We start from the raw sequence: 123,588 nt of genomic DNA, 5'->3' as shown, positions 1-123,588 counted from the left end.
CAAAGGATCCTTCCATAAAGCTCTGAAGCGTAAGTGACTTAACCCATCAAACACACATGCCCCAATCACATTCCAAAGGGCCCACCCACCTCCAAACACTGGCTGATGTATGGGGACCAAGCCTTCAACACACGAGAGCTTCTTTTGCCGAGAGGGGCAGTTAAGATCCAAATTCCAACAGGAAGGCATCCTTCCCTCCTTTATTTGGGAGATAAGGTTTCCAGAATGTGAGTGTTAAAAATGTCAATGGTGTTTTTAGCAAATATCAGATCATTGTCTCCTTGCCTGATCCCCCCAAGCAGGAGAGTAGCAAGAGCCCATCCTGACAGCTGGCTTAAAACGTATTCCAACAATGTTGCCATTTTCACCGCTGCCATTTTCTCCGGCCTGTTCCGAGCACCTGCTTGACAGTTGATGCGAGTGTTCGGATCCGATCCTTACTGTTTAAAAAGAGACTTGATGAAATGATGGGTAGCTTCATCTTCTGAAGATAAACCTGATTGTTTCTTGGAAGCAGTCAAAACTAGTGAATCCAAGGCTGATGAATTTGGTGGATGAGTAAGCAGGTTATTTTCTTTTGGGTTAAAAAGAAGGAACGCTGTGATCAGATGTGTGCTTGTGTGTGGCTTCTTTTCATAGCTGGCTCCCCAGCCATTTCAGGAAAGGGATCGCAAAAGAATCCATAGACTCATGGATGAACGGGTGAAGGCACATGCCACCAGGCCAGACAGCCTGAGTCTGATCACTAGATCCTGCATGGTAAAGGGAGAGAACAGACTTCCATAGGTTGTCCTCTGGCCTCCACGTGTGCACACTGATACAGAGAGACCCCCTCCCAACTAAACGGATGTAAAGAAGAAATCGAAATAAGTTCATGTTCCTTCAAGGTAACTGTTATTAGAAATAGTCCACTCCTGCTGGGAGAGGTTCCAGCGTGCTGGCTCAGTCAATCTCAACACTTTATCGTCTTGGCTCATTTTGTGTCTTCTTAGTCAATAAACAGGAACAAAGGGCTAGGGTGGAGCTCACCAGACAGAGTGCTTGTGTAACGTACTCCATACATTAAGTTTGGTGGCTGAGGCCTGTAACTCTAGAACTTGGGAGGTAGAGGCAGGAAGATCAGAACTTCAACATCATCTGCAATTATACAGGGAGTTCGAAGATGGCCTGGGCTACACAAAACTGTCTCACAAATAAAGTGTGTCAGCCAGTTGGTGGCGGCTCACACCTTTGATCCCAGCACTGAGGAGGAAGAGGCAGGAGGAGCTCTATGAGCTCAAGGCCAGCCTGGTCTGCAGAGGGAGTTCCATGACAATCAGGGCCACAAAGAGAAACCCTATCTCAAAAAGAAAGAAAAAACAATGTAAAATGGAACTTGGTTGATATTCACACTAAATGGTCTAAACAGTCAGCAACAGAGATCATCAGATGAAAACAAGCTCCAATTACACGATGTCCATAAAAACCACCGTAACTTACCCTATCGTAGCACCAAGGTACGATATGAAAGCCTGGGCATGGTGGCACACACTTGTAATTCTAGCACTGGGGCAGTAAAGACAAGAGGGTGAGGAGTTCAACACTAGCTCTGCTACATGGTGAGTTCAAGGCCAGCCAGGGCCATGGGGGCCTGTCTCAAACAAAACAAAACAAAACAAACAAAACCAACCAAAAAAAACCAAAAACCCAAAAAAGCTAAAAGCAGGAGCTGGAGGGATGGCTCAGAGGTTAAGAACACCACCTGCTCTTCCAGAGGTCCTGAGTTCAAGTCCCAGCAACCACAGGGTGGCTCTTAAACATCTATAATGAGATCTGGTACCCTCTCTGGCCTGCAGGCATATATGCAAGCAGAATGCTGTATATATAATAAAATAAATCTAAAATAAAACAAAACAACCAAACAACCAAAGAAACAAAAAACCCCAACCCAAACCAAAATCAAACCAAAAACTTTCTAGGGTAGGAGGTGGGTGAAGAAAAGAGAAAGGAAGAATGCATATAGTACTATCAGGAAGGGTACATTTTTTAAATTATCAGGGATAAAAATTATCCTCAAAATAAAGGGGTTAATTTTTCGGGAGAACAAAGCAATCCTAAATATTTGTCTGAATGCAGGATCTCAAAACACATGGAGCAAAAGTTATGGCATTGAAAAGAGAAACGGAGAAAATCCCAAGACGCCCACATGCAACACTTGGCAGAATGAGTAAGTAGTCAGGAAGTGTACGGGGGCACAGGATGAGCGACACAGCCACAGCCCCTCGTCTGACATCGCCAGCACCTTCCCTCCCAAGGCAGCCGCCTTCTGAAGGGCAAGTGGAAATCTTCCCATGCAGACCATCTGCTTGGTTATGAAAACAATTCTTAATGAAATTAACAGGGCTCGAATCACACCAAATATATTCTTTAATCACAAGGGATTTGAATTAAAATCCTATAAAAACCTGAGGAAATTAAAACAGGCCACAGTAGCAGCATAAAGGATAGGGATGGGAACTGGAAGGGCAGTGTGAGACCATCACAGTGAGAGGGCAGACTTCACGGGGTTAAAGATGTCCACTGTCAGTCAAAACACACAGGCGTGCACGCGGACACACAAGAACACACACACACACACACACACACACACACACACACACCTCGGACATGCGAGAACACACACACACACAGACACACACACACACAGAGACACACACACAGAGACACAGACACACACCTCAGACATGCGAGAACACACACACACAGACACACACACACATGCACACACACACACACACACACACACACACACACACCGTCCAACTCACACACTGAAGAATTGCCGTGAGTTCTCGTGCCTGTTTTCTGTCAACGTTTAGAGACTGGTCCTGTGGCTGTTCACTGCATCCTCAGGACCGTGAGCAGTTTCTTCTCCCGTCACAGACTGCAGGCTCTGAAGCTGCTATCAACCGCCATAACTGCCCACCACCCAACGGTAGTAGAATGGCTTAGCAACCAAGCAGTCCTTTAAACATGAGCATGCTTGGAGCAAAAAAAATTATATATATTATATATGTGTGTGTATGTATATGTGCGTATGTGTATATGTATGTATGTATATGTGTGTGTTTATATGTATGTATGTATATGTGTGTGTTTATATGTATATATGTATATGTGTGTATATGTATATATATGTATATGTATGTGTATGTGTGTGTGCGCGTGCGCATGCGCGTGCTATTTTTAGAACAGTTGTGGGTTCATTGAATAAGTTAAAGAACTAATTAGTTTCCCTGTAACCTCCACTGCCTTGCCCCCACTTACAAGGCTTTAACCCATTATCGACAGCTCATTCTGGGATGGAATTCTTGTCCAACTAACGGACTTACACTGACATGATGTTCATAAACATAAATTTACTTTAGGGTCACTTCTGCTCTTGTGCATGACGACATAGCTCACCCGTCCTTCCTTCCTTGTACTGTGGAGTGAGCCTTAGATCCTGCCCATGCTAGGCAAGTGACTTACCACCAAGATGTAACCCAACCTGGCCTTGACCTTGCCGTTCTCCTGCTTCAGCCTCCCAAGTTGTTGAGGTCACAGACCCACCCAACCCCAAGCTCAGCCTCCATCATAGCTCCACACAGGAATCTCAGTGCCCTGAGTGTCCTCTGACCCTCTACTCATCCCTGCCTTTCTCCAGATCCTCACAACTCCCAACCCATTTCCTGTCCCTATAATCCCGACTTTTCCACAACTGTCTTCTCTCCTGCCATGTCCTCTTGTGACTCAGTGGCTTATTCCCATGGTCGTCCTTCACTATCCACCACTTCTATTGTGGGGTGTACCACAGCTTTGAGCTATTCAGCCTCGAAAGGCTGCTTGATAGGCCCAAGGTTAGGAAATTAAGAATAAAACCACCACAAACGCTTGTGTAAATTGTTCTGGGGATGTAAAACTTCAGTTCCAGGGGGCTAATCATCAAGTGTTGGGAATCGAACTCTGATCTTTTGAAAGAGAAGCAAGTGCTTAAGAGACATCTCTCTAGCCCTGTAGACTGCGTTTTCCAACATAGATACGAGTATGTATCACTTTAAAATATATTATTTTGATTAATTCTTTGACAGTTTCATATGAGCATACAATATATTTTGACCACATTAACCCCCTACTGCACCCCCTACTGCCCCCCTCACTCTTCCCAGATCCCCACCCATCGTAACCTCTCACCCCATCTCTCAGCGTTTTCTAGGCCATAAGACAAGCTGTGACCAGTGTAACTACAGCCTGTTGTGCGCTACGGCACCCTCATATTAGTTATGAGCTGTTTATGGAAGAAACCAAGCCATGCCTGGCACCAAGACTCATGTCCCTGCTCACCAAGACCTGGCATTTCAGGAGCCATTTGATTTTCTCTAAGCAGAGGCCTCAGGGTTGATCCCAAGTAGAGACGGTTAAAAGGTATCCTGTGCATCTACAGTTACAGGACTCTTCCTGTATCCTGTCCACCTTATTCCTGGAGATAAACATCTGGATTCACAGGACCAGGGCCAGAGAGTGACCACTTGCACAGAAGTTTGGAAGAAAAAAAATAATAATGAGACAATGATTTTGTCTCATTTGATTTGTCTAGTTGTTTGTAGTATATGTTAAAGATCACACACACACACACACACACACACACACACACACACACACACACACGGGTGGCATGATTTTAAATTTTAAAGGTCCCCCAAGCATTTTCCTGGTTAGGTGCTAACTACTTAGGCAATGGAGACAGCTGCTCACAGAACGGATACCACGGCCCAGGGTGAAAGTTCAGACTTCATCTGCTCTCTGCTGGAAGAGGGAAGAGAGCCAATTCAGGAAGGGAACGCAGGGAGCGGCTGTGGCAGCGCCTGCGGTGGATGCCTGTTGACAGTAAAAATGGGCATGCTTGTCTGGCTAAAACAAACCAAAAAATTGAGAAGGATGCTCCCAGCACGGAATAGTTGTCCTTTAAGACATTCCCTTGTGTCTTTTGTGGAGGATGTGTCGCTTTTTAATACTAGTGATTCTCTGAGACTGAGGCATGGCATAATTTTGAGATGGTCTGTGTATCAGAGTTTAGGATTTGCGGAGATCCTTGAACTGTTTCCTCTTGATTATAACACACGGCTGTTTATGAGCAGAATTTCTGTTTATGGAGAGTCTCAGCCATGTCTTTCTGATGCCCTTGTTCTGGATGGCAGTGTGGGCATAGCATTATAATATTCTAGAACACCATCTCTTGCTACAATGCATTCTTATACTATGTGCAAGTGCTGAAAGAAAAAAAATATTTTATTTATATGAATACACTGTTGCTGTCCTCAGACACACCAGAAGAAGGCATCAGATCCATTACAGATGGCTGTGAGCCACCATGTGGTTGCTGGGAATTGAACTCAGAACATCTTAAAGAGCAGTCTGTGCTCTTGACCACCGAGCCATCTCTCCAGCACATGTTGAAAGAAATTAAACACCATAGGATAATGCCCAAGGAAAAGAGGTCGTGGTTGTGGTGAGGACAGTACGCCTAGTACAGCCCTGGGTTCAAGCCCCAGAGTGAAAAAAAATGGCTCTTCTCAGAGAAGGTTCTGGTAGCATTCCTAACACGGGACCACGGAGTAAGTCTTTAAGAAACCTCAGAGGTTCTTGGAAACCCTAGTGTATTCTTTCATGTAGGAAAAGGGTCTTGACCTTCAAAGTCAAAATTAGTCTCATATCTGTCAAGTTAGACTAACTCCCAGCCCCGAGACCCTCAGCAGCGGGGAGCACAGCTATTTCTCTCTCCTGGAGTTGCTTCATCCCTAGCTCCTCAGACAACAGGGGTTGGTGCAGCTTCGCTCCATTCTGAGGCCTTCAGCCAGGGCTCCAGTGCGGAGGGCTCAGACCCACCATCTCCCAGGCAGGTGGCTTCGACCTCCTGGCTCAGACTCTCCTCACCACAGATATGGATACAGAAGCCTGGTAGGAAAGCTTGTCATGGTTGACAAGCCAGAAGAAGCTGTACAAACAGCTGGAGGCATTTTTGTTAGTGGCTTAAGAGTTGAGGGTAGGTAGCAGGGAAGAGTGAGGAGCGGTCTCACTTCTGACATTAGTTTAGGGGTCTGACTACTACAGCTTAGCTTAGGTTCTGGAAAGTGTTTGAACACACTTAAGAGAAAGCACAAGAAATAGATCCGTGCCGATAAATACAAAGAACAGAAGGAAGTCCCTGGCTAGTGATAGAGTCCAAGCGTTCCAGACAAGTGGGTGAAGGGGACTGCAGTCGGAATGCAGCCTGGGGCTTCCTGGGAGGCAAGGGAAAATGGGAGACACTCAGGAGACATTTAGTTAGCTCATCCTTAGGGACGGGGCTGGGTCATTTTGTTCAGCGTACAGTTTAGTATACAGCATGGGTTTGGGAAGTTCTAGAAGTTTCTGAGTTTTGCTTCTTATGTCATAGTAATAATATTTTTTCAAAATAGAAGATTGCTACTTTTCTTCCCGTGTAATTTCCTGTTTGCATGTTGATGATGCGTGGGGAAAAAATAGCTTCCAACTTTTTACCAGGGTTAGACACGTCCTTATTAGAAAAGTTATGGTTCCCATGGATTCTGGGGGCTCATAGGGATTCTCTGCTTAGGTTCCCTTAAGGAGATGCAGTACATGTCTAGTTAGGGCTTTGATGTTCTGTAGTTACAGAAAGAAACACCTACCTAGAATGTATGAGAACCCAAAAGGCAATGAGCACAAAATGGTAAGTCCCATGGTCAGTGCAGTTCTTTGGTTTTGTAATTGTGCTGAGTACGCCTCTGTGTTGCCAGCTAAGAGAGAATCTTCACACAATGGGTTTACACAAGTAGTCAGAAGCACACAGTGCAGTCAGACATACCACTACACACACACACACACACACACACACACACACACACACAGATTGCAGACACACACAGTTCAGCCAGACACACCATCACACACAGATACACACACACACACACAGTTCAGCCAGACACACTACACACACACACACACACACACACACACACACACACAGTTAAGTCAGACACACCACCAAACATAGAAACACACACATATTCACACAAACATACTAATATATACCAGTACACACAGATATACACACACATTCAACACAGAGACGTAGTCACAGTGAGACATTGGCACACAAACACAAACACACACATTCACACATATAAACACAAGACATACATATAGATACATAACCTCCTAAGACACAGAAGCAAACACATAGGTACACTCACACACCTTTACATACATAACTACACACACAGTTGAGTCTCACAGACACTCACAATGGCATATACCCACACAAGACACAGACACACACATTCACACACATAAACACTCTCGTATGTAACACAGAAATGCACACACATGCACAATCATATACACAGACACACATTTTGTGGCACACACATTCTCACACACAGACATATAAGCAATCATACACAGGCACACAAATACATACTCAGGCATTCTCACACAGAAACACAGAAACAGACCCCACAAAAACAGACTAGAAAATAAGACATTCTTATTGCTTGGTCCCCCTCTCTTAGCACGATCTGAGTTTTTTCCTAGACTCTAATGGAAAGTAAAAAGTGCTTGAAGCCTCACTATTGAGGCGGAACCTGATTAACAGAAACACCCGCCGAATAGTTACAATGTCTTTATTCCTCCTGCTGCTACCCATTCTAGTCCACTCGCACTAGTGATGCTGTTTGAGGCAGGGACTCATTTAACACAGGCTATCCCTGAGCTCGCCATGACCTTGAGCTTCGGCTCCTGAGTGCTGGGATTACAAGGGTGGATGTACCATGAAGCCCAGTTTACGTAGTGCGGCGCTCACACCCAGGGCTCCCTGCATGCCAGCCCAGTGCACCTCAGCCCTCATTAGTGGTATTCTGTAACAGTCTTGTGTTTCGACAAATACTAATTTTTTTACAAACAAAAACAAAACAAAATAAACAAAGAAACAAAAAACCAGGGAGGGGCGATGCCATGAAACAAGAGCAATCTTTTCTGTGTGAGTGAAGAAGGATGAGCGTTTACATCAAAGCTGTAGCTTGAAACCATGATTTAACCCAATTTGTTAAAAACTGACAACTGTTAAGTACAAGAATAAGACTTTATTTCGGACACATTTTATCCTGCCTTCCTTGTTTAATCAAAGTAGCAGCCCCACCCCCACCCTGCTTTCATATCATCTTTCCGTACTTGCATTTTTAATTGTCAAAACAGTGCACGCCTGCTGTTTGCTGTGAAGGCACGTATGCATGTGCTCTGTGTCTGTGCGACGTTGGGATCTTCTCAGGTGCCGGCCATCATATTTCTGAGACAGGGTCTCCCGGTGACGTGGAGCTTTCTAAGCAGACTAGGCTGGCCAGCAAGTCCCTTGGGGTCGCCTGTCTTTGTCTCCCTAGGGCTGAGAGTGCAAGCATACTCCTTCATGCTTGGCTTTACAGACGTTATGTGTATCTGAACGTGTACACGAGTGGATGTGTGAAGGTGAGGACTGTGCCCAGAGGTCAGGAGTACGTGTCAGATCTCGGGGAGCTGGAGTCACGAGCGCCTGTGAGGGTGTGGTCTGATGTGGGTGCTGGGTCCTCTGCAGGAGCAGCGGGGGCTCTCGTTCCTCTAGCCCCCACTGCCTGCCCTTTTATGTGTGTTCTGGGGACGTTATTGGCTGAGCCCAGATTAACTGCTTTGAGGTGGGGGTGGCATCAGCACAGAAACTTGCTGTGTAGTCCAGGCTGTACTGAAGTTTCAGCAATTCCCGCCCTGCCTCAGCTTTCTGAGCACTGAGATTACGGAGAGAATTCTTTTAATTCAGACTTCAAACCCCAGTGTATTTAAAAATGTATTTAAAAGATTTGAAAAAAGGATTTTTAAACAAAATCAGCTCAATCTTCAAACTGTGATTACCACAAGTTAACAAGCAAGTCTCACAAACCCCACTCCTGCATTTATGTAAAGGAAAGACAGTTGGAACGCAAGTATTTTATCAGTAACACGATTGAAAACAGGTTCTCTAGTCTGTCCACACGGACAGTGTCATTTTGGTACTTTACAGACCAGCTGAAGTGACCCCACCCCAAGGACACGGAAACACTAAAATACAGTACACATGGAAAGAGAACATTCAGAACTTCGAAGACGGAGAACAAAACTTGAAAATGCAGTTAAACAACTATTGACTGTGGTGTTTTTAACTCTTGACAAGTTTAAATAAAAACATTTTAAAAAATGTTATGTGCGTTTGCATGCGCCTGTGCCTGTGCATGTGTGGGTACCCAAGGAGGCCAGAAAAAGGCCTCAGAATCCCCTTGAACCGGAGTTACAGGTGGTGTGAGCCACTTGGGTAGGGTGCTGGGAACCAAATTCAGGTCCTCTGCACGAGCAGCATGCACTAACGGCCGAGCTCTCTCCAGCTCTGCCCGACGCACATTTCCTAAAGGCAGGTTTCACTGTGTTGTTTGGCATATTTCTTTACCATCAAGGCTAATTCTTATGTTGGCCTCTGGGTATGAACGTAAGGCTGCCCATGAACATTAAACTCATCAATATTCATATGCATGCCTGCGATTGTTAGCCTCAGCCTTGGGGTCACGGAGAAAGATGCATTTCTGTTGGGTCAGTCAGAGCTGGGGAGATAGGAAGGTATTGTTTAGTCTCATGATCACATCCTCACCTTGAAAGTCTCTTTTAAGATTTGTTTATTAAGCACAGTGCTCTGTCTGCATGTGCACATGCAGGCTAGAAGAGGGCATCAGACCCCATTGCAGATGACTATGAGCCACCACGTGGTTGCTGGGAATTGAACTCAGGACCTTTGGAAGAGCAGTCAGTGTACTCAACCTCTGAGCCATCTCTCCAGCTCAAGTCTTTGAGGGCTGAGGGGACAAAAGCATGGATGTGGAGTCAGCCTCCTCCATCTGCACACTGGAGCTCCTCCAGCTTCCGTAGCCACAGAGCGGGCACATTAGAGCTTCCCCATGGGCTGCGAAGACTGAATGAAGGAATGACCATAGCACTTAATTAATGATCCACAACTGTCAACTGCTCAAATGATTGAGGACCAAGTGGCTCTCAGGACCTCAATGAAGTAAACAGAAAGCTTTCAGGCACTGTCCTCACCCCCCAGATCTTCTCTCTCCTCTGCCTCGCTGTGTTGGGGGAGGGGTCTGGCTGGACACAGTGGATTATTCACTGTGAGGTTTCCAGTGTGCTCAATTAGAGAAACCTCCCGTCTGTCTCATATCTCCTGTGGGATGGGAAAGGGAGGTTGCAATGTGATCCCCGATCTGGCTCCTTTCTTGCCGTGTTCCTCAGATGTCATGGAGATCATATTTCCTAGCAGGGAACCCTCTATAATTTCAGTCCTGCTGCTGGCCTTGTCCCTTCCAGCAGTCAGCGCCCTCCCATCTCTGCCTGGGTAACGAGTTTTGAGGACTTTGAGGCCCCGTTTTTATCCATCACTCAAGTCTCGGGTGTTCTTTGCAGCTGCTGGCTGACCACCAGTCATGGTCTCACTAAGACTGCTTGGGTGAATTCTGACTAACACATCTTAAAATGGAGAGGGAAAGGAAGAGAAGCGACCCGGCCAGCATTTGGTAGACACCAATTCGTAAGGAAAGATGCTTTAACTGACAGTGATGAGACAGTAAATGTTGGTCAAACTGTCTTTGACAGTCACAGCCTTTTATGACCAATTCCCCTTCTCAGGAATTCACATTGGAAAACAAGTTGCCCAGTGGAACATGGATTCTTCTCATGGTTAATAGATCCTTGTCATTTTCTCTTTGACGTTACGCAGCCATTGACTTACACTACAGTTTGCTAAGGACTAAGTATGCCACTTCCCAGGCATATCAGGCTCTGGGTTAATGTACTGTATGAGTTATAACCATTTACACTGGGCTCCTTAGTCAGCTCAACAGTGTGCTGAGAAGCACTCTAAGCGGTGCCTGTCTGCGGCTGTCACTCTCCTGGTTATTTCATACAAGTGGAGCTGTAGAATAGCCGTTGTTTTGTTGTGTGTGTGTGTGTCCACTTTGTTCACTTGCTGTACTGTCAAGCTTCACCCATGTAATGCTGTGCTGTCTGCACTCTGGCCCCTAGTGATGTCACAGTCCAAGTAAAGACCGTCACATTTATCTCATGACAGAAGTATTTGCACTGCTTCACTCCTCACCACCGTCTACCACCTATTATGATTTTTCTTGGGTTGTGTGATGGTTACTATCAACCTGAGGGGATTTAGACTCACCAAGGTGGTGGCTGCCTGTGATTCTGGGTCTGGATGGCAGGGACAAGGGATTCCCCAGTCAGCATGACTAGCTTCATCAGTGTGTTCTGGGATTGACTGTGAGACCCTGCCTCAAAATAATATGGTAGAAACACAGGAAATGTTGATATCAACTTGGACCCCACAATGTATACACATGTAGCCCACATGTGAACATGCACACACACACACACACACACACACACACACACACACACACACACACACACACACAAAGAAAACAGTCAAGCTAAAACATTTAACAGATAACTTGACATTTATTGTGCAATTTTACCCCCAACAGAACATGTGGCATTCTAGAGGTATATGAGGTAAGAAAATCAATATTCCAATTAGAACACCCGAAATAATCAGCTCTAGTAACAAATGTCTCTCATAATTAAAAATATTGAATGTTTAAAAAACTCTTAAAACGTTTTAGGTTCCTAAAAGAAATGGCCTAACACTTAAAAAACAACTCACTCTTCTATATAAATTGTTCACAAAAATTTTTTTGCTATTCTATATTATACTATGCATTTTAGCTTCTTTAACATATCCCTAGTGTGTATGAACTCTACACAGTACAATCAAATAGAAATTATTCAGAGAAGCCACAAGACTCCAACAATAAAAATATCAGGATCAATGGATTTGTCACAGTTTCTCCACAAGTATTCATCATAGAAAATAGAGTAAAGGCAACTGGCCCCAGTGTTAGCTGCTACATGCCGTTCTGCACAGGAGCAACATGAGGGCAAGCAAGGCTTAGCCAGGGCAGGGGCAGGCTGGTCAGTGACTGAGTCTCCGCCTGCTTCCGGCAGGCCTTGCTCCCGAGGCACAAGCCAGGCTCATCGTGACCTTGGCATGCGTTTGAAGGATGTTAAATTTTCGACTACAGGGGCAAACCCAACAGGTCACTATAGTCTTTACAGTCTCCTCTACCGTTCTCACAGTGACATCGTCAACTAAAACCTCACGTCCCACGGAACTGGAAGTGTCACCAGAGGCTGCAAAATCAGCCACACAGAGGGGGAACACTGGCCAATAGCCAGAGCTATCACCAGGTGTCACGTGAATGATCTAATCTCGAGATCCAAAGTCTTCCTTTGTTCCTGCATCTTTGTACAGGGGATCTAGAAAGGTGGGAGGGACTAGACTCCTGATGTGCCCACTTCCTTTAAGGGTTTCTGGTCTCCCTCACAGGATGCCACTCAGGGCACGCCTCATGCCGGCCCGAGAGGCCTGGAGGCTTCACAAGCTTGTTATTTAAGCACCTGCATATTTAGTGATAGAACGCCAACCTTCCCTTGATAGCATCAGAAAATCAAATAACGTTCACTCCAAAGTGTTGGCAGACTTTGAGAACTATGCCTGACGGGCACAGATAGAAGAGGCCATTCTGCTTACTGAGCTGAGAAGGCTCAGGTGAGCGCCCTGTCAGGAACAGCTCTTAGGGCAGCTGTGAGGTCCAAGCAGAGGAGAGGAAGCAACTAGCAGGAGTCAGGAGTCACACTTAGGTGGTGTAGTTACTATTGCTATGGGAGTGATCTCCTACAGCACGCTGAGGCGCATCTGCCTGCCTGTACTGCTGCCATGTTCAGAGTGACCCAGGTTTGTGAGTCCGTCTCACTAGCATATCACTTTCATTGCAATTTGGGGAACAGGTGAAAGGGGTGATTCAACAAGACATAGCCCTTACTGACAGCTATGGAGGCTTAGAAGCAAAATTTTTGGTAATCCACTGCCTTCAGTAGTCAAACTGACAAGGCCAGTAATTTAGTGTGAGAATTCCAGTTCTCTCAATATTTCCTAAAATCCATATACTATGGGGAGTGCAAGTGGCCTCTAACTTGATGGGGTATTACTTTTGCCCTCCATATTGCTGATGTCAATTCTTCCCTCTCCATGACGCACGCACGCACGCACGCACGCACGCGCACACACACACACACGCCCCTGGCTGACAGTATGAGTAGCTTTGCCATCAGTTAAGTGACATTTCCCTCCAGTGGTTATTTTTATCCAGTACTTATATGACTGAAAGAGGCCATCACTGTGTTTACAAAAATACATCATAGTGACACACACTCCTGTTGCGACACATTTGCATTTGAGTTGTGACTCAAGCATCCCTTTTGACGTGTTTGCCAAGCAGCTTTGGCAAGTGTCGCCACATTAAGCACACAGCAGCAAGACTCACACCGTATGTGCAAAGCCACTCTCTATTACACTTCTACAAACCCACACGTGAAACCTGTCACAAATTAACACAGATCTGTACTGTGAGATGATACAGCACTAGCTGAGGAAACGATACATTTAAAATTCTTTCTAAGTCACCAAAAATGACCTTTAAACTAAAAAATGTAACTGGTTTATACAGAAACTCAGGAGGTAGTCAGTGGATGTCAGGGTTAGTCTAGAGCACATACTGAATAATGGTTGACCCCTGTACCACAAAACACAGAACTCAAATGAGGGCGATGTTTGGGTTCCAGACATAACTCACATCTTCCCACGGAGTGCATGCCATCCACTTTCTCAGAGTTGCATGAGAGGCACAAGTCATTAGATGGCAGGGATATGTAGAAACCACACACCTGCAGATTCCTAAGTCTGAGTTATTGTGTAAATTTTGTGTAAACAGCAAATAATTCAAGAATCACTATTGGACTGGATGGAAACCACAGTCCTATTGCTGTCAGTGCCGATCACCTGATGCCGTGTAGAGTGGCTGTGTCAAGTAAGATTGTAGTTAACTGTGTCTCCTTATCATCCTGACAAAGGCCTCGCCTTGATGCTGATCACTGAAGGGTAAGGGACAGTCTACATAAACCACAGCGTCTAGCAGGGACACACACTCCTCAACACCTCACCAAGAGATCAACCCTCTTACTCCTCTGCTCTCTGCCTTGGGGAAACCTTATGAAACACATACATGGTGACAGTCTCCTAAATGCTGTGACAGATGAGGAACAGGGTTAAGGACTTGTAGAAACAGCTACACTTTTCTTGATACCACAAGAGGCTGAACACCCACAAATGGGCTGGTGAGAAATGGGGCCTTATCTAAACACTGCTCCCCTCCACAGGTTCCTGGTCTTGATCCCCTGAGGGCTCATCATTCTCTTGGCAAGATCTGTGCCTGGGGAGTTAAATCCCCATGAGAGGGAAAGCATTTTAATTTGGAAAGCGTCACTGTTAACTATGGAGCCTCTGATGCTGGGACTCCGGACCGGCCTAATCACTGATGAAAAAGCCATTTAATTACGCCAGCCTGGCAACCACGGTTTCCTCACCAAGGACAAGGTACAGTTGCATCCATCCTGAGATATTTTTAACTCAAGTCTACTTCCAACCAACACTGAGTGGCTCGGGTAATTCTAAAAGTTGACAGAGGACTAGCTTTTGCCTTGTGGAAGCCATGTGTCTTACTGCCAGAATAATGACAGACAACATCTTCAGACCTCCAAGAGCAAGCCAAAGGCATGTGCAGAAATCAGGGTAGCCAGTTTGATCGTGAGTTCTCAGAAGTGACACCTTTCACAGGCTGACTTGAGTAGCAGCCCAGCCTTAACTGGATATCCACAAAGGCAAAGAAAGAGCCAGCAGGATGCTGAAGCAAACCTCAATGTTCGACTGCTGGTATCGGGGTGAACTGAGCTGAAGAAAACAGCAGAAATCACATAAACAGGCAGGAAAAATGAACACCTGACTGGGCTGAGGCGTTCAGGTCCTCCTGTCATTACCTGTGAGGACTGGCTAGGATGCTGAGGACAACAGCCAGTATCATGTCCACTGTGGGAAAGTGCTGACAGAGCAGATGCAGTGGCAAGCCTGACACAGATGTCCTTTCAAGTGGCAGAAACAGCAGCCAGGTTTCTGCCCCTGCCCCATACTTGTGGGAAGTCAAAGGCTCAAAGAGTTGGTGGCCAAAATGCTCCAAGATGGATGCACAGAATGTTCCCTCGAACTTCCTGGAAAGAGGTACAACCTGCAAGTCTGTACCCTAAAAGCAGTTGCTAAGCACTACGGCTGTAGCAGGGTCAACATATCCAGCAGCAAGAGGAACTGCGGCCCAGTGCAAGACTGATGACGTAATGGCAGGTGGGTGATGACGGGCTCCACCTAAGGTTTCTTGACACTGGAGACCTCCTAGGTCAGACTTCCCAGACCTTGGATCACACACTAAGAAATACCGTTTTCAATATCCTATTGAACAGCGCTCCCACAACAGTGCTTGTCACTGTGGAGTTTATGACAAGCGTGTCACCAGATGGAAATGACAACAGCCCATCAGGAGTGCTCTGCACTTCTTACCTAGACCTTGCAGTAGAGGGAGCAGATGTTGCCGTTTGCACATCTGGGCAAGCGGCAAAAGCCCCTGGTGGAGTATATCATTGCCTACTTGTCTATACGCTGTTCCCTTCTTTATGTAAGTAGGAAAGAAAGTCTTGTTCCTATTCACATGTCAACGGAGCTGGGGAGTTTAACCAAATCGGTAAGCCCGGACCTGGGAAAACCCTGAAGTTAAGGAGACCAGAAGTGAAGACTGCAAAAGCAGAATCAGGACGACTGTATCACGTGACCAGAAAACCTCGACAAGTGAAGTGGAAGACTTAAAGCGATGTATGCAACCCTCTATCAAGGATCAATTCTTCCAGCTGCTGACCCTGACCCGACAGTGGGCTTGAGAGGTGCAGTCGTATGGTACCCACAAATGATTTAGATACCCTCTTCTAAAGCTACATTTGATGTGGAAGGTGATGTAGGCTGAACAGCACAGCACAGCACAGCACAAGCTCAACTAAAACTAGTACCAGCCTATGCAGATGACAATGAGAAGCTTCACTGACAAGAGCTTATCCCAGGGCACCCCGAGCTGGTGTTGAGATCAGAGCCTTTAAAGAGGTGGAGGAGGATCACTCCATGGGGTCTTCCTGATTCCTCACATGGGGGCTCTGAAGCTCCAGCGCCATGAGCCTTGCTCCTGCCAACTTTCCATACTTAGGCAGAGTTGCAAACTTGTGGACGAGAAAACTCGATGGATCGTTTAAAGACTACAGGACAACCAAAGAAAGCTTTTCACACTTACTGACCAAACTCAATGAGGTTGAGCAGGCAGTAAATAAACCACCAAAGAGAGGAACGGGGCTCAGCCGTGTGGATAAACAGCAATGAGAGACGTCTTCAGTGCTGCAGATGAGGATTTTAAACAAGATGATAGTGAGTGCCCCAGACCAGCAAGAAGCTATCAACATGCTGTCCTGGATGCTATCCGGAGACAGCTTTCCTAATTAAGAAAACAACATCCCTTTCTCTTGGACAGCCAAAGACACTGGTCTTCGGTCCATGTAAATGACATCTCATTTACTCGTTTAATTTCTTTTACTTCTAAACTGTTTGGCCGATTTGTTCAAAATCCGATGCTAAATACTGAATATAAAGGATGTCTGATTTATTCTGACAAAACTGGCCTCCCATACAGACCTTTTCTAAATGGATACTCAGTCTGAATTTCTATCCCATTTCAAAGCTCTTTGCTGTGTTTGTAGATGGCATTCATAATTTTCATAAATGCTGCCCATTTAGCTTTTGGTTCCACAAAGAACACAGTAATCTTGATTTGTTTAACAAAGCCAACGGGGGAGGGAGGGATTAAAAAAAATAAAACTAGCCTTCTCCTCATGTCCAAAAGTTTAACCTTCATCAGGAACAATTCCAGCACCTCTGTAGCCTTTACTAGACATCACTAACATGTGTGACTTCTCACATGGATGCCGCAAATTAAGCAGGGAAGCAGAGCAGTAACTCAGAACTTAGACCACAGAGGGACTGTGGGAAAAGGAGAGGCACAGCTGGTTGAGGTGTTTTCATCCATGACAGTGGGGAACAGAAGTTTTATATATTCTAAACCTTCACTCAGCCCAGAAAAAGGCCTCAAATTTCAGAGAAATCACCCATAAGCCATTGCATAGTTGTCAGAACGGCACTGAAGCTACGTGTCTACAATACCCGACCCTTTATCAACAGCAGATACTGTCATTCATGCCCTGTGTTTGATCTTACCAAATAGCTAGCTCGTAGAGGTTCTCAGTGAACCCACCACCCTGGCATTGTGTCAACAAAGCATGATGTAAGGCTATGGAAGGCTATGTGTTAGAACTTATGAAATGAGGCATTTGAAAATGGGTCTGAATCTTTGGATGTTTCCTAAAGATGTAAAGAGAATCTCTGCTTGTAAACCACAGCAATGAGGTTGCCTTTCTGATTGACACAGTGAGTTTTGCGTGTAAGAGAACAGAAAAATAGCTGACTTCCATCAAGTACCCTCTACAGACATGGCCTCTGTTCTGGCTTATCGTAAGAGTTTAAAACAGATGGAAGCTTACAGTCTCACCTAGCTTGTGTCTTTGCTGAGAACTCTAAAACCAAGTCTTAGGAAAATGAAAGACAGCTTACTTGAATTAAAGAAAATACGCGTTGCTTGTCTTCCCTTCCCCCATGTGCAGGAACACCAACTGAACCTTCCCTGGAGACCAGCTCTGCTCAGGAGGCCAGGCTTCCCTGAAGATCTGGGGCTGGAGTCACTCTCAATGACCAGCTAGTAATGACTTCATGTTAACTGTACATTCTCCTCTGTGATAGAATACACCCCAATCTACTGCAGCTGCTCATTTCCCCCCCGAATCCTAAAGTGGATTCGTATTTGGGAACTGTGGCAGTGGGTCAAGAATGTGTAAAGTATGACGGAATACCATGCTTTGGACTCTAAGAGACAAGGGGATGGACATTCACAACTGGAGCTCTTACACAAAAAACCAAAACACCACTGCTAGGTTCTGTCCGCTAGTCCCCAGACCCATCCTGAGAGCTCTTGTTGAAGACCTCATCTTGGGAAGCCTGGTGATCCATCCCTTCGTAAAACGAGCCACCGTTGTGCAGGAAAGTCCCCACTGCCCGCCCTTGTCGGGCGTGACCTACGGCATCGCTGAACACTTTGTTTATCTGCTCCTCCGAGGGCATCCACCAATCAGGGTTTGAGGTACAGTGCATCCTAATGAATTCTGTGGGAATAGAAACAACAGTAAAAAAGAGAGAAAAAACAGCTGGTTTTTTGACAGACGATAGGAAGGCAGCTTAACCTACAACAGAGGCACGATCAGAAAAGTCACATGGAGGTCCAGAGCAATGCAATGACATCGCCACTCACTACATCCAATCTACCCCACACCGGTGTTCTCATGTGCAAGACCAAAGCCACCTACACTCTAGGGAATGCTTGCTGTAGAAAAGAAAGTGTCTGCCTGAAGTGTCTTTCCTCAGTCACCTGAACTCAGACCTCAGGCTTGCGTTCTACCTACTGAGAATCATCTCCCCAGGAGGGATATGGCTGCTCTAGTGTTTATTACACAAATAAGAAGCCCACGCCTGTGCATCTTGGTGAGCAACTCCACCACCTATGATGATGTTGGGGAATAAGAAGCACTGTGTGGCCAATTAGCTAAATAAGATAGATTCTAGAAATTTCTGTAAGCCTGGTCATGCTGGATCATTGGACTGCTTTACAGCGCTATTCTAGTGAATGCATGCACCCCGTGGAAGTGAGCTTCCCCAGCTCTGGTCACTTGCACTGGAATCATCTGGGATGGTTGAGAGTCATGCATGCACCCAGCCTTCAATCTCTGTTCAACTGCAATTGGTGGGGTGAGCTAACGGAACCCAGGACATGCACTCTTCAGGCAGCAGGGCTTACAGAGTTCAAGTGTCTAGGGGAAGGCTACATCCTAGGCTGAGTAGAGACAAGCCTTCTAATCGTCAAACCAATACAAATCCACGTATATTAAATAAACTGGGACTTTTTTACTAGGAAGAACTTGGATGCCTATCCAAACTAAATAAACATGTCGCTCTGGTTAGTGACACTGGTCCTGAACTCTGCAGGGCCTGCTACTGTGCCTGCTGCTTTACGTTCCAGGGCAGCGCTCTGGTGGCCTCGTGTCTGTGTTCATTGGAAGCTGCTCCATCACCTGCTAGTTCCCCAACCTCTGCCTGACCTGCAACTGACCAAAGAAATTACCTAAAATATCAGCGAATTGTGTTATCAAAGCAGAAGTTCAGCTTTGAACATAGCAGCCCCCTTTTTTAAGCTGAAAAGGTTTTACAGATGAAGCCTACTTCAAGTAGGTTTTGTAAGTATTCCTAACAAGCAAGCTGGATGGAGGCCCATGGAAGCAGGATGAACAGCACATATTCTCTCTGTGTATCTCCCTATGCTCCAGTTTTGCTGAATGTGGCCTTCTCTGGCAGCAAAGGAAATCTGAACTGAAAGCGTGAAACATGAGGTGCTATGCGATGCCTTTGGACATTACTCAAGAACGAGGCTAAAGCAAAGACTCGTTTACAGAGTTTCTCAATACCAAGTAGATGGGCCACATGAAGCTTACAAGATCTCGGTGCAAAAATTAAAAAAAAAAATACGGTAACGGCTGAACACTTGTGTGGGAAGCCACAGCCAATGCAGTGAAATGGGATCACGGATGGTGACACTGAGGGGAAGGATGCAGTACCTCGGAGGCACGTGACTTTAACTGGATCCAGAGGGCGTCTTTCGGGACCTGTCTCTCCTGACTGCACTGACCTTTTCCTTTTCCCAAGGCCGCATGAGTACTTAAGCTCGTCGGTGGTGAAGACGAATCTGATGAGGTAGCGCAGAAGCCGCCTCCCGTCCTTCTTGGAAGAGTTCACAGCCTCGTCCCACTGTTTGCTCGTTATGTACACAGGATAGCTGTTCAACAGCTGCTTGCTTCCCTGAAACAGAAAAATATTTTCTCATTACCTGTCGAGCCAGCCAGCCAGAAGCCAAAGCCATCTCCATTTCAAAGGCAAACATGCTTTTTAACCAAGTGGCTGCGCTGACAATGAACCGGGCACTGAGGAGCAGCGTAATTGCTCACACTCAGAACGGGCACTTTTCAAATTACATTTGCATTTTCTATAACAAGAGCCAATGAGGTATAATGAACACCTTTAAAAGAGGAGCTATTTATAACTCGCATTTCAACAGGTAGGTTAAAATGTGTCAAGATCCAATGACAGGGAACACTCTTTAAATGTAACCTGTAACTTTCTCTTTCAATCTATTAAATATGCAAGGATGACTTTGAAGGGTGTGATCAAACAGGTCTCACCATCCTCTCTGGCTGGCAGTTCCGCTCTTAGAGGAATGGCGCCAGCGGTCTATTTTAATAGGCACGGCTTGTGTTTAAGGCACCTAACACATGGCTGTCATTGTGTTACAGTGAAAACATGAAAAGAGTGGGTTTAAAAGGAGAAAACTAAAAAAAGCAAAACAGCTCTTCTCAAATGGTAGCTTCTGCAAAGCGGCTGTGTCAACCGCCAAAATGCTCTTACTTCTCACCTTCCTAGTTTATGACTGCTGTAAAACCCCCCAGCTAAACAGCAGCAGAGGGCTAATTAGGGGACCTCTGTAGTTTATAAGCCATGTTTAGTCAACTGCACCCACGTATCCATTGCTTCAGTTCTGGCTGTCCATAAAATTCTATAGTCCAGGACAAATTAATTAACCCATGATCTCAGTTTTAATGTACTTCCCCAGTAATTAAGGTGTACAAAATAAAAAAAAAGAGAGAGAGAGAAACTCATTCAGTTTTACAACTCTGAAAATTTATTACAGGTTATAAATCTGGCACTGTTTGGGTCTGACAGGGTTTTATTTGAGAAAGTGCTTGCTTATTTAACCATGGAGAAGGTGTTCTTAGGAGAGCCAGCAGGACAGTGGGGACTGGATTTGACCAGGGAACCATCAGCAACTGAACAGCACACAGACACTCATCCCTCTGCACCCAACTTTCCTGAAGGTGACAATGCGACTTAGTTTCCTTTAAGGAAGGGAGCTGAGGTTATGGGTGGTGTACTGAATTTAGAGACAGTCTGGGTTTAAACATAGAACTGGGTTCTATGTCTTCCTAACTTGAGAAAGCTACCTGAACTTTTTTGGAGTAAAGTTCAAAACAGGGAAACTTCCCACACTGGCCGTATGTAGCCAACAGACGGTGGCTTACGAAGCCCTTGGCTCTGCAATCTTGTGCACATGTGTGATAAGACATCAGCAGGAGCCCAGGCTCCACAGGTCCTTTCAGCCCAGCTGCCCTTAAGAGGGAGGTGCTAAAAGTGCAGTGTGTGTGCAGTCCTGAGCAGCACGTGGAGGAAGGAGCCAGGAAGCCAGGTAGGCCGGCAAAGCGGCTAGCCTGGGGTAGAGCACATGGCTCCTAAGTGAAGTGGTGGTGAGCTGTACGGTAGGTGCAGAAGGGAAAATAATGCAGTGTTTGTCATGCACATGGAAGAAGGGAGGGACTCAGTGGATCTCCAGTGGATGGACCCATCAACCCAGGCAGTGGGTGGAGCCTTATGTGGGTGGACTGCAAACTGGCTCAGAAGCACACATTCTAAAGCATTTTTGCAGGAGCCCTTTAATACCAACCAGCTGTACTATTACCTGAACAATTAATGGGGAGCCTGAGGCATTCGCCCAAGGTAGTACAATTATAAAGTCTAGGATGGCGGAGGGGCTGTGCTGGAAAGATGGCTCAAATGTTAAGAGCACAGATTGCTTTTCCAGATTGCCTGGGTTGAATTCACATGACAGCTCAGAACCATTTGTAATTCTAGTCCCAGTGCCTGGGGTAACCAGGTAAACAAACCGCCCACATATATACAGGCAAACAAAATACCCATTAACAAAAAACAAAACAAAACAAACAAAAGAAAAAACAACAAAAAAAAATCCAACAAACAACCCAACATTCAATTATAAAGCTGGGCGCTATGGGTCCAGCCTGGGGAGGGGTAATCGACTTCAGCTCTTTACTGTCAAAATAGGACCAAAATACCATATTCACCAAACACAAGGGCTCACATCTGCAACCCTCTGCTTGGAGTTCAAGGGTAGTTTCAGCTGTATTGGGAGATACTGGACAATTATGAGTACAGAGTGAGATCCTGTCTCAAAGTGTTGACAAAGCAAGCAACAGTTTCAAACGATGAGTTCTGGTTAAGGTGTACGTCCGTCTCCCGCCTATGGACAAATCCTGTCCCATGGGCCTCCTTGGCCTCCGAGGGCACTGTATGAACACATACACACACGTATATGCAGGCAAAGCATCCGCACATGAAAACTAAAAATGATGGTTAAAAAAGAAATCTGTTCTCTTACAGCCTGTGAACACACTCATTCCAGCCTCAGAGGAAAACTGCCAGCTGCTTCCGGAACCGCTTATTTTCCCAATACTAAATGATAATAATAACAGTAACAATGATCTAATAATGCAGGGTTGGGTGCTTACCTGCAAGGAAAGGTTATGGCTCCATTTTACCAAGGTTGTATGTATCCTTTCCACGAGCCACAACCCCAACTTGGGGGATGGGGTGGAAGGCTGAGTTTCTCACCCATCCGTTAATACTGAGCTACACCGATAAACTATTTCAAGAGGAGGGTGTTTGTGACTAGGGAGCTGGCAACCCACAGGACAGGTTCTTTTTCAAATCTCTGAGAAAAATCGTAGGAAAGTCCTGCACAATTCCAAACCACAGCAGCTCAACATAAAACACGGGTCTTATAAAAAGTAGAATTAACATTTGGAGTGAATTTTCATCAAGAAACAGAAGAAAGAGAACCAGTAATTTATAGCCCCAAAGACAACTCAGAATGCCCTGTGGGTTACAGATGGGTGTTATAATACTGTTTTAGCGTAGCTAAAAGAAATGTGATAAATAATAAAAATGAGAAAAAATTTCAGGTGCCTGAAATGACAATAAAAACTGCATGGTAATAATGATGATGGCAGGCAATAAAGTTTAAATAGACCCATCCAAGGAAAACAGGCAGTCCCTGGCCTATGTCTCTGTGTGGGGCCCTGAGTGCAGTCTGCACATGGAGGGCAGGGCTCCATGGTAGGGTTTTCTTTAACTGACTCTCCACCTTAATTATTTTTCTTAGAGACAGGGTCTCACTTTGTTGCCATGGTTGTCCTGGAACTCACTATGTAGACCAGGCTATCCTCTAAGTCACAGAGATCCTCCTGCCTCTGCCTCCTGAGTGCTGGGATTGAAGGCTTAAAGGCATTCACCACCGCTATGCCCAGACTTTCCACCGTAACTTTGAGACGGAGTCCCTCATTGAACCCGGAGCACCCAGACTGGGTAGGCTGACTAGAGGTTAGCACGTCTGTCCCTGCCTTCCCAGTGCTGGGGTTACAGTTGAATGCCACCATGAACCATACTTGCTTTCCTTGTGGGGGTCTGGGTATCCAAGTGAGGCCCTATGCTTGTAAGGCAAGCACCTACACTTCACCAGCTGAGCCTTCCTCTCCGTCTCTATTTTGAGGGTGCTGATTACACACGTCAGTTAGCCACCAATAGGTTCTAACCCTAGCCTATTGTTGAGAAACACTGTAAACAACCCTCACTGTCTTCAAAGACTAGTAGCCAAATGGAAGTCATAGGCACAGACTTACAAGTTGGCCAATTCTAATTTTAACTCACAATGTGCTATAATGAGCACAGGTTTTCAGTCATGTCCTGGAGGAAGTACTCATTTCACTTTTGTATAAACCACAGAATGCAAAGTTAGCAACTGTGATCTTCAACTATGGAATTTAATTTAGGCTTAATCTTTAATTTGCAAAGAAAACTTTGCATTATGCAAAGTGGAGAGAGGTTAAAAAGTGCTAAGGGTGACCAGGAAGGAGACAAGTAATAGGAGCTTCTGCCTGGGTTTGGTGAAGTCTTTACAGAAGGAAGGCAGGGCAGGTTGGGTGTCCTAGCAATGAACAGTGATAGGAAACCGAGCTCTGTGGACCTTTTAGCCTTCACATGGCAGAGAAGGGGGAGAAGTAGGAAGGGGAAGAGGAAGAGGGAGGAGGAAGAGGAAGATGAGAAGGAAGGGGAGGGGCGATGGAGGAGCAGGAGGAGGAAGAGCAGCCTAAATCAACTGAGAGACAGCGGACAGCAAGAGGGAAGTAACTCACGGTGGGTGGATGAAAAGGTCATAAGCATGGAGGACAGGGAGCCATGAGGCAGCACCGACCGACACGTAGACCATGAGGAAAGACCATGAGGGATCAGGCCAGATAGGGAGGAAAGGTGCTGGGGAGGGGCTGGGGTGCGGTTTGGTTCCTGACATCACTTGGGAGCACTGAGGGTAGTGATGTTATGAGGGGGAGAAAGGCAATGAAACAGAGTGGAGAGTGTGCAGACAGCCCAGTCTTACACGTTCAATCACTTAAAAAGCATGAAGGAGAACCTTCTCCAAGAGGCGCTAGAATGCTAAGGGGGTGAGCAGAGTTTAAGGGTCGTGTGGCATGGGCGTGCTGCCTGAGGGTGCTTTGGAAACTCACTGTGATGGATTAATAAGGAAGCACAATAACTGAGGGACACTCAAAGTCACATTCTAAAGTCTTCAAACCGTGGGGCAATAGCATACTCAAGACCGAGCTCTGAATATCTTGTGAAAATGTCGTCTATTGGGCTGGAGAGATGGCTCAACTGTTAAGAGAGCTGACTGTTCTTCCAGAAGTCGAGTTCAATTCCCAGCAACCACATGGTGGCTCCTGACCATCTATAGTGGCATTTGATGCCCTCTTCTGGTGTGTCTGAAGACAGCTACAGTGTACAATATACAGCTACACTATACATAAATAAATAATTCTTTAAAGGAAAATGTCATCTGCCATCCCTAGCATCAAGAGATGACTGCCCTAGAGGATGGGAGACTTCTACTATAGCTCAAAGGATGAGAGCACTGTGTCACAGTGTCTGGGACACTGTCGGTGTTAGACACCCAGCACGGGGCTCTAGCTGAGGCATGCTGGACCTCATCTGCATCCCTATGTTCCCTGCACCAAAGGACAGGGAAGATTTGCCTATGCAATTTACGCTGCAGTTTCTCCTTCCTTTCCGAGGGCAGATGGATGTTTGTAAATTAAACCTGCATGTGACTGATTCCTCTCCACAGAATGCTGCCCACAGTAACAGGCCCACAGAGCTCCCAGTCAGCAGGCCGTGCCTGAGCAGGCACGTTCTGCCTGCAAGCCTGCATCCCTCTTCCCGAAGGCCCACTCCTACCTCGGTGGGCTGCTCGGCGGGCTGCGGCAGGAGCTGGTTGTGGTGCAGCAGCACTGTCTTTAGGTAATCTAGGACGGTCTGGCAGGGCACTGTGAGGAGGAAAACCGAGAGTTACTTGCCATTGATGCCTGCTGGGAAAGGGGAAATCAGCTTCCCCAGTGGAGTGTCACTGGGTCTATCAATTACACTCCAGGGCAGGCCCCATGCCCAGGAGTACTGCCAACCCAACACAACACAAACTCCATGTCTTTTTTTAATGGATTTTCTGTCCCATTTTGTTTTTGTCTTATTGGCCTTTTGCTTGCTTATTCTGATTTTTATTTGTTTTTTTTTTCCCTGGGAGATTGGGAGCACACACTTGAGGCTCTGGGAGGAGTTAGAGGAGGGAAAATGATCAATATATGTTATATGAAAAATTTTAATTAAAAACGTAGCTGAATAGTGGTGCACACACTTGAGGCTCTGGGAGGAGTTAGGGGAGGGAAAATGATCAATATATGTTATATGAAAAATTTTAATTAAAAACGTAGCTGAATAGTGGTGGCGCACATCTTTGACCCCAGCGTTCGGGAGGCAGAGGCAGGTGGATCTGAGTTTGAGGCCAGCCTTGTCTACAGGACTGTTCAAAGAAACCAAAAGACAAAGTATTTGGGGAAAATGTCTGATGCCCCTAATTTCATCAACCAACTAAAAGTTCAACCCACTTTGTTGATGCAGTGCTGGGAATATGCCTCTGGCTTTGAGTAGTCATGGCAGAAGAGCAAAAGAGTCCCTCATGGTGGCGGACGCCAGTTCTGGAGAGGCTCAAGGATGGTGAGGTCCAGGCCAGCCTGGGCTGTATACCAAATCTTTTCTTTTTTTCTAAGGCAACAAAGGTGGGAAAGAAATGGGCATGTCCTGTGACAAGTGCATGGCGCAAGCCTGCATTTGGTATGGGAACTGCAGTAAAAATGATAAATTCTCATTGACTGGGTTTTAAGTGAACCTCCCTTGACCCATACTTTGCTTTGAGATTGTGGAATTTTAAATTTGAGCCAGAAATACTTACAAGGCAGATTATAAAATAAGAAATTCATTATCAGTTTAATGCTGTTGATGTGTGTATTGAGAGTAGAGGAAAGAAGCCGGTGTCAGCCATAGTGACGTAGCTCAGCTGTGGATTATTGGCGGCTATCATTTTCCTCCCATTATTGCTCTCATGAAAAGCAGCACAAGGTGAACATCTTTTATTTCAAGTCCAAACTGCCCTCAAATCTAAAGTTCTCTAGCGTCAACATGATGTCACAAGTGAGAAATTCCACACCTGACCTCATATGGTGGTTGAAATTAAAGCACAGGCTTATTACATTTTTCATAAAAGTAAACTTAATTGAATTATATGTATGTATTACTCTATATGTAAAATGTATATCTGAAACATGCATATATGGCACGTTTAGACTTAAGCCTCACCCCAAGACATCTCATTATGTATATGTAAATATCCTTGAATCCGAAGTGAAGAAAATGGTAAAACAGCTCTGGTCCCAAGTATTTAGGTAAGAGATACACTTAGTGTGTGCTTTAAAATCTGTTTATAGTGGGCATAACTTAACAGCCACTGAAAGCTGTCTAAAGACCTCTGAAGTAGTTGTCCCTTGCCTCTGATTCATACAGTGTTGGTTATACAGCCATGGCGGGCTGGAAGCTCACTCCCTGTCATCCCACAGGCATCCATTTAGGCTGCACGAGAAGCAAGTGCTAACCAGGCCAGCTGACTTGTGCTGGGAGAGGAGGGCACTGAACGTACATCTTCCAGTGTCCAGAGCTCACAGGTAAGTGGGTCCTGTGTGCTGACATTGTAGACAAAGCTGAAGGTCCTGGAGACTAGGAATGTGCTCACAATTAACTTAACTAACGAAGAGACTAAGGTAGGCGGCTGGAGAGGTAGCTCCGACTAAGGGCACTTATTGCTTTTGCAGAGGACCCAGGTTTGGGACAGCTTACAACTGCTGTTAATTCTACACCCAGTGCCCTCCTCTGGTCTCTATAGGAACCTGCATGTGCACACAAACATAAATACAATCATTTTTTTAAACTTAAAACTCTGAAATGATCTTTGAACTTCCCCTCCTCCCACCCTCTCCCACCCTCCAAGTCTCCCCTTGTCATCTCCCAAGACACAGTCTGCCAGACATTCCCTATAGGGTTGTGCAGAGTAACTCTGGGCTAGCACATTTGTGGTCACTTGCCTAGACTTACACAGGGAAGTTGTAGAATGGATGTTTTCTGTGGGAAACAAAACAAACAACAACAACAAACCCGTAGTCAATCTTGAAAATGGAGACCGGTGAGCTGACACAGGAATACATCTGTCTCATTTGCACTGTTAGGCTAGCCCATGAGCAATGAAGGCTGCAGCCAGAAAGTACTGGAAAACCACCAGCAAGGAGCATGTTCCTTGTGGATGGGAGCAGTGCATCCTGCAAGGTTCTGTTCATTTCTGGTTGCCACGTTCCTACGGCCTCTACAAGGGAGAGAGAGTCTCCTAGAGGCCTGATACAGAACTGTATTCTTGGGCACAGTGAGAATTTAAGCAAACCTTTACTCTGGCTGGTGAAGAACCTGTGACCCACTGCGTGGGTTTCCTTTGTTCCCTTGCTTATTCTGCTGCTTCAGTGAGAAAACAAAGGAGGAAGAGAAATATAGACCCTTCTGCTGAAAGGAGAGACTGTGTGTGGTGGTACACGTCTGTAATGCCAGAGCTTGGGAAATGAGGAAAGGACCTCTACAAGTTCAAGGTAACATCTTGTCCCATAAACACACCGAGAAAGGGGCTGGAGAGATGGCTCAGCGGTTAAGAGCACTAGCTGTTCTTCTAGAGGTTCTGAGTTCAATTCCCAGCAACTACATGATGGCTGACAACCATCAGTAATGGGATCCGATGCCCTCTTCTGCTGTGTCTGAAGAGAGTGACAGTGAACTCATATACATAAAATAAATAAATCTTAAAGAAAAAACATGGAGGAAAGAAAAGAGGATCACAAAAGAATCCAAGATATATCTAGTGTCTGGCCCCATACCGATGTTGCTAGCCTAGCCTTCTTCCCTCTAAGGAACAACATGGCACCATACTGCTCATCACATAATCTGAGGAAGGAAGTAGAAACAGGAAGATCTGGGACAATAGCAAAGAGAGCCCTGCTCCCCCCAGTCTCTAAGGCTGCTTTATCTCAGTAGGGAAAACAGCCACCTTCAGGCTAGCATTCTACGGTAACTGTTCCACGGACACTGTTCCACGGTAACTGCTGGTTATGAGCTGACTCTGACATTCCCTGTGTGGTCTGAGCTCCCACACATGGCTCTTCTTCCAAAGAAACTGTTGCAGCTGTGGTTTTCCCATACATATCAAGGGTGGGTGGCCTCCAGCTAATAATTTTAAGTGTACTGGCCTTATTTGTTAGCCATGTAGCCCAGGCTGGTCTGGAGCTCACCACCCTTTACCTCAGTCTCCAGAATGACTGGACTACAGACTGATGCTACCACACCCAGCTAAAGTCAGTTTACCTCTACTCCTCAAGCACTACTTTATCTACCTCGCTACTCAAAGACTTCAAACCCCTCAAAGTTATCACTCAATCATTTTATAGGAATGTTGAATTTTTTTTATTACTGACAATCCCAGCTATCTGTTGTGTTTAATAATCTTCAAGTAGCCTAATCGTATTGTCTCTCCAAGATAAAATAAGTTCCTGAATTGAAACAACTTAAATCAAATGATCAGCATTAAGTATCAGTCTCGTACAGTCACATGGTTGGAGCTCAGGTGAAGAAAATGCCTTCTTTCAGCGGAAACTGAGACGAGAAGATGGTAGGCTTCGTTTCTGTCCTCAAGCACCATATGCGAGCCTTCCCCTTATCAGGGCATCAGGAGATAAGGACATACTCCAGGTGAGCACAGGCCTGAAATCAACTTTAACATAAGTATGCCAGGTGAGTGCAGGGGCATTTAGGAGAATCTCTCCATGACGAGGACCTTGCCTGAACTGAACACTTAAGAATGCACAGGAGTTTCTCAAGTAGAGGGCAACATGTTTTGGGAGTGGAAAGAACAGGGGTTAGGACAAGTATCTGCTTGTCCAGAAGTCACAACTGTCCAGTGAGGTTGGACCCTTGGTGTACTGTATGCACTGAGGGTTGAGTCTACAAAGGTGTTCAAGTAGAGAGCCAAGCACAGTACGTGTCCTGTAATCTCAGCTCTTGTGAGAAGCAGGCAGGAGGATTGGAGTTCAAGGTCACCTTCAGCTATAAAGGTAGTCAAAGAACCCTATTTCCCCAAACAAGACCCCAGAAGACTTTTCTGTGACAAGGGAACCCAAATCTGAGGCTCCGTGACCCCTTTCTGAAGTCCAACACTGCTTATAATTTGGGGGATCTTTCAAGCCTCTGTATTGCTGGGCACACGACAGTTGTGCTCTCTTTAGGTCCTTTCTTGGTTAAGATAGGGTCTCGCTATGTATCCCAAGAGGGTCTTGGACTCTGTCCTGCCCCAGCCTTCTTGGTATTTGGATTACGGACATGCCCTACATACAGCAGTAACAATTTTCCTCTCTTTCGTCTTTTAAGATTTATTTTATGTGTATGAGTGTTCTGCTTGCATATGTGTGTGTGCACCATGTCTGTGCCTGGTGCCTGTGGAGGTCAGAAGATACTGGGCCCCCTGGAATTGGACTTATAGATGTTTGTGGGCCACCATGTGGGTTTGGGGAACTGAACCTGGGTCCTATGGAAGAGAAACAAGCACTCTTAACTGCCAAGCAGAGTCTCTAGCCTCAGGAACAATTTCTCTTCAAGGTGATACTGGTGTTCCTGGTAACATTTGCTGAATTTAACACTTCAATATTCCTATAATACTGTTAACTTTATTTTGAGGAAGGCTCAGAATAGTCCAATTACTGCCCCAGTCACAGCGACCAATGGCAAGGAACATAAGTTACAGCTGCAGCTACTCTCAGGGGCTTCTGTTGTACAAAGTCCCTCCAGCCCACACTGGTCCACACTGGTAAATAGGTACTGGTTAGGTACCTATTTACCTGTCTGGCCTTAGATAATGACACGATGGGACCCCAGGGGTTAGCTCCCTCATCTGTCACTGTGAGTCAGGACTCCCTCTTGGATTCTGTATTTGCAAGTCTGCATGCCTGCTAAGGTATGCTTGGAACTCCCCAAACTGGAACTTTTGCAAGCCATTTGCAGACGTGTGCAGAGCACTTTGGAATTTGAGTCGCCTGACAAATGTCCCAGCTGTGACCGCCTTGTTTCAGTTCTTAGGCTGGAAACAAGTGTCCCAGTCATGGTCTATTTAGGGCTGTCCCTTATATTTCTGTTTGGGATTTCACTATTGAACTGGCTCTCCACTGTGGTGCTGAAGTGCCCAGAGCACGATACAGGCAAGGTCACATACTCACGAGCTGAAGGCACTGCACAGGAGGCTCTAGTACGGCCTGAGCTTGGTACAAGGACTGCCACCTTGTACAGGTTTGCCAACTCACACAGTGTAACCACCCTGACAATAAGAACTGACTTCAGGTGGAGGGTTACAGCTTGGACCCAAGTCAGAGGCTTGGATTACATAACTCTCCATCTACAGCTGCTCTCCCATCCATTAGGTGTCCACTTCCTCGTCCGTAAGACAAAATGAAATAGCTGATGTGGACAAGAGCACCAAATGGTCTAACCCCTGAGCAACCTCTCCAGCACTCGAAACTGAACGTTAAAAAAAAAATTAATCTGAAAACTTATACCATTCACAAAACTCAACCACCAATTCTTAGACTAACCAGTAAAAACTACAGTGAAGACCTAAACATGAGACCAGAAAGTATAAAATTCCTACCAGAGAAAGTTGGCCCAGTCAATAAAATGTTTTTCTTAAAAACATTAGGACCTGGCTCCAGACCCGGCGCCATGTAAAGGGCTGGTGTGATGAAGAAAGTCAGTTCCCTGGGGTTTGTTAAGTGTCCCCAGCCTAGCCTAGTGTGAGCTACAGGCCAGTAAGAGATCCTCTCCATCTCTTTCCCTACCCCACCCCCTCCACACAACACAGGCAAGAGCTAGCACAGGGGTACACACATTCAGAAGTCAGTAACAAGGAAAATAAAACTCAAACCCACTTTCCATGCCCTGGAATGGGAAATCAAAAGGTAACACATCCCGGTGTTGGTGTCCACAGTTGGTGAGAATGAAGACCTCATGAAAAGATTACAGAGGTTTCTAAAGTTAAGCACAGCACTACTGTATGACCTGGAATCTCCTTCTTGGAATATGTTCAAAGGAAATAAAATTACCACCTTGTAGAGCTGGGGACATGGCTCAGCGGTTAAGAGCACCGACTGCTCTTCCAGAGTCCTGAGTTCAATTCCCAGTAACCACATGGTGGCTCACAACCATGTGTCATGGGGATCTGATGCCCTCTTCTGGTGTGTCTGAAGACAGCCACAGTGTACTTGTATACATAAAATAAGTTAGTCTTAAAAACATTTACAAAATTACCACTGTGTGAAGAAACCTGCACGGTGTTTACTGTGACATGGAAAGACATGACTTCCCCCAACAGCAAAACAAGTGAAGGGCCGTGCTCAGTGGAGTATTATTCAGCTCTCACAAAGAGCTTCCTGTCTGCCGCGGCATGAGTGAACTGAGGGGACAGGACAACACTGTCTGATGTATTTTCTTTTTTTTAATTTTTACTTTGTAAGTGTTTGCCTTCATGTATGTGTATCATATGTGTTCCTGGTGTTCAAGCAGGCCAGAGCAGAGAGTCAGATCCCCTGACAGAGGGGTTATATTTGTGAACTGCCATCTGCGTGCTAGGAAGGGAACCTGGGTCCTCTGCAAGAGCAGCAAGAGCTCTTCACTGCAGAGCCTTCCCAGCCCCTGACTGATCTATCTTATGTGTGGAATCTTAAAAAAGATCAAATATGCAGAGAATGAAAACATAAGGCCAGGTATGATAGCACATACCTTTAATCCCTTTCTCAGGCAGAAGCAGGCAGATCTCTGTGAGTTCAAGGCCAGCCTGGTCTACACAACAAATTTCAGAGTAGCCAGGGCTACACAGTAAGACCCTGTCTCAGTAAATACGTTAATTTAAAAACTGTCTCCTATATATTTGGTACTTACAAATTTAAAGTAATTGTAATTGGTATACATTGTAATCTTGAAGACAGCTTTCCAAGCTCAGGGATACAGTGCTTGGTTAGCATGCATGAAGGGTTTATTCTCTAGCACCATGTACACTGGGTAGAGGAGCAGACAGCCTAGTAACCACTCCCCAGTATACCAGGGGCAGGAGGAGGAGTTCAAGGCTATTACTGGCTACACAGTGAACCAGCAGCCAGCCTGAAAACCAGGAAAAAATAAAAAGTAAAACCCAAACAAACACCTCTTCCATAGCTTTCCTTATTTTAGTATCTATGGACTTTGTATTAAAAATAATTGTAATAGACATCTGAGATTTCTCGGATATTTCTTCTAAGAGGTGCATAGGGGAGGGTATGGTTTGCACTCCTTGGCATGAAATATTAATATGGGATTTTTGTATCCCTCCCCACGAGTGTGCTTAATTACAGTGACTATGAGTTCACTAGACGCACCTCACCTGACCTCCTCTCCATTGAGAAATTGCCCCAGCACGGCTTCCTCATAACCTCCCAGCACTTCATATTCCTGATCCACATAGCTCACGTATTCCTTCACTGTAGCTTGTTTTAAAGCTTTATCTCTGTATTTTATGTATGCGAGCGCTCTATTTGCACGTATACTTACCTAACAGAAGAAGACTTAATCAGATCCCATTACAGATGGATGCGAGCCACCATGTGGTTGCTGGGAATTGAACTCAGGACCTCTGGACGAGCAGCCAATGTTCTTAACCACTGAGCTGTCTCTCCAGCCCACGTAGCTTCCTGAACATGTTTTTACTTCTTACCAAAAAATTTAAAAAAAATTGGACAAACTTCCACATGTCTAGCATGATGATTTGATACAAAAGGAAAAAGTGCCAATGTGGGTTCCTCAGGGTGAGTTGTCTCTATCTGAAATAACATCTCCTACAGCTTCTGGCTGTCCACACCAGCAGTATATAACCCTGGGGGAAGGCCCTCCCCAACCTATTGAGTTAGATCTAACACCTTCCCTCACCCTATGACCACCCAAGTGAAGCACTTTTCCTTGTGGGCTGACAAGCTCACCCTCTTTATTTCACTTCCGCTCCAGGTGCAAAGGCTCTTCAGGGAAGCAAATGAAGCCCCCTGTGCTCCTGACAGTAGTTCCAGGAGAACCTTGGGTTACAACTGGTCAATTGATCCCAATCTTCCTTACTCCACTGCTGACTTCCATATGCTGCCTTCTCCTTTGTGACTACCAGTCCTGGGTGTCTAGCTGCCACAGACTGACTATGGAATGGAGTAGACTCTACAAAACAGCCCCAGGTCTTCCTATGGGAACGCAGTGTCTCTAGAACAAATACAGAGTTAATGCTTGAAAACACACGTGTAACCAGCCTATCACTGTATTTTTCTTCAAGTGCGTGTCTAGGGGCATATTTTCCCTAAAATATAGTCACTTAAAGCCAAGAATGGACTCTTGAAAGATTCCGTAATGTGCTGTTCATCCAAAGGAGACCAGGAGGAAGGCAAGAGGACAGCACCTCCCCTTTCAATCTCTTTCCCTCCGTATCGATCACATTCAACAGGTAACCACCAATCAGCTTGGGTGTTTTTCAGGCTACAAATTTTTATCTGTGCATAATTCATAGCCTGATGCTTCATGTGTATTGCTAGGCTTCCACAGACATGAGGATAGGGACTCACGCGGACCATGAATGCCTCAACTTGCTATGCAGTTGAAGATACCCTAGATAGAATGCCTGACCCTCCTGCTTCTGTCTTAGTGTAGGACTGATATGTGCCACCAATCCCAGCTCTCTACACTTAGTTAATGTAATTACAGTTCTGTGTAAAATGGTATTGGTTCAAGGTTCATGGAAAGTTCCTCATAAAGCTGGGTTATCCACAGTAACTCTAGTGACCGTTAGACTCTTTTCAACCAGTGTCATTGATATCTAATCATCAAGAGGGCTCAAGAAACTGTATCACTTTTCACCTTTCTGGGATGTCCAGACAGTGACTAGTGGCAGGCCACAAATGAGTTATCCTGGACACTAGCACCTGGCCTGGCTGAGCCCCAAATTTATGATATAACAAGAATACTGCCACAAATTACTAGGAATTAGTCATATTCTGACATCTGTGTCACCTCTTTCCATACTCTGGAATGTTTAACCCAGGATGAGCCCCAGGAGGGAGGCTTCCAGCAGCTATTAAGCCAGCAGGAAGGAGCCTGGTGTTCTGAACCTATGTGGACAGCAGCACCTGGCCTGGCTGCACATGGCTATGCCTATGGGGACGCACTGTGAGTGGCTGGCATTGGTGTCTGCAGCCACCCATGACACTATTTTCTGCCCCCTAAGATAAAGGAGGACTAAGAATAAGACCAATCTGGAGGTAAACTTAAGAGTGAGTGGAGCCTAGCTGCGGGCCGGGCAGGCAGAGGTGTAAAATCGGTGCGTTAGCTGTGACCACCTTTCCCTGACTGGGGGAGACAAGGAACAGCATGGATCCACACAGCACCCTGGGTTCTCCCAAGATGTTTCCTGTAGGCAAGACAGCCTGGCTTGGAAGAACATCTGACTGCCCTGACCCCGGATTTACTTCTCTTGTCTCTCCTTCCAAGGCAACACACTGAGCCAGACTCTATAATGTTCTGAGCCAAATTTCAGCTCCATTTGGAGAAGTCTAATGAAGAATGGAAAACAGCTTAATTTTTAATTTGGCAATTGTGTGTGTGTGTGTGTGTGTGTGTGTGTGTGTGTGTGTGTGTGAGAGAGAGAGAGAGAGAGAGAGAGAGAGAGAGAGAGGAGGGGGGGAGGAGGGAGAGAGAGAGAGGGAGAGAAAGAGGGAGAGAGAGAGAGAGAGAGAGAGAGAGAGAGAGAGAGCGAGAAGGGAGGGTTTTTCACATAACTTATGCTGGCTTCAAATTTCTGTAGCAGAGGATAACCTTGAACTCCTGATCCTCTTGGCTCCACATCCCAAGTTCTGGACCTACAAACATGGGCCACCTAACCTGGCTCTGGTTGGGCAAAGCATAAGAGCTATTTCTGGTTTTGTATCCTCTGTCCTAACAAACAGAGACTTTCTTCACCATCTCTTTATTTCTGGATGAGCCACCATTTAAACGGCACACTGGCACACACATCCACGAATACCAGGCCTAAACAGAAGATATAATCTCTATTTATATACTTTATCAGTCGTAAAAATTCAGAAATTTTAATATTTTGAACATATGAATATAGCTATTGGAGTATATAGTTAACCATAGATGTGTAGATTATGGGGCTGTGGCCCTGACTTTATCATAATCTTTGAGGGAGTCACATGATTAGAACAGCTCAGAGATCTTGTTGTAGGGAATAATTCTGGTGTCAACGTTAAGTCCCACACACAGAGGAACGAACACAAAGATACAAGTGAAACTAGTACTTTTCTTTTTTTCAAAGTTGTTAAATGATTTATATTTCATGTGCATTGGTGTCGCCTGTGAGGGTGTCAGATCCCATAGAACTGGAGTTACAGACAGTTGTAGGCTGCCTTGTGGATGCTGGGAATTGAACCTAGGTCCCCTTGAAGAGCAGCCAGTGCTCTTAACTGCTGAGCTACCTCTGCAGCCCCAAGTACTTTGTTAATATCAGAGGGAAAAGCACTAATAACAAAACCTCAGGTCTAACCCTAAAAAAACTCCAACTCTAATACTCTGAAAATGGAGTATGTTTAAGAGGACTGCATCATACCAGGGGCCAAATAGTTTAGGGTCAGCTTAAGTAATGGTTTATCTCTGATCTACTAGTTTGCAATGTGTAAATTAACTTTGTGGGGAGGGGACTGCATGCTGAAGCGATCTCATGCTGAAATTTAGAAAGGAGGCCAGGGAAAGGGTAACAGAATAGATCACGCTCTTTGCTCTTTGCTCCTGCTAATGCAAAGACGGCTTTGTTTGCATTTGTACCTGGGGACGAAGATGCCATATTTAAATACAGGCCATGTGTAAAGGGCTCTCAGACTCCTAACAGTTAATGCACAGCAATGTAAGGTATTCCACACAGGAAGTACTCATACACCAACAGAGACATCCTCCATGAGGGCTGTGGGCTTCAGGGCTTAACCCAAGAACATGAAATTAAAACAGACAAGTTAGTTCTTGTCCTGGAATTCCTGCCTGGACAGGGCAAGCCAAGGACATCTTACACATCCCGCTTTTTCACATTTCTACATTCTGGCCCCCCCACCATCACTAAGCTGCAGCCAGGTCGGCACAGAGGCAGATTTGAGACCAGCACAGATCGGAGGTGCCACTGGTTTCATGCAGGATGAGCACATACCTGGGATGCTCTCCAATTTTCTTCTGAGTTCTTCATTTTCTTGTTGCAGCGAGATAACCTCCTGCTCCAGCTCCTGGCACCGAGGGCAGTAGCCTTCCTCTTCCTCCTCCTCCTCCTCCGGCAGTGTGGAGGAGGACGGGTGACCGTGGGACTCAGATGTTGCCGGGGAGGTCCAGCCACCTAACGTGTGCACCGGGGAGGCTGAGAGAGGGTCCACATCAGCCAGGTGGCCATACTCACTGACCGATGAGGTGTTCGGAGTGGGGAAGTTCCCCGAGAGCAGGTAATTTTGGAGAGAGTCGGTGAACACTCTCAGAAAGGCAGAAGTCTGTTGTTTTCTTTGCATATATTGCATTTCTATGTCTATGTTGTCAGAGGTCTGACTTTGGACCCCTTTTACGATGTGGCACTGGTCCTGTCTTTCGTTATAACTAGAGCCTTCCTGCTTGACGCAAGAAATCATGGACTGAGAGTGGCTGGAGTCCAGAAGTTTTCCTCCACAATTTAAGAGACTAAGAACACGACTGCACTGCTGGGCAAAGGCATCCAGGATCATCCGGCTCTCTGGAATGAAATGAGGGAGACGTCAGTGACCAACAAGCCAGGCATGGAAGAAGCAAGGGTCCCCACTTCAGTGTAACCTTACAATACAGAAGGCCCAGTGAAGCCACCCCAGAAATGACACACAGCTCCCTGCTGTTCTGTGACTAGTGCGTGCCCCGGCCCCTTATTCTGGGAAAAACCTGGGAACCCTATGAAGACATCGCTCTCTGGCCTGCACGTGTCTGAACTCACACCTTTGGCTTCATTAATATCCTTACTCTAATGAATCGAGCCAGCCACTGCAGACTCAATTCCTCATTGATAGGAGGCCTCACTGCAATCATTACTGCTATTTCTGGAGTGCCCTCTTGCCCTTGCTATTCATCAGCTGATACAATCCCTGCCACGACCACGCAGCTCCCAGATGCAAACTGGAGCAGAGAGATAAGTCCTTGTGAAGAGCTCACTAGAAGTCTAAGGTAACAGAGAGGGCTCTATAGGCAAAGGATGAGCACGAAACAAAACTGTCACCAACACCTGGGAGGGCTCAACAGCCTTCCTAATCTAGAATCCTTGTCAAGGCCAGATAGAGATGCAGCAGCTCTATCTGAAAATGGGTTGTTTCTCTTCTCAGAGCCATTTGCACTGGACTGTCAAGACTCCTAGAAGGGGAAAAGGCACGGGTGAACCTGAACTCTAAGTACACTGTCAAACACTGGAAAGTAAAGAGGTAGAGAGGTAGGGGTGTGTGCACGATCAAATTGTTACAAAGACAAGGGGAAAAACTCTCCCATTTGCAGGATGTTTGATCATACCATGAACCCTGAGATTGTGTTGTTTACTGAAAAAAACATCATGGGGCTGGGGATTTGGCTCAGTGGTAGAGCGTTTACCTAGGAAGCACAAGGCCCTGGGTTCGGTCCCCAGCTCCGAAAAAAAGAACCAAAAAAAAAAACACCAAAAAACAAACAAACAAACAAAAAAAACACCAGCCTTAGCATACACTTTTCTTTTTTCGTTTTTTTCTTTTTTTCGGAGCTGGGGACTGAACCCAGGGTCTTGCTGAGCTAAATCCCCAACCCCTAGCATACACTTTAATCCCTCTGGCTGCAATACAGACACACTCTTAGTACACGTCTTTAATCCCAAACAGTGAAGGTAAATTGAGTCCATAGAAGGAAGCAGCCATGTTTGAGAGTGATGTCTAATTGAGTTGCAGACAAAGTAATAAATCAGAGAAAAGATCTGGCAGAATAGGATCTGCCCAACTCTCAAAAGAACGCAGAGAGAAAAAGCAATGGAGGCGTTTTTACTGGGATAGTACAGAGACAGGAGGGAAGAGTGAACAAGCTAGACACAGGGGAAGACAGAATGAGCAAGGGAAGGAAAAGGGGCCAGATCAGAACCATTGGCTGGACTTAGTTTGGGACCAAGCAGGGCAATACAGAAGCCCAGAGAAACCACATGGAATTACTGTAGGGAGCTTTGAGCCAGAATGGCTGAGGGGAAGCAGCCAGCCAGAGACGAGAAAGGACAAGGAAGGGTGAGCTCATGCAGCCACAAGCCTCAGGCTGGGAGCATTCTCCACCCAGATTAGACTGTAGGGAAGCTAGAGGCTTCCAGGAGTGGGCCTACACAGCAGACTGAGGCAGTGAGCCTAAGAGAGGACGACTAACAGCGTAGAAAGGATACTTTTATACTCCCAAATTCTGAAGGCATTAGTGTTGTGCAAAGTCATCTTAAATATGACCAAAAGCCGTGGCCTCCCACTCACCACGTAGAAACAGATCTCACTAGTACAGAGTGACACTTGTCAGGGCCTGTTCAGCGGGGGCTGCCTCCCATTTCTTCTTCCCTTTAAGAGATTCATGGTAACAGACAAAACATTGCAGAACACAGGTGCCAGAAACTCTTAATTTATGACAAAATGTAGCTAGCTACTGGCTTTCTCTGAAAACACTGGCTAGATACTTTTGTTTGATCTCTTTTAAGTAAACAACAGTGCGATGAGGTCTTCCTTGGGGTAGAGATGACAGATGCAGCAAAATCCTCTAGAAAACTCAGCACCTGTGATGAATGAAACCACAAGTCTAGCAGTCTGCATTGTCCGTGAGCTGTGCTACACAAGTCTCAACCCAGCTATGCAGAAGACCAAACAGGAGATCATTTAAACCCAGGAGTTGGAGACCAGCTTGGGCAGCACAGTGAGGCCCCTTCTCAGAAAACGTGGTGGTGGTGGTGGTGGTGGTGGTGGTGGTGGTGGTGGTGGTGGTGGTGGTGGTGGTGGTGGTGGAGGAGGACAATGACATAAGGCAGAGACAGGCATTGAACTTCTGTCTAAAACTCAATGCCTATTATTTTTTTGTTTTTGATTTTGTTTTTGTGTGTGTGCTTTTTCATGATGTAGGTATTAGGGAAGAGGGATCTAAGTGTCCTTCGGGATTCAAGTGCCTGGTTCAACTACTTAATTGGAAGACATAAAGATATCCCAGCAGTGCCCCCAATATACTGAAATATCCATTCCCCAAGTCTGTACAATGCTACCATTCTGGGGAATTCTGAACACAAACTCATTGTCCAGGAGAGGACTACAGACTGTACTGGGATGGGAGACTTGGGTGATTATGGGGTCTCAAATATCACCCACTGAGGGATGGGGAGACAGAACAATTGGTAAAGGGGACACACACACACACACACACACACACACACACACACACACACGGATCCTGGCTCCATCTCCAGCACCCATATAGAAGAGATGGATGTGGGTCCATGTTTGCAATCCCATCGCTGGGAGACTAAGAGAGAAGGGTTACCCTGGGCTCTCTGGCTGTCAGCCAGCCTGCTAGCCTAGCCTAATCAGTGAAACCTTGTCTAAAAACAAGGTAAAGGCTGGAGAGATAGCTCCTAGGTGAACAGCCTGCTGTAGAAACACCAGGATCTGAGTTCCATTCCAAGCACTTATATAAAGGGACGGGGGTGGGGGAAACAAATGCCTATAATCCCAGCACTGGGGAGGCAGAGACAGGAAGATATGTGGAGCTTGCTGGCTAGCCAGGATAGCTAACCGTCATCTCCAGGTTCAGTGAGGGACCCTGTCTCAAGAAAAATGGGGTGACTGTCTGAACAGGCCCCATCCTTAACGTCAGAGCGACTGTCAGTTGACAGCTCATGGAGGATGCTTTGGGGGCACCCGTGCTCCAGTGCATTGCCACACTACCATGCATACATGGATAGTGCTCACTGGCCTCAGTGGGTTATTACGGAAAAGAAGACACTGAGTTGGAAGATGCACACATGGGTCAGGAGACAGGGAGGAGCTGGCAGGGAGGAATGAGGCTAGATGTGGTCATATGTTCTGTTCCTATTATTCCTATGAATTCGCAAAACATAAAGAACAGGAGGGGGCAATTGAGGAAGTCACCCAATGGTGACCTCTGGCCTCCACTCCCCCCCAATACCCCTGCAACACAGAACTTTTTGTTTCAATAGTGTTTTCAGATTTATTCAACAAAGATAGGGGGTGAAACAAGACCACCTTTGAGAGGCTCAAGTTCCAGGATTGCTTTCTTCTTGACACATTTCCTTACTTTCTCATCTTAAAAAAAAAACCTGTGTGGGGAGGGATATGTATCATATCACCTGTAAAGGTCAGAGGATAACCTCAGGTGTCAGCACCTTCTACCCTGTTGGAACACTGTCATCGCTGCGTAAACCAGCCTTCCCCAGCAACAACCAGGGACTCTTCATTTCCATCTCCTATCTTGCTATATAGGGGTGCTGGGGTTCAGGCTTGTGCTGCAGCATTTGGCTTTACACCTTGCAAGGCAAACAGTTTACTCATCGACCCACCTCTCCAGACTATGTCCTGATTTGGGGACAATACTACTCCAATCTCCTGTGACAAGGTCAAGACCTAGGAATCTTTCCATAGCCCTCTCTGAAGGATGGTCCCCTCTCATTTGAAATACCCAGCCAAATACATACACCAGGGTGCCATAGCTCAGGGGTGTGGACCATCTCAGTGAACATAAAACAGGGTTGGCAGAGAACATCATGGCTCAGCTCAAAACCCTGAACTCAAACTTGGTCATTGATGAAGGTGCAGAGTCCCACTCTGGGCCTTTGTCCAAAGTCCTACAGATCTCTGGGTGACGTCTCTGTATTGGCCTAGGAAGAGAAGAGCTGAACCTCCCAAGGGGAGAGGTGTTCCACTCTTGCCATTTTACTTCCTTGTTTTTGTTCTTTTATTAGTAAAATCAAAGGGTGGTATTGATTGGGGATGCTCACCTCTACCACAAGAGCGGTTTTCATTCAGTTTAATCCTATAATCCCACACAAGACCTTATGTTGTATCTACTGTTTGCATTTTAATCATCATGGCTCCAATTGATTTACAGCTCCTACCCCTTTACCATAACCTTGACAAAAGGGATGAATACAGAAAGAACGGCTAAAACAGAACCTCCTAGAAAGAGCTGCCCAAACACACTTGTTCAGTGTCCCACAAAACACTGAGTAGACTTACTCATGCTGATGAGTCACATTACAGCATAGATTTTTAGGGGGGGACATCTGACTTAGGGACAAGCATGATTTGTTTTCTTAATTGAAGGATAAACTCATAACATGCTGAGAAAAATCATTATGTAATATACTACATTATGAAGGTAATCTATTAAAGTGCACTCAGAAAACCAGAGAATGGCGATGATCACAGACTAGTTTTTGCCTGCAGATTTAAAAAGGCAGATTTTTCAAAGATTCTGAATCTGCTCTCAGAACCAATCTACAGAAAAATCGCAACTGTAAACTGTTAAGGTCGAATTTTCCCTCTTTTCAAAACCTTGACATATCTGGGCAGTGTATTTTAACACCAACATACAGAGAAGTGTGATAAAAATATTAGCATTGCACTTGGGGGAGGGGAGCCTCTTATTTCATATGCACCTCAATCAGCAATACTTCAAGTTCTGGAAGATCTACAGCCAGAAATGCAGGAACTGTGCAGTCCCTTACCACTAAGAAAGGGAGGAAAGTTCTGCTCCCTATGAATCCAACCAGATGAGTGCTGACCCTGGAGTCCTAACTGAGCAAAGCATGAACATAGGTTTTTCATTTTCTTAACTGTTTCTTTTTTTTTTTTTTTAAATCTCTTGCCATAGAGTGCCTAACACTCAGGAAATATAAAGTCAACAGTCTACAAACAGACTTTTAAAGGCTGTCTATTCCACCATGTTAATAAATCACAATCCCAGAGCCCTCTGGATGACCACTTAGTATGCTTCACAGCGCAGCCTGCTGGGAGATAACAGCAGCTGTGAACTATGCCCACCCTCATTCTAAAGCCCAAACTCGTGATTATTTTTTTTTAATTAAGATTTCCATTTCTTGAGATTCTTCTGCACTTGCGGTTTTAATCCATCCTAAATCTGATAAGTGCCTGTGTGGAGGATGGGACCAGGCTATCACCACTGCCTCTTCTCTACTCTAACGGCCTTCTTTGTAGGGAAAGCTGTGCACAGAACGTGCCCATCACAGCCGATCCCTCAGAGAATTCCCCCTCTGCAAGGGAGATCATAGTGCTGAAGATTAGTGGTAACCTTTTGATTTTTAGCTCAGCCAAGGGTAAAATACATTAATATTAAAAACGCAGAAGCAGAAAAATTTTAGTGACCTATTCCACATCCACACGTTACATCCACTAAAGGACTTCCAACTAGTTCAAAACAGAGGACCCCCTTAAAATGTCAACCTCTTTCTAAGAGGGCTTCATGGAATGGTCCAGGAGACAGAAGTCAGAAAATCAGATTGTCCTGGAAAACAGCAACATCGTCTTAAATCGACGAAAGATGCCTTAAAAAAAAAAGCCAACCAATTTCTCCCCCCATAATGGCAAACATCAACACAGCAAAACAATGCGATTTTTCTAAATAAATAAATCAATGATGTGTCAAAAATTAACAGATGAGTTAATATACTCGGTGCTATCAGAAGCAGGTGGTGCTTGGTAATACTCATCCTGCTCAGTCAATCCCTGAATATTTTCTGGACCACCGGTATATAAAGTAGGATGCTGTTATTCGTGACGGCAAACAAAAGCAATCATGCCTGCCAAGCGCAAACTATAACAGGCAGCATTTCAGCTCTGCTAGACAGAAAGTAATTAGAATGCTTTTAATGTCCAAAAGAATGATGCTGATAGGCTGCCACAGATGTGTAGATTTATGAATATTTATATGGTGGTTTATGGCTGACACTTTTATCAGTTGAAGAAGATAAAATATCTGCCTGACTCAAAAGCTTGACAGTCAGGTTAATAAAATCTCATTAAAGAGAATGACCTATGCAATTATATAGGATTTATTGTAATTCATTTTTGATTGTACTCTGCTTAAAGATGCAATTTCCCATTTCCTGATGCCAAATTTAGGCCGCGTTATCAAGATCTACGTGGGTTTTAACTCTAAGCCTCCCACGGAGGGAAAATATGCTTTTAAAAAACCATGGCGTATTACCCCTTTTAAGGAAAATTATACTCTTCGTGAGATTTTTTATAAGAATGTTGAAAAAAATCTATTTTTAATGGCATTTTTCTTCTCCCGACGGCTTGCAGCATTTAACGGTAAACAAGACTCACTCCAGCCCTTTCATCCTTTCAGATATTTACCGTGGACAGTCAGTCATCTCTCTGTGCCGAGCTCATCTACCACAATGCTGTTTGACTATTCTCGGCTGACCAGGGGGCCTGAACACGCAGCACAATTACTCTGCTGAGAGAGAAGGCAACAGGCAGGGCCCCACCTGCCCCGCCCCCACGCGGTCAAAAGGCCCTGGTGAGCACACAAGCTCATTGGCTCAAAGTGGCACCATCAGCGCCCCAAAGAGCCAATCAGTTCTTTATGTGGCTGTCCCTCTGATGGCTACTCACATGGCTGTGCCTGTTGAGAGATGGTCTGTCCATTAGTGAGTAATATTACCTTTATTCTATGGCTTCCCCCTCTGCATCCAGAACATTCCGTGACACATAGAAGAAACCTACTATCCAATTCCCATCTTTCCAACACCACCAGGCAGGCATCATCTAGCCCTACACTCCCATCCTGTTGACCTTACCCTGAAGACCTCATTAACAGACAAAATCCAACAACTAAAATAAAAACAAAAAATAAAAGAACCCCACTCCCCTTGCCCTATACACACACAAGAAAAGCCCTGACCAGGACCGCCTTGAGAAAACTGGTAACAAGTTTGAAGGAAAAACAAGGCTCCTTCCCATCCTTAGATTCAGTGACAATGGCTTCTAACTTATGACAGAGACAAACTAAAACAGGACACTAGAAAAAAAGTACCGAGGGGAGGAGAAAACAAACCCAAAAAATTCCAAATGAAGCAAAGACGACAGAGAAACTTCCAGAACAAGAGCAACCAAGGCTGAGAGAAATAACCTAGTGACCACTGGGAAAGAGCAATCTATGGATGCAAATGGTAAGGAGGGGTAGACTAGAGTGTGCTGGAGGAAGTCAAAGACTGAACGGCGATGGCTTGAAAGAAATGCTTGATCAAGGGCTGAACCGGGCAGCTAAAGGACCAACATTATACAAGAGTGCAAAAATATGGGAAAAGGATTCACACTGCTGAAAAGCAACATAAAAAACTCGCAAAAATGGGGTTGGGGATTTAGCTCAGTGGTAGAGCGCTTGCCTAGCAAGCGCAAGGCCCTGGGTTCGGTCCCCAGCTCCGAAAAAAAGAAAAAAGAAAAAAAAAAACAACCAAAAAAACTCGCAAAACAGGGGTAATGGGCACAGTCAAGAAGTAGCAGGAGAGCCCCAAATGAGTTCCAAGCCAGTCTGAGATACAGCAAGGCCCTGTTCCAAAACCAAAAGCCAATGGAACATGAAAAACAGAGGAGAGCCTAACAATGAATAACACACACACACACACACACACACACACACACACACACACACAGAGGGATATGAGGGGTAAAGGCAATGGGGGCCAAAAAAAATCACCTCAGAAATAGTAAGGAAGCTGACGTAAGAACTCCAACTCAGAATCTCTAACATCTCCAAATCACTGGGGATACGACAGAAACAAGTCTTCACTAGAACCTGCAATTAGATTTTCTTTCTCCAAACCAATCCTTCACATGCCAAAATATTGACAAACGGCAGAGCTCTTAGCATAGGCGTCTCTAACTCCTTCAGAGACAATACCCATCTATTGTCACCAGGAAAAAAAAAAAAAAAAAACCCAACGCAAAGTCTCAGATTCGCTGACAATCTGACTCTGGGAGGCTCTCAAGTGCACTGAAAGGCCTGAGCAGGGACTTTAGTTCTGATGAGCCCATAAACGTAGCTGTGTGTCCTTCCCTCAGGAGCAGGGACTGCGTGCAGGCCTTGCTCAGTGCTCACTCACGTTCCCTAGAGGAGATAAAATCTCGACCTCTGGGCTGGTGATCCCCTGGAGACTCACTGACAGAGAAGCCAGGGTCTCACAGATAGGGTAGATGGGGATTTTAACTCTGCTCTGTGGATGCTCCGATGGAGCGACCCCTTGCTCAAACCAAAAAACCTTCACTCACCACGCCGCAACCCAGAGCAGCAGAACCACGGATAAAGCTAGGGGGCCGTGCGCCATGGACACGGGAGCGCACTGAGAACAAGAAACCCAGAGACCCCAGGAGGAGCCCAAGTGGCCCAGGACTGCCCAGTTGGGGCGGCGATCTTCAAAGGGCAGGCCCCCCTTGAGGCAAAGATCCACCGCGAAGGACAAGCAGGCGGTGGGCGGGAAAGGGAAGTGTGGCGTGGGGAAAAAGTGAAGTGGCAGGGGAATAAAATGGGCGTCTCCTCGGAGTGGCCTGGACCCGCTGTCCCGGGCCCGTCCCCTCCCCAGCTCCCCGCCCAGGGCCTGCTGTCTCCGCAACCCCTCCCGCCGCCCGCTCCGCTGCTCGCCAGGGGCCCGCACCACGCAGCCACCTGTTAAGGCGCGCGCGCCGTCGGAAGCCCTGGCCACCGCGGCTCCGGGAATCTTCCAGAAGTTACTACTACCCGAGCGCAGCACGCTCCCAAGGCCCTCGGGGACCGCGTGCACCACCTTCCCGGACCCCCCGATTCCCACGCCACCCCACACCACCGCGGGAGCTCCGCAAAGTTGCGGCCCGGAGTCTGTACCTGCACTGAGCTCTAGGCTGGCGCCGTCGCTACCCGCGCCGCTGCTGCCCGCGCCGCTCGCCGGGCCAGGGCCGTACCTGACGACGGCGGCGAAGGACGACGACGACGAGGCGGCGGGGGCCGCGAGGGGCGGCGGCGGCGGCGGCGGCGGCGGTGGCGCCGGAGTCCTCGGGTGGCCCGGGGGCGCGGCGGGTGTGCAGGACGGCGACGACGAGGAGGCGGCGGCGGCGGCGGGGGCCCGGCCTGACCCGGCCGGGTAGGACGGCTGCGTCGGGAACGGCGGCGGCTCGCTGCTGCTGATGGGCACGGCGGCGAGCGAGGCGAAGGGCGGCGGCGGCGGCGGCGGCGGCAGCGGGGACGGCCGCGCGGGCGACAGCTCTAGCAGAGAGGGTCTGTCGTAGCGCTTGGCCAGCGCCGGCCGCCGGCTGGGGAACGTCTTGAGGACGCTGTAGGGGCCGCGCTGCTTGTAGATGCGGGGCGCGCTGGGCCCCTCCTCCGCCGCCTGCATCTCGGGCTCCATGCCGAGTCTGAGGCCCTGCCCGCCCCGCGCGCGGCTCCGGAGGTGGCTCGGCCGCCCGGCCGCCTGCTCTACCCCGGCGCGCGCCGGCGGGAAGGCGTGTGTCTGCGCCGTGGCCGCCGCCGCCGCCGCTGCCTGTCGCCGAGCCTGGCATCTCCGAGCCCCCGCGCGGGGGGCTGCCGCCCAGCGCTGATTGACAGCCCGCCTCGCCAATGCCTGGAGGGAGAAAGGAGGTAAGGAGCAAGTGTTTAGGGTAATATCTGCTAATGATGATGGGGGCGAGGCGGGGCCTGGGCCCCGGCGGCCCGCGCGATCGGCGCCTCGGACAGGGTCGTGGGGGGAGGGGAGCCCGCGGCCCGAGGGGACCCGGTGGGGGGAACGGAACCTGGAGGGCGTCCCGGTGGGGACAGGTGGAAGAGGTGGGGTCCCGGCTCTCTCCGCTGTGGACGTGAGGCGGCCGCGGTTGCCGGCAGGGTCCGAGCTTTGGAAAGGAGTTCCCGGCGCCCTCCTGCGTGACCTCCCAACTCTCGGAGTGCACGAAGGGGGTGGTACCTAGAAGTTAGGGCGGGGTCGCCCGAGTGCAAGGGTGGGACAGCAAGTTCTTCTAGAAGGAAGCTACACCCCCCACCTTCCGAAAAAGAACAACTTGAAGGACTTGGCACAGGCCTCTGGGAGGTTTGTCCTGCCTTAGGGTCCTGCTGTCCCAGGTCTGGCGGCTGAACAAGAAAGCGGTCAGGGCCTAGAGCTTCCATACTGTTCGACTTGTTCTCCATAGGGAGCTGAGAGAGAGAGAGAGAGAGAGAGAGAGAGAGAGAGAGAGAGAGAGAGAGAGAGAGAGAGGGGCGCCATCATTTCTCTCCATTCTACAGATTTGAAAACTGAGGCTCTGAAAGACTAATGGAAATTATGCAAATTCACGCAGAGGAGTTTGTGAGTGAGTTGCAGGGTTGCATGAATTTAAAATAGCTGGTAGATGGTGCAATTAGAAGGAAAAAAAATGGCCTCGAGCTTCCCTCTGGGATGGTGACTGCCTTGAACAGTATTATCGCCATACCAAAGTGGCCTAGGATCTCACTTCCTGCCTTGCTCATACTACCTGGCACCACCAGGCTAAGGATTTAGGGGCACACAAGGTCTCAGTACTTGTTTGAATGAGGAAGACCTCAGTAGTTTGCCGGGGATGCGTAAGGGTCTTCAGATCCGAGGAAGGGTTCTGGCCTCTTGACAGTCACTCCTTCCAATCTCAGAGGAAGCATCCTTCATTTAGGCCCACCCCAGTCCCAGCACCCCTACCTCCCAAGACTGGATTTCAACCTGGTCCATCATTATCCAGGTCCTTGATTGATGACTCTCATCTCTCCGATCTACAGTTACTTTTTTTATTCAGAACTCTCCTTTAGTCTTGGAAAAGTGACCCATTTTCTTCAGGGGGCCAGGTCTTCAACCTCTCATTTTCCAGATCTCTTAAGAATTCCTCTACAGTTCACCCTCTCTGGACTGTCTTCCTCTCCTCAGCAAGCTCCCCAGATAGTGCCGTGCCCCTCCTCCATTTATTAGAGATGAAATAAATAACACCATAAATAAAAGTATTTGGGAGTCCGGGAACTGTCAGGGCTGATTAGGGCATAGAGGACATTTTCTTTCTCATTATGCAAAAGCATTTCATGGGGAAATAAAAGAGGTTTCATTGTAACTCATGCATGTCATATTTCAAGGAATTCAAGATATTAATCATATTTAACATTATTTGCAACGTTTCTTCTCCCTGGCTTCTGAAAACTGCTAAATGAGGACACGTGGATCACCGGGAAGAAAGGGAGATGAACAAGCAAGGGACAGTTAAGAGATAATGAAATGGGGGTGAAAGACAGGGAGAATGGGATGCCCGGGAGATGTTTCTTAGTGAAAAGTGGGGGAGCGGCTTCCGAGATGGGAGACAGCTGAAACTGAATGATATACGAGGACATAAATGGTAACAAGCCTCCCCACACTTTCCTGTCTAGAGAGCAGTTCTGAATTTTTGCATCGAAATCTTTCCCTCCCACTTTACTCCCTGATCATTTGCCAGAAACTCCCTGCTTTTTGAAAAGAAATTAGGGTGGTCGTGGTGGTGGTGATGGGGCTTAGAAGACCTTCAGTCCTTTGGTGAAAAAACGATTTCCTGATCCTGGGGGAGAGCTTTCTCTTAGATTTATTGACTTCGTTTGTATGAGTATACCACCTGAGCATGTATCTGTGCACTGCATGGATGCCTGGTGCTGGAGGACCTAGCACAGATGTGAGCCGCCGTGTGGGGGTTGGGAATCGAACCCAAGGCCTCTGGTTCAACAGCAAGCACTCTTAACCACTCAGCCGCCCCTCCAGCCCTTATGTATATATTTTACATGTATGTCATATTTGCCATTCAAACACCTTGACTGGGAACGCTGCTTTCTCTATGTTTGATTGACTAAAGGGACCACCTTTCTATGTTATACCCCAAAATAGCTGTTTCTACAGAAGTGAATACTTAAATGAGTTGCTGCAATTGTGATCTCTAAATGCAGGTGTTGGAAATGTAGTCCCCAGTACAACAATAATGGGAGATGGGTAGACATTTAGGACATATGGGCTGTGTCCTCGAGCTTGGGTTAATGCCTGTTATGAAAGAGCTTGGGGTTGTGAGTTTGAATTCTTGGTGCGCATGTGGGCGATGCCTCTGCCCTGTATGGTACATGTTACCAGAAGGCTCTAAAGGCTCTCAGCAGATGCTGAGGTGCAGCAACCCTGGATGTCTCAGCCTTCCGAATGGCAGAAGGAAACAAAATTAAAACAAAACAACCACCCAAGCAAAAGCCACTCATATTTATAAATTGCCTAGTTTGGGGTATCCTGTCATAGCAGCAAAAGAATACACCTTGTGTAGGGATTGTTGCAACATTTTATTTTACAGTATAGAAATGCCTAGTGAGTAAAGTATGGAAGAATTTGGAAGAATAAACTTGAAAAAGCATAGGTTGCTTTATTAATACTCTCAATGGTGATTCTAGTAAAGACTGTTGCAGGATGTTTGATCATGTTGTGTCCCCCACAAATTGGGAATTGGAAATCCCGTTTCTTGTTGCGGTGTGGCTCAGTCCTAACATACACCTTGAACCCAAGAGCTGCAGACAAGAGCTAAATAAAGTCAACGGGGTAGGTAAAGAAGTGGAGCTAGCAACCAGTTGATAAATTGAATGTTTGGGACTCAGAACTATAGGAAAAGTGTGGAATGTTTTCCCTTTAGTTAAGCAGTTTTGAGCCATGGTAGGAAAGTATGGTTTGGTGGGTCCCGCCTGTAATCCCAGCACTATCCTCCCAGTCCGGCACCCACTTAGGAGGCAGAATCAAGTGGCCTGACCTACTGTAACTTGTACTCAGACCCTATTGAAAAAGGAGGGTGGAGAGAAGGAAAGACGGGCCTTCTGATGAGTCTCTGAGGGGAATGAGGATGAAGTGAGCTGGGGTAAAGACCATCTTCATTCTACAGAACTCTGACTTAGGAGTGTGAGGAAGGCAAAACTTGTATATAAAGAATAATGAAGGGGTTGGGGATTTAGCTCAGTGGTAGAGCGCTTGCCTAGGAAGCGCAAGGCCCTGGTTCGGTCCCCAGCTCTGAAAAAAAGAAAAAAAAAAAGAAAAAGGAAGAATAATGAAGTACTACGATGTCTGGCAGAATAAATATCTAGGCAGTTGCAAAGCCTACAGAAGACTTCGTGGCTTCTTTCACCTGAGAGATGAGAGAGATGATTTAGAATGAAATTCATGATTGAAGTGGGTACAGAGCAGGAAGATGGAGAGATTTTCAACATGGCGTGGTAAGAGTGAGAAAGCATGCCCCAGAGAGAATACTCCAGGTATAGCCAGGAACCCTTTTGCTCAAGAGATTTTCAGGCCCCATTGCTCTGTCTGAATCTGGTCCTTGGGATAATTAACCATGTTTCTGAGATCTTTGAGACAAGCCAGGACTTTGAAAGCAAGGTTTCCAGAAAGGCATTCGCTGACCAGAGCCACTGCCACAGTGGACAGCTTCTGCATTCCGGTGCAGCACTCCCTGGCTTCTCCAGGTGTGCCTCAAGCTAGATGAGGTTAGCTCAGAAGGGCAGAGATGGTAAGCTTTGGAAGTATTGGCATGGGCCAACTCAGTTTACAAGCTATGGGGCCAATTTTCACAGATGTGTTAGACAGTTTGGAGAGTCAGGCAGAGATGTGTCAGAGGACCCAGGTTATTACAGAACATTCCAACTAGGTCAGCATTTAGAGAAGGCATGTCCTCCAAACAGTCCAGCCACTAGTGTCCAGCCCCATCCTGGGAAAGCTCAATAAACCCATCCCAGCAGAGGGTGGAGAGTGTGCACCTAATACTTATAGGGCCCAAACCCGTTAGGGATGTGGTTCTCAATGCTACGACCCTTTAATACAGTTCCTCATGTTATGGTGAGCCCCCCACCCCAACTATTCTTCATAATTGTAATGTTGCCTAATGTAATCATAATGTAGACATAATGTGACCTCTGTGAAAGTGGGTTGTGGACCACAGGTTGAGAGCCACTGCTTTAGGGCCTCTAGGAGGTGCCAAGTGGTTATTCTGGAGTCCTGAGGTTTAAATGTTCACCCTGTTGGGTTTGGACTTAAAATGCTCATCTCAGCACCATATATTTGTGGTTTTGAGCTAAGGTCTCACTGTAACCTAGAGTGCCTTAGAAGTCACTGTGTAGCAGAGTCCAGACAAGAATTTGAAGTAATTCCCCTGCCTCAGCCTCCGAAGCACTGGGATTACGGCGTGCTGGGGTTCCAGACCTTACCCATCCTTCCTGGCTCATGGTTGTGATTTGGAGGTCAACAATGTGTCTGAGTTCACTGGCTCCCAAGTTGTCGAGGAATTAGGCTGAGAATGAATTAAAGTACCTGATTTAGATGCCACCCTTGGACTTTGGACTTGCGACCTGGCACTGGGATGAATTTATACTTTGTGGGATTTTTGAGATGGACACTTGTAATTCGTATGGGGAAATAATGTATATTTAAGGATGGGGGCAGAACAGTAATGATTTGAACATGTCTCCCAGTATTATGTAGTGGAAACAATCCACAGTGGGACAGTGTTGAGAACTAGGGCCCAATGGGAGGTGGTTGTTAGGTTCTGGGGGTTGTTCCTCCCCCCATGGGTGGATGAATGTGGAGTATGCAGACTGGAAGCTTCAAGGACTCCCTCACTCACACGCTGTCTGATGTGTTATAAAACAGGGTGGTTTTTTTTTGTTTTTGTTTTGGGGTTTTTTGTTTGTTTGTTTGTTTTTACCAAATATGACCTGCATCCTTGGACTTCCAAGTCTCCAGAACGATGAGCCTAGCAAATGTCTAGTGTCTATAAACGGTCCTCTCTGCAACTCTGTCACAGCATCCCAGAAATGAACTAAGACAGAGGCTTAGCTTTGCTTTCTAGAAAAGGTCTCCCAGAAGAAACGTATTAGAAATGTAAAGCGGTCACCTTCCATATCCACACACAGGCAGCTTCTCAGCCTGCATTCCAGAGAACGTTTTCTTTGATGAGAGCCCCTGTCATCCAAATGCTTAGGGCGCAGATATAAGAGAATCATGATTTCGAGGCCAGTCTGGACAGCTTAGGAAGACCCTGCTCAAGATAGAATTTTTAGGGGTTGGGGATTTAGCTCAGTGGTAGAGCGCTTGCCTAGCAACCGCAAGGCCCTGGGTTCGGTCCCCAGCTCCGGAAAAAAAAAAACCAAAACAAAGATAGAATTTTTATTTTTATTTTTATTTATTTATTTATTTATTTATTTATTTAGTTAGTTAGTTAGTTAGTTAGTTAGTTTTTCGGAGCTGGGGACCGAACCCAGGGCCTTGCACTTCCTAGGCAAGCGCTCTACCACTGAGCTAAATCCCCAACCCAAGATAGAATTTTTTAAAAAGGCCAGTAATATAGCTCAGTAGTGGAGTGCTTACCCAGCATGTTCAGGTCCTCCTGAGTTCAGTCCTCAGTAATCAATAAGAGAACGAGGGAAAGGAAACAATCCTGGTTACCCATTCCTTAGAACATAACATGGGCACTTGCTCCCAAGCGTGGAGTAGCATAGCCCTTTAAACTGTGACTGTCACTCCCCCTCCTGGGCTAAACTGAACCCAGAACTGTGTGGGATGTGTGGAACAGAGCTCCCTGGAGAGGCAGCATCTATTAACGATCCCCCAAACTGCCTGACCTTGGCTGACCAGCACACTGTGTGGATTGATGGACAGACACTCAGGACCAAAATTACTTTGGGTTTCTTAGGCCCTTTAATAGTCCTTTACTTCTAACCCTGTATCTGTCCTAACATTCTTGTGACCCGGCTAAGATCTCACAGTGAGTCACTGACCTTAGGGGAGCCGTGGCTGCCGCCAACTCTAAAGCTAAGAAAATTCTGACATCTTGACCTGTGAGGAAGACGTCCTTTCTGCCGTGCAGTAGCTTCTCTGCAGTTGTCTAGCAGTGATCTTGAAATGTGTCTGTTTATCACCTCCTTTGTTCTGTGGCTGTGAACAAAGCCTCTTCTCCAGTGGAACATGATGTTCCGAGAAGCCGGAATCTGTGTCCTAGCCCATGGTCACTGTCTTTGCCTTAGAATAAGCTATTTTCTTTTCCCCTTGAATGCCAAGTTTTGCTTTGCAACTCTTTGGCACAAACGTAACAGAGCTAAGCCCTTAACAGTCATAAGTAACATTCAGTAAACTTCTTGTTCTGCTGCGTGGTCTGAGTCATAGGATGGTGAGTTCACCATTATCTGCTCTTGGGGGCCTTACAGAGACTGATCGGATGGTGATTACACTCCTGCTTTGTATCTTTTTAGATACTTACTCTTATCTCAAAAATAAGAGAAAGTGAACCTTTGAAAGCCAAGGGGCTATATATGGGACAGGGTGAGTTTATGATTGGCAGCCTGTCAATTCCTTGAGCCACCCAGAATATAGCTTTTAAATAATAACTCAGCCATGGGAAATGTTTTTTATTGCACCAATTTCAATGATATTTAATGAGCTTCTGATTGACTGTTTGATCTCCCAATGTTTTGTGCTACTTTTAATTCATTTCGTATAATAGGGGAAAAAAAGTAATTGGAATAAAATTTTGTGACAAGATAATGACCTTCCACTTTGAAATTAAATGTCTGATTAGCTTCAACATTTTAATGCCGTGATGATACTGCAGCAGGCACAGAAGCGTGCGTACTGTCATCCCATAGGAAGTGACTGGGACATAGGCCTTTGCTTTATTTATCGCATGGTGAAAGGGCGTGGCAGCTATGGAATCACAGACATGGAGCCCTAGGGGAAAAACTGCAGTCTGACCGAACCCACGTCTGTGGTTTTTAACAACTCGGGCTACATGGTTGTACAAACCATATTTAAATACCAGCAATGGAGGTCTCACTGCCTCCAAGTACGTCATCCATTCACCTGGATATTAGTCAAGAAATATTTATTGTGTGTCTACTGTGTGCTTGGTGTCTTTATGGGCACCGAGGGATACAATGGTGAAGCATTCCAGGGTTCACTGAGGGAATGAGGAGAAGGTAATGCGTTAGTCCCCAACTGTCAAATTTTTGAGAGCTGTAGTTATTGAGAAAAGTGGATAAAGGGTGTTCTTTTCTTATCCATCCTCTTTTCCTTCCACATTGTTCAGGAAGCCTCAAACCTGCTACAGGCTGAGGATGACCTTGAGAGCAGGGAGGACAGCCATTAGGTGGGCTGATTTGAAGAGCACAGAGAAAGGCAAGAGGTTAGGCGTGTCAGGCAAATGGCAGAACGAAGGGTGAGAGCAGGTGGAGGCTGAGCAGGGCCAGGCTTGCCAAAGAATGTCAGAGAACATTCTGCAGTGTTCTGACCGCAGTGCGGACTCACGAGGGGCGGAAGCTGTGAAGTGACGTCACCGGGTTTATGTTCTTAAAATCTAATTCTCAGCAGGGGTAACGCACGCTTATTAACCCAGCCCTTGGGAAGCAGAGGCAGAGGGATCTCTGAGTTCCAGGACAGTCAGGGCTACATATACAAAGACACCAAACAAAACAGCAGAAGACCATTTTCAGAAAAGCGACTGCGCTAGGGACTTTATTTGGCTTACCTGATAGCCTCATGGTTTCAAAGGAAATCACATATTAGTATCGAGAGAGGAAAGGAAGGTTAAAGAACAAATGTATAGATTCATTTTCCACAGGAAGTGGGCTAAGGAGGGAGGGAGTCTTTCCCAGAAAGGATAACATGGATGTCTAGTACTTATCTGAGCTTGAAAATAAAACAACAACAAAAATACAACCAGTGGAAGACAATGAGACAGCATCAGCAGGTAACTCCAAACCGAGGGTCATCAGGCATGACAGTGTCCGATGAAACCCAGTGTTTTTTTCTGCACTGCTTTTTAAAAGAACAAAAGAACTATTTTAAAGTTTATTTTCGATTCACAGGAGGTTGGAAAGATGGTATAGGATGTATCTAGTTTTACACGGAGTTCTCCTTGTGCTGTCTACATATGCCCACCGCAAGACCTAGAAACCCTTTCGGGATTTCCCATGTAACTCGGTGCCGTTGAGACCCACCTATGTTTGTTGTATGTGTCATTAGTTTGTTCCTTTTCATGACTGCATAGTAGCCCTCGGTATGGCTACGCTATATGCTTCTAGCCAGTCCTTTTTTGGGGGACATTACAACTGTGAACAGTCTGGGGTGACTGTGTATGTACGGGCGCTCTGACCAATGCTGTGCAGGTTTTTTGTGTGGAGTTAAGTTTTTTTGTTTTTTGTTTTTTTGTTTTTGTTTTTTTTTGTTTTTTTTTTTTGTTTTTTGGTTTGGTTTTTCCAAATAGGATTTCTCTGTTCTGGAACTCACTCTGTAGACTAGGCTGGCCTCAGACTCAGAGATCTGCCTGCCTCTGGCTCCTGCATGCTGGGATTAAAGGGATTAAAGGGTATAGAAACCTGTGCTACTTCTGCATGTTAATTCTTATTCTCTGGGACTAAGTGGCTAAGCATGGGTTGTTGGTGTGCTTTACTGTGTCTTAAGGATTCTTCTTACATTTTTCTTTTTTCTTTTCCTTTCTTTTCTTTTCCTTCCTTCCTTCCTTCCTTCTTTCTTTCTTTTTTTTTTCCTTTTTAAAAACAGGATTTGTTTGGCAGTAGAGAGACAGCTTTTAAACCAGCAGGTGTGTGATCCTTTTAAAATAGAATTGTGCTTCTTCTGGGTGGGTGTGGTGATGTATGCCTTTAATCCCAGCATTTGGGATGCAGAAGCAGGCAGATCTCTGTGAGTTCAAGGTCAACTTCATGTACATAGTGACTTCTAGGACAGTCAGAGCTACATAGCAAACCTCTGTAGTGAGACCCTGCCTAAAAACAAAACAAAAACAACCATACATAGACGCACGCACGCACGTACGCACGCACGCACGCATGCACGCACGCACGTACGCACGCACGCACGCATGCACGCACGCACGGGCATCTACAAAATCAGCTTTCAATCTCCTCTTTGTTGTCTTCCCTTCTGTTAGCTACCCTTTGCCTCTCAGAACGGGCTCCTCCCTCCACTGCAACCTCACTGGCCTTTTTGAACAGGGCAAAGGTATTTTAGCTGAAGTGCTTTTCCCTGGAGTGTATACACAGCGTTTCTCCATATCTCTTCTAGGCTTTCCTGGGGTATTCCTGTCTCAAGAGGCCTTCATTAGGCTCCCTGCTTACGACTGTAACCCTGTCCCTGTCCTGTCCTACACACACACACACACACACACACACACACACACACACACACACCTCCCTTCCTATCTAGCACTGTCACTGTCTGTCATACTATAAAGTGCCATCGTGGTGACATTATAACTCCCTTACAGGTCTGCTGAGTCAGTGTGTAGAATAGCGTCTAGCACATGGTAGAGGTCCCGTGAACCTGCTGGGTGAGGAATGACTTTAAGAGCTGTGGAAGCAATTGGAGGAAGTGCTAAGATTACATGGGACAGAGAGGTAGCAGTCATGCTAGAGGGAAGAGGACACAGGTAGAGTATTTCAGGAAGCACATGTACTATCTTAGTCAGCTCTGAGCAGAGAAGAGACGGTCTTCGTTTTGAACTTAAATTTCCTCATTTTCGTTTCCTACCTGTTGTTAGGATTACTCAGGGGAGGCTCAATCTTCTTGTCATTCTCTCTTCCAAATGAAGTCCATGACAGTTTTCTTCCCTTTCTGTAAAGGAGGGTCTGTCTGTAGAACCTGTTTGGAAAAGTGATAGCCTTTTAAGGAGTGCATAAAGGCAGTCATTGAAAAAAAATGAATTACTGTTTCTTTACACCAATAGTATTCAATTCATGAGAACTCTTATAAATAGTAAGAGACCCCAAGTAGGGGAATACAATGGAGGGGAGAAGGAAGCTGAGTGTGTGTGTGTGTGTGTGTGTGTGTGTGTGTGTGTGTGTGTGTTTGAGACAGTCTCACCACAGGGCGTCATAAAGAAACCTAGCCTGAGGTGCCCACAAGGACTAGAGATTCTATAGTACGGAGTAGTCACGCATGCTTCTGAGCTGTTATTAGCAATCCCCTCAACCTCCCTCCCACCCGTTCTAGTCTACGTGTCCATCCATTTTGCTGGAGTCTGCCGTTACATGCTAGTCCACATGGCCCCAGAGGTTGTCTGCTGTGTGCAGAGTATCTATTTCTTATCAGATTCGGAGGTGTCAGCCCTGAGTACCATTGCCTAATTGGGTCTCGATGATGGATGGTTTCATCCATGAACACTTCCAATGTTACAATGTGAGTAGCATTTCCCTTGAAGCAAAGAGAGAAACAAAAGAGTTGAAGAGATTTCCCCATACCCACACTCATTGAGGAAGTTTAACTAAAAATTCTCCAATTTAACCAAAGTAGCTGGTGACCCTTTTGAAGTTTTGCAAATTTAGCCATTTAGTTCCTTACTCTTCACTTCCCTTCAGTGCCTGAGGAAAAATCACCTCCAGAGAGCAGAAATTACCAGGGACAGAAATAGTAAATGTTTGAGGTATTTAAGAAAACAGAGTGGTACTTCGAAGACCAGGCAGGAAAGAAAAAAGGAAAGAAGATAGATCGCAGGGAGACAAAATGTGTGTGATCCAGGTCTTAGGTTACTGTGGCAAGATCAGTTTCCAGGCTGCCTCTGCTAGCCCTCTCCCAGCCTGTGGACTATATTGTAACAGGAAGACCAGGTGCTACTGTGTCTTAGTGTTTAAGCCAAGGTTTAATCTCACAGTAGTACAGGAGTGTGGCCCTCCATAGAGAGGTTCCTGAAGTGAGCCTGTGAAATACAGTCCTAGATATTGGCAACTTTAGGCTTTGTAACAATCCACAGAATATCTAAATTAATCAGTGCCATTAGCCCCTCAGCCCCAAAAGCAACTGGGTTTGTCTGGTTGCCCGGGGTAGTTCATAGCTTGTTAACAAATTTGCTCTCAACAGTCCAGTTGGCTTTGGAAACAAGTAGAAAAATGTTTTTAGTGCAAAAAAAATTTATTCTTTTCTAACTAATTTTCCCACTATCCAGGTTGCTAGATGTCTTCTGGGCTGGGGAATAGGAGCTCTTTTATTGTCATTTTAAATTTCTTCTTCTGTCTTTGTAAGGCAGCGGTTGTTAACTTCATGGATTTCATGAAGCTTCATAATGGCTTACTGGGCAGTGGAATTGTTCAGTGGGTGGAGACACTCGATACTAAACCTAATGACCCGGGTTCAACCTCTAGGTCCTACGTGGCAGAAGGAAGGAACCAGCTATTGCAAGTTGTCTTCACACACTAAAAACAATAAAAATATAATAGTGATTTACTGTTGCGTGTCACTCGACCTTCTGGGCGATTCTCCTTACCACTGTGGTGTCAGAAGTGCCTGACAACCAGGACTTAGCTGCTTTGTTTTATTAGGGAGCTTCCTAAGGCTGCTGGAGCAAAGTATGACAAACAAAGTCTTGAGCAAGATGTATTTTCTTAGGGCTCAGGAGCTTAGAAGTCCAAAGGCCAAGCTGAGTGCTGTATTGGACCTGTAGTCTAGTCATCCAAAATGGCTGAAGCAGGAGGATCACTAGAGACCAAGAGATCAAGGCCAGCCTGGAGAGCATAGGAAGATCCTATCCATCTTATTTACTTGTATCCTTATTCTGAACATAATGCTTGATCAAAATGCTTTAAAGGGAGGAAGGGCTTGTTTGGTTTCATGGTCTTAGAGGGTTTTGTCCGTGATTGCTTGATCCTGTTTGCTCGAGCAGAGCATCATGGCTGCTGGAGCATGTGGAGCATGTATGAGGAGAGAGAGCTGTAACTTCATGCTGACCATGGGAAAGACGCAATACAGGAAGACACAAGAGCAAAATCAGACCCTCTAGAATACCCCACATTGACTGACTTCATACAACTGGCTCTCTCTCCCATCCTCCCACACCTGCCAATAACTCACCAAAGAATGAATCCATTCCCTGGGTCATCCAGTCTTCTCTGGAAACATTGCAGACACAGCCAGAGGTGAGCTTTACTCATCTTTACTCTCAGCCTGATCAAATAGGCAAGATACCCAGTGGTCAACCCACACAACGTCAGCAGAACTGGTTCCTTGTGAGAATCTGTTTGCTTCTTTCCTCCCTCCTGCTGGTTGGTTGCTGGCAGTCGCTGGGGTTCCTACCTAGTTTTCACCTTTACCTTTACTCAGGATTTCCCACTGTAAACTTTTCTTTGAGTCCAGGTTTAAGTCATTCCACTTATAGTATTTTCTTACACTAGTTCTGGCATAATCCCATGGACTAGGTTATACGGTCTTTGCTACTTAGCAGAATGAATCATGTCGAAAGGTCAAGTCTTGATTTTTAAGCCTCTCAGAGTCTTTATCACTTAATCTATGTGCGTGGATGACGAAGGCACATGCTATGTGTGCACAGCTTTGGGTTCTCAGTAGCTCACAGAACACGAGGCCAGGCGTGTGGCCACTACAAACAGATACCTTCATACTCTGTACTTTGCTAAGAATCCCATGGGATGCTAAGGATGATCCCCTCTTTTCTGTGGCCCCACTATCAGAGATCATGGGCAGCAAACTTATTCAGGTTTTGGCTTTCAGAAAAATCACTAAAGACACACTTGAGCACAGTGAATCACCAGTCTAACTGTCTGGGAGAGAATTTTGGAGATCCTGATAATCACATTTCTCTTCTAGATGAAAACCTCTGGGATGAGACCTTGGCATTGGTAACTTAAAATAACTGTCTAGGAAGCTAACTATCGTGGCTGATGCCTATAATCACAACAATTTGTAAACAAGGGTGGGTTGCTGTGAGTTTGAGGCTAGCTTGGGCTACAGAATGAGACCTGTTTTAAAAACAAAACTCTTCAGTTCGTGGATGTCTATCTATGTCTGTCCTGGTATTCATTGGGTAGCCTCAGACTTGAGGCCAGCCTCCTGCCTCAGCCTTCTGAGTGCTGTGATGGTAGAGGTGAGCAACCAGGCCTGACTGCACAGTTATTTTCAGAGCCACTGTACACAGCATGGTATAGGCTGTTCACTAGGAAGGCAGGATGCACATTCTCATTTGTGACTAGCACACACCTCTGGGGACAAGGTTACTTCAATTAGAGAGCCATCACATTTTCTTCACATCTACGTAGGGGCAAAGCCCAAAAGAAAGAAATGAATCCAACCCACAGGACTGAGGCTCTGAGCAACTGGTTTATTGGGTCTAAAAGAGGCGTAGACCTTTCTAAAGGAGGGGAATACATTAGGTACGGGTAGGAGGCTTCCTGGGAGGTCAAGGCAGCAATGTAAACTTTCAGCCCTTTATAGTATTACTTTTGGTTGCAAGGGACTGAAATCCAAGCCAAACTAGATTTAGGGCAGAGGGAATTCTTCCACGTCCATGGTTGCTGGGGAAGGCGGGAGGGAGGGAGGAGGGAGGGAAGTGGGAGGGAAGGAGGGAGGGGAGGAAGGTACTGTCCTTGGGATGAGAGACAGGCTCACCGATTGCAGAATTTTTTCTCTTCATCTTATTTTCACCCCTCAATTTGCGGCAGCCATGGCTCTCAACAGAAATGTAGCTGCCCCGTGCACCCTGAACCCTTTCACTATTGACTGAAGTCATTCCATGGGGTTGCTAGGGTCCCCAGGACAGCCCTGGAACTGCTCGTGGGGACATAGGAGCCCCTCAACCAGGGATGCTAGGGAGACAAAAGTCCTTGCTTTCTTTTGCATCTTCCAGAGAAAAGAAATGAAATGCTTCTCTTTTCAGACTTGAATAAAAACCACTTCTGGGGGTGGTAAAAATTTTTCCTAAGTCAAGTTAGATGACATTCTGTGAAAGTGTAAGGCAAAACCAAAGGACAAGGACCATGAATATCAAAAGTGGGAGCCAGACAATTTCAGGGTACGCTTTCTCTCTATCTTTCCTTCTGATTGGGGAAGTTCAGAGGGATCGATCCAGACTTGTTCACAGATACACTAGTGCACACAGACGTGCTCTCCGCACTCTGGCTCTGTTACCCAGGTATGCCTTCACCAGAACATGTAAGACGGTGGCTTTTCTTAGGTTCCCTCTCCTTTAATGAAAGAACCTAGTTTTCACCCCACTTGGGTGTCCATGCTCTTCAGGGAAAGTCATTTGTGGATGCAGAAGATGAAGAAATAGGTATTACCTCTTTCTTGGAGAGCCGGGCCTTGAACTTATGAGGGCACAGGTCTTTCAGAGTTGATGCTAGCACAAGTGCTCTGGAATTCACAAATCAGCATTCCAATACGGCTTTGCTTTTCTATAAAGTTGAGAGCACCTGCCCTGCCCCCATCCCACAGGCGTCCCATTTACAAGTAGGGGTTGGGGAGTAAAGTCCAGTGGGACAGGCCATGGAGCATGCTAAGCTCTCGCTGCCAGACAGGTTAAGAGCCACATTGACTGTTCACTTATCAGGTTCGTGTTCTTGTGTGAGCTGCTTTTTACGTCTCTGTGAAGGGGACAATACTAGTGTCCACTTGGCAGCATTGTTCTGAGGTACTTGATCAGTGCTCGACACAGAGAGCATTTGATAAAGATTAGCTCCTCCCTCCCCTCCGCCCAACCCTCCCCTGCTCTTTACTGACAGATTCAGATGGAGTCCTAGGTGTGCAACATAGGGTTTCTGGCAGTCAGCGTGTGCTGCTGGCCCTTCCACAGGCGACAAGAAGTGCGCAAACTTTGAAACCGGTCCCTGGATCCAGATTCTCATTCCACCCCTGTGTGTGAAATCCTGGGTGGGTTTATTAAACCACGGTGAGTTAGGCATGGTACTGTGTCCATTTTTCACATGGAACCAGAACGATCCCTCCAGATTCATATGGGATGAGCAGTCCATTAACACCTGTTGCTCCGACCCTCTGCCCAAGGGGTAGCACAGGGAGAGCGGGTGAGGCCACCCAGGATCCACCTCCGTCTTGCTTTGCCTCTCTTCTCTACACCGAGACTTCCGGGTCTCCTATTTTGTCCCTGTCTAGCTCCCAAGATTTTACTATTCTGGAATTCAGAAAATAGTTCAGTTGCCAAAATTGGTTGAATGAGCTACTTTTAAAATTAGTCAAGTGATTAAAAAGTACTGCTTTGCAGCGTAGTTCCAATGAGTCCCCTTCACAGAAGCGTCCTGTAGGATAATGTTTTGACAAGAGCTGAGGATTTACAAAACTGACCTCAGGAGAACTCTGCTGTCCCCTCCCAGGAAAACACATACATTGCCTAAGTTTCCCTCCCTAAACTGGAGGAACAAGATAATGAAAGCAGGTAATGGAGACTTACCACCCCTCAGGTCCACAGTGAGGTCCTCTTGGGGATGCTGGTTTAGTCCTATCTGGATGGCCTGGGGCTTCAACTTTGGCTCTTTAATTTAAGATTGGTTCAGTAGCTCATGTTTATGGATAAATGAGTAAAACAGTAAAGATCAAAAGCGAAAAATAAAATTGCTATGGAATTCAATATTTCAGAAGCCCAAGCCCAGTAAACGGTAGCGAAGTGTGGTGTTCAGGAGAGGCCCCCACTTATGATAATGTGCCTAACAAGGAAATGAGATTGACACAGCGCTTCTGTTTCCCTGTCCCCCGAGGTTAGAGATTATGCAGCTCGTGTTGCTGTTTTTAGCTTCTTTGGTAATTCCTATGGTGAGAGACGGCACTCTGCATATTTGTCACGTTGCTCTTCTGTCAGGTGCCAGGGTCTATGAGGTAGCAAGAAAATGCTGGTCTCCTTTGAGCTCTGAACTGCCCCCAACCCCCACCCCATAGCGGCCCATTGCCCCTTTCTCAGGGCTCTCTTCTTTATTTATGTTCTGTTGCCAGGGAATTCCATGAGTCTGTCTAGCAACAATCGGTGCTGGGTGAGATGCTGTCTAAAGGAGGCCTGGACTGATAAAAGGTTTCACGTCATTTGAAACCATGTTGTATACCACGGGCTTTTCAGCTGCCAGGGAAGGTGAATTGTCCTGGGAGATGAGCATGAGGCTGAGTGAAAAGCAGGCTGGTTAGGCTTCTTTACCACAGAACCACCGTGTGGAGGGACCCACTGCTTTCGTAATTGAATGGTACTTGGCGATAAGTGAACACCCAGTCGTATTCGTCAGGGTTTCCCAGAGGAGGAAAGCACGAATGCACAGCCTGCTGGATAGGTGGGCAGATTTGACATGGTTTTATTGGCAGTTTATGATGGAGCAACAGAGGACTTAAGAGCGTTTTGTTAAGGAGATTAGAAGATACATTCTGATCCCCAAAGACTGCTCTGTGCTCAAACCACTTCACGTAGGCTTTGAATCACGGTGCTGCCTTGCTATAGATTCCCAAACCCATGGCAGCTTGCAGGCCTGACCAGTGGCCCTGGAGCGGCTCCCCGGTGTATTCCGGAGCAGGAAGCGGCTTCACGGGGACTTTCTGAAAAGAGAGCAGTTGGTCTTAGAAACCTCTCTCTACAATGTTACACTTCCCTGACTTTGAAAGAAAACTTGAGTTTCTTTCATTGTGGAAAGTTCATTGTGGAAAGGCAAAACAGAAACATAAAATTAAAAACAAAACTGTTACCCATAATACCACTCTCCACAAACTTGGACTTACACTCATCTTGCTGCCTTTTTTTTTTTTTTTTAAGTTCATGTGTCTACATGCTTAGCAAATATGGAATTCTATCATACAGCTTGTCTAAAGCCTCTCCCTCTTCCCCTGTTTTTCCTCTTTTCTTTCTAGAAATGATGGGAGGGCAGTTTAGAGGTCTGGGCAGGGGACTAGCCTTTTTGAGTGAGGAGGCAGTATGGAACGTTTTATTTACACTGCTTTGCCTCATCAGAACACCAGCCCAGGAAGCCAGCAGCAGCCAGCCCAGCCCCTTGTGCATCTCCCATGCTCCCTTTGACTCTCCTCATTCATGGAGACTGTCTTTCTTGTTTCTTCTTTTATCTTCTCTGCAGACACTTCTGGTGTTTGTAGTTTATAACTTTGTGGAGTTTTACCAGGACTTTTTTTCTTTTTTTTTTAAATAGAAGGCCTTGTTTTATAGCTCAAGCTGGCCTTACTTATCCCTGTCAGTCAGGGTGTGCTTTAGCCTGGGAAGTGGTATCTGCTTTCCTTCCTGACACTCAGTCTTAGGAGTCATTAGCCCTCTTCTTGCCCTCTCCTTTATTTCTTCTCTCCTCATGTTCCCGCTGTGCCTCCCAAAACTTCTGACTGGACTACAACTGAGTTCTGAATATGGTCCAGAATCTGTAGTTCTTAAGATCCATGTACAACCTGGCATTGGGAAGGGACACCTCATTTTCAACCAGTGCTGTCTTGGCCAGCTCTTTAATTGACAGAGATGCCATGTGTGCATTTTGGGAAAATGACCTTCCAGCTGGGCTGTGAAAACCTCAGTGGGAATGCTCCAGCTGGGTTGGTGGGTGTGTAGGGACATTGTGGCAGCCTTGTTCTGTTTTGTTTTGCTTTACTTGTTTGGAGACGGGGGCTCACTATGTTGCACTGGCTGCCCTGGAGCTCACTATACAGACCAAGCTGGTCTCGAACTCATAGCAATCCTCCTGCCTCTGCCTCCCAAGCACTTGGATTAAAAGCGAGTACCTCTACAGCCTGCTCTCATTTTGGAAGTCTTAATTAATCTTCACTTTATGGCTGTCATATGACTTTCTTGTTCAGGCCACAGCCTACACAGCACAAGGACACGTCTGTCCTTGATCTCACCCTCTGTCCCATCATGCTCCGTCCACAGCAGTGTGTCTGTTTCTGGAAATGTCCCGGAATACTTGTCCCTCACTTTCTGTTCCCTCTGCCTGGGACTCGCCTGTTGATCCCCACCACTCCCTTCAGCCACACCACTCCCTTCTCCACCTCTGTTAAGTCCTTGTGGTTAGAGTCTCCTGTAAGCTTGCCCTGAGGAGAGGATCATAGTGTCACCTGCTCAGGGAGGCCTCCCAACTGCCAAGATCTCCTCCCGGATTTCATTGCTTTCTTATAATCCTTGTAACTTCTCTGCCTGTTCTTCCTAGCATGAAAACTCCAGAAAAGCACAGGGTTTTGCTCACTGCAGTAGCCCAAGCACATGGGATGGTGCTTTAATTGATAAATATTTGTCAGATGGATGAATCAGAAGCAATTTCCTCAAGGTTCAAATGACCATGACCAGAGAATCCTTCCTATATAAATACAGATGTCTGCTCACTAATGGAATAGACGTCCCTATGTAAAGTGGCTACAGCATAAAGTCTGTTTGAGTCTTCATTGTCACTGGGGACTTAAATATGCATTTCGGTGGAGAGACTTTTCCCCAGGAAATTAAACAAGGATTGGGAAAGCTTCCAGACCTGTGGTATTGCTGGCCACTGTCAGTCAGACCTGCTGCTGCCTGCTGTCTCAGAACTCACCTCTCCATTCCTGCTCTTTCTTGACACTTGCAGCCCTTGGTGGCAACTCTCACGTGATCTCTGTCTCCAAGAGGCTTCTGTTGTTGTTGTTGTTGTTGTTGTTGTTGTTGTTGTAGTAACTGTCCAGATTCTGTCACTCCACCCTCATTGTATTCTGAACTTCCTGTTCTCTTTCTTGGAGTTATTGTATGGTGTCATTGTCTAGGAGTTTCTGATCACTATCTCACAGATAGAAGCGAAGTCACCGTAGAAGACGTGCAGACTCCACCTCCGCATCTTACTGGCCCCACAGCAGCTCTAGCAGATGTTTCTTGGCGTCCTCCAGGGTGAATCTTGCCGTTGCTGTGCCAGCTGTAAGAAATGCTCACTGCGCTGCCCACTCTTGTCTTCTGCTTTGGCTCTTGTTGGCTGAGATCTGTGACAAAGAGCGCCCACCTCTGTGGTCATACGTAAACCAGAGGTGGCCCCAGGTTCTATGTCAGTATTCTCCCGAGGCTGGGGCTCTCCTCGTGCCAGGAAGAAGTAGCATGTAGGGAGAGGGCCAGTACCTCTGGGCGCTGACAAACATCGCTTGGGTTTGATCTTTATTTCTTAAGTTTTTGCTCTTTTGTTTGTTTGCCATCTAGTTGAAATTTTGGGATGACAGTTGGCATGATTTCTGTTATTCCTATGGAATTTTCAGAAATCTCAAGAGCAGTTTGGCCCAAGCTCCATTGGTTTCCTGGGATCTGAATGATTGAATGAGGGATGCTGGGATGGGAACATGACCCATGCCTTGTTCCAAAGAGTCACTGTTTTACCTTGTGTAGGGGAAAATGTTACCTCAACCAACTAGGTCTTTTGTGAATAGCCATGGTGGGGAGTTGGGGTGATGGCTCATTAAAAGTGCTTGCTTTGCAAGCATAGGGCACCTAAGTTTGAACCCCCAGCACTGACATAAAAATCTGGTCATGAATGTATGTGCCTATAACCTCAGCGTTGAGGAATGGATCCCAAGAGTTTGCTGGGCAGCTAGCCTACTGGCAAGCTTCCGATGCAGTGTAGACCCTGTGTCAAGAGAGTAAGGCAGAGAGTGACAGAGGAAGACACCCTCCCTATGCGCGCGCACACACACACACACACACACACACACACACACACACACACACAGTGCCTAGGGTGGTGTCAGCACATGGTTCACATGTTTTCTCATTGGCTTCTTTGTTGTGCAGTTTGAACATTTACTGCATGCTAGAGGACGAGAAGATAACCATGAGCCAGCCACAAAGTGTGGCTCCTACCCGCCTGGCACTTGCTTACTGTCTAGGAGAGGACAAAGCTATTGAGCAGATGACGGTACAGCGGTTCTAGAGGGAATAGGAGTAATCGAGCAAAGTCCAGGCTTCCTGAGGCTGCGTGGGGCAGGCACAGTGGAAGGCTCCTGGGCTGTGAGAAAGGAGGCAGAGACAGCGTCTCTGAGGGACTGACAACAGAGGCTGAGGAGTAGCCATCCAGAGAAGAGTGCTCCAGGCAGAGAACCATTCACATGCTAACTATGAGTAAAACAGAGTTCCAGCAGAAGCTTCATTTCAAGCATTAATCTCAATGAAGTCCAGAAACCCATCTCGTTTCTGGTGACTTGGGACACATTTCTTAGGACCTGTTTCCTGCTCTGACAGTACTTGTGTTAAGAAAATGGCAAGATTCTTTAGTTGAGTGACTTGGGTTTCTGATCTCTCTATGTATCTAAGTATCTCATGTGTCTGCTGTCTACCTGTCTGCTGCCTATCTTCTGTCTGTCTGCCTGCCTATCTATCTATCTACCTATCTATCTATCCATCCATCCATCCATCCATCCATCCATCCATCCATCCATCCATCGTTTGTTTGTTTTGTGACAGGGTCTTGCTGTGCTATGTAGGCAAGGCTAAGCTTGAATCTAAGAGTCTACACCTTTAATTATAGACAAAAGCCCTGTGGTGCCTCTGTCTTTTGTTTTATTTAACACATTTGCTAGCTATAGTCCTTTGCTCGAGTGTTTCATATTTTTAAGGTATTTTTCTAAATTAAAAATTGATGTATGGGGTTGGGGATTTAGCTCAGTGGTAGAGCGCTTGCCTAGGAAGCGCAAGGCCCTGGGTTCAGTCCCCAGCTCCGAAAAAAAGAACCAAAAAAAAAATTGATGTAAGGAGACACCCAGAGGCCTGCCTGTCATGTGGCCTGCCGGAAGTGGGAGCCACAATGATGGGCAAGTGTGTGGAGAGATGGGAAAGAAAGAAGCCGACGATTTGAGGACTATGAGGAGAGGCAGACCTGGAGACATGAGGGTGGAGAGGAGCAGCTAATATGGGTAGCCTGTGCGGCCACCCGAGATCATGGTGAGTCCCAGCCCATGCTGCCACCGAGGGCCATGTCTGTGTCCATGGACAGGCAGCAGCGGGGTCTGAGTCGATGCCCATGGCTCATATAACCATGAAGATCACTCTGCTGCCTGGGACCATATTAATGTCCAAAGGCTGTGCAAAGCTGGCCCCACCCCTTGCTGGCTGCAACACTTGGGAGAGTGGACCCTGTGTGTCACCTGGGCAGCACAGTAGAGCTGGCCCTATAGCAAAGTCGCAGATGAGCCAGCCTGAGGGCATGAGCACAGGAGAAACAGTCCTGCCCTTGGCCTGGGCAAAGCAGGAGAGCTGGCCCTGGTGGTAAAGGTACAAGAGAACTGGCTGGCTGGCCCAGACTCAGGGCTTTAAGATGGCCCACCCCAGCATCTACCTCAACTATGAACTGCTGGAGCACATGAAAGGGGTGGTCCTGCAGATCCAAAGCTGCAGCTTCTCCAGGACACACGTCAACAACAGACTGTCCGAGAGGATCTAGTATTGATGGTGTGGGAGAAGCCAGAGGCCTCAAAGCAGACCAATGACTCATTGCAAAGAACATTCGCAGGTGAAGATATGTGCATGCGCAGAAGGCTTTACTGAGATCACACGTCACACGTTGCGGCTTCCACATGTTTTGTTTTATTATTTTCTTTGAGGAAGGAGGTTGCAAGGACGGATATGAAGGGATGGGGAGATGAATGGGATTGGGACGCATGATGTGAAACTCACAGAGAATCAATAAAAAGTTTAAAAAAAATAGTGTAAGTGGGTATTGTGTGCTCAGCGTATCTCCCTTCTCCTCTCCTGCGCCCCTCCCCCTCCCCTTTAGCCTCCTTTGTTCCCTAGATACTTTCGATTCTGCTTTCAAGACTTGTGGCCCATATCTGTTTAAAATCTAGGAACCACAAATGAGAGGAAACACCTAGGTATGTTTTCAAAGTGGACCAGCTTCATGCTGTGACGCACCAGGCCGGCCCACAGAAAGCCACTAAATGTTTACGGAAGAGAAATCCAGAAGCGAAGGTGGAAGAGAAAATGTTTAAGAATAATGGAACTAGATTTCCATACGGAGGACTGTCTGTTAGACCTGGGCGTGCAGCTTCATAGGGATGGGTATTTGAACCTTTTTAGGAGGGTTTTTTTGTTGTTGTTGTTGTTTTGTTATTGTTTTAGGTTTGGTTTGTCTTGTGGCTGGGGTCTGAACTGAGAGCCCTGAGTAAGCTAAGCGTATGTCCTTCCACTGTGGAGGCATCTTCCTTGCTACTCAGTCGTCCTACATGTATTTAATGAGCACTTACTCTGCGGGTTCTGTATTGGGAATTGGTGGAAAACTAAAGTTCATTTTCTATCCCATAGGATTGGGAGGCACAGGCAATAAGTACCCCTGGAAAGATGTGCCGTCTTAGTGACTGCCGAGAAGGAAAACTGGGAGTGGATGGCCTTAGCTTTCTGTTGCTGGGATAAGACACAATGATGAAAAGCAACTCGGGGGTGAAGGGTGTGGTTCACTTATAATTCCACATCCTCTCCATCGCTGAGGGAAGTCAGGGCAGGAACTGAGGCAGATGCCTTAGAGGAATGCTGCCTTAGAGGAATGCTGCTTACTGGCTTTCTCAGCCGGCTTTCATACATAACCCAGGACCCCTGCCCAGGGATGGTCCCTCCCACCGTGGGTGTGGCCCCCTCACATCAGTCACTAATGAAGAAAATGCTCCCCAGGCTTGCATGCAGTCCAGTCCCATGGAGGCATCATTTCAATTGTGGGACCCTCTTCTCAGAGAACTCTAGCTTGTGTCATTGACAGACAAACAAAACCCAACCAGACGTGCTGGATAGAGAAAAAGGGAGATGGAAGCATCTAGGTTTGCACAGGCAGCCAAGACGGCTGTGACGAAGTAACACTTTTAGTTGAGACTTGGAAGAAAGTATGGGAAGGGGCTGGAGAGATGGCTCAGGGGCTAAGAGCATTGTCTTCTCTTCAAGAGGTCATGAGTTCAATTCTGAGCAACCACCTGGTGGCTCACAAACAGATGTAACTGGATGCAGTTTCTCCTTCTGGTGTGTCAGAGACAGTGTATTCATGAGAGAGAGAGAGAGAGAGAGAGAGAGAGAGAGAGAGAGAGAGAGAGAGAGAGAGAGAGACAGACAGACAGAGACAGAGAGACAGACAGAGAGACAGAAACAGGAAGCAATGTGGCTTTGTAAGGAAACAAAGGAGTAGATATTTGTGTACTTCGAGGACTGCAAAGGACTGTCATGTTCACTGTGGAATGGCCCATCAGTACTAGTAAAAATGTTAAGATTTTTACTTTAATTTTTTATTTTATGCATGCCCTGCCTTTATGTATGTTCTGTGCTGTTGGAGACCAGAATAGGGAGTCAGATGCATGTGAGCTGGAGTACAGACACTTGTTAGCTTCTGGGTATGTGCTGGGAACTGAACCCTGGTCCTTTTAAGGAGCAGCAAGTGCTCTTAACCACTGACCCATCTCTCCAGCCCATGGAAACTGAGTTTTGATATAGTGAGGTAGATGTTTGGAATGCCTTTACTAAAACGTGACAGCCTGTGATACATGTTTTATTCAAGGCCATCAGGGATGGTGGTGACCTTGGTTGTTAGGCTGTGATGCTTGTTGCTGGCAGGGTCACCACTTTCCCACCTGCATTCAATCTGGGAAACTTCACTTTTGTCTGTTTCACATATGGGCTCTGGATAGATTTTTTTTATTCCCATTGCTTTAAAATTAATTAAAATTACTCTTGTATGTGATGTTTATAAAAATGAATAGAAAGCGATGAGAAATGAATATAGATTGTGCTCTATTAGGGAACTGTGAAGATCTCCAACTTTAGCTGTAACATTGCTGTTGGGGATCACGGAGAGAATTCTTCGCATCACTGCTGAGAGAGCAGGGAAAGGTAGGGATAGTGGTTACAGGGGGCAATTCATAAAGCTATCAATTGTGTGCCAGTAGAAATTTATCTAACAGGGTGCAGTGTTGGCCACACAAGGTAACACACAACTGTCATCCCAGGGTTTGGGAGACTGAGGCAGGGGCATTTTGAGTTTGACATAAGTTATATAGTGAGGTAAAGGCCTGACTGGGATACATAGCAGGGTTCTTTTTCAAAAGCAAAACAGGAAATAAAGCAAAAAGTGTGTGTGTGTGTGTGTGTGTGTGTGTGTGTGTACATGTCTCTCTGTGTTTGTCTGTATATGTATATGTATGTGTGTGTATGAGCATGTGCATGCATGTACATATGTATGTGTGTGATGTATATGTGTATGTGTAAATGTGTATGACTCTGTGTCTGTGTATACGTGTGTGTGTGTGTGTGTGTGTGTGTGTGTGTGTGTGTGTCCATCTAGAGGACCTGGTATCAGGAGGAATGCAGAGTAGAGGCTTAAAAACATGCCACAGGTTGCAAATAGAACTTGTCCTTTTTGCTCCTTCTCCTTTGCATTGTACTAGAAGATGGCGGGGAAATGTCTAATGACTGATGTTTTAAACATTAGCATAAGAAAATTTCAAGAATCTAAATGACTCTTATCTACCCTGGAAAGGCACCACCTTATTCTTGTTTGACATTTACTAAATAGCTACAATATTCGAGCTTCAGGTTTTCAAATGTGATTTATTTACAAAGAGACGAACCTTTAACACTTGGGGCCTCAGTAGAAAGATTGGGGAAATGCTTAGGGGGCAAAATGTTCGCTGCGTAATCACAGGGACCAGAGTTGGGACCCCCAGAGCCCAGGAGAATGCTGGGTGGGCATGGTGGGCTGACTGGAATCCAAACACGGGGAAGGCTGAATTAGGGGATCCCCAGAGCAAACTGGTTAGCCACACTACCCATATTGGAGAGCTTCGGGTTCAACTGAGAGGCTCTGCCTTAGTGAATGAGATGGAGAGGAAGGAAGGAAGACAGGAGGGCAGCTCCAGGCCTTTACCCTAAACACACACATATACATGTGTACCTACTTGTATTTGTGTGCTCATACACATACAAATACACGCATGCACACACACACACACATACATGCACGCACATGAAAAGCAATGGAAACACTTTAGTAGATGATTGTACTTACAGACACCCACTGCTAGATTTTTCGTCAGACATTTTGCTTCCATTCATCTTATTTATTTATGTATTTATTTATATCTATTTATTTTTTAGTTTACTTTGGGTGATAGGGCCAGACAAACGCTAACCACTGAGTTATATTTCTGTTTCCACTACTTCTTAAATCCCAAGTAACCCAAAGCTTGGTTTGTTTTCTCTCATTCCAAAGAGAACAAAGTTGTATAGTGTTGCAAAGTAAGGGAGTGGCAGAGCTCAGCCTGGAGGTGACCAATTCCACCCCATTCTGTGGCTGCTGTAGGGAGCCAGCTCCCGGGATGGGAAGGGTCATTTTCCCAGGAACGACACCAGTGGAAGTGAGGGTCTGTGTGGCAGGCAGCTTCGCATGCTGTTTTAGTTAGGGTTGATTGCTGTGAAGAGATGCCAGGACCACACGACCATAGCAACTCTTATAAAGACAAACATTTAGGTGGGGCTGGCTTACTGTTTCAGAGGTGTAGTCCATTATGGCCACTGTGGGAGCACGGCAGCGTGCAGGCAGACATGGTGCTGGAGAAGGAGCTGGGAGCTCCAGCTCTTGATCTGAAGGCAGCAGAGGAAACTGTGTGCCACACTGGGTATAACTTGAGCCCTGGAGACCTCAATGCCCACCCCCACAGCAACACGTGGGTTCTCTAACAAAGGCACACCCACTCCAACAAAACCATACCTCTTAACAGTGCCACTCCCTACGGGCCAAGCATTCAAACAGGTGTCTATGGGGACCATATCTCATCAACCACACACGCCCCTTTCTTTTGGCAGATGCTGGGGATTGAACCCAGGGCCTTACACATGCTAGACAAGAGCTTTACCATTGAACCAATAAATTTATCTCTAGTTATGGACACATAGCATCTTTGCCTACGTTCTTTGGATCCTAAAATGTAAAACATAATTTTGATTAAAGGTTACATATACATGGGAAGGACCAGATATGCTATGAATAAATGTACATAGGTCCCAGTGCAGAAAACAAACACAGGGGATCTGACATTCTTCAGTTGCTGAAAACTCAGGCTAAGTTGGGCTGACCCCACTTCTCCCCAACCTCTCCTCCTGTCTCTCCCCCCTCCCTGCTACCCTCCCTCAGTCGGAGAAAAAGGTAAGGAGTCATCACCAGTTTCTTTAAGTGGAGCCAAGGCCAGCCGATGTTTAAAGACACTGAAAGGACAAACATTAAAGCAGTGCCGGGCAGTAATCAGGCATCAGATAATGATTCAGACCACGAGGTCATGAAGCAAACGCCCTTCTAACATAGACCATTGCTTAAGCATGTCTAATGCTTCAGAAAGAGTTGATTTGCTAGTCTCCAGGTAGTACATCCAGATAATCACCTGTGTCTGGAGAAAGAGGCCATGACACCCTTAATGATTACTAATGTCGCTTTTCATTTCATTCCCTTCCTCCCACCAGAAAAACTTACACAGAACCAGGCGTTCTGACACACCCTTTTGGGTTGACTTATAGTAAACTTCATCATTCATAACACTAAATTTTCTGATCAGAAGACTTTACATCTTTGTACATCTTTTTGAACATACAATGCATGAGGCACAGAGCAAGCCCAGCAATGCACCTGCCAAGCCAGTGAGATGGCTCAGTGGGTAAAAGCACTTGCTGCCAAGACTGATGATCTGAGTTCCATCCCCGGGACCCACGTGACGGATGGACAGAACCAACTCCTGCCCTCTGGCCTCCACACTCCTGCCGTGGGTGTGTGAGGACGTTCTAATTACTTGGAAAAAATAAAAGGGGTGGGAAGGAGTCTTCCCTGTGTGGGGGTGTATGCTCTCCCAGTGGAAAGCTGGGGGTTTTGTTTGCTGGGGGTTTTATTTTGGGAACTGTCTCTAGGGATTTAAGCCACACACCTCTCATCATTCCTTTGTCTTGTTGTGCTTAGCAGGCTTTGCAGCAGCATCTAAGGACCCAACGTGGCGTTAGGTTACGGTTTTACATAAAGCTCTTCTTTTTCTTTTTAAACCATGATCCTGGGGATGAGACTCAAAGGTATTTCTACATAGTAACTAATTGGAGATGCAGGCAGGAAAAAAGTCTTTGTACAGTAATATCACTTATGCAATCAAAGCCACTTAATGTTGCAGGAATTTATTCATTATACGTAACCTATAAGTAAGCAAAGACTATCGTAATTTTGGTTATATATCAATAAAACTGTCTAAATGAACATGTATATGTGAAAACTGAGAGTTCTGCATCCATCTGAAGGCAAGCAGGAGAGTCTGTCCTCCTCAAGCTGCTAGGAGGAGCTCTCTCCCGAAATGGGTGGAGCCGAGCACAGGAGGAAACCTCCAAAGCCCACCCCCAGAGTGACTTCCTCCAACAAGGCCACGAAACAAGTTATTTGTAGTCATTCTCCCTGACTATAGTGATTGTAGGTGAATTTTATTTCTATCATTAACTGTTAGGAAGTTCTCTTACACATCAGCAATTGTCATATGTTTGCTTTACACTTTTTTTAAAGAGGAGATTCGACTAAAAACAATAAAGATGTTCTCTCTCTTTTTTCTCTTCTTTCTTTCTTCCTTCCTTCCTTCCTTCCTTTCTTTCTTTTTTTTTCAGATTTGAAGCAAACTTTCCTTGGATGGCTACTCAGTTAAATAATCAACCTTTGGAGCTGCTGGCTGTTATAATAATTATGTATCTCTTCTTTGTAGCTTAAAGTGAGGTAGCCAGAGAAAGAAAGCAGATCGGGAAGGTTGTTTATGCCAAAAAAGTACATCCAATGAAAATCTTTTCTTTACAGTTGGTGTGTGTGTGTGTGTGTGTGTGTGTGTGTGTGTGTGTGTGTGTGTGTGTGTATTCATGTGGCACCCAGGACAACCTTGGGTGCTGTTCCTTTATTGAGACAGGGTCTCACTTTGGTCTGGAGCTCACTAGACTATGAGGTTTGTTTTGTTCATCCTCAAGCCCAGGTTTCTGCTTTTCTTTTTCTCCTCAGCACTGGGATGCTAAACACATACCACCCTGAGCAGCTTTTTTTATCCATTTGGTGTGAGTTCTAGGGATCAAGCTCAGGTCATGCCTGTGGGACAATCAGGTTCTAATGAAGCTGTCCTGTCTTACCAGCCTCCCAAGGCCTTCTATTCCTTTTTCTTTCCTGTTTCCTGTTCCCAAAGCCATTTATTGGAAGATATGTTAGACTTTTGTGTGTCTTTCTGTTTAGGGTCAGGGGGTTGACAAGGTGTGGTGATTGCTAGTTTCTGCCTGGAGAGTCTTGCAAGGTCAGGGGTGGCCATTCTCTTCTTTTTCTTTTCTTTTTTTTTTTTATTAACTTGAGTATTTCTTATTTACATTTCGAGTGTTATTCCCTTTCCCGGTTTACATCCCCCTAACCCCTCCCCCTCCCCTTCTTTATGGGTATTCCTCTCCCCATCCTCCCCCCTTCTTTTTCTTTTTTTAAGTCTTTATTAGCCAGCCAGTGACACTCTCTCTCTCTCTCTCTCTCTCAGATTTATTTATTTATTTATTATATGTAAGTACACACCAGAAGAGGGCATCAGATCTCATTACAGATGGTTGTGAGCCGCCATGTGGGTGCTGGGAATTGAACTCAGGATCTCTGGAAGAGCAGTCAGTGCTCTTAACCACTGAGCTATCTCTCCAGTCCAGGGGTGGTCATTGTTAAATGTAAAGGTCATAGGAGAAAGAGGGTTTTATTCTAGTATTTGGATTTTATATTAGATGTTAGGTGCTCTACCACATAGCTGTATTCCTAGCTCCCTAGGCTGGCACTTTATGTTTCTAACAAGATTATCACTAATTTATCCATCCAGGTACAGATATGCAACAATAACTATATGGAGATGTATATTAGACTCCTGGAGCTGAATATCACTGTGCAGAAGATGGCTGATGGTTTGAGTATGGACGAGTGAAGACATGGGACAGAAGCCCAGCCAGTCAGACAGCCTCAGAGGATGCAGAACAGCCTGGGAACAGAGAGGAGGCTCAAGACAATGAAAACCGATACCACGGGAGGAAGCACTTCTGAAGGAGAAATGGATTCAGTTCCAACAGGCTTGGAGACATTTAGCAAAATATAAATAAAAAGATAAGACAACGTGCTAAGTAATCATTATTGAGGACCTTGCTGAGAACATATGATGCCAGGCTGAGGAACGTGGGGTATACCTACCTGGCAGGGCACCTAGCGCAGCACACTCGGGGCTCTGGATTTATGCCCCGCACCAGAGAGGGTAAAGGGAATAAGGACAGACTGAGAAGGAGAGCAAGAGAATCCTGCTTTCCTGAGACTCTGAGAGGGAAGAGCGAGTCTGGGTAGGCACTGTTGATGCATGAGTTTCATTTGGAAGAGGGGAGATGGTGGGACAGGCACATGTTGAGGGATCACGGGCTCGACTGAAGAATGAGACCACCTTTGAAAACAGTTTGTCAGTGTAACTTAGTTACATGATGTCACAGGGAATGTTTCAAATCTGACAAGATGGGAGGTAGGGTTTGGATATAGCTCAAGTGTGGTCTCCAAAGGTTGTTTGTTTCTTCCTTCCTTTCATTATTTTTTGTTCGTTAATCTTTTTTTCAGTCCAGTCTTTATACCCCTCCCTGTCTGCCCTCTGACTGCTCCTCATCCAATACCTCTGCCCCACCCTCCACCCCCAGCCCTACCTCACCTGTCTTCCCCATCCCCTGGGGGGTTAGGTGTGTCTTCTCTCACTGAGGCCACACCAGGCAGTCCTCTGCTGTGTATGTCAGAGGCCTCAGTCAGCTAGTATCTGCTGCCTGGCTGGTGGCTCAGTGTCTGAGAAATCTCAGGGATCCAGGTTAGCTGAGGCTGCTGGTCTTCCTATGGGGATGCCCTTCTCACCTTCTTCCAGTCTTTCCCTAATTCAACCACAGGGCTCCCTGGTTTCTGAACATCTGTTAGGTGTGAGTGTCTGCATCTCACTCTTTCAGCTGCTTGTTGGGCCTCTCAGAGGAAGGCTTTGCTAGATAGACTCCTGTCTCTCAGCACAATATAGCATTAGTGATAGTGTCAGGCCCTGGGGCCTCCCCTTGAGCTGGCTCCCATGTTAGGCCTGTTGCTGGACCTCCTTTTCCTCAGGCTCTTCTCCATTTTTGTCCCTGCAGTTTTTTCAGACAGGAAAAATTCTGGGTCAGAGTTTTTGACTGTGGGATGGCAACCCCATCCCTCGACTTGATGTCCTGGTCCTCAACTGGGGGGTGGACTCTACAAGTTCCTTCTCCCGACTGTAGAGCACTTTATGCAAGGTCCCTCCCTTTGAGTTCTGAGAGTCTTTCACCTCCCAGATCTCTGGTACATTCTAGAGGATCCCCCCACCTCCTATTCCTGAGGTTGTCTGTTTTTCTTCTTTCTGCTGGCCCTCATGGCTTCAGTCCTGTTCTGCTGCTCAATACTTGATCATACTCCCCTTCCCCCCGTCCCCATTCCCATCGTGGCTGCTTTCTTCTCCTTTCCAAGTGGGATTGAGACATCGGTTTACTTCCAGCTGGGGAGGTGTGGGAGGTGTGGGAACTTTAGGAGGTGGGGTCTGCTGAGGCAGCTGCCCTTAAATGGATGAATGGAGCTCATCGCAGGATCACTAGGCCTTCTTGAGAGTGAGCCTGAGCCCTGAGTGGTTTCCTTGGGTTGGTTTTGTGGTGTGGTCTCTTCCACATTGTTTGCTTTTACCTTGCTTTCAGAACCTAGGTGAGGCACCCAGGAAGGTGAGGCACCCAGGAAGGTGAGGCACCCAGGAAGGTGAGGCACCCAGGAAGGTGAGGCACCCAGGAAGGTGAGGCACCCAGGAAGGGCTTCACCAGGGTTCAACCAACACCTGCCCAAGCCCTTTGAGCTGCCAGAATTGTGAGCTAAGAAACTCACTTTCTTTGTAAAGTTACCATATCTTGGATATCTTATGAGAGTAGGAAATAGACTATTGCGATCGGTGTTCTTATAAAAAGGGGAAATTTAGTTATGCTTGTACGAACAGCGAGAACACCGTGTGAATCAGGGGTAGAACTTGGGATGATGTGACCATAAGCCAAGGATCACCAAAGATTGCCAGAAAGCCACCAGAACCTAGAGAAGAGGCCTGGGCCAGACATTACCCTGATGCCTTTAGGGAGAAGACTTTTTTTCAGAACCCTGTTTTTAACCTGAACCCTTAGGACCAAGAGACAATGCATCTCTGTGTTCAAGCCACTCTGAGGCAGTCATTTATGGAACTTTGTTGTTTCAGTTTTGGGGAAGGGGGACAGGGAGATCAAAGCAGGAGAGACAGAGTGGACTGGAGAGTTAGTTCAGGATCTGGTTTAGAGACGGTGGCGTATTCTTCTAGTGACCGTTGTGAGAAATGAGTTAAACTACATGGTAATGTTAGGCAGGCAATCTTTTTCGAATATGAAATATCTGCCATAGACTCTTATGGTCAAAGCCAGAGGATCCTGGTTGGTAATTCTATTGTGGAATGCCCTGGGAACTTCAGGAGGCAAAATCTAGCAGTAGGAAGAAGGTCACCAGAGATGGGAGATGTGTCCCTAGGGGTTCTTATCTTCTGGAACCCTCTCTTCTGTCTGTCTTTGCTTCTTGGTCTCCTGGTGTGAGCTACTCTGCTCTGCCTTGTGTTTGCTTCAGTGGCCTGAATAATGAGGAGCCAAGGGCCACCTCTTCCCTCATTTCCTTCAGGCCTTTGTCATCATTAGTGAAAGTCCTGATTGAGGCCACACCCAGGGTTCTGGTGGTGTGTTTCTCTGTTTCTATCTAGAGGTCATTTCTATATCCCACTCTTGAGACAACTCTGACTGTGAGTTTTTAAAAAAATTGATCTCTGCTCTGTTGCGTAAGACCAATAAAATCTAGTATCATTGCAGGGCTTAATTCATAATGCTCTCAGAGATAGCAGTTACGGTAAGCCGGCGGTATAAATCTGGGAGTATTGATGGAAAGTGTTCACACAGATGTTTTCAAGTACCTCAACTCGAGCAGCAAAGTGGGAGTGAGCAAGTAACAAATGGCATTCAACAGTCGTTTAACAAATTGATTTCCACTAAAATGAAAATGAAGAAAGATTCATATCTTGGCTGAATATTAATTCTTATGCTCTTTATAGCGGGCCGAATTAATCTTTAGGGTGAAATTCATAACTCAACCAAATGAACACTACACACGGCAACAGGAAGTTTATTCAACGAGACGAAGCTGTCGCTTGACTCTCGTTCTTCATTCGTTTTGGGGGACACCAATGTATTCCCACATGATGGCTACCATATTGACTTTGTAAGCGATCTCTGATGATTATCGTGCTAAAGGGATACAAAGAATGTTCTAGACAGGAGAGAGGCTGTTTTGTGTTAATGCCTAGAAAAATTGGGTATGAGAATCCAGGAGAATTAATGGTGATTCGTGGAGTGAGGAAGGGGGAAAGAGAAAGTACGTTAGCTACCTAAGCCGTGTGATCTTGGGGAACCCCTCCGGGGCTCTTTCCTCATCCTGAGCACAAGGTAAAGAGCCACCTGCTGTCCTGTGTGAAGGCATCCAGGAGAGTACACTGCAGTAGAAGCTCAGAGGACATAGGAGCGTCTTCCATTGAAGACTCTTAGCGAGGCAGTGTTTGGAGCATGGGAAGCATGGGGATTACGGAGCTGGGTGATCTGGATAAACATTTTGTCTCGGCGTCATTCCAGTGTGTGCTTAACCTATCACATAGTACTTACTAAACCTCCCCACACTTTTCTTTTTCGTCTGAATTTCTTATTGCCTGAGGTCGTGTATTGGTGGCAAGAGGTGCTATAAAAGGTAACATATGACAACATGACCCTGAGGACTACCAGTGGCCTATGTGACACATATTGACATATATAGAGATATAAATATAGATACAGATATAGATATTTTAAATCCATTTTTCCCGCAAGTGATTTTACTTTCTGCCTGCTAGATGCTCATTGAAACATATTGAAGATCTGAACAAAATGCTTAACTGTCATCTGCAGGAACTTGTCAGGAAAAATATCCAAGTTCGTTCTGTTCTGTCTACACTGTGAATATGGTTTGTACAATGCACAACCTGCCGAGAATTACACAGTATGGCGCCTAATGATGGCATAATGTAGCATTTCCTGGTCTCTTCCTCATTCTGCCTCTCCTGTCTCCAGGTGGAACGCTCCCTCCACAGAGCCTTACCTGGACAGCCTACATCCCATGCGGAGCCGTGAAGACCCCTAGTGAGGCATCTTTGTGGGAAGCAAAAGTAGTCAAGGAAGTTCTCACATCAACTTTGTTGGCGCCAGTCTTACCCAGAGTCAGGCTGACAGGTCCAGGCCGTGCTCTCTTTATCCTATAGTCTCATCTCCTAGGGCATCTTATGAATGTGAAACATGAGGAAATAAAAATGAGTCCCCTACAGAGAAAAGCCGTCGCACCTACCTGTAGGGGAAGACCAGGTGCTGGGGCCTGCCCTTCAGACTTGAGGCCTTAGCCAACGGCCATTTACAGTCACCCTGACTGAGGTGGTTTGAATGTTCTGGGCCCATAGAGAGTGGTACCATTAGGCTGTGTGGCCTTGTCAGAGGAAGTGTATCACTGTGGGGGTGGGCTTTGGAGGCCTCCACCTATGCTCAGGCTCTGCCCATTGTGGCAAAGATCTTTTTCCTAGCTGTCTGGGATGGCAGTCTTCTGGCTGCCTTTGGATCACAATGTAGAACGTTAGGCTCCTCCAGCCCCATGGCTGCCTGGATGCTGCCATGCTTCCTGCCATGACAATAATGGCAGGAACTGTAAGCCAGTCCCATTTAAACGTCATCCTTGGTCATGTCTCTTCATAGCAATGGAAACCCTAAGACACTAAGACATGTCACCACACCTGACGACGCCAGTGTCTAGGAAGTGACTACTACCACCTTTGTGACCTTCATCTTTTTACTGTCACAGCTACCAACCCCCAGGCCACATCTCCCATGTTACAGCTCCACTTCTCCGCACTTCGTTTGAAGTCTCTACTTTCCATAGCTCTGACACTTTTGGGCTGCAGCTGCTACTTAACACCCTTGTCTGCTGCTCACCCTTCTTTCTCTGAAATTCACCACTCTCTCCTGCCCTTTGATCAGAGCTCATGATGATCAGTGTGTTTTAGATAGCTTGGGTTCTTTCTTTCAGTCACATGTCCCTGGCAAAATCCTGACCTGGGATTTGCCTACGTCCCTCTTAAGCAAGTGGGCCTCACTGCCTTATGGCAGCCCCACCCCTCCCTAGTCCTCAGGAATGCTTGGTTATTACTCTTCCCCTGCAGCCAGCTCGCTCCCTCAAGCCTCCCAGCCTCCCACTGCTTCTTCCTACTTACTGTGAATGGTGAGTAGACTTTCGAGAAAACAAACCTTTCTCTTCTACCCCTGGGATCCCAACTCCCTCCCTCCCTTCTTCTGCTACATCCTCAGGTTCTGCTACCTAAGCTTCGCCCTTCTCTACCTGTCACCCCTCAAACACCTGATGTTAGCCAATCGTTTTCAGTAATTGCGCCAATGTCTGTTTTCATTGTCGAATCTCTGAAAGGACCTGATCTCTTCCCCACAGCAGTCATCGCTGTGAGAACTTCCTGCTTAGTTCTCTGTTCACCTGATCTCTGGTCTCCACAGAACACACTTAAGTCCCACAAAAGCAAGGACCGCGTCCATTGTAAGTCCCTAGCATGACGCTCGGAACCTTGTAGGTAAAGTGTTGAACTTTGGATTGACTGAGCCATCTGTAAGATTTTGGCTAAGTCAGTCATTTTTTGAATGTAAGCATCCTTTATTCCATTAAATATTTCTCTCAGATTTATAAAATGATTATGAGAAACACTGAGTCATTTCGTTTTGAAAACCGTATGTTTAAACTTAGGTGTTTCCATTTAGGTGGGTGTCTGTTAACTCCTTGCTATGGAAGATGAGGAAATTAGCATTCCCCACTTCCTTTTACTCCCCCCTTCCTGTTTTGACCATGTCATTATATATTGGTGACATTTGTAACATATAAACCTGTTCTGTAACTCTTATTAACTCAGTTATTTAATCTTATTTTAAAAATATTATTTTACAGGGTTGGAGAGATGGCTCGGTGGCTAAGAACACAGACTGCTCTCCCGGAGGTCCTGAGTTCAATTCCTAGCAACCACATGGTGGCTCACAACCATCTGTCATGGGATCCAAGACAATGACAGTGCACAGTGTACTTACACAAAACAAATCAATAAATATTTTAAAAATATTATTTTATGTGACTGTGTTTTGCCTTCATGTATGTCTGTGTACCACTTGCATACCTGGTGCCCATGGGGTGCAGAAGAGGGCTCTGAGCTCCCTGGAACTGACACTACAGAGCCGGGAATCAAACCTGGGTCTTCGGGAAGAGCCAATCATTGACCTATCGTTCCAGCCCCTTAGTTAATCTTAGTTTTCCTCTTTTTAAAGACTTATTTATTTATTTTATGTATATGAGTGCTCTGTATGTATGTACACTTGCGCCCCAAAGAGGGCATCAGGTCTCATTACAGATGGTTGTGATACCGGAAATTGAACTTAGGACCTTTGGAAGAGCAGCCAGTGCTTTTAACCGGGGAGCCATCTCTCCAGCCTCTAATCTTAGTTTTCTATTTATGTGAATTCATTTCTCACTATCAAAGAAAGAAAACTCCTTTTGGTAACTTTAAACCGTAAAGGAATTGACCAGAAGGCTGTTCCATAACTCAGGGGGGAAGTGCTGGGAATCTTGCCGCAGGGTAACAGCTCAGAGTGTGGTAGCTTGAAGGAGAAATGTCTTCCTTAGCCTCGGCCCTTGGAGCCGAGGTGGAACGTGGTAAGACGTGCTGGGTGTGGAAAGTTCGGAGGGCGTGGCTTCCCCAGAGGAAGTACGTCGATGGAGGTGGGCCTTTAGAGAGTCTCGACTAGGACTTGAAGTTCCAGGACACGAGTTCTCAACTTCCTTTTCCTGTTGTCATCCTTGCCATCCGCTGCCATGCTGCCATGCTGCCATGCCTCCGCATCACCACATCTTCCCATCATTATGGTGACGGACTTGTCCTGGAACCATAAGCCAAATAAAGCCTTCCTTCTGTGAGTTTCCTTGGGATGCTGCGCCCACGTGCTGCGCCAGCAGATGTGGCCTGGCCACAGCGCCACCCCCCCCCAACTCCACGTTCTCCCCCTCCTCCCCCCTCCCCTCGCCGCCCTACCCGCAGGCGCTCCCTCCACCCACACAAGTTGCCTTCTCTCTTCCCATGATCCTCCCTTCTGGCTTCTCTGGCACTCCTTCAGCCTCTTCGCTTGTGTTTGGATGACTTCTTGTCACTTTGTTCCATTTTGTTTTTCTCCCTGTGAGCAGTCTTTGCAAACGGTTCTAATGTAAAACAAATGAGTCCCCGCCACTCTTTTACTGTGTTTGAGAATTCAGCTTTTCCCACTTTAAAGTTGTAACACTTTCTCCCCTCAGCTCTTTCCTTTTTACTTTGGGAATATGTGGGGGAAAGGAAGGGACAGAGGGGGCTGTAGCTGTGAGAAAGCATTAAAACACATTCTGTTCTTTAGTTTAAAAGTTGTTTATTAAAGGTCTTAACTTGTAGCCTAGGCTCATCACAGACTTGTGATCCTCCCGTATCAGCTTTAGTATGGACAAACATGGACTACCAAACTTCACTGTTGTATATCTGGATTCTGTCAAATGATCTGTGTGACAGTTTTATCCATCTTGGAGCATGGCGTGCCTGTGTCCCAAGGCTCCCTTGTTTAGGATTATTCCATGCCCTTGGACTCTTACCCCCACCCACCCCAGCTCTCAGTTTACCCTAAGGGCGTGTTAAAGCAAATGGGCTGTGGCTGTCTCCTCCCATTTTATCCTTCTCTCCTTAGAAGCGATTCTTAATTGCTTCCAGTTCAAAGATGGATGGGTGCAGATTTCCCTCATCGATTTCTTTTTATCCTTAGAGCAAAATAATTGTCATTCAGAATTTCTGACTTCCTGCTACTATAGTCGATGGGCCTCGGGTGGTGGTAGTGAATGGCCAAGATTGCTGCAAGTCAAAGGTGGTGCCCAGAGATGTGCTTGCTCCCTACTCATTTTATTTGGCTGTTAGAAGGGAGAGTTTGTTGTTGTTGTTTGTTTGTTTGTTTTGTTTTCTGACTGATTGATTTTTAAGGCTTGTGGTCCGGAGACGTGTAGGTCTACCATCCTACATATAAACCCTTTATTTGCTTAACCCATTTCCAGACAGATTTTTCTGACACTCATGAACCAACAGTAATAAATGATGTCATGCCATAGATGTAGTCTTTCTGGTGAGAACAGAGGGACTTCATACATGTCTGCTCAAGTACCTTTCCACAACAGTCAGGGATAGAAGACTGTGATCAGGAGTATAACGGATTTTTTTCAAACCTTTTTTTTAAAATGATGGTTCTTAAATGATTTAACCTCCCTTGTAGCCTACCACCCACCAGAGGTAGTGAGAAAGAAAGAATGGAGGGGGTGGGGGAGTGGACTTGTTTAGAAAGGTTCTTTGGGGGGTTGGGGATTTAGCTCAGTGGTAGAGCGCTTGCCTAGGAAGCGCAAGGCCCTGGGTTCGGTCTCCAGCTTGGGAAAAAAAAAAAAAGAAAGGTTCTTTGGGGCAACTCCTGTCTGTGATGTCTGGAAATGGACAGTTCAGTTTGCAAGTTAGCAGGCAGTGACAGCTCAGTCCACTCTCAAACACTCCAGCATTTCAGTTCTGTAACAGTGGTGACACAACCTAGCAGAGACAGCCAGGCCTCAGCCTTGACTCGAGTCAGTAGGAGGGGCCAGGAGGAATGCCAGAAGTTCTGGACTTTGCTTCTCTCAGTGAAGCAAAGATCAGCAAAGACACGAGACCACAAGTCTTGCACAGCTAGCTCTGTGCTCAACCTCTGTCACTGTCCATCGAGTCCTATTTACACCCTCCAAACATCACGTGTCCTCCGTGTGTCTTGCCTCAGCACATGTGGCTGTCGGTCTGTGGAAGCTGCAGGAAACTGCAGCACACCAGCAGAAGTGTTTTTGGTGCGTTTCTCTATGGAGTCCCAACAAATGCAGACCCCAAAGGGTCTTAGAAATGCCCCAAAACACGAGCTTGCAGGGATATTTCAGACTTAAGCCACAATAGTTAGGGTTACTATTGCTGTGACGAAACGCCATGACCAAAATCAAGGTGGGGAGAGGGGGAGGGTTTCTTTGCCTTACATTTCCACTTTGTAGTCCATCACTGAAGGAAGTCAGGACAGAAACTCAAGCAGAAGTGTTCCCTAGAGACAGGAGCTGATGCAGAGGCCATGGAGGAATGCTGCCTCAGCCTGCTTTCCTGCAGAACTCAGAATCACCTACCCAGGGGTGATCCCGCCCACAATTTGCTGGGTCCCCCCCACATCAATCACCAATTAAGAAAGTGCCCTACAGGCTTGCCTACAGCTTGATCTTGTGTGTCTGAAAGGCTCCCTTTCCTCCAGTGACTCTAACTTGTGTATAGTTGACACAAAGCACACCAGCACATCCACCCAGTGTTACACGGGAAGCCTTAAAGCATGCGTGTTGGAGGCATCTCAAGGATGTGTGATACTAAAGCAGGGCTTCTCAGTCTGTGGGTTGAGACCCTTTGGGAGTTCAATAACCTTTCTCAGGGGTTGCCTAAAACCATCAGAAGACGCAGACATTTACATTACATTTCATAACAGTAGCAAAATTACGGTTATGAAAAGTAGCAGTGAAATAATTTTATGATGGGGGATCACCACAATAAAATAAGCGGTATTAAAGTGTTTGCAGCTTTAGGAAGGTTGAGAAGCAGTGTACTGGAGGTTGGGATATTCCCATCAGAGGTCAGGGTATCATCGCACAGTAACAAAATGGTCTTATTTCTACAGCAGGAAGCACCATGGGGTAGAGTTTCCGTTAACAGTCTTGCACATGCTTGTGTTTTCCCACCAAATGCCTTGGGGAAACTTGGTTTACAGAGCTTTCTGGGTTTCAGAATTAGGGATTAAGGATTTTAGACCGTATCATATGATGGCCTCCTCAGGATCCCTCGACACAAGCTAGGTTGACAGGAACAATTATTTAGACACCATTGGTAAAGAGCTATTCTTTTAGGCAAAACATAGACAGTGTTATCAGTTGCTCCAAGGGAGCTCCTGTGATTTTTGGAGAATTAAGCCATGATGTCAGGGTGGAGGGCATTCAGTTGTGTCATTTGTCACAGCAGAGGGTGTATCCCTCTCTTTGCACTAAATCTCTCTCAGGTTATGCCCAAGATTCTAGCCTGAGGCACCCAGAGAGTCAGCGTGCTGGAAGGAATCCAGGGGCCATAGACTCTTGGGGAGATGGGAAAAGCTATTACTGTATTCTCATAGTCATTTGATGTGTACTTTTTGAGCATGTTCTCTTTGCCAAATATTATAAATTCCATCTGCATAAGCTTTTATTGTTTATCTAATGTTTCATGTGCACTGATGCTTTTTACAACCCTGAAAGGAAGGTGCAGTAAATATTGTCATCCTGGTCGGACTGCTGAGGAAGCAAAGTCCTGCAGAGGTTAAGAGTCACTTTAAGGCACAGAAGTGGTTGGTATGAGACAAAAAGCCAGTTCTCTCTTCTGTGGTACACACGTAGAGGTTTGCACTTTGAGAAAACAAGAGTGAATGCATATTTTAATCTCATAACAGTAATCTGTTCTGCAGATCGTGGGCAGACATCAGATTCGATTGAAGTGGCTTTAGCAAATGTCTTCTCATAGAGCCTGCTCAGCCTGGGGTAGTTAATCAGATGTTTCTTGGGATAAAAGGCTGCCACGTGCCTTGTCTCTGCTCTGAATCCTTCTCAGTACCTGCATGACCAAGAGTTTATTTTCTTAATGGCTACAAGGCAGGCTGATGTCCCTCCATGGGAATTAGCATCCTTGTCCAAAGTCAGTATTGCTTCATAGACACAGCCCACGACCTATGTCTGAGAAGGGATCGAGAAAGCCCAGTTCCTCTGCCTGGACTGGGGACAACTCTGAAGGAGGACCCCTGATTCAGACCCTCTCTGGGGCTGGCTGAGTCGATGGTGTAATTTTGCCACAGTCTGTCTTTCCCTCCATCTCTCTTTGCCTCCTGTGAAAACTATGTCCAAATCCACCGCTGTACCTCAGAGTCTACTTGTTGGGAACTCGGAATGAAGAATGAGGACCTGGAGAGAAGTAGTAAGGTAGTACCTGGCAGGTCTTTACTATATGAGGAGATAGTCAGCTTTCTGGTCGCCTTTCTTCAGTCATTAATGAGAGAACAGAAAATGACCCCTTCTTGAATTTCACTGCCTCTTTTCACTGACTGAGAACACCCTAACATTTGCTGTCTCCGTGTATTTACTAATGTCCTCCCAATTTTTAATTTATTTCCAGATCTGAACAGCCAAGTCTGCTTGAACCAATATCACAGCTGAAATTTGTCGTAGGCCGAGGCATTTGCTGGGAACAGGAAATGGAGAACATTACCAGGGGAATGGAGTCCTTCTGGTAATGATGCATGGGGTTGAAATGATGTGAAAGGGAAGTCAGTTAACCATGTAAATTGAACAAAGGAGAACGCCATCATAATGACCCTAGGCCCTAGCATCCCTGAGAATAAAAAGGTCCGCATCAGAATGAGGTCACCCCAGCACTCACGGCATTGATCCAGTGCCTTGCTTGGGTTTGTCAACCTGGTTTGAGTCTCAGCCAGAGGGTAGGTTAGTTTCTTCTCGGCAGTCCTTTTACTCCTTGGAGGGCGAGAAAAAGAATAAAGTACCTCACGAGGGGGTTCTGAGCAAGAGCTTTTAAGGGAGGAGGATTTTGGACCCAAAGTTGATGACTTAATTTGAATCAGTTTCCAGGTTGGAGCTGTGGTGTCTGTAAGAAAAAGGAAGCAGAGAGGACAGGCTGGCGCTGGTGTCATTATGCCCCCCTTCCTGAATATTTCCTACCAAGCAACTGCTTTGGAAATAACAAAATGATTTCACTATGGAAAAAATGCAGAGCAAAGAATCCGGGGCTGTTTGATTGGCTAATAATGAACATAAAGGAGTCCGTGCTTGTTGAATGGCAGATTGAAATCCAGTGTGTATTCATGCAGATCTTATGGGGGGTGGTATTGGATTGGGCCACAAATTAGTGCTGGCATTAATGAGATGGAAGCTGTAAAATACGGAGTTCCAATAACCATGATCTCTGATAAGATCCAATTGAGAGCACCCAGACCATTCAGACAAGTCCTGTGTGAGAGCTGTGCAATAAACAACAGAGACATTCAAAATGGGGGAGGAGGCAGGATATGTAACCGACCGAGCTGGTATTAGAAAGATGGGTGAAAACGACATTAATGCGCAGCGAGTGACAGACATGGGCTTGCAGAGAATAATGATTTGTAGACACAGACACTATTTAGATTCGATGCAAACCATCGGAGAGGAGGCAGATGCCTCCAACGTGACAGGGATGTTTGTCCAAATCAGGCACTGCTCTGTGTCACTACCATTCCCGCTGACACCGACACTAAATGCTCCTTCTGGGTGACTATGTCATGATAGATACCACTACCCATGCCGTACCCATCTACCTGTGTTATCTGTTTACTTTCACAATATTTCCATGTGAATAGTAGAATATCTGTGCTCTGTTAGCTCATGATTTCCATGGCCACAGGAAGTAAAGTCTTGCTGCTTGTATGAGGTAACCTCCTCTTCCTATTAACTGCTTGTGACTTCTCCTATGTGACTTACTTCAAAGAGCACTGCCAGGTGCAAAATGCCCCCTTCCCAGCATCTTGAGATCTGTACGGCAAGTAGAACAAGCATGATCGTGGCAGCGCTAGATGAGCCTATTAAGAGGACTGAGCAGAAGACGCTGCCTAGCACATCTTAGCACTTAGACACCATTGGAATTATTGGATGACCTTCGCTTGCATAGCTTATCCCAGTCATTGTCCTTGTGTTTCCTGCTGAAATAGGCTACAGTGGTGACAACATCTGTCCATCTTTACTGAACCTGCTGGTTTCCCATGGTTCCATGGGTGGCTCTCGGGATTGCCTTCTAGGACTTGCTTCTGCAGAGTCGAATGGTATATCTCCTCTGGGTCCCATCATGCTTATCTTTTGCTCATTTCCTGTCCTTTTTAGGAAACCTTGGGTTACGCTAACTGTTTCTTATTGTGGTGATTTGAATATGAATTGCATCGGGAGACTTATGTGCTTGATCCATAGGGAGTGGCATTATTAGCAAGTGTGGCCTTGTGGGAGGACATTGTTACTATGGAGGCAAGCTTTGAGGCCTTATATGCTCAAATGAGGTGTGTGTGGCCTTCACTTCTGGTGCCTGTGGCTCAAGAAGTAGAACTCTCAGCTCCTTCTCGAGCACCGTGGCTGCCTGGACGCCTCCATGCTTCCTGCCGTGATGACAGTGCATTAAACCTGTGAAACTGTACGCCAGCTTGAGTTAAATGTTTTCCTTTATTAGAGTTGCCATGGCCATAGTGACCCTTCATACCAGTAGAAACCCTAACTAAGACACTTACATCCCTTACTTATTGTTCCAGGCACACACAGTGTCGTCCATATTTCTTTGCAGTGTTGCTATAGGACATGGGAGAAATTATTCTTTCTCCTGATGCTTGCCACCTTGATTTTTCAGTACCCTAATTTTTATACAGCATATGCTTAGTAAATGTTGAAATAAATGAACCAAGTTTCGTGAGAGAGACTGTTGTATATTTACAGGGGAGCAAGAAGTTATATTTACCATCTTAGACTGATAAAAACTTATAGCTGAGAAGACCCACAGAGATTAACTGGGCCTTTGTACCCTACTCCACTGTTTACATTGAGGAGAGACAGAAATCAGAGGTGAACGGACTTTCCCCGTATGTAATAGTTAGTGGGTAGTTTACTAAAGATGAATTCCAGGCTACCGTCCGTGTCCGGCTTCTCACATGTTTTTCTAAAGGATAAAAGCAATAGTCAAATATTTCTGTCAGGCTTCTTATACAAATTTGTATTCCTTTATGTCACCTGCTTCAGCACTGAGAATTTAGGAGATTGTATCAAGGCTGCAAGGCATCCAAAACTGGTTGTCACAGAATCATACTCTAAGAAGTCAGAAGAGGTCCTGAGGCCATCTTGATTTAAAGTTTAACTCTCTATCTCTGATGTGCAGACAAGCAGTCGCACTGTGGGAGCATTCCTGCCTCTGTTTTTGGATGGAGCTAACACTGGGGATTTGACAAAAGTCTATGGTCCTGGATCCTTCATTGTAGAGTCCAAGTCCAGCTTTCTGGAGACACCCAGAACAACTGAGTTCCTGGCTTCTTTCAGTCCCGATGCGTTTCCCGTGTGTGATGGTTTGAACAAGGTTGGCCCTCATAGACTCCTGTGTGGAGCAGACCTCTTTACTGGTTGGTAACGGCTCTATTTTAGTGAATCTTAGGTTGCACTTCCTGCTACTTGCACGGTCAATGGTGAGATGGGACATTACATGACATCATTTTACTTTTAGGTGGGCACAAAGAGACAATAAAAGTCTAGGAGCCGTTCTGAGCCTGTCCCCCAAGACTCAAGGGAGTTATAGATGGCAGATAAAGTCTCATTGGTACAGGTCAGAAACTCCCAACAGTAGTCCGCTGTGGGTTTTATAGTTAGGGGCCGCATGACTTTTTGCATGGAGTATTGTAGGGCATCCTGCTCTAGGAGATCTAAGAACAGAGTTTGGGCTGCTTCAGGTATTTCTTACTTATATCAAGACTGTATGTTCCAGCACACTGATGTTTTTCCTAAGCTGAGTTACTAAGACCGCATGGAGACTTGTCCTTCATTTTGGGGAATGTGTGTCATCTGTGTGGAGAAAGAGGCTCTGGGCATCACCAGACCCACACCTCCTGGAGACTCCCACCTCCCACCCAACCTAACTGTGGCACCTAAGGATGACATTCTGTGCTCTTTGGGCACCCAGAATAGAAATGACTTCAGCTATTGCCCTTGGGTTTGCCTCCATGATGAGCATCCATGTGCATTTGTGACAAAATATCCAACAAGAAGAAACCTTAAGAAGGTTTACTTTGACTTAGAGCTCTAGGGAATACAGTTTATCATGGAGGGGAAGGTAGGGTGGTAGGAGTACGGGGTGGTAGGTTACACCACACTTAAAATCAGTAAGCAGAGGGAGATGAATGATGATCTTCAGCTTGTTTTCCTTTTTAGTCAGCAACCCCAACCTATCAGTGGTGTACTCATGGGTCGGTCTTCCTTGGTTCAGGCTCTCTAGAAACATGCTCATGGACACACTCTGCGATTCTAACCTTAGTCAGTTTGTCAGTGGACATTCAATCATCACAATCGGAATGTTCTAAGTGTTTTTACACTTGTGGACCGTGAAGGACATACAGACCCTGCTATGCTTTGACAGGCTACCTGGGTCGATATTGGCATCCTGCTCAAGGGGTGAGGGATTCCACAACACCAGGCATAGTTCTCAACTATCTAGAGTACCCTAGAATGGTGAGGCAAGGGGACCAGAAGACCCACTTTTCTCCGTGGCTTCTGTGACATGGATTTGAGACCTTTCATCACTGCCATGCCTCTCTTGGTCATGTGTGTGATTGATGTATGCTTTTCCCAGAGTATGGCACTCAGACCTGAACCCCATGTGTGGGCTAATCAGCAAAGGATACTCACTGTACCCTCACCTCTCTAGACAGACAGACAGACAGACACTGAACTTCTAAAGCCAATGGCAGGGATGCATGGACATTCTTGAATGTTATGTTCTTTTTTTTTTTTTTTTTCGGAGCTGGGGACCGAACCCAGGGCCTTGAGCTTCCTAGGCAAGCGCTCTACCACTGAGCTAAATCCCCAACCCCCGAATGTTATGTTCTTTAAGAAGGGTGACTTTGCCAACAAAGCTTAATCCTTGGGCTACAGGTGTTTGAAGTGACAGAGCCAGTGGGTGGGGAATGAGCCTGGAAAGTGATAAACAGGGGACATTAGCAGTAGTTGTGGTGGAGTAGCTGTAGCACCAGGGTCTGTCTGTTTCTCTGAAAACTTACCTCCAGCTCTCTGCGTCAGAACGCTTCTGCAAATACTTGTTTCTTTCCTTGTAGTAGAGTCCAGCGTGCCATTCTGACGACTTTTAAGTGCATAATCTCATGGCATCAAGCTCATCCATGTCATCATGTAACCATCACCGCCATCCAGGTCCAGAATTTTCCAGAAAGAAACTTATCAACATCAAGCAGGAATTCTCTAGCCTTGAATCCCTCAGGTCCTGGCAGCCTTCATTCTACTTCTGCTTCTAGAGATTTAACTCTATGTATGCATAGATATGCGTTGGTCCGTTTTTGGCCTATTTCACTTGGCATATTGTCTTCCAGACCCATCCATGCTATAACACACATCTCCTTGCTCTTGAGGTTGAATCCTATCTCCCTGCTTATGTAAATGTATTGTCTTTATCCACCTGCCAGTGGATGTTTGTGTTGCGTCCATCTTTCTGCTACTGTAAACGATGCCGCCATGTGTGTAAGTGCATAAATCTGCTCAAATGCCTGCTTCCTCTTCCTCCAGGTATGTATGCTGAGGAGGAATGGATGGATTCTACGTTGGGTTTTTAATTGTTTGAGAGGCTGCCATACAATGCCGATTGTCACAGGAACTGAGTCATCTTATGCTCCTACCAGCAACGTACAAGGATTCCAATCTCTCCACTTCCACTGCAACACTTGTTTCTTGCTATTGCTTTGTTAATAGCCACCCTAATGGGTGTGCAGTGTGTCTCATTGACTATCCCTAATGATGAGTTATGGCGAGCATGTCTTCATGCGCTTATTGGCCATTTTCTCTCTACACTCATTTTTATTGTTTAGGAAGAGCACGCAGGCCCCCACCCCCAGCCCGATTCAGACATTCCACAAATTCATGCCTAGAAAGTCCCGGTATGAGATAGGAAGTTGTGGTTTTCTTCACGTTTGTTTTAAAAGTATTTATTTATTCTATGTGGTGAACCTGATTTGTCTGCACCCTGTGTGTGCATCCAAAGCCCAGGGACAACAGAGAAGAGTACTGGATCCCTGAGACTGGAGTTGGAAGCTACCACAGGGGCATTGGAAACTGAACCAAGATCTTCTGCAAGAGCAGCAAGTGCTCTCAATTGCCGAGCTGGCTCTCCAACCTCACCTTTATGGACTTAGTCCAGGGGAATTGACCTTCCCTTCACTCGTGGCACTGTGGTTTGTACATGACCACAGTAGTCTAGGTCTCCAGTCAACAGGACAGAAACTGCCAACTGGAAGTTTTTCCAGCACTGAATATACAACTGTGAGATCCAGCGCCTGGAATTCCTGGCACAAAACCATTTTCCCCAGATTGCTTTATAATTATTTCTTCGAGTGTCTGCCTCCTGACTAATGTGACATGTGAAGCAAGGCATGGGTCAGCATCTTGCTTGTCTCCAAAGCGCTTGGCACGATGCCTGATAGCAAATATTTATCGAGTACCATCTGGGTGCCAAAGAACTACTCCAGTGACTGCAAGGGAAATACCCCTGTTCTCGCCAAGGTGAGCCTGTAGACCAGCCATCAGTTTCCGGTCTCCTTCCTACTCCAAGGCTGATGCTCTTCACAGCCTTCTCTGTGATTAGCAATATGAGGGGAAAAGAATCATTCAGAGAGAAAATATGAACTGTCAGATGAGAATGAAATTATAAGTGGTAAGAGGAGAATTAAATTAAGAGCAGTAAGCATCATGGATTTATAAAAACAAGTCATGTCAGACAAACTTAATTGCTTTTCCTGATAGAATTACTAAATTAGGGGATGGCGGAGTACAATATCCTGAGAGCAGTTTCCCTCAACGGCCAGGTAATGAATATTATTTTTTTGAAGTCAGCAGAGCCTTTTGAAATAGAATCTGTTGGAATTGTACTAAATGAATTCAAATTGGCTTTGATGTGAGTCTGGTTGGCTGACTTGACAACAGATTGAAGAGGAGAAAACTTAAGCATCCACAAACAACTCGGCTCCATGGGCCTTACCGATACTGCCTCTGGAAGTTGGGAGTCTTTATTCAGACAGATTTATCATGATTAGAGTCAGAGGACAGTGTGTGTGTGGGGGGAGGGGGGCACAGTTAAAAGACACTGAGAGAAAAATCATAGCGCCTAAGGGAGATCACTGCGCGGAGTGCAGAGACAAGCTGTTTCTGTGTTACTGTTGTGATAGCATGGCCCCTGGGATGAGGAGCCCCAATATTGTACATAGCTCTTCAGACCTTTGGCATTCAAAGTGCAATTTTCAGACAGAAGGAGTCTGTAGAGACATTTAGGTGCTTGTTGGACATGCAGAATCTTGGGCTAGGAAGATGGGGGCTGGTATAGTGGTTGGCCAGCAAGTGTGGAGACCTGAGTTCAACCCCCAGAACCCACATAGCAAAAGTAAAGAAAGCAGGAGTAGTGTAGAGAAGAAGAAGCCCCTTGTAAGCCAGTGCTGGGTTGGCAGAAGCAGGAGGATGCCTCCGGCTTACTAGTCAGTCAACCTAACCAGATGGGCAAGAGACCTGTCTCAGAAGATACAAGAGGATGGCTTCTGAATGACGTGACTGGAGGTTGATCTCTGACTTCCACATCCACATACGTGTGTGCTCACACATGACACACACACACACACACACACACACACACACACACACACACACACACACACACACACACACAGAAATGCAGAATCTCATGTCCTACCCCAGTGAGCTGAACTGACTGCATTTGAGCATCACCCACCAATGATTCATGTGGACTCTTTAAAGCTTGAGAAACCCTACTGGGGTTATTGCACCAGCCTGTTTTGCTCAGTTTTTATACCCTCTTCTTCCTCCATTGAGTATGTTTTGTGCTAACATAATAGTCCAGGATTCAGCTCCAGTCTCCGTGATTCCAGTGTTTCTGTTTTGCTGTTTTCCAGTTAAGCATTCTTGGTGAAGCTCCTTAACTTCACCAGGGTCTGCTGTCTTCGTTTGTAAGGAGACAATGCCCGACCTGTGCCCAACTCAGTGTTCTCCTGTGCCGAGTATCCACATCCTCTCCTTGTACCCTTTGACTGGCTGCGAACTGCAGCATTCTCACCGCACACGGACACTCCGAGTGTTAGCACAGTTACCTAAAATTCATATTTTAGTGAGGGACAGAGCTGCATGTGGTGCTTCTTCATACATCCATGTTAAAAAAAGACATGGTAGGTGGGGATACCTCTGGGCAAAGAAGTTAGTATTAAAACAAGCAGTTTACTCTAGGTCACCCAAAAAGGGGAAGAATGGCTTGGGATGTTTGTTTGTTTCTTGCAAGTTTCTCTGAAGTCCTTATTGGAAACAAAAAGCCACTTAGAGGCACGCTAAAAGTCACTGGACAGGGCAACTTCTCCCTGCAACAAACAAATTCAAAACTAATAGAGCTGTTCTATTAAGATCTGGAAAGCTGACACATGTGAAAGGAACTTATCACTCCCTGTACATGTCCATGAAATCTGTCTTCAAACTTTTTGTGTATGTGCCTAAACAAATATAACATAAAGCCCACCACCTTAACCAATTTTAAGCATATAGCTCAGTGACCTTAAGTGAATTACATAATGAGGGAACAGAAATAAACAAATGTGAAAAGAAATTAAGAAGAAGCAGGTCCTCCTTTCCCTCTGCCCTACTGTCAAAGGGCAACCATATTCATTAACGCTTCTAATCCCCATGACTTTTTCTATTCTGGGAACCTGGTCTAGGTGGAATCACCCAGCATTTATTCCTCAAAGACCTTCTATCTTAGCTTTCTGAATTAGGAAGCCATCTAACCCACATGGTAATATTTGTTAAGATGAATCGTTTTTCATCTAATTTAAAGAGAAAATTGATTAATTCTTAGCCTAGTTGAATCTGTAGAATCAGAGACTAGTAGAAAAGAAATCGGTGTAGACAGATCATCTGCTTCAGACTCCTGACTTTTATGCCAGCTCTGTATGGTTTGATGCTAGACTAATGTCTAGATAGAGCAGGATAGCAGATGAAGTATCCCTTCCGATGCTGGCATGCTCATGGACTGCAAAATCCAAGGCAGTAAACCCAGTGTAGGGCATTAAAGCAGTGTTTTCACCCACTGTTTCTTATTTTTAATTTCCTGCAAATGTTGCAGAATATTGGAGGAAAATACAGAAAATCCCAATTAACACAAGACCCCAAAATAAGTTATAAAAGTGGCCTTGCATGGCCACTCAATGCCTAGGTCTGGACAGCGAGTAAGGGCTAAGTCTTTTTGATCTGATGAAGATGGTCAAGTTTCTCTGCTTTAAGTGGAAGATGCTAATGAAGAAGCAAACCCTGGGGGCTTGGAGACGCTTTTTCCTGGACTTAGAAATGCGCATCCTACTTTGAAAGCATTCAGGTGTGTGAGACCTGTGGATTTTGAGTCCCGTAAATCCTGCCTGCCCCTCCTCTGCACACATTCAGCGTCTCTTTATACTTGTTCAAGGGTGATAAAGGGGTCTGAGTCCCTTTGACCACCCAAAGAAATGGGTCAACAAATCTGTTTGTTGAGAATGTATGTAGTCCAAGTTCATGTAAAAACACGTGTATCGTGGAACACGTATGTCAACAACTTTGTTTAGTGTTTGTAACCTCAGATGTTACCTCCAGACCAGGCTGGACCCATCATCTTTGGTCTTCTGGGGTGCGTTTCCATCCCAACAACACTGGAAATATTTCTCTTAGAAGAATGTGGTAGGGTTGTTTTCTTTTTTAATTCCAAATAACACCACTCCTTGAACTGGGAACAAACAATTCACTTGCATCTCGGCTCTGCATTTATTTGTAATTTTCACATAAATCAACTTATATGAAAATGTATTCATAATTTGAGCTTTCTCTATGGCGATAAAATGTTTCTGCTTCTGCGGTAGAAAATAGCTTATTATGCAAACAACATCAGCACTCTTACATTATGCATGGGATTTACCTGGAGAGCATCACAAAAGCTTTAAAGAGAAAAGACGAGGAGGGCGGAGGGGGGGTTCTTTCACTGCACAATTTCCCTATAATAATTAGGTTCAAATGAACTAATATCTGTATTTAGCAAGTTATTTAATATTGCTTTGATTGATTCAGTGAAACAATGGTGGAAAAGGCAAAAAACAATAAAACCAAAAACACCAAGGAAGGGCTCCTGACAAATGGTGCCTTTCAGGACGTCAGCCCAGTGAAAAATGAGATCTACTGGTTTCAAACTCAGGCTAGTGGCGGTGAGTAATTAATGACCAACTCATTTGAACTTATGCGTTTGATCTAATTTGGGATATTGGGAGTTCACACTGATTTGCCTTTAAAAAGAATGTCACTGTCAAGTGAGGTGATTGCTTGAGATGGATAGGGAGGGCTCTGACTTGGCCCTGCTTGGTTGGTCCTAGAGAGGACACAGCGGATGGGGCTTTCTAACTCTGCGTGTAGTGGAGACACCATACCACAAAGAAAGATGGTGCCCTTTTTATAGGCGTTCACACAGGAAACACTTTAGGTCCAAATGGTGTTTTGGTTTGTTTCATTTTTTGTTTTTTCCTGAGACAAGTCTTCTCTGTGTAGTCCTGGCTGTCTTGGTATGCACCCGGAAGACCTTGAACTCACAAAGATCTTCCTGCCTCTGTTTCCCAAATGCTGGGATTAAAGGTGTGCACCACCACTCCTGGCTTTGTCTTTTTTTGTTTGTTTGTTTGTTTGTTTGTTTGTGTGTTTAGTGTAGGGTGTGAGCATGGTTTGAATAGCCTAGGCTAGCCTTGAACTCCTGTCTTTACCTACCAAGTTCTAGGATTACAGGCATGGACTGCCATGCTTGGCTCCTTTTTTTCTGTTTAGAACACATTTTTCTTGAGTTCCTTTTTGTTGTGCCTAGCTTGTAGGTAAAACAGGACAATATGGCCTCCATTTTACCTTGCCTCTGTTTTGGGTAGGGAGACTGCCGAGCAAACTGACAATGAGTAGCATAAATAAGAAAGGTAACTGGAGTAAAAATGATAAAAATTACTAAGAGAACACAAAAGAAGTGTGATTTCAGAGGCAGTATCTGCTGCCTCTGTCACGGAGAGTACTCTCTGACAAGTGGCTTAACCTCTGAGCTACTAAGTACTGAGGACGCGGTTTCACTGCTTTTAATTCCGCACCCATGGGCATGTGCCGCGCTGAACCATGCCTGTGGTCTCTTTGTTCTTGGTGCCATTGCAAAGGGCCAACCTCCAAGGAGGCCATTCCAATGGTACTTTCTAGTGGTTTCTAACCCGCCTTTGCAAGCTGACGTACTGGATGCTGCCGTGCTATTCTGATCACCTTTGCAACAGCCATACTGTCTGTTATACTTCCTAAGCATTATGAAGTAAAGTCGAAGTTCTTATATTATTTAAATATTTCAGGAAGAAAAAAATGGAGAATTTTCTCCATTTGTTTTCCAAAGCTAGGACTGTCTGATAATTATGTATTGATTTCACTTCTAAAGATGGATGCAAGAAGTATAATGTGGCTGGGTATGGTCGCACATGCATTTTTAATTTTTTCAAAAGTTTTTTAGCTATTATATCCTGGCTGCAGTTTCCTCTCCTTCCTTTCCTCCCAGTTCCTTCCCTACCTCCATATCTACTCCTCTCCCTTACTCCTCTGAAAAGGACAGGCCTCCCATGGATGTCAACCAGCATGGCATATCTAGTTAGAGTAAGATGAGGCACCGCTGTCCCTATTAAGGCTGGCCAGTGCAACCCAGAGGAGGACAGGGTCCCAAAGGCAGCCAAAGGGTCAGTAACAGTGCCCCTCCCTCTCTTAGGAGTTCCACAAGAAGACCAAGCCACACAACTGTAACATATGGGTAACCCACACTGTTAATCCCAGCACTAGGGAGGCAGAAGCAGGAGAATCTCTGTGAGTTGAGCCAGCCTGGTCTGAATATTGGGTTGCATGGTAGCCAGGGCTACATAATAGAGTCTCCATCAGTCCACTAAATCCAGCCCTGTATAAAATGAAGAACACATTATGTCTAGGCAGTATTAGTTCTATAAGCAAATGCATCTAACATATGAAAAACTGCAGGGTTGTTACTTTAAAAGTTTTGTTTTCTTTTAATTTTTTTAAAAATTTTTTTTATTAATTTTTACTTATATGAGTAGAGTATAGCTGTTTTGAGATGCACCAGAAGAGGACACCAGATCCCATTACAGATGGTTGTGAGCCACCATGTGGTTGCTGGGATTTGAACTCAGGACCTCTGGAAAGAGCAGTCAGTGCTCTTAACCGCTGAGCCATCTCTCCAGCTCCATTTCCTTTTGATTTTTAGCATGGGGTCTTTCTGTAGGCCAGGGTGGCCTCCAACTTGACATGTCCCCCTGCCTTAACTTCCAAACACTCAGACAGCGTGAATGCCACCATGCCTGCTACAACTGCCATCAACAAGTAAACAAGGAGAGGAAAAAATTACAGAATTAATAAACTAATACTATTGTTTTTATAATTAAATAGCCATATTTTATAAAGCTGTAGGTTCAGATACAGAATTTTGCTTAAGTGTGAGAAGTTATCAAATTCTCTTCAGCAAATACAAGGGATCAAATGGTGAAGTCATTTTGTTTAAAATCAGGGACAAAGAGTGGTTCCCTTCTATGGCCAAATTGTTTACATTTACTGCTGATGAGATGAGAAAATAGGAGATAAAAGCAAAAAAGACAGATTTCCTATTTGCACATATTTACCAAGCACGAGAGACTACTCCATAAGTTGTTCAGATATGATAAATAGAAGAAAAAATCTATAATTTTGTTTTAAAACTGGTGAATTACTTATTTTTATTGTGTGTGCATGCATGCTGTGTGTGTGTGTGCACACCTCATGGTATGGGCGGCTCTGTGAGGTGGTGTTTGTCCTTCCACCAGGTATGTGTGGCAATACCTTAGTCCATTGAGCAATCCTGCTGGCCATGTTTTCTTTTCTTTTCTTTTTTTAAATTAGCGTCAGCAAGCTAGAAATAAACTTTGGGAAAGAAACCCAACTATTAGAAAATAACAGCAAAGATTAAAGTATTTATGAGTAATTTCACAAGATTTAGATCTTGTGAGAACACTATAAAAAGTCATATTGGATCAAGAGAGATGGGAATCGTTGGCACAGAATATTGAATATTTAATTTTTTTAGTTCACTCAAAGTTAATATATATATTAACTACAAAGTTAATATATATATTAAACTACATTCAGATTTTTTTTTAAAATCTGGTTTGTCTGTAGAAACAACACAAGACACCAGCCACCTGCAGATCGTAGTCATGGGATCATCTCGGTCTTTAAGTTCTCACAGTGGAAACAGAGGCCTCCGTTATGTAGCCTTCCCAGAAGCCTCAGCATCTATGGGAGTCCGAGCTGGGACCAGGACCAAAGCAAGAACTGCAGTCATGGAGCCTGGACTTGGGCTTGGCCTCTGGTCACCAGACCTGTAGCCCTTATCAGTATGAACATGGGCATGCTTCCCAAATGCAGGTTAGATGATGTCAGCCAGTCAAAGGAGCAGGTGGTGGAGACACCGGGGTCTTAGGCCCAGGCTTGATGCCCTTGGTACATGAGGTCATGTCTGGACTGTATCTTCTTTGGGCTCTTCTTGTTGAGCTTCTTGGAAAAATATATGTTCTTCGGGAACTTGATGTTTACCTCCTTAAGAGATTGACATCTGTGTGTTTAGGTTTTCTTTTCAGTGTCATATCTATGCCATTATTCAGGATTCTTGTATGTGATGTGGTTCGTGGATGTGGCCATGTCTGTACTGAAACACTGAGGACCAGAAGGAGATTACGTTCACCGTCTTAGTGGGGATTTGTTTTTGTCAAGGTAAAGCTTGAAGGTCAAGCAGGAGAATAGGTATCTTTAAACAGCCAAGAAAAGTCTGTCAAAGAATAACTTACAAGATATTGAAAGTAATGTTAGAACTGTAATTAAGTGCTTTGCTGTGGATGTCAAGAAAGATAAGCAGTTCAGAGGGATAGAGTAGAGGCTCTAGACAAAAGCCCTGGTTTTCGTGAGACCTGCTGAGCTTCCAAAATGTCACCGCAGCCTACTAAAGGAGCGGATGTCTTAATAAGCGAGGCTTGCAGGGTCGGTTATCCGTGTGGAAGAAAACAAAATGTATACCCTTTACTTCGTCATGAAGCCCAGATGGATTAAAGAGAGTGATAAATATGTCGATATCTATTAAAATGAATAATGTACTTTAGTTTCCACCCTGCATAGTGAGCACAACTCTACCCAATAGAAATAAAGCATCCATCTAGGAGAACATGTGCAGTGTGCTATCTATTACAGCATCGCTTTCATTGACAAATGAACAAAAGACTAGAAATGGCCTGGCTGTCCATCAACAGAATTATCGAATAGGAAGATCCATACATTGGAATTTTATGCCACCATTTAAAAGAGTGAGTTCCAGCTGCACCTGCGCTCTCTCTCTCTCTCTCTCTCTCTCTCTCTCTCTCTCCTCTCTCTCTCTCTCTTCTCTCTCTCTCTCTCTCTCTCTGTGTGTGTGTGTGTGTGTGTGTGTGTGAGAGAGAGAGAGAGAGAGAGAGAGAGAGAGAGAGAGAGAGAGAGAGAGTGTGGTGTGAGGTAATTAAAGGGAAAAGGGAGCTACAGAATTATGAGAAGAGGGTGATCCAGGTTTTAATACCAATATTTCATATGCACAGAAAAATGGTCTGAACGTGTGGATCCAGGCTGTTGATGTCATGTTTCTCTGGGGAAAGGTTGAGAGTGGAGGTAGTGAAGAGGGAGAAGGTGACTTTAGGTGTTGATGGATTGTGTCATTTCTTCCAGGGAGCCTGTGCCTCATTAAAATTAAAACTCACGAAGAACATTAAAATGGCCAAGTGAGACAAGAACACAACGACGTATATCCTATCTGGTTGGCCTCTTTCCTTGTCTCTGCTAATTTTTACTTATTTGACCAATAAATTAAAATCAAAATTAGCAAATCCTCTTCTAGTTAGATAATAGTTTTCAGATATACTTCCGGAATAAGACTGCCCAAGAATCCCCAGAGCCCCAGATTCTCAACAGCCAAAGTTTCCTTTAAGACTCACATTGCCTGTGTTTAAAAGAAAATCGGGCAGTGAGGTGAGTTTTCAAAGCTTATTTGTAAAGCTCTGTGGCTGTCAAGTAGTCTAGGGCCAAGAAGCGATTGATGACCCTGGCCTTGTAGCTCCCAATGTCAGACTCCGGCTTTCATATCTTTTGACTTAGAACTTGATGCTTTTCTCACCCAGACTCTCAAGGAAGGCATAGTATTGGGCTTGTTCCAAAGGGAAGGGAATTCCCTTACCAATTCAGCGCATCTTCGAGACTTTTTTCCTAGGCTATTGCAGTAAGTCACAAGTTATCATACGGTCCTGAGAACATCCCACTGTTTAAACCACTTTGGCTTCCAGGCCACTGAGTAAACAGCAGTCTGTCTCTGCAGCCCATGTCTGCTTTGCCGGAGCTGGCATGGTGCCCGACGTCCAACCGATCTCAAGTCCCACCTGTCTCGTCTTACATGATACTGCCATTCAAGCAAAATCCAGGGTGGCTTTCACTCCAGTGAGGGCAAGAGCCTCTGGGTGTAACCCTAGTCTTCTTCTTAGGTGTCTGATGTGGGGCAGGTGCTAGAGGAGAGGCAAGCCGGGAGAATGGACGAGCATAGACACATGAACTCGAGAGGAGCTGTAGCCCAGGCCTTTGTTTGTGTATGTTTGCAAGGCTTAGCATTGTCTAGATAAGGATCACAAGCCTTTTGTGATGCCTGCAACCTGGGAACCAATGCCAACAGCCGAATGTCTGAGCTGGCTGAGGTCACTGGAGAACAGTCACTGTGTTCCTAATATATCTTGAAGCACAGGCACTTGTGACAGAAGAAATAAAATTGTGAGCGGAAGAACACATTGGCTTTATCCCTTTGTTGGAGGAAAGGGGTTGTGACTTGGACTTATCTGTCTGTATCCTGATGTTAAGAGTGGCTCAGATGTAAATTTTAAATTAAATAAGAGTGTCTGAGAGAATGTGTGTTCTGAGCTCCAGTGCTCAATGAACAAAGTAAAAATGATTTCAGCCGCGAGAGTTAATTTTACTCTAGGGACGAGTTTATATTTTCCCTGCTTAAGTATGCTTGGAATTCAGTCCTGGGGGTCAAATATTGACATTTACAAGATGACTTCTTATCCTATAAAGCGACGAGAATGAATAGGTAGCTGACTGATACCACATAACGAAACACACAAACACGATATTAGGCGATAGGAACCAAATCCAAGGGCACGCTCTATGAATCTGGTCCATGAAGCTCACTACACGTGAGGCTTACCAGCGGTGTTCCGAAGGGGCTGCCCCCGGAGACAAGGATGCTAGGAAAAAGCACGAGGGTGTGGCTGACCATGTTCAGTTCCTCCTAGGTGCTGGGTCCCTGAGCACCTTCAGGTTTTGAAAATCTCATTAATCTGCAAGCAGGATGGTCACAGTTGACCAATACGTGTCCACAGACGTCAAATAGGACTGGCCTAGGCTTGTGATCTCAGCACCCTGGAGGCAGAGACAAGAGGGTTGCCGTGAGTTTGAGGCCAGCCTGGGCTACATGGTAAGTGCCAGGTCAGCCAGAGCTACATGGCAAGACCCTGCCTCAAACAGACACGTTTTTGAAATGGATAAACATCTTGATTCTTCTGAACTCTCTTTACTTGGCTGCCATTTTTCCTCTTCCATCCCATTTCCGCCCTCCAAGGAGATCTTTAATAAGGGTTCTGACTGATTACTATTAAATTGTTGTGAGTTCTTGACTACTTAGAGTGAACTCACCTATTACAGCCTTTCTCCCTGATATTTTACTGAGCAGCAGTCTCGTAGAGAGAGCAGGTGCAGGCAGCGGGAAATAAATGTTAGGCATTAGGAAAATAAGGCCCATTAACCTCACACGGCGAAAGGTGCTGCAATTGCAACAGAAGTCAGCCCTCCCCATCCTCACCAGGGTGCTCAGGGCCCAGTCATCAACCACACACTCAATCTCTGTCCCGAATACTTTGTTCCTTTATTCTCTTTAGAGGCTGGACATTGAGTTCAGAAACCTCTATGATCTCCAAACCTTTGCTTGCCAGGAATTCAGGGATGAGATTCACAAAGGGCAAAGCTGGTACTCCTAGGCATGGCCAGGTGACAAGGGTATCCTTCCTGAATAAGCAAGACTTCCAGCCTCCTGAGGCTGAGTGAGGACACAGCTTCCTGCTGTCTGGGAATAGGGACTCAGCAGGGACCTCACTAGCAGAAAGGCACTCAAGATTTCATCCACCTGGTCGCCCTCTCAGTCAGAACATCTTTGGCTCAGCAGTATCTCTCTGGCTCTTTCCTAGGTGCCTCTGAGTCCATTAAAGACCCCCGTAGTTGAGGCTAGGGAGATAGATGGCTCAAAGTGTAAAGTGTTTGCTGTGGGACCTGAATTTAGTCTCTAGAACACACGCACACGCGTACACATGCACACACGTACACATGCACGCATACACACACAAGTCAGGCATCCGTGTATGTTTGAAACCTCATCTCTGGGGAGACAGAGACAGATAGGTGGAATGAAGTTCACTGGCCGGTCAGGGTAACTGGATCATGATCCCCAGTGAGAGACTCTGCCTCAGAAGACAAGGTAGAGAGCACCTGAGGAAGACTCCTAAGGTTGACCTTTGGCTTCTACATGCATATATACATGTATGCATCAGGATGCACAAGGACTTACACACACACAGACACACACACACACACACACACACACACACACACACTGAGAGAGAGAGAGAGAGAGAGAGAGAGAGAGAGAGAGAGAGAATCATATATACCATTTTTGCAAGTACATTAGTTCAGCCTTACTTTTGTGGTAATTGCCTGAGAGATCACCTCCTAGATGGATCCATCTCTTGCCTCTGAATTTTGTGATGTGTGTCATGTTGTATCCTGGCTCTGTGAGGAATGGAATGGGATCTACCCTTTGGTACTTGCCCTCCAGTGTCCTTACCTTTCTCTGAAGAGACTCTACCCTGGGATGTTTCCCGTGTGGGCGTGTACTCACTTTCCCTATGCATCTTAACCTGTTTTGTGTTTCCATGTGAGATTATTTGAAACTGAATAATTTATGAAGACTAGAGATTGACTGGAGTCTAGGAGCATGGCTCTCATGCCTGGAGATCGTGTTCGCGCTGCACCTGCCCAAAGCTAAGGATAAGGGAGTGAAGGAGCATGGAGAAGCTGCTTTTAGGGCAATCCTACTCTGGATTTTAGCTGGCCCACCCTCACAGGGATGACCTCAGGCCATTTATGGGGCCAGAATTCCATTCTCACACCCTAACCACCCTTTACAAAGCCCAATCTCTCAAAACATCGGGAGCTAAGTCTCCACACGACAGCTTTGGGGGTCACATTCAAACCACAACCTTGTGTATCAGTGATGGCTCGCTGGCACCATCAACAAGCTGAAAGAGAATTTACAAAAGAGTGAATCCTCCTATAAAAAGTGCATATTCAGGATGCTCCAGTCTGAGCATCCCTTCCTTCTGGAAACAACCGCTAGCCTTCCTTTCTAAAATGACATTATTTCTCTAGCACCATCCCTACTTTCCTTGTTACTGTGAAACTACCTTGTTTGTTCGTGTAGCTTTGGACATTTTAATTCTCGCCTCCGGCGTCACAGTCATCTCTGCACAGAGACCCTCACCTGCCTTGCTCACTTGACATTTGAATGTGAACAGGGCATGGCATCATGGGGAGATTTAATATTTTGGAAGAAGAAGTCATCATACTTTATTACTTGAAGTAGCTCCCATTTGGATCATAGTAAGTGAAATTTAAATTTCTTCTGATTAGTGAGGTATACCTAACCCGGGCAGAGTAATTACTTTTCTTATTGCTGTGACCGAATACCTGAAAAGAAGCTACTTAAGGAAGGGTTTGGATCAGCTGGTGGTTTGAGAGAACTGTTCATGAGAGAAGGCAGGGTAGCAGGACCAGCTCCGGAGGGCTTGCATTAGGAGCAGGGTAAGCAACTGGTTACACTGCATCTGCAGTCAGAATGGAGAGAGACCAATGTGGTGTTCAACCAACTTCCCTCTTGTTCCATTTTTCACTGAGCCTGAGAGCCCAGTACCCAGAATGGCTTCACCTACCTTCACAGTGGGACTGCTTTGGTCAACTAGTCTAGAAACACTCTCACAGACATGCCCGGAGACACTGCCGTGGTGATTCCAAAGCCAGGCATGTTGACAAGGAAGACCATTGATTGCTAGGCCACTCCTCATACACTTTTAACCATGAGAACTGGTAACTTTGTCTTCCAAACCCCAGCTGTCCACACTGTATGTGTGGACACACACTTGAGTTAGTCATCCTGTGGGACTAATGTCGACACTCCTGGGATAATCACAGAGCATGGGCCCATGATGAAAATTCTTTCACATTCTGACTTCCAGCTCCTGACTGTAGAGAGTGGGGCTTTTAGGAGTTAAGTAGGCCTCATGGAGGCCTAGAAAAAAGCTAAGCTCTTACATTAATACATAACCAAAATCTAAACTCATATTTCAGCAACAAGACATAGTAAATAATGCATTGCTCCGTGAAGATTTGCTTAGTTTATTTACTTGTATTATTTATAGGTCATGTTGGAATAGACTTGGTCTGCTCAGCTTTGCTCACAGGAACGTTCCATAAATATAACAGCGGGCAATAAAGTAGCATTGATTCAGAAGTGAGCTCAGAGCTCCGCAAAACGCATAACATCAAACATAAAGACCGCGTTGCAATGATAAATACCAAATCTCTAAAATATCTTTAAGACATCATCGGCTCTTACTGCCGTTACTTACGCAGTGTGAGCTTCAAGATCTTCGCATTCCGCCTTGTACTTTTTAATGTGTGAGTTATATCCTCAAATGTTTGATGTAGGCCCACATAAAGAAACGTGACTCTAGTTAAAGAAAACAACCTAAGTCGTCCATGAAAAACTCAGAAAGAGAGAAATGGTTGCAACTCTGAATGATGGAAGTTAAAAAAAGTCAAGATTTTAAAGATTTGTTTGTTTTATGTAAGTACACGGTACACTGTCATTGTCTTCAGACACACTGAAAGGTTGGGTTCCATTACAGATGGTCATGAGCCACCATGTGGTTGCCGGGAATTGAACTCAGGACCTCTGGAAGAGCAGTCAGGGCTCTTAACCGCTGAGCCATCTCTCCAGCCCAGAAGTAAAGATGAACAGAAAAGTCTTTTATTGCTCATACGAGGGCATGTTCTCCTTTTCTTGCTGAGTGCTAGGATTACAGGCAGAGTTCACCGATCCTGATTTAGCTGGGGATTGAACCCTCGGCTTTGTGCTTGCCAGGCAAGTGCCCTACCAGTTGAGCTATATCCCCAGACCCAGTGTGGATGTTTAAACGCTTGGTGAGTGTGAGTGCTGAACAATGGCTTTGGAATTTTCGTACGCTATTGTAAAGGCATGGACCAGGCTGTGTTTTCAGCCTAAAGAGAAACGGAAATGAGTGAAGAAAATGCAAGAGGGAGGGAGGCTGAAGCCGGGGTGGAGAAATTTCAGGTTGACTGCAGGAGGGAAAGTGAGGTTTCCATGGCCCCAGAGCCAGTCGGAGTGTGCATTGGTGTTTTTCCTTCATGTGTGTCTACGTGAAGGTATTGGAACCCCTGGAACTGGAGTTACAGCCGTCTGTGAGCTGCCACATGGGTCCTGGGAATTGAACCCAGTTCTTCGGGAAGAGCAGCCAGTGCTCTTAACCCTGAGCCATCTCTCCTGCCCCATGACGATAGTTTTAAAGAGCACAGGTGCCTTGTGTGGTCCCCCAGTTTAGACTTATCTGATTGTTTCTTTATGGTTTGCTTCCAGTCACACATTTTCCCAAGAACACTACTCTAGCACCATTGTGTCTCTGCTGGTGCCACATCACAGGGACTGTGCAATGTCAATCTGAAATTTTCATGTTAAATGTTCAGCAGAGTATCAGGGCACATATGTATGACGATATCATGACAAAAACCATTACTTTGTGTGCTGACCTAAAACACTAATTAGAAGTATTACTTAATAGTTTTGCTTTTTATTGTTGAATGGCGACTATGGTCTGTTTCTCAGTCAGAGAAGCCTTGGCAAACTGGATCCTCAGAAACAATAGCGCAGCCCTGCCTCTGTTTCTCAGAAAGCAATTACAGATTTCTCTTTCTCGTCCTTATCGTGAAAGACTGGTGCTGATGTGCTTGGACGTTTAAATATTGCAGGGGCTTCTCTGTGACGCCTTGTAATCAGGAGGATTCAATTGTGCTGGAAGTCTGTGAGCGCTAATTAATCATCCTTCTCCAACTACAACCGCTTACCAATTCAGAACACAGAGAGCACTGCTAGACGGCTTTATGGCTGGTGATGCCAGAGGATGCGGCTAGGTCTTCTGCTTCCCTTGCCTCGGCAGGACTGTCCCCATTCTCAAAGTGCTGACCTTGCCATTCTCAGACCTTTCTGGAAAAGCTGATAGCAGACATTGCCAGAGGAAGGCCTATTGTGTGTTACTGACCGTGGGAATGTGACACAGCCATGTGACCACATACGTGACCACATATGTGCAGCTCTGCTTGGACAGGCTGAGTGCACGTGAGGAGGCCAAGGCTGCAGCCAATGGCCCTGCTTTCTGAGTCATGGGTCCTAGGACCGCCCTGTCCCTCAGTGATGCTATCCCAGGAAAAGGAGTGAGAAGCAGCCAGAAAGCACAGGTAGTAGCACTGTGCCCTGGAGGTTCGGAGTAAGACTTTGAGGACGCTCTTGCTATTCAGTTTCCATGCTGAGTTTCCGAGCTGAAGCAAGAAGGAATGCAGATGGGGGAGCCTGCTTAAAGCATGATGTAGGGGCTGCCATACTGTCTGAGTCACATCTTGTTAATGAATCCTAAAGTTTACCAGCGATGTTAACTTCCACTTTTCATCTGGAAAATTCCATTGAGGAGGAAAACATCTGCAAGCCTTGACAACATATTTAGACAGTTATTAAGCTGGTTTGTCTTGTACTGTTTTCCTCTGTGTGTGTGTGTGTGTGTGTGTGTGTGTGTGTGTGTGTGTGTGTGTGTGTGTTGTCTCTGTGTGTCTATAGACGCATGCAGGCCTAACGTAGGCTCGCTCCCCTGTTTCTCTACCTTACAGTTTGAAGCAGGCTCCCCCACTGAACCTGAGGCTCACGAACTCTACTTGACTGACAGGCCAGTGAGACCCAGGGTCCTTCTGTGTCTTCACCTCCCCAGGGCTGAGACTACAGTCGTGCTCTCACTCTTGGATCAATTCATGTCCTTGTGCTGCGTGTAAAGCACGTATGTTACTGATTGAGCTCTCTTTCCAGCCCTCCACTCTTTCCTCCTCCTAAACTGAATTTCAAATGAAATCTACATATTAACCTGTGCAGAAAGGCATAAGAACTGTGCATACTTATGGGAATTGTGAGATGTTCTGATATATGTGCATATTATGTGATGTCCAAGCTGACTGAGAGCTATGTATCTCCCTTAGCATTGGTCAGTGATGATGATGAAAGCATTCAGAATCCTTACGTCACCATTCTAGCCATGATGCTCGCACTAGCCCACGAGAACTGCTTACAGTGATTACAGTGATTATATAGTGAATATTATGTATTATATTCACTATAACTCTGAACCCATCAGTTAACTTTCCCCAAATCCTACATTTTTTTATATTGCACATATGAGTGACATCTAGTGGTATTTTCCTTCCCATGTCTGGCTTATTCCCAGTTCACACAATGCTCTCCAGCCCTGTCCATGTCTGTAAAAGGCAGGGCCGTGGTGTTTCCCGTGGTGGAATCGTGTCCCATTGTGCATACATATACAGTCTCTTTAACCACTCATCGCTAATGGACACCCGGGTTGATTCCATTTTTCAGTGAACACAGGTGTGGAGATGTCTCTTCAACACACTGATGTTGATTTCAGTTCCTTTGGTGATATATATGATTTGAAGGACCACAGTAAGTCCCGTTGTAGTCTTTGAGGGACTCCTCCTATCTTGCTTTCCGTAATGTTTATTGCTCATTTATATATTCCCACAGCAGTGAGCAAAGATTAAGATTCTTGTCAGAACTTTCTATCTTTGATCTGAGTGTGTGTGTGTGTGTGTGTGTGTGTGTGTGTGTGTGAACACATGTGCATCCATTTTGTGCTTGTGGAGGTCAGATGTCAATGTCAGGCATATCCATCCATTGCTCTCCACCTCATCATTTAAAATTAAGAAGTCTATTAATCTCTGAGTGTGTATGTGTAGGCTATGCATACCCAGGTATGAGTGTGGTGGTGTGTGTGTGAAGAGCAGAGGACAGGGCTGGAGCGATGGCTCAGTGGTTAAGAGCACTGATTGCGGGGTTGGGGATTTAGCTCAGTGGTAGAGCGCTTGCCTAGCAAGTGCAAGGCCCTGGGTTTGGTCCCCAGCTCCAAAAAAAAGAAAAAAAAAAAAGCACTGACTGCTCTTCCAGAGGTCCTGAGTTCAATTCCCAGCAACCACATGGTGGCTCACAACCATCTGTAATGAGATCTGATGTCCTCTTCTGGTGTGTTAGCTACAGTGTACTCATATAAATAAAAATAAATCAAAAAAAAAAAAAAAAAAAAAGAAGAGCAGAGGACAACTCTGTTGTGTTGCTTTTCTCCTTCCAGCTTGGTGTGAGTTCCAGGGATTGAACTCGCACCGCCAGGCTTTCTGGCAAGCACTTTTAATGTCTCACCGGCCCTTTCCACCTAACTTTTTGAGATAGTGTCTCCACTGGACCCGAGGCTGTCTGGCCGAGAAATGCCTCCTCAGAGGTGGGACTGCAGATGTGTGCTGCCATGCTTGGGTTTTCATGGGTGGTGGGGATTGAACTTGGTTCCTGTCTTTGTGCCTCCTGAGAGACTCTCAGACTGGGTCATCTCTGCAGGCTTGAGGATAGCACACCAAAGGAGGAGCCTCTCAGAAGGGCCAAATGACGGAAGCAGAAGAAGCTTCCTGAACAACACAAAGGAGAAGATACCTAGCTAGGGTGAGGTGATGTCTTGGAGGGTGTGAGCAGCAGGGGCAAGGCAGAGAGGAGGTGTGCTGCAAGCATGGGCTGTCTGTGCTGGGTGGAATGTGGTCTCGGGGTGGGGATGATGGTCAGGGCTTGACCCTTCAGCCTCTTCTTCCTGTACTGCTCAATTAGACTTCATAGTGATTGCATCACATCTTAAATGATGCTTCAGAGGAAGACCCACTGTGTGCTTTGGAAGAGAGAGACCCACTGTGTGCTTTGGAAGAGAGAGAGACCCACTGTGTGCTTTGGGAGAGAGAGACCCACTGTGTGCTTTGAGAGAAAGACCCACTGTGTGCTTTGGGAGAGAGAGACCCATTGTGTGCTTTGAGAGAAAGACCCACTGTGTGCTTTGCATGTGTGTGAGAGAGAATGTGTGTGGAAATACTTGGCTGTAGTAAAGGGTAGAGGATGTTCCCTTACTTCTAAGTCACCCTACATTGAGACTTGGGGTATTGTTTTCTGAGCCCAGCACTAGGTGATCAATGAATGTTGAAGCTTGAACAAGTAAAGCTATCTTGTCTGTCTGTCTGTCTCTGAGACGGAAATCGAGCAAAGAATGTTCACAGGAGAGGAAAAAAAATGCAACAGGCCACCATACAAGATCTGGATTGCTTTGTTCAGACAACAGCTACTCAGGACCCGTGGCTCAGAAACGCCCTCCTTCTTATTCTCTGCAGGGCTGGAGACATACGATTTGGAAGTAGGAAATGAAGGAAAGAAAGGAGCCGCTGCTCAGCATATTAATGGGACACGTGACTTGCTGAGAGCAGCAGCTGGAAACACAAGAGCAGTCAGAGGTGCCTCCCCTTCATCCTCCCAGGTTCTGATGGTGCCCGTGAACCTCTCCTCCCTGGCGGGCTAGCACAGCCCCTGTGCCTTCCACGCTCCTCTCTATACTGATGAAGGCCACAGTTCTCCCTCCTGTTCGGGCATCTCTACCCAGATATCTTGTTCAAATTGTCCTTCCTCTCTCCACCATCAAAACGGCCCTAATTCTACAGTCCACCTTATCCCTACCCTTGCCAAGCACCACCTTGTCCTCACTTTTTCTGTGCCTGTGTGGGTGTTTTGCCTGCATCTATGTCCCTATACCACATGTGTGCAGTGCCCATGGAGGCCAGAAGAGGGCGTCAGATCCTGTGGCGCGGTTGCTAGCTTCTATGTGGATCTTGAGAGCTGAACCTAGAGCCTCTTGAAACTCAGCTTCTTAACTTCTGAACCATCTCTGCAGCCCCCTGTATTCCTTCTTCACCTATCCCTCATATCAATTCAGTGCAGGACCTAGCCCAAGCCTGGCTTCTGTCTTTACCAGTCTTATCTGGTCAAGGCAACATCTTCTCTCTTTCGGACTGCTGCAGGAGGCCGGTGTGGACCTTCCCATTTCCCCTGACCTCCGACAATGTTCTCAGCCCAAGGGAGGCCTTCAACAATGTTCGGATCCTGATTCCTCCTGCCTGAACCCCTTTCACGCTCCCCCATCACCTGAGAGTTAAATCTGAATTTCTTCTCACGCGGGGATGACACTGGCTCCTGGCTTATCCAGCCGATCATCCAGGAACATCTAGCCTCTTCACTTTTTGGCTTATTTTCTTTCTGAGATAATGCGGAGCTGTTCTGGCTTGTTGTATCTTACGTTTGCCTTTTCCTGTACCTGACATGCGCCACTCTACAGCCTCTCTGACCTCTACGGTCAATCAAAAAAAGCGGTTGCTAATCAAGGTGTGTCATGCCTTCATGTGCACAGTCCTCTCCTGCAACACTGAGCAGGGCCAGAGTGGATTTGCAGTTGTCTACTGGCCCGCATCCCTAAAGTCCCAGCAGAACGCCTCCCACTTAAATGCAATAGTAGGAGAGAAGTAATAAAGCGAACGCCTTTTAAAGATTTTAGGTGGGTAAGGAGACACTGACGGCATACACCTCCACAAACAGATGCTCCAGGATACACACACACACACACACACACACACACACACACACACACACCCGTGTGTGTTATCTACTTATCTGAATAGTTAAGCCAGGAGCATCTACAGAAGTACCTTCAACTCCTGACTCTGAGGGTAAGGAGGTCACTTGGGGGTTCCTTTAGAAAGTTCCTGCTTTCTCTCCCTGTCATAGGCTGTGCGGTGCAGCTGGAAGCTCCCTTCTAACACTTTTGCTGAAGCTCTCTGGTCAGGGTCTTGCTGTGTTCTTATCTTCCACAGAGAATATACTTGGAATCAGAGTGTGGGAATGTTGTGGTAAAAATAAAAAAGTGGCAGAACTGGTTCCCGGGGGTACCCTGGCGGTCACACTCTCTCCATAGTTCTGGCTCTGGCGGGCCATTTGAAGCAGTGCTAATTTATCTCAGATTAGTATCTCTCCCCGGGGCTCTCTGCTAGCTGAGAACTCTCTGGTTCCAGCTACCGGTAAAACTGTGGTTCTAGAAGTCTAGCAGCAGCTGGCCTATTGCGGCTCCCTGCCAGACTCTGCTTACACTCCCAGCAACTGCCCCCTGGTAGTTAAAGTTTAAACTCCCAACTACCCAGTAGAATCAAGACTCAGAAAACCATTACCCAACAGTCAGATTTATGTGTTAAATTCTCAATCCACAATACATCCACAGAATAAATTCACTGCCAATTAATAAAGATAGAAACCGCCTACCTAAACAAGATAAAATTGACCTAGACCACCTGGATCGGAAATATCCTCCTCCTGTCTCCATCTTCCTCCCTCCCTCCTCCTTCTCCTCTTCCTCCTCTCTTCTTCCTAGACTTTTCGTCGCCTATGCTTCCTTCTCATCCAATGATAGGCCTCACCTTATCCTGGACCCGCCTTGCTGCATAATGACATCATCCTACACACCACCCTTTCTGTTTAATTAAAAAAATAACTTTTTTCAACAAATATAAGCTGTTATCAGATAGTATACAAGCTAGCCAAGATGTAATACAGATTTTAAGCCTTTCTTTTTTTTTTTAAAGATTTATTTATTTATTACATGTAAGTACACTGTAACTGTCTTCAGACACATCAGAAAGCATCAGATCTCATTACAGATGGTTGTGAGCCACCATGTGGTTGCTGGGATTTGAACTCAGGACCTCTGGAATAGCAGTCAGTGCTCTTAACCACTGAGCCATCTCTCCAGCCCAATTTTAAGCCTTTCTTAAGCTAGACTAGATAACTAAATATTCTGTTTAACTAATGAAATGTTGGACTGGGTGTTAGGTATATGTTAGACTTCTAAATTACAAAATGATAATAGTTGCGCTCAGCTTACATTTGAGAGAAAAGTTTTCTCCTTTAATTAGACAGAAAGAGTGAAGTGTAGGTTGATGTCATTATGCAGGTGAAGGCAGACAAGATAAAGCGAGGCCTGTCATTGGAGGAGAAGGAAGGGAGGTAGGAACAGCGGTTTTAGAAGGAGAGGGAGGGGTGGAGCGAGGAGGAGGGAGTTGAGAGAACATGGAGGCAGATGTTAAGATTCCTCTCTGCACATATTACAGGTTGTTATGACTGTTCTTAAGGGATGGATATATACAAGATTTTGTGTTGTCTAGATGGGCAAATTATATCTTATCAGTTGGATCAGAGGATATTGTGTGATGTGTTATTTCATGTGGTGACTTAATTGAGTTCAAGAGAGTGTATGGTTGTCGGACGCACCCGGGCTCACCACAGAATTGGGATGTGTATGCCTGGCGTGGGAAAACCAGCCAAGAGAGCTGTGAGAGAGGGCAGGGTGGCCTGACAGGGTGCCGAATTGGAATGGCTCGAAGATAGCGGGTCAGAAAGTAGACGGGGGGCAGCATGGAGATACTGAGATAAGCTAACGCTAGTTCCAATGGCCCACCGGAGCCATAACTAGCAAGGGAGCGGGACAGCAAGGGAGTGAGACCGCCAGGGAACCGTTCTGCCTATTTTATATTTTTACCACAATGTGGGAAGGGAATGATTTGGAGTTGAGGCTGATCTCCAAGAGACTGAGTATCCTCTGAAAACAAGAACTGGGATTTGTAGGGTAGAAGCACAAAGAAGGGACATTAACATAAATTTGAAAACCTGGAGGCAGAACTCATGGTACTCTCTGCGGATGGCATCTGAAGCCCCTTAGCTCCCTTCAAGTCCGAGCCTCGTGTTACCCTGAAGCCACTTTCTTAAGGAACATGGCTGCATACTTTGATTAGGAGAAGACAAATAGAACAGCTGGGCTTGTGACTAGGGGTGCTTCTGTTATTTCCATAGAGGCCTAAGGAAAGACTTACCCTCCTGTTGAAAGTCTAGCAGAGTTTCCCCTGGGCACTGACTGCTGGAGCATTGCCAGGGGCAGAGGCCTCTTGGGACAGGGCCTTGAGCAAAGAGAGGTTCATTGCGGTCATTCTCAACAATGCAAAGGTTAGCAGTGAGGGTTAGAGGAAGCGGGCGGGGGAGGGGGAGACATGGAGTTTTCTGGATAAACTGGTCAGGAAAGAGAGGCAAGTCGTCAGTCCTTTCTTTGTGCTGGGTTCACATGTCACTTCATGCATTCCCTCGATCATCTCACAGTGGTGGCAGTATCAGTGTCTACTAAAGGCATATAAATGAAGAACCACAAAACTAAGCCCCTTGTCCACATCCTTAGCTCTCAGCCTTTCATGTTCTCTCTACACTGCTCCCTGCCCCCCTTTCTCTATTATGACAGGAAAAGGTTTTCATTTACTTCCCCTTTACCTTTTTTTTTTTTTGTCTGCCATGGTAGACTCTACCCTGCATCAGCCTCCATCGAGGATGAAGGATGGATGGGGTGGGAGGACAGGAGAAACTTCGAGTTACAACTTAAGAGGAAGATGGACCACTTTTACTTCATGCTCTTTCTGAGAGAAAGAATCCAAACTCTTCCTTAAGAAAACGTGTCATCTCTTAAAAAAGAGATTGGTGGGTTAGAGTGAAAAATATCTTCCTAACCCAATTGTGTCAACAGTGATCAGGAAGCAATGAATAAGACATGGCTGGCAGTCGCAAGGACAGGCTGCTCCGGTTGGTGTCACGATCACCAGGCTTTGAATTGCAAGGCTACAGAACAGATTTTCAGTGAACATGCAGATATATGGTTCACATGCATGATGTTTTTTTGCAGAGCTAGAAAATACCCTTTGGGTAAAAGATTAGGCTTGGAAAGGAAAGGGATTTGCCATCCCTTAGCCTTCCATTAGGGGGCAGTAACTATTGGATGAAAACAGGTTTTATCCAGGAACAAGAAGGTCACCTCCTGGCATAGCTGACTCCACTGTGTGGAGCATGTTCATCTTCTGTGTGTCTTCATGTACCATGAGGCAAACCAAGTCAGCCCATGTAGTTTAAGACTTTTGTTCTGCAGTTGATTCCATTGTCTTGGTGGTCTAGAGAATGCTCACCCCACTGCCTGATGCCAAACAACACCAGCACTTACTAGTTGTATTAGATGCCCACAACTCAGTTCTCTCCCCTTTCTTGGACATATGGAACTTGTGCTTTCTTGCCTCTCCACCAGTTGGTTGTAAAAATGTGACAGAAGTTAGCCAGTATGCTAGGGACAATGTGTGGCACTAATCAAAATGCAGGGCTGTGGATCCCAGTCCTAGCTGATACATTCTGCACCAGTGCTCAGGGATCATCGCAGAAGACAGAGAGGAAGATTGTAGGAGCCAGAGGATCAAGGATTTGCCATGGGACTGTGTCTCCCACAACTGTCAGAACTTACACTCATGAAGTCTCAGTAACATGGCTGTCTAACCATGAGCTGAACAAGAACATGCCAAAGTGAGTAGGGGAAAGCCCATGAGACCTCAACTCTACATCAATAACTATAAGCAACTAAGGAATTCTGGGAGCCGGAGAAATGGTCTTCCTCAGGGAAGGGTGTTCCAATGATTATCCAGTACCAAAGGGTCGTTCCTGAAAACATGCATGCAAGTAACATTAGACAGGCTGAGCAGATCGTATCTACGTCTTTAAGAATATCTCTCTTATATACATAGATATGCACATAACAGCAAATAATGGGAAAGAGGCCACGGATTTGAAAGAGAGCAGGGATGGGTATGTGTGAGAGTTTGGAGGAAATGGAAGGGAAAATGAAGTAATTATATTACAATCTCAAAAGGTAAGAGAAATCATTTATAAACATAGTGTCACTTTCCGGGGAAAGCATGTAAGAGCTAGTACATGTTTCGTCTTTCTTCACCATGCTGAACCACAAAGAATCATGTTAAGACAGAGGTGCTCAAGATGCTTGGGATGGCCATCAGCTACTACACAATGGACATCTGTTCTGGAGAACCACCGGTATCTGCAGCTGAATAATGGGGAACAAAACTAAACACTCATTGTGCTAATGCCCTGAGATTTCTCGTGATGTTTATTATCATAGTCTAAAGTAACCTATCCTACTATATTCATAGGTGGACACACACACACACACAAACACACACACACACACACACACACACACACACACACACACACACACACACACACGGCCAAAGAGACATATAAAATAAGCTACTTGAATGAGAAATGCTCCCCATAGGGGGGACACGACAGCACTTCATCACAAATTGGTGGCACTGTTTGGGGGAGATGATGAACCATTTAAGGCTGAGGTAGCCTTGCTAAATAAAGTGCGTCACAGGGGACAGGCTAGAGAGTTTATAGTTTCACTTGACTTTCAGTTTGTTCCCTGTTCCTTGGTGTGTATGGTGGTTTGAATAAGAATGGCCCCCAAAGACTCATGTGCTTAATGTGGGGTCAGAGGGAGTGGTGCTGTTAGCAGGTATGGCCTGCTTTGAGGAAGGGAGTCACTGGGGGTCAGCTTTGAGGTCTGAGAAGCTTGAGACTGTATCCGTCTGTATCCGTCTTCCTGCTGCCTGTGGATCAAGATGTAGACCTCTCAGCTCCTCCAGCACCACGTCTGCCTGCACGCCGCCATGCTTCCCACCATGACAGTAATGGACTAAACCTCTGAAACTGTAAGCCAGCCCCAGTTAAATGTCTTTCTTTGTAAGAGCTGCTTGGTCATCGTGTCTCTTAGCAACAATAGAAACTCTTAAGTAAGATGGCGCCAATGCAGTGCGATCAGCCAGCTTCCTGCTTCCGCCGCTCCCACTCATGCTGTCCCTGCCATTATGGAAGCTATCTCTCTGGAACAGTAAGACTAAACAAACCTTTTCTCTTCAGCTGCTCCTACCCTACCACAGCAATAGAAAAATAACCAACACGGGCTCTAACTTTTTTCCAATAGAAACAAATCTCATAGACCACAGAGGTTCAGAAGTGACTCCTTCTCTGTCTTTCTCCACCAGCTGCTGAACTGGGGCACCTGCAGCCTCATCCTCGTGGACTCCTGATGCAGTCACTTCTCGATGGCTACTGCTTACATTTAAACACACTCCCCTTTGTTCTACCCTGGCCCCACAGTGTCTGGCATAGTTTCCTTTCCAATCTCCATGTGCCTTGTCAGTCACCCTGTTATGTTCTGAGGATGGGATGGGACTAGGTAGGGGTCTGTGTAAGGATCATTTTACAAGTTATCCAGGATGGTCCATCATCAGCATGGCCTCCTCTTAGCAGGCCCTGAGAGTTGCAGGCTGAAGTAATTGAGCATTTTGTATGTTATTCTGTGGAATGTCTGAGGAAGAGGGACAGGTGTCAGGAGGAAACATCTCCTGCTATGTGAAGTGGGAAGAAAGTGAGGCTCATCCCTGGCAGACTTCCACAGATGCCCAGGGAATGCTGATAATGTCAGAATCCGACTTTTCTTTCTTTCTTTTTTTTTTTTTTTTTTGGTTCTTTTTTTTTTTTTTTTTCAGAGCTGGGGACCGAACCCAGGGCCTTGTGCTTCCTAGGCAAGCGCTCTACCACTGAGCTAAATCCCCAACCCCCCGACTTTTCATTTGTGCAGTCTTTCCTAGTTTCTTCTCTAACTAAACGTGGTATCAAGGGAATGATTACTGGCCACTGTTCAAAGACATGAGACTTGGGTATTTATGTATTACTTTCCCACTTCATAAAGCCTTAATGAATGTTTACCAAGCTCTTTAGAGTCCTCTGGTGAAAGGTGCAACATTATTGGAAATTATTATTATTATCATCATCATCATCATCATCATTATTATTAGAGGGTAATAGACAACTTTAAATGATTGGCCATAAGAATAATTGACGTAAGTATTAAAAGATGCATGAGAAGTCAACCCGGCAGAGTCAGCTCCTCCAGCCCCGTCAGCCTTGACATTATATCTATTACGCTGTTTCCTTGACACCCGAAATATAAGGTTATTAGCCATTAATTCACACATTAAATCACCACTTCCAGATAAAGGTTGTGCTCACCCAAAGTTCTATAGATAGTGACACTGAGAGAGCATTAAATGTAGAAAGGTCTAAAAGAAAGAAGAGCTCTTTGTCAGAGAGACCAAATCCAGCCTCTGGACAGTTTGTGAAAGGGTGTAAGAACGGAGCGAATCCAAAACACACCGAAAAATGGGAGGAAGTGCTACACACACAAAAGCAAACAGTAAAAATTCTAAGGTAAGATAACACGAATGTTGCTTATTCTGATCGTTTATTTTCTCTGGTTTGTAAAACAGAAGCAACACAAGCTGATGGCACATCTCTGGTGCCCTTAAATTGGGGGTCTTTGTATTTTATTCTTCTGTGTAAAACTCTGTCTTGCTCAGTGCTGACTTTTGAGTCCATTGCATTTGAGGCTGATGGTTGGATAGCCATAGACATCTGCAGCGGAGTGTGGAGAGGACTTGTGGGTGTAGATCTGATTCAGCGGTATAAAGTGCTGTGGTCGATTAGCAATGCCTGGCCCATAGAGTTGGAGGTCAAGGGTTGCATATGTGGGTAGGCTCTACGGGGTGTGGGGCTGAGTGAAAAGAGCAGCTTAGATTTTGATCCTGACTTGAAGGCAACATAGACTAAATAATTTGCTCTCTCTGAGACAGGAGGCAGTGACCTCTCTCTGCTTCCCTATTTTCTCATAGAGCATTGGTTCGTTTAATGCCTGACAACTTTGGCATTCTTCTAGAAAGAAGAAGAAAGACGCAAGGTTACTCAGAGGACAAAGAGCACCAGACCTGTCGGTCCATTTGCCCAACTACATCGGCTCCCACAATGTACTGTGTTACGAATGCAGTCTGTGTTTCTGCCCTCAGCATGCTGTATCCCCAAGGCTTACATATGAGACCCTTGATGTGGCGTCTGGGAGCTTCATGTTCCCTGATCCATGGTCCCTGATCTGTGAGCAGATCTGATCATGGCTTCCACATAGTTTCTGTCTATGAATTTGGTCCTATGAGTCTTCTTTGGGCAGTGAGCTGCTTCCTGAAGTTTTACTGATGACCATGATGGAGTTCACAGGGCAAATAATTTTGTTTCCAGAGGTTCGATGTTTTCTGATTTTCATCTGGTTTGGGAAAAAAAGTTTTTTAAATGCAGTGTCTCATGTAGTCCATCCTGGCCCCAACTTTGCTATGTAGCCAGAGTTGGCTTTGAACTTCTGATTGTCCCAAGTGACGGGACTAAAGGCATGTGTTGGCTTCTGCCGTGCTAGGGATCAAACCAGGGCCTCATGCACGCATGCTAGGCGAATACTTTACCAATTGAGGAATGTCCTCAGCCCAATACATTTTTATATCAGCAAATAGATAAGATATATTGGTCAACGCACATGGTATGCACTCACTGCTAAGTGGATATTAGCCCAAAAGCTTGGATTACCCAAGATACAATCCACAGACCACATGAAGCTCAAGAAGAAAGACCACCAAAGTGCGGATGCTTCACTCCTTCTTAGAAGGGGGAACAAAAATATTCATAAGGAGGAAATACAGAGACAATGTTTGGAGCAGAGATTGAAGGAAAGGCCATTCAGAGCCTGCCCTACCTGGGGATCCAGCCCATATACATACAGCCACCAAAACTAGACAAGATTTCTGATACCAAGAAGTACATGCTGACAGGAGCCTGATATAGCTGTCTCCTGAGAGGCTCTGCCAGAGCCTGACAAATACAGAGGCAGATGCTAGCAGCCAAGCATTGAACTGAGAACTGGGTCCCCAATGGAGGAGTTAGAGAAAGGATTGAAGGAGCTGAAGGGGGTTGCAACTGCATAAGAACAACAATACCAACCAACCAGAGCTCCCAAGGACTAAACCACCATCCAAAGAGGACACCTGGACAGACCCATGGCTCCAGCTGCATATGTAGTAGAGGATGGCCTTGTTAGGTACCAATGGGAGGAGAAGCCATTGGTCCTGCCAAGGCTCGATGCCCCAGTGTAGGGGAATGTCAGGGCAGGGAGGTGGGAAGGGGTGGGTGGTGGGTGGGGAAGAACCCTCATAGAAGCAAGGGGAGAGGGATGGGATAGGAGGTTTATGGACTGGAAATCGGGAAAGGGGATAACAGTTGAAATGTAAATAAAAAATATCCAATAAAAAAATCTCTTCTAAACTGAGATGGAAGAATCATATTTTATTTATCATCCTCAAGTCAAAAAAGAATAAAGAGTTGTCCCTACTCCAGAAAAAAAAAAGGATTTATTGGTCATTTGCTACACATGAAGCAATACTGTTCTCAGTGCTTGCTTTTATTATTTCGTTTAGTTCTTTGAGTGGCCAGATGACTGTTGTCCATTTTACCTACAAGGAAACTTCAAGAACTGCTCAGTGGGTGGACACTTTATGGTACAATATGGGTATTGATGCTTGTTTATCTCCAGGTGTGGGGGGTGGGGGATGTGTGTGTGTGTGTGTGTGTGTGTGTGTGTGTGTCCATGTGTGTGTCTATTTGTGGGAAGAGAGGAAGTGAAAAGGACACCCCCAAACCTTGTAACAAGGGTTACAAACAGACATGAGCTCTAGAGAGCTCCATGCTGGGATAGCAGAATCATGGCCTTCGTGTGCAGCAAAGTTGTTGCTATGGCCAGGGATTTCGACAACAGGTCCACTGTCCCCTATCCTCTGAGTGGCCTTGGCTCAAGAGTGTTCACGTTGAAAGTGAGGGCTGGATTTGAAGCCAGACTGCAAATGTCACCTCTGCAGATCATACACAGGACTTTGTTTTAAGTGAGTGGCTAACATTTTCCCTGTTTTTCATTATTGGTTTATTACAAATAAGTCATGACGAGACAAAGGAAGAAATGGGTACTATCCTACATCAACACACTCGTACTTGATGCCAGAATGCCTCTTGTTTAGTTATAAAAGCCATATAGATGTGCACAGCCTTTGCACTATGCACTATCTTTAACTAGCAGAGTTCACTCGTACTGCCGTCCTGGGTGGCCATCGGTCTACCTCGTAGCATCAGCAGATGCTCTCATGTTACACCGTGTTCTTGGGCTTTGTAGCTGCAAAGATGTTGAGTGCTTTTTTTTTTCGGTTCTTTTTTTTTTTTTTTTTTTTTTTCCGGAGCTGGGGACCAAACCCAGGGCCTTGCGCTTCCTAGGCAAGCGCTCTACCACTGAGCTAAATCCCCAACCCCGATGTTGAGAGCTTTAATAAGTGTATCATGGGTTGTCTTCACTACAACTCCTGGATCTATTCTGACTCACGCTGTATATGGGACATGTTATTAAAAGTCAACCTATCACTGAGGAGGCCAGGCAGGAGAATAGTTGTTGATTTCTCAGGGTCCTTATGAGAATCATGGGGTTAATCTTGGTTGGTGCCAAGCTTAGATTATGAAGGCCTTTTGGCATGTGGGGTTACAATGGTTAGAAGCTGGTAATGTTAAGAAGCCACCAGTTTATTTAAAAAGAGTACTTTTACCGGGGTTCTTTCTTGGTCCCCTTGTCTCACTTCCATTAGAAAATGATTAGCATGTTCCTATAAATAATTGGAACTGG

At 45.8% G+C, this 123,588-nt stretch overlaps 1 protein-coding gene and 1 long non-coding RNA gene across 4 annotated transcripts; one reads left to right on the top strand and one right to left on the bottom strand.

Annotated features, from left to right (window-relative positions):
- Positions 1–11,575: 11,575 nt before the first annotated feature.
- On the bottom strand, positions 11,576–47,942 carry Bend4 (BEN domain containing 4). 3 transcript variants are annotated; one of them, XM_006250982.5, is made up of 5 exons: positions 46,667–47,186; positions 36,945–37,508; positions 25,466–25,554; positions 19,891–20,131; positions 11,576–18,387 (listed from the first exon to the last, which is right to left on the bottom strand). In XM_006250982.5, exons 1-5 carry the CDS (start codon positions 47,184–47,186, stop codon positions 18,170–18,172), a joined length of 1,632 nt encoding a protein of 543 aa, XP_006251044.4. In that variant the 3' UTR covers positions 11,576–18,169. The 3 variants fall into 3 exon arrangements, with proteins under 3 accessions (XP_006251044.4, XP_038948661.1, XP_063129892.1); XM_039092733.2 differs by having other exon boundaries at positions 18,097–18,387; positions 19,962–20,131; XM_063273822.1 differs by lacking the exons at positions 11,576–18,387; positions 19,891–20,131; positions 25,466–25,554 and adding an exon at positions 47,569–47,942 and having other exon boundaries at positions 37,373–37,508; positions 46,667–47,399.
- LOC108352745 (uncharacterized) lies at positions 47,278–88,652 on the top strand. The gene is made up of 5 exons (XR_005493256.2): positions 47,278–47,416; positions 76,374–76,878; positions 82,634–83,646; positions 87,972–88,085; positions 88,435–88,652. It is a non-coding gene; the product is annotated as an uncharacterized LOC108352745 (long non-coding RNA).
- The last annotated feature ends 34,936 nt before the right edge of the window (positions 88,653–123,588 follow it).

This window comes from Rattus norvegicus, chromosome 14, assembly GCF_036323735.1.
Source record: "Rattus norvegicus strain BN/NHsdMcwi chromosome 14, GRCr8, whole genome shotgun sequence".
Taxonomy (NCBI): domain Eukaryota; kingdom Metazoa; phylum Chordata; class Mammalia; order Rodentia; family Muridae; genus Rattus; species Rattus norvegicus.
Note: the sequence above shows the minus strand (reverse complement) of the source record. Positions and strands in the feature narration are given on the sequence as shown.

Excerpts from the sequence above, each read along its gene's own strand:
- Bend4 (XM_006250982.5), bottom strand. The coding sequence starts at position 47,186 with ATGGAGCCCGAGATGCAGGCGGCGGAGGAGGGGCCCAGCGCGCCCCGC. Across the intron at positions 37,509-46,666 it reads CAGCCTAGAGCTCAGTGCAG|AGAGCCGGATGATCCTGGAT; the intron begins GTACAGACTCCG and ends ATTTCATTCCAG. Across the intron at positions 20,132-25,465 it reads CCGCCGAGCAGCCCACCGAG|GGAAGCAAGCAGCTGTTGAA; the intron begins GTAGGAGTGGGC and ends TTTCTGTTTCAG.